The 144,179-nt window shown below is 39.6% G+C and overlaps 2 protein-coding genes across 2 annotated transcripts; both read right to left on the bottom strand.

Annotated features, from left to right (window-relative positions):
* Positions 1-8,390: 8,390 nt before the first annotated feature.
* Positions 8,391-43,722, bottom strand: LPIN2 (lipin 2). Its single transcript, XM_009489746.2, has 20 exons — positions 43,400-43,722; positions 37,510-37,710; positions 34,272-34,367; positions 30,440-30,738; positions 26,304-26,411; positions 22,335-22,458; positions 21,396-21,717; positions 21,054-21,153; positions 19,723-19,910; positions 18,412-18,505; positions 17,978-18,047; positions 17,779-17,868; positions 16,950-17,032; positions 15,704-15,848; positions 14,697-14,845; positions 14,133-14,219; positions 12,177-12,329; positions 11,044-11,158; positions 10,229-10,332; positions 8,391-9,908 (listed from the first exon to the last, which is right to left on the bottom strand). Exons 1-20 carry the CDS (start codon positions 43,484-43,486, stop codon positions 9,764-9,766), a joined length of 2,760 nt encoding a protein of 919 aa, XP_009488021.1. The 5' UTR covers positions 43,487-43,722; the 3' UTR covers positions 8,391-9,763.
* A 16,940-nt stretch (positions 43,723-60,662) lies between these two features.
* Positions 60,663-140,720, bottom strand: MYOM1 (myomesin 1). The gene is made up of 39 exons (XM_075705284.1): positions 140,293-140,720; positions 127,552-127,689; positions 123,134-123,344; positions 121,253-121,410; positions 117,114-117,206; positions 116,109-116,197; positions 115,921-115,983; positions 113,577-113,741; positions 112,824-112,985; positions 109,597-109,738; positions 106,187-106,386; positions 104,501-104,557; positions 104,002-104,126; positions 102,282-102,465; positions 101,089-101,263; positions 98,680-98,801; positions 97,733-97,750; positions 95,627-95,823; positions 94,741-94,867; positions 93,812-93,996; positions 92,635-92,749; positions 85,331-85,487; positions 84,303-84,409; positions 84,137-84,181; positions 80,290-80,426; positions 79,278-79,422; positions 78,592-78,651; positions 78,319-78,386; positions 77,633-77,746; positions 76,894-76,981; positions 76,144-76,182; positions 75,945-76,050; positions 74,006-74,169; positions 72,568-72,604; positions 72,231-72,253; positions 70,286-70,341; positions 65,084-65,299; positions 62,083-62,206; positions 60,663-60,874 (listed from the first exon to the last, which is right to left on the bottom strand). The coding sequence occupies exons 1-39, from the start codon at positions 140,718-140,720 to the stop codon at positions 60,663-60,665; spliced, it is 5,052 nt and encodes a 1,683-aa protein (XP_075561399.1).
* Between the last annotated feature and the right edge of the window lie 3,459 nt (positions 140,721-144,179).

Raw genomic sequence — 144,179 nt, 5'->3', positions numbered from 1 at the left:
ATGCCCATTTTCACCACAAAAACGCGTGAAAAACTACCTCATTATTTTAATTTGCTATTAAGACTTCAGAGACAGCAGAGCCATTTCTGTACTGACCAGTCAAAGCAATGAGGACTTTCTGTGGTGTTCCACCACGTATCCTTTCAATGTATCCCCTGGTTACTTGCAGCAACTTTGTGCAGTTTCACCGAGAGACTCTAGTCAGCTTGGTGAAGCCAACCAGCCATTCAAGAAAAATTACAAATAGTCAAGGAGGGAGAGCGAGCTGTAAGTGGAAGGCACAAGAAGGCAACTTGAAACAAAAATGCCCCTCACCACCCATGAAGCTTTAAAAGGTGCTGGGAATGCAAGGTAAAGGGCTCCCCAGCTGCAACCAGGAGATTCAAATCAGGATTGAATTGTTTCCTGAGGATACGTCGTGCATTTGGAAGTGAGTTTTATCTGCTGGATAAGTAAGTCCTTATGTTACGGCACAGTAGTGGATCTATTTCACCAAAACCACAAATGCATTTACAGTCTCAGCTTGGAGATGGGAGGAATATGCTCTCCCCTGAGACTTGATCAGCAGGTACGATTTGGCTGCTGGTTGCTCCCAGATAATGGCACGGAGTTGAGATTGTCAAGTTACCAGGAATACCTGGGGGCTGTGTTCTGTCATCACAAGACAGACTTGCACTCGAGCCAGCACCAACCCTCCTGCAATGTGCCCTGCAGACTTGAGACAAGATGCAGAAGAACAGCTCTGCCAATTCTTTGTATATGGAAGACTTCAAAGAACATTTTGTAACATGTTACTACATAAGCAGGTTTTGGCATTTATCCATTTTGCTATCTTGATTGTGGGAAAAAAAAAAGGAACATTGCTATGATTTTTCAGCAAAGAACAGCGCACTTGAGAGTATGCTTTATTTGTGCATGTGTATACATATATATTCAGAGAGAGAGAGAGGGTAATATCCAGGAACATGAAGGAAAGTGTGTGATGGAAAACAACTGCAGATATGTCCAAATAAAGCCTACCTCTTGTGTGATGTCTTGATGCTCTCTTGCTTTCTAGTGAATACAGGGCACTGGAAGGCAAAATTTTTCTCTCCTCCACCACCTTTAAAACTGCAGTTTCTGGCTTCTCAGTCAAGCTTGCATGTGTATTTTAAGTGTTTATTCAGCGGCAAGCACTGTTACATAGGCTTTGTGGTACACAGAAGTTCTGCCAGCATGGTTCTTACCTGACGTAGTTGCTCATTCAGTGCCCTGATTCCTGGCAAATAGAACAGAACAGATTTCAGTTGGAAGGGACATACAATGATCATCTAGTCCAACTGCCTGACCAATTCAGGGCTAACCAAAAGTTAAAGCATGTTGGTAAGGGCATTGTCCAAATGCCTCTTAAACACCGACAGGCTTGGGGCATCAACCACCTCTCTATGAAGCCTGTTCCAGCATTTGACCACCGTCTTGGTAAAGAAATGCTTCCTGATGTCCAGTCTAAACCTCCCTGGTGCAGCTTTGAACCATTCCCATGTGTCCTGTCACTGGATACCGAGAAGAGCTCAGCATCTCCTTCTCCACGTCCCCTCCTCAGGAAGCTGTAGAGAGCAATGAGGTCGCCCCTCAGCCTCCTTTTTTCCAAACTAGACAAGCCCAAAGTCCTCAGCCACCCCTCAAAGGACATTCCTTCCAGCCCTGTCACCAGCTTTGTTGCCCTCATCTGGATGCATTCAAGGACCTTCACATCCTTCTTAAATTGTGGGGCCCAGAACTGCACCCAGCACTCAAGGTGAGGCCACTCCAATGCTGAATACGGCAGATAATCACCTCTCTTAATGGGCTGGTTGTGTTTGGTGCACCCCAGGATGTGGTTTGCCCTCCTGGCTACCAGGGCACACTGCTGGCTCACACTGAGCCTGCTGCCAACAAGCACCCCCAGATCCCTTTCTTCAGGGCTGCTCTCCAGCCACACCTCTCCCAATCTATACTTGTGCCTGGCGTTACTCTGTCCCAGGTGCAGGATCCAGCATTTGGCCTTGTTAAATTTCACCCCATTAATCATTGCCCAATGCTCCAATCTATGCAGATCCCTCTGCAAGGCCTCTTATCCCTCAAGAGTCAACAGCACCTCCCAGTTTGGTATTGCCAGCAAACTTGCTAATGGCACATTCAGCTCCTGCATCCAGACCATTGATAAATATATTCAACAGGACTGGCCCTAGAATTGAGCCCTGAGGAACACGGCTGGTGACTGGTTGCCAGGCAGATGCAGCCCCATTCACCACAATGTTTGAGCCCTGCCCTTCAGCCAGTTCTAGGCTGAACAGGTCAGGCTATGTTGCTTATTCTCACTAGAACATGTACACGTGAAGTATTATCAGAAGCAAGGTAGGAAGGAGAAGAAGGCAGGGAAAGACTAGAACAAAAGAAACGACTAGGAAGAAAACATGAGGTGCAGCAGCTCTCAGTGCTGGGTAAGCGAGACCAACAGCCACGAGGCCTTAAAACAGAATTAAAATTAATTCAGAACAAAGAGGAATGTTTAGTCAAAACTCTATCTGGCATACTTCCTTACGAGCAAACGCTTGCGTAGCACTCCCAAGGAGGTGGCTTAGCATCACTTGCAATTATCCCAGTGCACAGTTAATTGTGCCCCGTTCAAGCACTGTACGCAAAAGCCACTAACGCAAGTCCTCGCTCTCACGCAGCTCGGCATCTGCTCTCCCGCTGAGCCGCACCGCTGCCACGGCTGCGTGGCCGGGAGGCCCTCCCACCCCACGCCAGCCTGGGGCCTCAGCGTGGGCCAGCAACCACTTCGGCCACGAAGAAAAATACAGCACAGGGTTACAGCGCTAGGGTCTTCCCGCTCGTCTTTGCTACAGCCCCCTGTGCAATTAGAAGGGTCTTGGGCATCCCCAGTACGGGACAGAAGCACCACTGGGGGTTCGATTAATTTGTCTAAGGCAAGGGGAGAGGAGGAGAGGCATCGTGCTTAGCACGTTGCACCGAAGCGGCCACCCAGCCAGACAGAAGACCCTGACAAGCCCTTGCTGTGTCCAACCGCGAAGCCTCCGGAAGCTCTGAACCGTTCCCCCCCATCCCTGCCATGCAGCACACAGGACATCTGCCCAGAAAACCCTTCTGAGCAGCCAGCTGCCTCACAGCCCAGCTCGCCACTGGCCTGAGAGCTCGGCCGGCAGCTGCTGCACATGGGAGCGCGCACGCGCTTCCCAACCAAAATGGTGCAGGGCTGCACACGTTGCCTCCCGGGGCCCTCAGTGTACAAACCGCATGACCTAACTCTAGAAACGGTGCGCCGCGCGCAAAGTACCCATTCTTGGAAACTGCAATTCTGTGATTCTATTCTTTACGCATCCAAGACAGAAAAGTCCATCCACCAAGAACAAGATGACTCCATTAGGAGTCCATTAGGATCAGATGGACACAGGAGAAATGACAGCAGCTCAGAAATGTTTTTGCAATGACTCTGAACATTTGGCATAGGTAGGTGTCTTAGGTTTGTGTGGCAAGGTTTTGGTAGCAGGGGGGCTGCAGGGGTGGCTTCTGTGAGAAGCTGCTGGAAGCTTCCCCTGTGTCCGATGGAGCCAATGCCAGCCGGCTCCAAGATGGACCCACCGCTGGCCAAGGCTGAGCCAATCAGCAACAGTGGTAGCACATCTGAGATAGCATATTTAAGAAGGCAGGGGAACCAAAAAAACCCGTGACACAAACTGCAGCCAGAGAAGAGTGAGAATATGTGAGAGGAACGACTCTGCAGACACCAAGGCAGAGATTCCCCTGCAGCCCGTGGTGAAGACCGTGGTGAGGCAGCTGTGCCCCTGCAGCCCAGGGAGGTCCACGGTGCAGCAGATATCCACCTGCAGCCTGGATGTGCAGGTGGATGTGCCCAAAGGAGGCTGTGACCCTGTGGGAAACCCACGCTGGAGCAGGTTTGCTGGCGGGACCTGTGGCCCCATGGGGGACCCACGCTGGAGCAGTCTGCTCCTGAAGGACTGTACCCCATGGAAGGACCCATGCTAGAGCAGTTTGTGGAGAACTGTCTCCTGTGGGAGGGACCCACATTGGAGAAGTTCGTGGAGGACTGTCTCCTGTGGGAGGGACTCCGCGCTGGAGCAAGGGAAGAGCGTGAGGAAGGAGCAGCAGAGACAACGTGATGAAATGACCGCAACCCCCATTCGCTGTCCCCCTGGCTGCTCAGGGGGAGGATGTAGAGAAAATTGGGAGTGAAGCTGAGCCCAGGAAGGAGAGGGGGGGAAGGTGTTTTAAGATTTGGTTTTATTTCTCATTCCCCTACACATGTTCTCACTCCTCTCTCCTACTCAGTTTTGATTGGTAATAAAACCGATTTTCCCCAAATCAAGTCTGTTGCGCCTGTCCTTATCTCAACCCACAAGCTTTTGCGTTCTATTTTCTCTCCCCTGTCTAGGTGAGAAGGGGAGTCATAGAGCGGCTTTGGTGGGCACCTGGTGTCCAGCCAGGGTCAACCCAGCACAGCAGGACACGCCACCCTTCTGCTCTTTGCACTGGCATAGCTGCGCACTGCGCAGGACACCCAAGTACCGAGACCTGGCCGTGAAAGATGGGCAGTGGAGAGAGCGCGGCGTGAAGAGGGAAGTGCCCGGGCGTGAAGAGAAGGCTGCGGCACCCGAGCAGAACCACAGGGGAAGCCCGATGGAAAGGGCGAGCCCGCTGCCGCGGCAGGAGATGACAGAGCTCCAGCAGCGAGCTCCGTGCCGGGGCACAAGGGGAGCGAAGGGGTGCTGGTGGTGGCACACAAAGGAGCCGCCCTGCAGAAGGAGCAGAAGGCAGAGTGCAGGCTACGCTTTTGCACAGATGTATCATACTTTTACGTGTGATTAAAACAGTTGGATTTTCTATCGGTAGGCTGCTAGTTAGTTGCATTTACCAAAACCAGCAAGAGACCAGTAAGAATAAGTTTCTACTGAAAGCTTTAGGCCCCTTTTTCACAATGGTCTCACAATAATTGCCTCAAGCAATTTAACAACTGTGGTGGAAGACAATATTCTTTGCCTTGAAAGGAAAAAGTAGACTTTGATGGAATTAGGATAAAACTCCAAATTAGGGGCAGATTTACAAAAGCTCAAACTACAGGGTTGCAAGATTTTCTTCAAGGCAGCTTGCGTATTCCCAAAATGCGCATCTGTTACCTGATATTCTATATTATTAATGCATGTTTGCCTTTCATTATAGTAACAACCCAATATTGATACTGGCACATAATGTAAGTTTGAGGACAGCAACTACCAGTTGTATAAATAGTCTGAAAAAAGTAAACCCAGTGTGAGAGAAAGCAAATGTATCATAGTCCTTAGAAGAGCAACTTGAATTCCATGTAAAATATGAATACAAATTAAATAATACACTTTTACTAAATTAGTAATACAGGAATGGAATTCAAGTACAAAGTGACGAACAATTTTAGTTTAAGTTGGTTTATTGTGATAACATTGTTCTGAACATCAATAAACATTGCACTGAAGTGTGGGTTACTGTACCCAAGATAGTCCAGTCTTAACAAAAACCACTGTATTGGTATGATCACAGATTTGACAATTTTAAACACACTACCTTATTAGTGATTGGGTTGCTTAACAATCAAGTATTCCACATCTTCAACATAAAAATGAAACAAATGATTGAAGAGAGTTTTCCCACCCTCAAAACAAATCAATGTTTTGACTTTCATCTGGAAGTAATTAACACCGTAAAAAAATCCAAAACAATTCCATTCTGTTCAGTAGAATTTAACTTTGGAAACTAAAACTTCTTCAGGCAAAAGTGACACTTTAAAGGCATCTCAAATTCACTATGGATTTTTGATGTTTCATTATGAAATTGCATTACAGTCATTTAAACAACTCATTCGTATGACAGCATTTCTAGAAGACTTGTATGAAATATTAACATGAAATCTCATCTCTTTTGTCTTTACCATAAGCGGACTCGGAGTTTGCTTCAGAATTTCTATAACGGAGTTGACACAAGTGTTAAAACTTTTCCAGTTGAAAAAAAAAAAGTTTTAGAAGGAGTATACTGATGACAGGAAGCTAAGGATACATGAGCCAAGATTGCACATGCAATTGTACACTGTTAGGGATGAGAGCCCAAACTTCTGAAGTACAAACATGCTTAGTACAGTTAAAAAAGCCCCAAAACAAACAAAAAAAAAACCCCAAGAAATCCAGAAATGTGTACCACTTAAATTACTGATCTTTAAATCTTTGTAGAAATGGGTAATGTCCAAGTCCCTAACAAGTTTTGAATTGCAGTGTTCCTTATTTATTCCCAGACAGGCATCATTGACTCGGTCTTTGACATGGTTCCAATGCTAAGAGGATCTGCATCTTCAACAACACAGGCTTAACAGGGGTGTGCATGCGCCTACAGCCATACACACTTAGAAGTTCCTCTTTCACAGAAAGAATGATTTAGCTTGCGCTAATTTTAAATAAGTATAGCACAACTTGTTCTCAAACATTAGTTTCAGGCCACTTCTCCCGACTAAAGTAACAAAGGACAGGCTAATGCATAATTCTTATTTACCCCACTTCATATTAATATTGCAGCACAAGCCCACAGTTTGATAGTAACGAGATGTCTTTTCTAGAGTCAGTAAAGTTGCCCAGCAGTCCAAATCACATAGGTACGCAATGACGGGTACAGTGCCCCCATATTCTGTCCCTAAACAGGGTTAACAAACAATCTGAAAAGCTGCAAATACAAGCCAGATTTAGAAAAAGCAAAACAAAACCTCCACCCTGCTTGTATCAGAAATACTCGAGAACACTTTTACATTTTATCAAAAAACAAGTATCAAAACTGTAGCTGTTACAGAGCGAAAAAGCAAAGTTTTTAACTAAGCAACTTTCTGGACATCCCTATAATGCAAAAAAACCAGGTTAGCAGAATGAGGAGCTCTCTACAACCACACAACCCCCATATTCATACCAGCTTAAGTTATATATGTTTGGAGACACACGTGATACTGTTTTTCCACACCACTCATTTACTCAAGTCCCCACCTTAAAATCCACAGCTTATCTTTATGACAATCTGAAAAGATGAATGGAACTGAAGAGAAAAAAGTTAATTAAAAAAAAAATCAACCAAGAAAGATACAGCCAAACCTTGGTTACAATCAGTCCCATTTGGAAACCCATCCCACTTTCATGAAGTGCTTTATTTTTAGAAAACCTGTGTAACACCAGGGCCACCAAGAGTAAGTTAAGCATGGTAGAGGAAATTTTGACACCCACAAAGGACTGTTTTAGGATAGGCAGCTTCACTCCCTTTATGTAAAATAGAATCTTTGGATAGAATATTTCATCTTGTAATTAAAATACTTTATTATGTTGGATTCTTATTTATTTAAAGTATTTAAGTGACTTAAAAGCTCAAATCCCATTGGTATTCAAAGCACTTAGTGATCATGAAAATTTCAGTTTCTAATGAAATCTATGGAATAAAAGGTAAGAAAAGGAAAAAAAACCACCAACCATGGAATGATGTTTGTAAAGCTCCTGACAGTAAAAAACAAAATAAAACAAACCCCAGTAAGAGTAAAATGTCCTTTGAGTTGAATCCTGTGAAATCCACTTAAACACTTAGTAGATTGGTGACAGGACCAAGAATTTGCTGAAACAGTCACAGAAAGTATTGTTCTCACCGTACAAGAACAAGGATGCCTTTCAATTCACTGACATGCATGGCACACAGTGACAGACAGGTATGTTTTCTTTCCCACTCTCATACTCCTGCTTTGAAAGAGAGGTTCCATGCTGATTTCGCTTGCCCCCACTCTTTTTTTAATGTTTTCCAGACACAGGAACACACTAGAGTTTTATAAAGGACAAAAAAGTAATTTCATTTATATAGTGATCTAAAAAATTATCCCCCCAAGCAGTTCACCAGTTGTCCAGCATTAGCTGGCATTACATCAGAACTGTGGGTTAAGACTACTCAGCGTGATAAAGAAAAGTATTCCTGGGGGGGGGTGGTGTGGTGTGTGTAAAATCCTCTAAATGTACTCTTTTGCAGGTAGTGACACGAAGAGAGCTCCTCTCCCACATTCAGCCCAGGTAAGCTGAAGCAGAAGGGCCTGCCCAAGCTGTTTCTGAGAAGAGCAGCCCTGGTGCAGGCACCCGCAGCAGGCAGCCGTACACATGCCTTCTAAAGATCACTCACACTTCCCTGCACACACTGGGAGCTGTGTACGGGGGAGAGCTCATCCCAGAGCCTGGCAGAAATTCTGGACGTTGCCCCTGGAAGGATCTTTAATGCACAGCCCCAGGAACTTGCTTAAGGAGAAACAGAAAAGACTGTGTGCCCAGAAAGCCCAGGACCGATGTTTAAGTGACTGATGTTTAAATGACCGTAGTCCTTAAGCCCTCTGGGCTGGTGGACAAATCTATGGTGACATTCTCACCATAGATTTGTCCGAAGCTGGTTAAATGCACTAAATCAACTTAAAAAGCAGAACTACCTTTGCCTTCAAGTATTTTTAGAGAGAAATATTAGCTGCTTTTACAGCTGATAAACACTAGACTTGGAATGCAATTTGTTCACAGGCTCTGATCTGAACCTGAGGAATGACCAGCATGAATAACCCAAAAGTTAAAGAAAAAAAAAAAAGGTTTTATTCTGCTCTGCAGCTTTTAACCATTCTCATACCTGGAATCTCACTATTTAGCTGCATTTCTTTCCAGCTACTGAAAACCTGCAATACAGAATTCTGGAAAGACCTGCAGTAGACAATTAAAAAATTAAATACATAATTTTTCTAGTATTACAATTCCCTGAATATAGTCTGTACATACATTTTACTGGCCTACACAGCACACACGCATATATGCATCATCTGTGTTGAAAAAAGGAAATAAAAATGCCAGCTCCAACTCTTACAGAAAAGTTCAAGATGTTTCTTGATGGAAATTTCACATGACATAGTGCAGCCTGAAAACAACAAAAGCCACACAAGTATCTGAAGACAACTTTCATTTTAACAAGCTCATGAAATAGTTTAAGCATTGCATGTAAAAAAAGTAATAAGCAGAGTTAGTCTGAGCACAAATTGTACAAGCACAGTCTTGTACACGTGACAAAAGGCATATTTACGTTTAAAGAGGAATTTTATGTCTTCAGAGTCTGTCAGGCTAGTAACATCTACACGTTTTCTGTATTTTAGCTGAGAAAGAGTGCACTGGTCTTAGGTTCTGGCTCCTTTCAAAAATGGCCTAATGGCCCATCTGAACATTAGACCACGTTTTTAATAGGTCTGACATTCTATTTGGCAGTTTCCATACGCTTTTTGGCTTCATTTTAGAAAATATACTATTAAGACCAATACAAAAAAAAAAACCCAACCAATCCATGTTTACAATAAGGTCTCTATTGATGAAAATGCAGAGTCATAGTTTACCTCAGCATTTAGTTGCCCTGAAGCACTTGGGTACCATGACCATCAATGACAGGCCAATCTCAAGTGCCTCGGAACGGGTATATGAAGACAAGCAATAAAGAAACAAACAAAAACAACAAATGCCACACACACGAAAAAATATAGACAGTAGCTTTGCATTTTCTTGTTTTTAAACCAATGGCGTTAAAGTGATTTCTTTAGTAAGACTTATGGTACCAGTATATAAATTAGCATAATCGTTAAGAAAGTTCTTCACATTTAAACTGAAGTTGAGTAGCTGAATATGAAATTCCATCTCTAGGTGAGAAGTATTTTTCAGGCCAGGTCGTCCATGTTAAGGTCAGGAAGAGGCCCTCTCCAATAGCAAAAGGAGCTGAATTCTGGGCACGGAAATGCAGAACTCTGTTCTTTATTAAGCAATGGGAACACATGTTCCACAAGCTCACTTAGTCTGTAATACCTATATTAAAAAAAGAAGACAGACCATTATTTAACAGTCTAGTCACTGTTCAGCTGTAGCCAAAAAGGAGCTTTAGAAGTCTAGACCAGAAAGCTATAATCAAATAAGGCATCACTACTGCAGAAGCAATTTTAAATTTTATTTCACCATTTCACTTTTCTTTTTTAAAAGTTTCACTTCAGTGTCCAAAGTTGTAAGTCTCTGGCAAATAAGATTTTCATGTGTTGTATGTAATAGATCGAATCACAATCACAACTGCAATTATTTGTAATCTCATTCCTAAATACTTTCTTTAGCTGAAATAACAAAAATGATCTTACGAAGATTTGTTTCCCTTAGTTCGTTCTTGGATCAGTTCACCCTTTGGATTCACAGTAAATATTCTGCAGTCTGGAACTCCCACTTGCATGTAGGCATATACATCCTGCAAAAAGCATGAACAAAAGCACATGCTTCAACATTTCCTTATCGAATGTGATCTAACAAACAATTCCTTAAAGGAATGAGAAAAAGCTGATCCAAAAAGGGTACAGTAAAACTGCACCTTAAAAAAAAGCCCCCTAAACAACAGCCAAAACCCAAACCAAAACAAAAAAAACCCCAAACCATACACACACCATAACAAAACATTCCCCCTGCCCCCAATCCCTTAATTCCTGTTCCCAAGCCTGGGATGACAAATGCACAAAATCTATACCACACAATACCATTCCTTGTGACAATATTCCTCTTAGAATACCCTCACTCTCTCTAGCTCAATTATGATAGCATTGATCTGCAGAGAAAATACAGGAACCGTACAATAGGAAAAAGGATTCAAGACTGAGGAGCATTAAATTAACACCCTTAGGTTATAAAGCTGTCAAAAAGGCTGAAAAAGAATATGGAAAGGTGGCACATATTTAATAAATTCCTGAAAATACAAACACATCTTTGTAACCTTTCTCATATAAGCAGTTCTAGCAGCTTTTATTTAAGGTATTTGCACGTGGGTTTTCCTGACCAAACCCATAAAAGCACCACTGTCCCATTTCCTTATTCAAATTTAAATAGACACAAAAAGAAAAGCCTATTTCTTTTGCTTCCCAAGTAATTCATGCATTTTAACCCTTCAATTAGAAAGGGGCAGACTTACATTGGGCCTGTTTCCAAAAGCAGCATAGAAAGGCTGTTTACTGGGAGCAAACAAATTCTTGATATCATTCAAGCATTCGATTTTGAACTTTTCAGGCTTCTTTTCTATTACTTCCCTAAAATAAAATTTCAAAAGTCAAATTTTAAATCATGATTCGATAGAGGGTATCCTCCTTCCCCCATTTATCTGATATTTATATTCTTAACTGCTTCCTGTTGCTAGCCTTGGTAGTTACATAGATATTGGTCGGTAGTTTTCCAAGAATGATACAAGAGACAATAAAAGATTCACTCTTTTCCAACATCCATAGTAAAAGATAGGTGAATAACCTGTGCCTAGGCTAAGTAAATGGGATGAAGTTCCCAGTTGTGAATGCAGTTTGTGAACTGCTTTTATTGTAGATGGCCATCTGAATTGGAAGACCTAAACAAGTTGTTACAATTCCTGCCTCTGACAAAAGTGCGGAAGGCCTGCTAGTGATCTTAATGGGAACTGCTGTCATTGCTCGCCATGAATCAATTGTCTTTTCTAAAAACCAAGCAAAACCAAAAAGACACTTCCACTATTAGCTCTTCCCATCAAGAACAGGGAGACTATGGCTGGTTCAAAAGATCAACTGAGTCAAACCATAGCTAAGCTCCGTTTTTCTTTTTAAGTAGTCATATATGAAGTACTCCCAATATTGCAAGATCATTTAGTATGACAGTCTATATTCTCCAGCTTTTTTTCTTTTCCCTCTATCTTTCATAGTAGCATTTCCCTCTATCTTTCATAGTCATCCCTGCAGCTATACTTGAAAAGACAAAATTGTACCTATATAAACAGAACCTAATAGTAATCAGTCATGGACTAGATGAATGAAGAAAAAGGAAAATAAGCAGCTCTGTGACTGATATTTTGTGTTTTGTAGCCACTTCTAACATGCCCACAGAAACAGAAGTATACTACAAGTGAAATTCAGACAAAACAAATAGCTTATAAATGATCACTAGAGGGACATCATGTCTCAGTAGCAAATCTAGCACAGAGTGGAGTGTTTGGTTACAGCTGTAATGGCCAGCATGCCAACTGTTTAATCTGCTTCCTTCTCTGAGATGGGGAGGGAATGGACGTATGAAATCCCACATGCTTACCTATGAAAGGCAGAAAACAAACTGCTGGGGGACAACATGAGAGGGCCCCTGGGGAGAATCGTTCCTTTGTCATTCACCCAGTGTAAGTATCCTCTAGTCATATCTGCCATCCCAATGGCACGGGCAGAACAGTACAGAAACTTGTAGCCATTTCTAGAAAAGAATCATCAGCTTAGTTCATATTCCTGCTAAAGAGTTTCTTTGCAAACATTAAGTATACAGTTATAGCAATATCCAGAGGCATCAGTTCAGGTATTGACTTGTTGCAATGCTCTGCACACACACATGGAAAAGACTGTTCCACTGTTAGAAAATCTGCAAGGCATATAATAGTTTAAATACATGACTCAATCAAAACTGAGAAACAGGAACTGCAAAAAGAACAGGGATGGTAATACTCAGATTACACAATTAGATGGACTAGATTGTGTTTAAATAAGTGCCACATTGGTTTTTATCCAGCTTCTTTCAGCCCAGCTGTAGGATGACAGGAATTATTTACATTATCTGCATCACATAATATTGGATCCCAGATCTCCTCTCTTGGCTGTTGGATTTTTTCAGGTTGTTGACAGAATTTGCAGTGCAGAGCGAAGGACTGATAACAAGAAGCATTCATCAACGCCCTAAATTTTTCCTGCAGACTTTGTATGTTCTTCTGTTATACAGATTTGTACACAGTTACTGCATGCACAAAAGTCTTGAGTGTTTACGTGTATTTTCAAAGACCTGATTCAATCTGGCAAATAATTCCAAAACTACTCTTCTGTTATGCACCAAATAACCTAAACTTTGGTTTGTATCTCCCATAGACTGCAAGGGGCCACAGATGAAATTTAGCTCTACGTAACAGAGCAAAGGTCAACAAAAGATTCCAATACACCAAATATTTTTTGGGAAGAAAGACTACTAAACTTAAAAACAAAAGATAAAAGCTGATTATTTTAAGTGGATCATGAAGTATGTAACAGTTGATCATCTTGGGAACCTCAGTAGCAAGTATTATTTCTGGCATCACTATATTTTTGAAAAATAGTTTGCTAAACAAAGGACCAAACCTGAAAGGGGAGGGAAAATGTAGGTTTATTCTGCCCTAGGTTACTGGACATAAATATTATAAGGCTATATACCTCTTACATGAACAGTAGTACATTTATAAGGGTGTGGTTCACAACACTTTTGAACGAAGAAATACCTCACCACTGCTGCAAGGGGGGAGTCACCTTTCCTCTCCTTCTTCCCCTCCTGCAGTCACATGGGTTGCCTCTGCAGGTTCTTGCAGATCACAAGGTGAGCATGTTCAGTTGACCAACCCAGAAAGGGGAAGGGGAAATTGCTGTTTTGCTGGATTACTTTTCTCCTATTTTACTGAATTGCATCAGCTTACATCAGAAGTGCAACAAAGTGACAGAAAACTTAAAGGGAAGGTTGGTGGCCTGGCTTAAGTTGTTTATTAGGCTTGTTTCAGAACATGAAATCTATCCTAAGAAGCATTCACTTGAGTTTGGTAGCAAACACATTAAAACACAAAATATTTATGCATTGGAAGGACACTATTTAGGTGTGAACTTACACTGTACCTTGTTTGTAACAGGCTTTGTGATCAACCTGAGTTGGTAGAAATAGACATATGCATGATTGTTTGAGAAATTACTGCTATTATGGCTCTCTTTTTAGTCACAACAGTATTATACAGTTTTTAAGAACCAAAATGCAAACTCAAGCATTTGAGAAGGGAACTAGTGAAAGTGGTGGCTTCTATTCCTGTAAAAGTATATATCTCGGGGAGGGGGGGAACCAACCCTTAGTCCCTTAGTTTTGTCTGTGAATGACAGAAGTAGGTCACTTCCCAACAAATTGTAACAGACCGCATAATTAGTAACAACAATCCAATTACCTGCCCATTAATTCCCAAATTCCAGAAAACACTAATTGCGTCATAGGTTACATACTCACTCATTTATGGAATGATAGAGTTTTGCAATGCCCTGATGAGTCCAGTCCTTGCCAAGCTGAGGAAGGATCTGTCCTAAAGCATCAGACCTAAAAGCAAAATCAGAGATAGCAGATGCTAAGCATGTGAGTTTTGTTAACAACCACCACTAATGAATATACATTTTATGATAAGTATTTACAGAAATATCTCTGCAGAAGGTCCGAACCATTTCAAAAGAGAATTAGTAACTACTACAGACAGAGCAATTAGTGGGGCCATAGAGCACAAGTCAGCTTCCAAGTTAACCTATGGCTGCTAAACCTGGAGAAGTCTAATTGAAAGGGCAATAGTAATATGGTACACATTATCACCCTTGCATTATTCTTTTAACAGACATTTTCTAGTATGCTGTAAATGCAGGTACAAATTGAAATCAAAGCAACAAGTGTTTTTCATGACTGTTAATGAACATCCTTTAATAGTCTTCTTAAATCAAGTTTCTTTATCTTATTTTGAAAAGCAGGACAGGGTCAATAAAAGAAGAAAACAATATCAAAGAAAAGAAAAAAAACAATGATACTTACTTGGTTATCGTTCCATCGATGTCCGATATGATGATTTTATCATTCCAGTTCCAGAGATATATTGTTCCCGCACAACGGCAAGTCCCTTGATACTGGGTTGTAATACTAAATACGACATCATTAGGGCCATCTCTGAGCTTCAACTTTGCCTTTAGAATAAATCAAAATAATTGAAAATGTAAGTTGCCCTCACTATGGAATTTTTAGAATCATAAATGAGCTACAGAAAATGGCTCATATATTCTTATCTATTTTGATTAACTCATCAGAAAGTGAACCATGGTTTAACACTGGCACAGTTTTGCTGGTGAAGTCTGTTTTGTAGTCTGGGTACCTGTATTTGTCCATAGCTCCGATATCTGCTTACAGCAGCACTGACTGAAGTAATAATGAAAGATCTTTGACTATCTGCTACTTTAATTCTTGCTATTACAGTAGACTTACAGTACTATCAAATGGAACTCCCAGTTTGCTATAGTATGCAATAGTATTTTCTACTTAGTGGATGCCTTCAACAAAATTCTTCCCTGATGAAGATCATATATTTAGACAGTAGCAGAACTAACTTGTAAGTTAGACTGCAATGAATAAACTGCATACTAATTTAAATGTACATTATCAGACTGTTAAGATCCCAGGACATGCAAACTGCAGAGGCCAACAATGTAACTTTTTTGGCAATATCTTAATATAGAAGTTTAATTATAGAACTTTGTAAGAAATTATTATTTTTTAATCCAAACACAGTCTTAAAAAACACAACAGAAAAAAGTCAAAAAGTGTCTGCAGCTGCCCACATTAGTACTAGAAAATACTTTAGATTCCTTTTTAAATTTTAAATTTCCCCATTTCTTTTTTCTACTGCTAGAAAAGTAACCCGAACATATTTTTTACTTTGCGAAGTGTACTTACATGTCATTTCTAAAAAGCAGAAAAAGTCTAACTTTTAGAATCAAACAGGGTGGAATTATGAAGCATCCTACGTACAAGAAAGACATGCCACTTACTATTTGGTCCGAAGATAGTCTAAGTGACTTCTTATATGATGTAACATTCCCATGGGTTGGGTGCTCTACTGGGGCAGAATCTATTTTCAGGGATTCCTTCAACTCCTGTGATGCTTCATCACTAGAAGAATCATCTTCTGGAGGTCTAACATGACATCAACCAGAATAAATGTAAGCTACAGAAAATCCTTCTTTAATGGTGTAAGATTCTTATGCAAAAGTAATTTCCGCTTACACTGAGGATTTGCTACTAGCCTGACAGCGCTAACGAAGTCCATGATCTAGTGAATGCCCAGATAAAGCTAGCATATGCCAATAAGCAAATAAGACTTGTAATGCATGCTAGTATTGGTGGAGCTCTAAATATTACTATTACTAGCTGGCTCCACGCATGATGAGTTTAGTAAAGACACAGTGTCAAACAATCACTAATACCATGTTGATGAATTAGGTAAGCTGCAGATGAAAAGAGACATTGAATGAGTAACAGTGTTTTGTTTTTTAAAAAAAGCTGCCACAGCTACTATATAATTTAAACTGTGGGTGATAAGTTAGTGGAGTAGCTCACCTTTTAAGGTTATTCACAGACTTATTTCTCTGCTGATTACAGATTTCAAGATTAAAAGCAGCATTTAATTTCTCTGAAGTATTCAACCACGATATATTTAGTTTCTTAAATCTTTAAGACACCAACAACACTTAAAAGTATCTTTGAAAATCATGTGAGAATACGAATATGCATAATAAAGTACCTAGACTGGGACAGTTTTGTGCTAAATACTGCTAGTTTTCAACACAATCTTGGGCAACTTGTGCACTGTAATTAATGCTATTTTATTGTTTCAGTTATTTAATGTTACAAAAAATTGCACACAGTTTAAATTATTCATACAATATTAGGCTCTTTTTAAAAAAAATGACAAACAATACCTCAGAAACAATACCACTGTATTTACAGAGTAGTGGCCCATTGATAAAGGTTACCATATATGTCTTTGTTGTTCTGTCAGTTATGTTACTATTTAAGAAGTAAACACAATAGGATTTAGGAAATAATTGTAGTGTGTTTGTAGTTCCTACAATGTTTGCTGCCACATTATTTTGCTGAATTGTTTGCCAAACACATCTGGTTTCTCTTAGAGGAAAACGTTTCTTCCCACAGTAAATTCCTACTGAATTCTCCATTCAAAAAGAAAGAAAAAAGACACTATTCAGTCCACAAAATAGTCTTCAGACAGGAACACACCTACTATTAACTTGCTCTTTTATAGTTGCTGGCAGTTCATTTGCTCTTTGCGTCTCAGTTTTCCCCTCTTTCGCCTCTGGTATCTAAAGCAACATGATAATAAAACACATATTGACATTTTAAGCATTTTAAACTGATCCAAGTGGATTCATAGTTCACACTTAAGCAAAGAGCTATCAATATAGTACAAAAACTATATTAAGTCTCAGAATTGCTCATTCTGTAAATTATTTAACAAAAGAATGCTTATGAATAAAGGATCCATTAAAGTTTTTTATTATTTCAGGAAACAAAACTCTGTGTGCCAGAAGTTGAGAACTACTAGTCTAACATGATGAATTTAGCATTAAAGGGGCTGTCAACCTCTAAACTTAGAAAATTCACTTTTTTGGGGGGCAAGTAAATTTAAGACACATACTCAAGATTTAGAAAGCTTAATTTAGTCTAAAATGGGGTGTCTCGGCATAACATCTGTTATGCAGCACAGCACCTACTTATTTATTTGTGTATACATTCCTAAAACATACTGCAGTGACTGAAGAGTAGCTCTGATAACTGCTTATGGCTTAGAAGAAAGAATTTTAAGAATATTGTGCAACAGATGAATACAATAAATATTGTTGAAGCAACTAGTAACAGCAAATAAAGATGAGGTATTTAAGACTAAATATACAAAAGCAGCTACAGCTACTGCAACACTGCGTAACTCTCACTTAGCAATCAGTGACACAGAGCTACATGACCAGTGTTCTGAGGCACCTCTGACAAATTCCAATTTTTTCATTTTTTAACAGCTAAGGGGGGGCGGATCAAAATCAGTCTCAGTTACCTGTTTAGTCATGCTTTCTCTCTTGCGCCAGAACCACCACCTTCCAGACTTCTTTGGCATCTTTTCTTTGACCCAAGACTCAACAGTAGCCTGAAAAATTATGCGTGTTTTTAATTTGTATAGAAAAACAAAATGAAGATATAATAATGTGTTACTACACACAAAATCTTTTTTAAAAAGTATACATGTATCTATTTACCTTGGGCAAACTCTTCTGAAACACCTGCAAACTCAGAATCATTGGAGCCGCCAACGCCCAGTTATAATACCTGTTTTAAAACATGTTATTGATAAAATATTACAAAACCTGACTAGAGGTCAATAAATACCAGTGTGCAAACTGCCCTTTTGTTGATGAAAATATATATTTGCTGTCAACAACTAATATTACAGTTTTCTGCAAGCAGTTATTTTAATATATATGATTCAGCGTTGGTGGTAATTGCTGCAAAAAACCCCTCACTTCAGTTACAGCTAAATTTAATGCAAATCTTCAGTTCAAAATCATTGTCTTTGAGAAACAGATCCATCAAAAACACAAATTGCATTGGAAGCTGAGAAATGCACTCACTTTAAAGCGTAGATTTTAAATGAGACCTTATATGACCTAATTACATGATATAGAGAGCTTACCTGTTATAAATCCTTATTACCAGATTAGGATTGTCTATGAGTCCAGGGTTTTCAGCAAATTCATGATAAGTAATAATGTGTTCCATGAATTTTTCTGCAATAGAAGCAGATTTTAACTGAAAATAATAATATAAAATCCCAAGATGTCTGTTTAGTTTGTATCTAGGAAAACGCTTTATGTCATTTCTGCTTTCTGTCATTTCAGAGTCTTTGCTGATCTTGCAACATCACTCAAGATACGCTAATATGGTGTACCTGTCAAGATTGTGACTGCCTCCTCAGTAACAGGGAAAGCCTTGTACCATTTCAACAGTCACAGTAATAAGAATTAAGAAATTAGAAGAGGAAGGATAATGAGGAGGTAGGAACTAATTCAGTTTGCAGGCTGGAAAAAGAGAGCCATGCTTGTCTAAGCAAGTTTTCTTTAAAAAGTATTATTGGCAGGTAAGGGGCCTACTTATGCTGAAAGGGGGGAGAGAACGATATTGGCAGCTTTTCAGGTTTGTTAAATCACTGACTACTAATAGCATTTTCATGACTAGTGACTATACAAGTTTGCAGAAATTCATGATTTAGTGTAAGACCCCTGGCAAGGAATACATAGTTTTTTCAAATCAAATCCAGTATTGCTACCACATTACCAAGAGAGCTGTTCTGACCCTTTATTAATAAGCATTTAAATTTCACTTGATGCACTAGAGACTGGATGACCATTAAAAAAAAGTGATACTAAAAACATTACAGTACATGTTCATGAAGACTACATGCTCCTAGAAGCTCCCTCAAAAATGCATACAACTTCAATATTAAAACTAACCAGAGCACTAAGAGAAAAGAATCAGCAGGTAAAAATCTAAAGGTTAATAAACATTTAGAACAGGAAAAGTAGAGCAGAAGAAAAGACAGTCCAACACAATAGCCAAAGTTTTTTTAATTACTTAAAAAAAACTAAAAAAGAAAAAATTATCAGGCAATTGGAAAGAGTATGAATTGTGAAGATTTATACAGGACTAAGCAAGTAATTGCAGCCACAAACAAGAGAGGTTGGTCAGATACGCAACATGTAGTGCAAAAAAGGCGACAAAGCTTCAAGACATCAAGTGCTCTTGATTAATTTGAGATTAAATTCTCCTATCGCTGTTTGGCAAATGCTTGAGAATTTTAGAAAATGAAAGATTATCCATTTCCTTTTCTCAACATGAGCATAATAATAAGCCAAAGCTTTGCAAGGTTGAAATCAGGGCATTCAAGTCACTTCATTTGTTTAGCTGCCTGAGCTTTATTACTGTTATGTTTTAGTCTGTCACATACCTTTAGAAATCTCTCCATTTTCATTGAGACCTCCACAAAGTGAAAGTGTAACATCAGGCAAATCCATAGCAGAATCAGACATGCACTCTGTACCACTGTCAGCGGCAGCACTTCCTACTGATTGGGGTGACTGGGAACCAGAAAGGGTATCAGACTCTGTCCACTGCCTGAAACCTGGATCGGAATCACTAAAGAAAAGAAGTCCACATTTTCCATAAGTATTTCACTTGCAAAAAATTGTATAGATTTTAGGTTACAGAACACACTATATTACTCAAAAAACCCCATCATCTTGCTGTTGCATTTCTTTTAAGTACGACATCATTTTACAACATAAATTTAAAACCAACCAAAAAGACACAAACGCACACCCCCAACCCTTCATAACAGTAGCAGATTGACAGTTTCCAGTTCTCCTAACATTCACCTAAATTGAGGAAGAATTACGTTTCTTTTGCCTGCAACAAAATTGGATTTAAATGAGGGAAAGATCCTCTACATTATATTTTTGCGGAACAATACTATGCTTCTCAATCTTTACCAGAAAGCTGTAGAATAAAAGGAAAAAGGACATTGCTTGATGTTTTTAGTACACTGTGTATTTGGAAAAAGTACAATAGAAAAGAAACGTGGCCTTTTAAATGAAAATATCACATTGTCACCTAAGGTTAGAGTTATTAGTTTGATCCCAAGTAATGTAATCAGTAAGTACTGAAAAGTTTACAATTTTAGCTTTAATATAAATCAATAGATACTTCTTCCTTATTAAACTGTGTTTTTTAAAAGGTCTTCCTAGACAGTTATTTTTTGGAGAGTATTTTACAAGTATAAAATGTTTTGATTTCATTAAAAAACAAACAAGAGTGAATTTTGAGACTGAGCTGCCTTGTATGAAGATCTTGAAGGATTTTTTTTTTGTAGGTCTTTTCTGATATGAGAAAAAGTTGGAAGGGATGTACAGGGCATGCAAAAAATAAACTGATGTGTACTTATTTAGAGCTAGCAATATGGCAAAATAGAGTTCTGGGGCAAGAGGACTGTGCAGTTTAAACTTACCCCTCCTCTATATTTGCAGAACATACAGGTTCCACAAAGATGAAAACTCTCAGCAATGACCTCCCATGTGATCTTTCAACGTGTTTCTTGTCAAATCAGAAACAGATTTTCATAATGAGATTAGTACTGGTTACTCCACAAAAGCCTAGAAACCTTAAGTCCAATTGTTTTTATCAGAACTGGCACATAAACACCTAAATCATACATGCAATAACTACTCGCATAGTGCAACTGCAATATAACCCTAGATCCGTAGAACCTTAATTCAGAATTACCTTTTGGGAAAGTAGAGTGCTGCAACTTCAGGTTCCAGAGCCTTTAGGTCCTCCAAGTAAATATCGTCAGGCCCCTGATGATGACTTCGCTTGTGCACCCCTGTTAATTTTAACAATTAAGATTACTGAGATGAAGCTATGCAGACACATTAAATACAAATGTAACTGTGGAAGATTCAGACTTACTTGTAGCATTTATAAATCCAAGAAATTAGTTATAGTTTTAGGCAGTTAAGACTTTAAATAGCAAAAAATTGAAAAGGCACATTTATACTTTTTCCACTATGGCCTCAAATGTGGTAGATCACGCTGAAGGAAAGAAACAACAGTTTTATTATGTACCTTTCTTTTTTGAAGGAGAGTCAATTTTTGCTATTGGCTTTGTTTCTGGTAAAGGGTCCACCAACAATCTGGAATGATGATCAGTATCTAATGGCAATGGATCTTGTGGTTCTATGATTGCAGAAGCAAGAGAATCTTTAACATCCATCTGCTTAAGCAGAGGATGAGTTCTTGGCTCAGGTTTCAGCACTGTACAGACAGAATCTTTCACATCGTCATCATCTTCAACTTCATCAGAGCTGAGGATGACCCTAAAATGAGTCTTCTCTGATGGAGTAATGGTGGCTGTTCTGGGATGTTCCAGTTTCTCTTTCTTGCTTATCTGAAAAACAAAACTCCAGTCAACCTTTTCACTTCACATGTTTGTTTTATTCTGGTTTAAACATTAAACTTGTGACCAGGACTTGTACCATGAGCACAAGTAAACTGGGTAAGTATTTAAACATATATTTTAGCAAAATAAAACATGTCGCACCTTATTAGCAAAGTTCCCTGCAACAGAAGCTTCATACTAGCTTATTTACAAGTTCAGTAAAGAAACTGGCATAGAGGAAGTGCTGACTTGACCAAACCGTAGCAAGAAAAAAAAAGTATAAAATCTGGATGTACCAGCTGTCATGTTAGATACCAAATTTACTCTGTCAATGCTACAATTCCTCTGGAACAAACTAGAACTTAGCCTAAAATAAAGGAAATTAATTTCTAAAGTAAAAATTCAGAAATTTCAGATTTTTACTGCTAAGTTTTCTGGAATGACTTTGCTGACCAGCTTCTGAACTCAACAAATTCGACTATTTGCCAGCCACAAGGGGGTGCTACTTTCCTAGTTCAGCTGAAGTATTCTGAAGAACAGCAGCAGTTCTCCAATCCTCTCTTAAGACACAATTTTAGATATGCCAAAAATCAGCTCACAAAGTTAGAGACAATAAACAGATTTACCTTGGTTGATTCTGGGAATCCTCCCCATGTCCATTCCATGTGAGATTCAGATCTGAGCAAGCTCTCAGCAGGTTTAACTTCTAGTTCTGAATCACTTTTAGGGCAGACTGGCTCAGAGAAAGGGCTAGCAAACCAACAAAAACAACAAAAAAAGAAAAAATAGAAAAAATAAAGCTACAGTGTTTAAAATGCATTTGTTGTGCAGCTACTGTTGGTAGAGTTTTCTACAGCTTAACAGAGCTTCAATTATTCAGCAACATGGCAAGAAGCCCAGCAGGGTTTTCAGACAGTGAGGAATTAGGTTAAAACCAAAATCACATTAAAGGACTTCAGCAGCAATCACCCTAAACAGATTCCTCCATTACATCTGCAGTGTGGGTATAGCTCTTCCCTCAGCCCATGTTCCATTTTTCAAATAAAACAGAACAAACCAAAAAAGTTTATCTAAAAGTAAGACAGAAATTAGCTTTAAGTTCCTGTCTTCTGTAAAAATATAGCATTTAAGCTTGCTATGCCAAGACTTCAGTAATAAAAGTCCTGCAAACCTAACTCACAAATGCACAAAAGAACACCAGTTCCCAATGCAGGGAAAACAACATTAACAAGATAACTTAGGAGAGGGAAGAGAGATTACTTGAAAACTTCCTTCAGATGTGTTTGGACTACATGACCTTTTAAAGTTTCATCCTATTTCTCCTACAGTTATTATCTATAAATCAGAAATGGACCTCTGAAATTTACTTTAGCCAAGATTACTTTTAAGCCAGAAGAGCTCACTCTACAAAATGGCAGAAAGGTGTGATTTCAAAATCATTTTGCTCTTATGATCTTAGGGAGGAAAGGAAACACAAGAGGTTGTTTTGAAGTGGCATGTAGTGTTGGGACAGGTCCAAGTCTATCCTTTCTTGAACAGGGCAATTACATTGCATATTATAGAAATGCTGCTCTTTTTACACTTTGACATTCATAGAGTATTTTGGTTTTGTTTTTCTTTTAAGATATATATATAAACCTCAGTATTTGAATTATAGGGACCAGAACTAGACACAGCACTCCAGGTGTGGCCTGACCAGCGCTGAGTAGAGTGGGATGATTACATCTCTATCTCTGCTAGTAACACCCCTGCAGATACAGTGCAGGATCCGATTTGCCTTCATTGCTGCAGTGGCACACTGTTGACTCATGTTGAGCTTGTTGTCCACCAGGACCTGTAGGTCCCTTTCAGCAAGGCTGCTCCCCAGCCACACAGATGTGAGACTGTACTGGGCCCTTTGGTCATCCCAGGTGCAGGACTTCGCACTTGTCTTTGCACTTGTTGCACTGGGAGAGGTTTCATCTTGATATAAGACAGACATTTTTTATAGTGAGAATAATCATTCACTGGAACAACCCTCCCTGGGACGTGGTCCCCATCACAAGAGGTTTTCAATTTGTGACTGGACAGGGTGCTAGATTGATCTCCTCTAGTGACCCTTTTCCATGAAAGGCTGGACCAGATGATCTTTTGAGGTCCCTTCATCCAGGGATATGATGGATCGATCAAAAGGAAACAATTTAGAGATTTCCCCCCTCAGTTCTCCTTTAACAATTTCCTACAGAAATTACATTTTCTGTACTGTTAGAAGGGCTTATTTGAAGTAACACATTGATGAAAATACACATACATCTTTGTTTTCAGGAGGAATATGAACTCATTTTCCCTATGTGCCAAATAATTTGTTCCACCTATATCACAAGTCAACTGGAAGCCATGCAGACATATCAGCCTGTTTCTAAGCCTAATTCTTAATACTCAGCAGTACTTGCAAAAGACTGAATACTTCAGGGCTTTGAGAACCTAAGCCTGTTCTACTTACACCAAAGTGTAAGTTTTCCATTATCATTCTCAGGGAGAAATCTTTAGTCAAAAGGCCCATGTTTGTAAGAGTGATCTAGTCACGTTAACACTGCTTGTTAAAACTGGAAGAACATTGATGGTATCAGATATCAAATACTTAATGGCTATGCGTTTTGTTTTTATTCTAGTGGACAGGACAAACAGAAGTGTCCTCATTGAAAAGACTTAGGCTATTATCTTCCCTTAGCTCCCTGCAAGGGTTCTGAAGAGCAACATGACCAACCTCAATTAAGAGACAGCTTTTCCAGGTCTCCAAAAAGGAGGTTATTAAAACCTCCCATTTCTCTTTCACTGTACAATGGATACATTATAGAATCTTTCTTCGGTAACTTAGAAGAAATAATTTCATACAAAACTTCTTTTCTCCTAGATGTCTCATGCAAGACAGAATTGCCCCCCCCAACTCCTCCCCAAAGAGGGAAAGGAAAATTGCCAATTTCTCTGTTACACTGCAATGTGTACCAGATAGCTTCTTGTTTAAAAAAAAAAAAAAAAACAACCAAACCACCAACCAACCAAAAAGCTATGAACAGCCTAGGTCTCTCACATGATGCACAAACAAGTTGTTAGAGCAGACTATCCCCTAAATATGTAAACAAGAAGAGAAGCATGGATCGCATCTCCCAGATATAGCCTGCTAGTCTATGTTAGCTAGAGTTTTATAAACTGAAAAGGAATATCAGCCTCTATCCTACAATTATCTAGGTGATATAATCCATACAACACCATGTTAATCCTCAGGGTCAAACAGTGTGACTACTTTTCAGTTACAAACCACAAACCTTTGGGGAACATTTGAAGCCTACATCTCATCAAGCACAATTGAGGATGTGGTTGTCAGCCCAAAACACAAAATGGAATGATAATGGGATTTCCTGTCCAACTGCTTCTGTTCATTAACAAGCTATGCACTGGGGGAATTAGCAGGCACCAAGCATGGTGTGATACATTCAGACTCTACTGAGGCCACAGCCCTGGAAACACCTGAGGTAAAGAGATTATATGCACTTCAAAAAGTATTTTCTGAAGCTATCTCTTCTATTCTGCACTACCATCTATTGATACAGAAGAACAGGCACCTGTGCACTGAGCAGCTAACATGCAACAATAGATATCACACAAAGCTGACCAGTAATCTTCACTGACACTGTGAATGTATCTGCTATGAGGTAGAGTCCTCAGTCAAACTGAAAAGCAGTAAAAATACACACTCACCAAAGGGTTAAGATGAATCAAGATACTGCTCAGCATGCTATGCGCTATATATATATATGCCCTTCCCTATGCCCAATGTTCAGGAAAAGTACAAAATTGACCTCAAAACATGGACAGAATGCTTTCTTATGCAAATAGAGACTGATGTTAGAGTGGTGAAATCCAAAGGGTGAGCCTTGAAAAATCTAGAACCTGAATGCAAGGGGAATATAATAGCGTGAACAGCAGAAACTGAAGAGCTTGACTGTATAAACAGAAGTGCCCTAGTCACTGTAACTGAAAACTGACTAGCAAGCTGTATTATGTCATTTGTAAGAATCCACAATCAACTGGTACTGTTTCTGGTATCTCTGGGTTAGTATTCCAGTAACTAGCAAATCCTCTGTTCTGAAGTGGAATATGATTCAAGTTGAGGACCTAGCTTTACCTTGAGTAATTTGCATTATTTCACCTGGCACATTCCAACTTATACACTCAATACTTCTCCTTTATGGCATATCGAGTGTTGCTTATGCTAGGGTGAATCATAGGGACCATGTTAATTTTCCATACCCTTCTCAACCTAAGGAAATCTTATTAACTGTATTTTCTTTCTTTAATAGTGAATTTTAATAAGAAAGGGTTTTTTTTTTCCACCGGGGAGGGGTGGGGGAGGGAAGACACAAATTTAGTTTGATACATACAGTAGGGAGGAAAGTTCCCAAAGTTCCAAGTAAGTATCAAATGTAGCATTTGATATCACAAGTTAGGCATGTTTGATAGTTCTACAGATCGGGGGAAAAAATGAATAAGGCGGCATATTAATTTTATATAATTATTCACCATTATACATATGACAACATTACAAAGTGACTTACTTCTCCAGAGGGGACCAGTCTCCATCAGATAAGGGGTAATGATCCTTTGAGTGATAAATCAAAGACTCTTTTTGTTCTTCACCCTTTGGTGATGAATTTGAGGATCCTCTGTGGAGATACATGGGACATTAAGTCAGCTGTAAGAAATCTACATTACTAATTCAGTTAGAAAAGTTACTTATGTGTTATTAAAAATCCAAGATCTAGAGAAAGAAGTGTATAGCTTAAAGAATTCAGTTTGCAACACACCTTTATGTAACTTAGAATGTATATAAAAACTATTAATACTTGAAAATATTGCAAATTTAAAAATCTAACATTCTTAATACATAGTTAACATTGAAGAAGTCACAATAGCATAAATTATATCACTCTATACAGCCAGCTAATATTATCAAAACCCAAAGATGAACAGAGATTTACACATTACCTTTACTACATAAACCTTAGAAACACTGAAAAAGTTAAATAGAAAAGGTAGTTTTGACAATGCACTTTATGACTGCACATTTTACAAATTAAAACCAGTAAGAAAACAGAGGTGGGTACTAGCCTCACAATTTACCCAAGAGTTTACAAATTAACATAAACTACAAGAAGTAGCTAGAAGTACTGTACTTTTCTGAACAGTGGGGGTTGCTTTGCACTGGGAAGTCTACTCAATATCTATAACAAAAAAACAAAAACCCAACCAACAGTAAGACCCACTGAGCAGGCATGCATTGTATTTTACACAAAATTCCCTTTTAAACACTTCCATCATAAGTACTTCAGATCTTTTTACTTCAGAGCTTTACTTTCAGAGCTTTCTGAATTTAATTGAATAAATAGCTATTCTCAGGACACAACTAACTTGTTTTGAGGTTAGATCAAGGGCATCATGGCTACACAGTGGACAGAATACAAGGAAGATAAGCCTGGAATTTGAGTGTAAAATGCAATACAAATTACTGTAAGCCATTATTATGAGAGAAAAGAAAAAGTATTTTTCTTCCATTAGCAGCACAGTTGCACGGAACTTCTTTTGGAATGTTAACACTAATTTCTCTTATGGATGCAGAAAAGAAAATATTTTAATATTATCTATTAAAGTACATAAATATTTATAATTTGCATGCTTACTCAATACAGCCCATTAGACCCTAAGCAGTTACAGTGATCTACCTCATTTGCACAAATCTTTCATTTGGAAGACAGTCTAGACTATGTTAAATACTGAACCCTAAAAATGTCTTACTAGCTCCACTTCTTATTCAGAAGTATTATAACTATGAAACTTCATGATGACAGCTTGACTTGAGATGAGAGCTGCAGAGACTGTACATCCTTTGTATTCATAAACCAATATGAATCATACCAATATGTTTCATACTATCTTTGTCTGCATCTAGTGCTAAGTATCTCCAAAAGAGGAAAAATGTATTATTGAACAATTAAGTAAACACATAAAATATTATTACAGAAAGGTCCTCAATATTATGACTTCAGAGGCAGGCAAGATGACATACAGGTGGTACTGAATAGATTTTATTCACCGGAAATTTGCAACTAAAGGAGTTCATATGAACCATCACAAAAAATCACAAAAAATCAAGTTTCATCTGTAAGTGGATAAATTTGAAGGTCAAAAATCCAAATGCAGTCAAAGATTATTGAAAATAAGAGGGGAAAATCAGTATGCATCAACTTATAACTTTGGAGTTACACTGTCAATTCTAAGCTATTTTGCAACATTTATAAAGTGCTACCACTTTTTCTCATCCTTATCCACTTTATACATGGTCTAAAAAAATCTGTAAGATTTTAGAGACAGATAACTACTTTAACTTTTTAACACCCTTAGCACTGGAAATAATGAAATAATGCCCTCTATTTCGGAGTACGCACACTGTAATCTCAGTCCTCCTGGTACTATTTTAGGTAAGTCAAGCACTACTAACATATCTAAATCACAGCTAGAAAAGACAAAGGATGTATTTTTAAAAAGTTGCATAAACACTTGGAAATGGATTTTCCCAAGGAACAGGAAACAGCTTGGTTTTCACTTTATAAAAATAGAACTAGATAAGACATTACATACTGGTACCTGTAGCTGAATTTTTGACCTTCCTGTTGGAACATCAGCCTCCTCCTTTCTTCCCCAGTTTCACTTTGAAATCTGAAGCTATGTCTAATAACAGTTAAGTTTCTATTTCTCCAACCCCCAAGAGCCATACATTTATAACTAAAAAAAACCCACCAAAACAAAACAAACCTGCTGGTATCACCTTACATCCCCACAGGATGTGAAAAGAAAGCTTATGAACATTTTTTCACCTCCGTATCTTTAGCTAGGAATAAAACAGTGTATGCCTATTGCAAGGCATTTTATTTCCTGCCTTGGTAGGCCACTGGAATGAATATGTATGAACTCCACTCACAGATACATAACCACAAACCTACTGTCTCTGAGCTTCCATTACTACAATGTATTTTTTCAGTCCTGCAGTTACTTGCTATTCACAAAACAGCATTCTTCTACAAAATCTTCTTCCTTTCACATCGTAACACTCTGACTGAGAATGCATTTCTGCTGCTATTTTTCACATATATATAAACAGAAAATGTGGTTTACAAATAGAAAGCCTTTTCAATCTTTCATTCTAAAGGGTACAAAAAATAAAACTGGAGTAGCCTTTATGGAAATACCTTGGTCTGTTCAGCTATGAGTAAACATTTGACATTTCAGTCAAACCTACAATTTTTTATTAATCTCTAGTGAAATTAAGCTAATTGCTAGGACAGCAATTTGAATTTAAACACTGGATGAAAACAGCCATTATTGGCGTGACATTCCTAAATTCTTCATACATTTGTAATAATTTACTGAATAAAGAATAAACAATTCATGGGTTATATTTTCTTTCTTCCTCTACTTGATGGTTATTTTTTGTTTCGATGGTTTCACTGTTAGAAGTTATTGTTGTCTTAATACTATCACACTGAAGACTGCACAAAGATCTTGCTTGTCTTAAACTGGAAAAAAGGAAAAAAGGAAAAATCTCAAACCAAACAAAATGCCAATTCCCAGACTTAAACAGAGCAGTGAACATCTAAATGACAATTCATTGACATAAATATGACAGTGAAAAAGTTAGGCCAATGAACGAAGAAAGCCACAGACATTCTAAAAAATACTTTAAAATCAAGATTTTTTTTGTTATGTTTTATCATTTATTTATCATAGGTGTGATAACAGATTCATGTTTTTCTGTTGCATTAACCTTTTTGACTGGTACTTACTAAATTTGAGACTCCCTTGAAGACCCATACTGAAGGAGTTTTTTGTTATACTTTATCCTCTTACACTAAAACATTCTTCCAATTCCCAGACCAGATCTTGAATTTATTCAGACATTACTACATTTAACAGTAATGCTGTCCAATAAAGCAGCTAGCTTTGCCTAAAAACTAAGTCCACTTCTTTTGTTAAGCAGCCTAAGAAATTTCCACATAAAACTGATGGGTAGACCTTTCCTGGATTTTAAGCATTTATGTTTGATAGCTTTCTTCTATTACTATAATCTTTCCTATTACTCATATAAACTTCTTCAGCTTATTAGTATGTGCTACCACTTTACTGCAAGCTCCACTTAATAGTTTATCCACTTCAAAATACAGGACTGAATTTCCCCCCCGCCCTCCTTTATGACTACACACATGTAAAGAATTCTCTTTACTAATGTGAAGGAGCATTCATTTATGTAGTTTTCAGTTACCCAAGTCAAATTCAGATGTGGTGTACTACAGGCATTCCACACTGCAGTTTATGTAGAGGATACCAAACACACCAGAAGACCACTGCCTCAGAGAAATTACACTAAAAGCTTTTCTCAGTCACACAACTGATCATGACAACGTTTCTTTACCAGAATAGGCTTAACTGGATTTCATGTTCATAACAAAATGGCCAAACTTGAAGGATTCTGTAAAGATGTGGAAGATAATGGTTTGGAGTTTTGCTTGCTTGTTTGTGGAATAGCCTACTCAGAGCCTACTGAAACTTATGCATTACTTGCATAGAGGAAAGGTACAAGTCACCTTTTAAATGTTCAGTGGTAACAGTGAAAGCAGTCAGCAAGTATCCGATAGTTTACCTTAGGGGTTGAACACTTTTTTCATCATCTGAGCTTATTTCCATTTCAAAAATCTCTTCCGTCCCAGTAGAAGAGATCTGATCTTCCTTCCTGCTATCTTGTTTGTATTTCTTTCTTCTTCTTTTTTTCTTTTTCACGGAACCTGGGGTGAATACAGTCTCTGTTTCCACAGAGTGTGGAATTTCTGAGTTTACACATGTCCTCTCATTTTCACCTGATTTCAAATGATTGCCAGTGTCTTTAAAAAACTGGTCTTCAGTGGGTATTGGAGATGTTGCCAAATGTGCAGGAACTTTTTCCTAAGGAGGAAAAAAAAAACCCAACAGACTATTTTTTAACTTTGTTTTGTGCATACAGGATTGTTGTCAGCTACAGCTTAATCCTTGCATCTGTATTTAGACACAAAACCATACAATAGCCCCATGGTATGAAGCTGATATCAAGGAAGGAATCAAGTTGACTAGGGGGATTACAAAAAGTTCAGAAAAATGAATATTAGTATTCTTACAGTTTCAGACAAACAATTCATTTTGCTAGCAAAACAAATACCCAAGCAGTGGAATGTTTTTGAAATTATCTGCCCTTTAGCACACCACCTCTATCCATGTTTAGTAAATGTGTTAATAAAAACAGGTTAATTAAATTCACTGTCTATTTCTTTTGAAACAGATTAATAGAAAGGTGTGGGTTGGAAGGGACATCTGGACATCATCTGGTCCAATCATCTGTTGAAAGCAGGGCCTCAGGTTAGGTTATCCAGGGCCTTGTCAAGCCAAAGGTTGAGTATTTCCAGTGGGGAAGAGTCTATCACTTCTTTAGGTCACCTATTCCTGTGTTATATTGTTCTCATAATGAAGGTTTTTCTTATATCCAGCTGGAATTTCCCCTTTGTGCCCTCTTCCCCTGTCTTACCACCAGGCATCCTTGTGAAGGGAGTGCCTCCATCCACTCTCTAACTACCTTGTAGGTATTGCAAGGCTGTGGTTAGGTGCCCCTGAGCCTTCTCTTCTCTAGGCTGAACACAGCCAATTCCAGCAACCTTTCTTCCTATTTCAACTTCTCCAACCCTCTGATCATCTTGGTGGCTCTCCACTGGACTCCCTCCAATTTTCCATGTCTCTCCTGAACTGGAGAGACTAGAACTTGGTAGAGCAGAACCACGTTCCAGGTTTGGCCTAACATATCCACATACCTCCATCTGCTGGCTATACTCCTGCTGATGCAGCCTACGACACATTTGCCTCCGTTGCTGCCAGGGCACACTGCTGGTCTTTACAGCAGAGATGCATTTCATCCAGTCAGACCCCAGCCTGTACTGCTGTGTGGGATTCTGCCAACCCAGACGCAAGACTTCACCTGTATCTTGGGTAAACCTTGTGCAAATCTTGGTGGTCCAGTCTCCCAGCCTGCCAAGTTTGCTCTATGTGGTGGCTCTTTTTCTGGCCCGTCTACCTCTCCTCCCAGCTCAGTGTTACCCACAAAATTGGTGAAGGTGCATTCAGTCTTGTCATCCATGTCAGACACTATTTATGTAAGTATCTTTCAAAAAGAAAAACTCAACTATAATTTTATCATGTTAAAACCAACAAACAACCCACCCTCAATTAATTACCACTCACTGCCGTTTGAAGGAACAATTCAAATGAAGGAAAAGCTTTACCAATGGGCTGCCTGGGGCTTATTTACATCAGAACAAGAAACTTCAAGATATTGACACCTGAACTGAAAGAAACACACTGTGAAGGGACAAAGTGGAACAAAAGTAGAAGAGAATGGAATTTGCATAGTGAGGAGAAAGAGAAAAAGTTATGGAACTCAATTTCATGGTAAGAATAGAACTAATCACAAGATGCCTGTTATTTTACAGGACTCTTATGCAGAAGATTAGTCAGGAACTACATTGTGATCAGTCAGCCAGAGCACTGATACTACTTTTGATGTGTTCAAAGTCTGAACTGCTATTACTTAATATTAAATTCAATTTTTCCATTGAGTTAAGAGTTACCCAAGACCAAGTTTTGTTCCACTGGTTGTAAAGTAGAGAGAAGTGGAGAAAGGAGAACAAAATACAGCCTTATACAGCACTAAAACCACACATTTTGCATTGTGAAAAACCTCCAAATACAATTATAGCACCTAAAATAAAGTTAATATTCTATACAATTAGTGATAAATAATACAGAATAACAAGACAAAATTAAAAAAACAGAGGAAAAGTTAGAAAAAAACGACTGAAAAATGATGCTTGAAAGTTACATTATAATCGTCCTGATGTATGTGAATTGAGGCATGTGGTGTTACTTCTGAATGTCAAGATATGAAAACAGCAAAGACTGATTACTTGAAAGAACCTTTCTGAATCCACTGAGAACTCGACAAGAGCTTCATTGTTTATGTCTTAAGCATAGCTTCAAGAGGTGACAACAAGGACATGTTGATCAGTAGCAGAAATACTGAGGAAAAAAAAAAAAATCTAAAAGCACTAAAACCAACTCAGTCCTCTGCTTTGTAGCTAACTTGATCTATAGTTTCGGCATAAACTACCAGCTTTCCAGAACACATTATACACAGATAAGGCACTCTTGTTATAAGTTAAAATATACTAAGCCAGTGTAATAGCTCCTTTAAAATATTGTACTGGGGACAAAGGTAGTGGTTATCACCCTGGCTTTCTGAAAGTCTTAAGACTGATCAGTTCCCATCAATGGCTGACACAGCCTACGTCTCTAAAAAAACCTGCTTTCAGTTTTGATTCTAACCATGGTGTATGCTAAAACAGAACCCAACCTTCCCTTCTCTTAAATATTATGAATCCCTACCCCAAGTTACCATTTAGGGTCTTAATGCTTGTTTTCTCCTTCCACTTTAAATTATATTTAACTCCTTTCAAAATGAGAGCTTCTTCCGATCCCTCACAGTAAACAAGTAGTGTGTAACCAAACTAAAAAGTGGATCAAACTAATTTCCTAGGAAGACTCTGATTCCTAATAACAACAGGAAATTAACACTTCATCTTTCACTTCACCAAGACAAAATTTTTTTCTCTCTCCTCTAACTGACTATTTTCATTAAACCTTTTGGAAGTTTGTATTTAGAACTTCTTTCCTTCTGTCTTGCTGAAAAATGCCAACAGATTCAGAAGTGATCAAAACCAAAGCTCAGGACTGACAAATATTGTGATTACATAGGTCCCATATCCTTAGGAAATTAAACTAAAAATGAACCATTATTCCCATTTTTCACAAGCTCATTAGCTTCCAGCTGCACTAGGTTCTTGGGAAATTAATTACTGTATTATAATACAAGAAGAACTCTCAAGTCGAAGAAGTTACTATTAACTGGTGAAAGTTTCATAGATAAAATTGTGAAAAACTGTGCTAAAAATTATAAGACAAATTAAAAATATGCCAAAATAGACAATCTTTATTAGTACAGAGGTCAGCAGCACAAGCTATAAGAACTCAAGGCAAAAATTATTATAAAGCACTGCAATCTGTATAACTGCAGTCAACAAGAATGAATATACTAAAACAAAGTAAAAAAAATTCAACAAATCTCTCAAATAATGCTCTAATAAAAAAAAGAATTAGTTACTTCATTATCACTGGTAGCAGAATTGTACAAAGCACCAAGCATCTTGGTAGCATATGAAAGCGGTGTTAAGATTCAGTCACAGAAAATCTAGCTTTCATATGAAAGCGGTGTTAAGATTCAGTCACAGAAAATCTAGCTTTCATAAAAGTTACAATATTGACAACATCATATTAAGCATTTTTGACACATTACTCTGTTAATACTGCATTGTAGCCAGCATGAAGCACAAAGCCCTTACGTTTTCCTCCTCAGTTTCTTGTACAAAGAAAGCTTCTCCATTGTCACCCAGTTTCATATGAAGATCAACAGCATCACCATTAATTTCTATATCAATCTGCAGAAAGAGACAATTTAATGTAAATAATTCATCACAGGGGAAAGCACCAACCTCAAGACCCACTTAGCTCTGAGAGTAAACTTTGTTCCATTGTATAATCATGTGTCTCTCTCCTCTCTCTGCTTTTTGAAAGAAGTCTGTTATAATAATGGTCTTTATTTCGTTAACCGGCAAAATACATCACACTCCTGGCAGAGCGCCTAACACCTACAAGAAAAATTGGAAAAAAATAAAAAATATCTGAAGGCTGAATCTTGTTCAACTAATTTGGAGAGCTAGAAGCATAAATAATAATCACCCATCTAGTCTTTATTTCCTGGAAGAATGAATGAGACTGTTCATATGTTTAAAGCTCAGCCTGAATTGGGGCCTAGTACGAATCTGAGTCCCGAATACCAAAAGTTCTAGACAACAAACTGGAAGCAGACTTTGTTTCAAAGGGATAGAGACTTGCCATGATTATTTCAGATCTTCCTGCTCATGAGGTTATGGGGATATGACATAGGACCACAACCCTTCTGCAACCATAGTGCTTTCGTCAGAGGAAGAATGTTTTTATTCTCATAAAAAGGTACTTTCACTTAGATTACATTGCACAGGAGGGAGAGATTACCCTTCGCCACATGTATGAAGTAAAAGAAAAAAAAAACCACAAATGTCTTTCTAAAACCAAGATACTACTATTTTGCTTCCTGCTTTTTGTGAAATCTTGGGCGTCCAGTTCAGTTCCATTCCAAATTTTTCAAAACAAAATGTGTTCAACATTCAGATAGAATTACTTTTTTTTTTCAGTAAATCTCCTTATCTAATGGTATCTGTATATCTGCATTTAGCCTAGCTAATTAAAAATTATTTAATACATGTCAGATAGAAACAGAACAGGCTTGCCTTACTGCAGAAAATGCCAATGGCATTTCAAGGTTATATACAGTTTAGACACTTTTGTCAAAAGGAGACCAAGTTAAATACTTAATTGCTATGAAATATCCATTATGTACATTATTCAAGTTCTAGTTTCCTGCCAACACAAAAGAAAAAATTACACCCCAAACCATACAGCTAGTATTGTGATATATTAATAGTTAGTTAGCATGATATGAAATGGCCAGTCAAAAAGGAAAGAGGACTAATTTTAAAATTAGCACATGGACTGCCAAAAAAAAAAAGCCACACCACAGCTCTAAAAGACAGTATCCATGTATCCTAATCCACTCTGCTATTCACCCATCTATGAGAATAAAACCATTAGCCAAGGAAACCCAATCATAGGAGATGATAAATTACAGGTAGGTAACCAAACATGCATGGGGACTATACCCAAATCCTTAAAGATAACAGCTTTTCTTTTTCTCCACAAGAACTGAATGGTTCTGATCTGAAAATCATATTTTTTTCACTACTGAACACAGTTTATTCTTAAAATATTTTCTTGAATTTAAAAAAAAAAAAAAATTACCTTAGTGTTTCTTTTTTTCCCAACATTTTCTTTATTCCAATTTAGACAGACAAACAGCCCTAATCTTAGTACCTATACTTCACGCTAGTTTCTGGAGACTTCAGTATATATCTTAAGTATTGAGTTGAAGCACAAATACACATATTTTGTGTTCCCGTACATCTTGAGACTACCAATTGATCTTAGCCTCATAACATACCAGAGAAAAATGCGTACACAACACAGTAACAAACATTCAATTGCCTATTAAGAGAATACTCAAATGCCAAATAGCTACTCCAAGGATGAAGGGAAGAAGCAGCAGCAGCTATCCACTCAAGAAACACTATGCTAACAGCCTAGTACAGCAAGTACCAAGAGTAGATGTTTCTACTATCCAACCGCTTTTTAGAGGTACCCAGAAGCTGGAATCCTCTCAACCCTGGTTCAGCTTCTCAGAAGTGTCATTAAAGACATTTAGCAAGATCAAGTTTCAGATCACTCCTGTTGTAAGTGTACCTCACTTGCTTAGACATTAGAAAAAGCACAGCTATACCACCTCTCTTGCACCTTACTGAAAAAACTATAATGTAATCTGTTGCAGAATTGTTAAGGAAAATCAACTTTTTGTCATCACAGCATGCTCATTAAAAAACCACTAACAAGTGGGAAATCAAAACAAAAAAATGAAACAAGAAAACTGCTGCTAGCTTCTGTTACTATGATAAACTTACAACTGTAATGCATGTAACTCCCAGTATGGACTATTAACAAAAAAGTGCCCTAACATAACTGCTCTTTTACTTGCACTTTATTCTCCTTTTACAACCAAAATATAAAAATGGTGGTAGTTTCCTGCAGTGTCCTTTCACTTCTTAGAAAAGCAGCATATAATCCTGAGGTTTTATGGTCCGTTTAAACCAATCCATCCTTTCGTAGCACACCCACAGGCAATACTGCCACACACAGTACTCCCTACTGACAGTAATGTAAAGTAGCCCCCCACAACAGGTCCATTTTTCAGTCAAATTTACAACCCAATCCAACTCAGTCACTAGACACAATTACTAAAGGCTATGGAAAGGGGATGGCAGGACAATCTGCTCAGGTAGCGCCAGTCTCACACTGGCTGGACAGGGAATTGTACCAGGTTCTCTTTCAAACACGCCCACGTAAGAACAAAGCTTCAGTCCCAGTTTTTATTTGCTTGTGGATATTAATAACTGCATTTTCTACTGCATATCAGCCTTGAACAGAGCTAACAAGAAGTAATATTTATGATAGGTCACCAACCCTTAAGACATGCTCTATTTGTCCTCCAGACATTCCAAAAATAGTTGCCTGCAACATCAGGGATCAGTTAAATGGCATTAAGCATTTCTTCCCCAGCATACTTAAATCAGTAAATAACCATGTAAACATTCTAAGACTGTGAAGTCTACATGTCTGTATTATTCTTTTTGCATAGCCCAAGAGCTGTCAAAGCTTTTCTTTCACAGTATTTTTTGCAGAGTCCTTAAATTAGCACAGGAAGTTCTGTTTTGCATTCTAGAACTATCACTCTGTACAGCATATATGAGAAACTGCTCTGTACTAAATCAGCCTGCTAACTGGGTATGTGAGGGGCTGGGGCAGGAAGGAAGAAGGCCGAAAAGGGACACATTGGTATTCAAAACTTTGTTTTGGCCCACTTTCTGAACTTACCACTTTTTCTTTGGAGCGCAATACACCAAGCTTCCCAAATCGGACGTGAAAAGGAGAGCACTGGTATGTACCATCCTGCTGCCGGACCACAATGACATCAATGCATCCTGAAAGGGTTGCCTGATTAATGCCTTTGTACAGCTCCTTCACAGTAACCAGGACTTGTCCTGCAAGTTGTCCTACGTAGTTCATAGTCTGAGACTAAGGGAGAAGAAGAAGAAAAAAGTAAATAAATTTAAAAAACATAAGAAGTTTTTTGAAATCCATTTTTAAAAACATCTAAATAGATGTGCAATGTCATTTATCAATTACTCTGGTTACTGTAACAAGCTTTACACAAATGTCTTCAGGAGTCAACAGAATTTTGAGCCAATTCTTGTATTACTAACAGTCTCCAGAGTTATAAAACCTATTCTTAATAGTTTATGAACTTGAATCTATGATTATTTAAATTTTTAAAGTAAATTTTGAAGCATGTCATTTTTAAACCTTGAAAGCCTAGATTCAAGTGATGCTTAATTACTCAGATAAGCTGAAAAGACAAATTCATTATCTGAAGACTGCTTATTTAATACAACTGATCCTCTATTGAAAATGAAGGTAACTGTACATAAGAATGCAAAAAAAAAAATCTTAAAAGTCAGGTAAAGTTATGTGGAATGTATGTGTAAAACTTCTTTTACAGCTCTACAATTTAAAAATGCCTGAGTCACCTTAAAGAAATTATCAAAAGATCTAACGGGAGACAGGAGTTTGAGAATGAGTGTGGAGAAAATAAATACGGCAGAAATCCAGGTTTTTTTCTATATAAGGAAAGCACAACACCAGTGAACTTATTTGCCATGAAACGTACTAAAACCTCTTGCAACATAAAAATCATAAGCTTGTAAAAACCTTTCTTGAAAAGCACTGCCATCAACATTCGGAAGTTCAAACTGAGATGAGCAAGACTTCCACCTGTGGTAGGTGATGCCAGATACTCAGTTACTGAGACTCTCCCATTAACTTTTGATTAAATAAAACTACAATAAGTATCATCTATGGTTACAATATATACTTCCTCTAAACAGCTTAATGAAGCTTGTAGGTGAAAAATTTAAAAAAGCTGCTGAAGTAAAGTTTGCTCTGCAAAAACACAGTGAACCTAGCAACATGATCTCGTCCTGAACATGCTTGTCCACGAGAAGCAGATGACTTACCAGCTAACAACCATTATTTCCAGAGAAATCACACCTAAAGAACACTAAATTCCAAACACTACATTTTCATATGCAAAAACCAAGTCTTAGCCAAGTTTACACACTCATACAATATATTAAGTGTAAAGAGTTATCTTACCCACTAAGTACTTTCCACAGGTTTCACAAAGTTTCAGCCAAGAGGAAACAAGCCTTTTACAGTTTTTTGTGGTCATTCATACTCCTGACATCAGAAAATTGAAAAAGAACTATATATTGTCTAGGTGAAGGAATCTTACTAGATGAGAATGGGAAGTTCAGGACAGAATACAAAGAAAGGAAGATGCACACAATAAGAAGATTATGCTATAATAGAATCACTTATTAAACGTTCTGTCTAATCCATTAAAAATACTTAAGTATTTGAATTTTGAATGACTGCAAGTCTTTCAGACTAAGAATACAATGTGAACTATGACTGCCAATAAGAAATGAAGTCCAAAAATTGCTCAGAAAATCTGAGCCTTAATAGAAAGAGGAGGGAAAACCATGAAGGTGTTCTAATGGAAATCTAAGTGCAACATTTCCTCATTCTGCCGCCTCCCACCCAAAAGACTGCTACAAGCTTCTTTCGAATATATCCAAGCGATTGTATGCCTCTGAAGTTAAGGGTATTATTTGGGAGAACAAAGAGCCACTGCAAACAAGCAAAATACACAACACTGAACACATAACAGGGCTTAAATTGTAAAAATTCCATTTTGGGATATTTCTACAAAAAAAGTCTACAGTGACTTTCTTTCTCTATTTGCTAATCTATTTTTATTAGCCTCTGAAGAAGGTTGTTTTTGTATTGCACTACAAGAGTTCTTCCTCCTGATACTGCTTTCATTATCTAATTAATCAATTACTTCTGTTCTGAGCCTTCAAACTCTTCCTTACAGTAACACAGGGTATATTGCATTCATTCAAAAGGAAGCTACTTTTGTAGTATCTAACAGTACCAATATAATTGTAAACAGGCAGGAAATCTAAAAGTACTTTCACAGACTTAGAGCTGCTACGGAAGTATTTTTCTCCATCTCAGGTTTCTCAAGCCTAATATACATTATCTAATCATATTTAGATTTTTGAAAAAAATTCCTTCCTCGCCACAAGACTTAAAAAGGAAGATGGGGATCTTCCAATACAGATTTAAAACTGTTCAGAAATTATCCACATAATTACTACGCTAGGTAACACACTAGAGAATTCTCTCCCATAGCTTTTGTACAATATGGTTGATGAAGACAAAAAGAACAGACTGTCACTGATTGACTAATGAGATTAGCAGAACGGATTCCCTATCAACATTAGCGATTAATAAAATTCAGTTTCATCTCTAAGTAGTTTCATGTACAACTATAAAATTGACTGCTTGCTAATGAAATAATAGTTCACTCTTGCTAAAAAGGGGAGGTCTCACTTCAACCTTTCCTCATCTGACCCTCTTAATGAGCTGATTTTCGCTCACTGACACAGCTGGCAGATGTCTACCCATTTTGCCGCTGCTGTTGTTGTTTGTTTCAGTGGGTTAGTAAATTAGATTAGCTCAGGAAGAACAACATGACAAACACCAGAGAGTCATGAGGCACACAGCAGCACCAGAGTGCTAGGGAAAAAAAAGGCTGGGGCAGGGAACTGAACATCTTCCTTTTGGCCAAGTGAGATATTTGCTGCATCTCATGGAACTGTAACCCAAGACAGAAAGGTAGCAATCTCTCTGCTTTACTGTTTAAGCAATTAGTCTTCCCCTACCGTGACAGTCATCTTTATTCTCAATCTTAGGAAGAATTCTCTAACGCACAGTCATTATCATTCATGGCTATACCTTGGCCACTTCCAAGAGGCGTCTATGGTATTGGGTTACAAAGAAAAGTTGATTTCTTGTCACCAAGGAGACTGAATTTGTTAAAAGAAATGTTTGGCACGATCAGAAATAGAAGTCCTTAATAGAGTCTCCATTCCATATATTTCATTTCAGCAAACAGGACCTGAGAAGTGGATGTTAGCAAGGAATTCTCTATCATTTAAATAGTGACTGTTTAAAAGATCAGAATTTCACAGCAACTGCTAAGAATTGAGTTCAGTGATAAATAATCTAGTTTTCCTCACATACGTGAAAACTGACCTTGTCTTACCACAGAAAATCACCCAAAAAACCCCACAAGACTGAAGCATTCACCTATTTTACATATATTCTTGCTTTCCTGTAGAGAAAGTTATCTTTTATAGATCTCAGTTACATTTCTGTAGCTCACAGCACAGCCACTTTTATGATTATACATAAACAGAATAACATCTTACGTGTGAAAAAGTTATGAACTTTTTAACCTACTAAGTACTAAAACCAACGTTTATAAGGAAAGAAGCTTTTTATGATCCAAGTCTTAACGCCAACATTGTTCTGCACATTGTAAGTAAACAAAATTGTAGATCAGAAACTAGTGTATATTATTGCTTATCAGGTTGTAGCTCAGCTTTTAACATAATGCTTCACTTTGTAAGATAAACATGTTATTTAAGAAGGTTCAAACTGTAGCAAGCAAATAATCAAAACAGAAATAAAGTGTCACTGCATACCTGAGAAACACAAGATGTTTAATTTATCCAAAATGTCAATAGAACCCCAGGTAGGAGATTGTTTTTTTTCCCTTAAAGTTTTATTGTATATTGTTTGAAAACTTGCAGTGAGCAGTACTGAATCTGACTATGGAGAGGAACAGTGTAAAGTGTTATTGTGTTAATTCTTGCAAATGTAATAGAAATAGCCTGGTCACAGAATAACCAGTAAGACAAAGTATTTTGTGACCAACACTCTTTATTTCATGCTTAGTAAACATTTGTTAAATGTCATTGCCCTGAAAGCAGAGAGAAATGGAGAGCAGTATGCCTTCACAACCTGCTATAAAATCCTAAAAAGCATGCCAATTTCCAGTTCTGCAATTGAAGACAGAAGTCTGACGGACAAGACAGGCTAAGAAAGGGCAATACAGCAATATTCCATAACACTGTTTAGCTTTTAAGTTTATTTATTTTCATATCCAGAGCACATACATTACCTGAGGCAGTCAAATTCCAGAACTCTGCATAAAAGCTAAAGTTAATGTAGCTCACTAGTACTTATTCTTCTAGGATAGCAAATTAAAAGGCTATCAATACCTAAGGTCTCACAGCAGAAAAACACTTTTTGTGACTTTTGAGGCTCCAGAGAGATTGATTTTTAAATGTTTATGCAATACTACCTAGTTTGCAAAAATTCTTATAGCTGAATATATTAATACTACTAAGCTAAGTGCAACTGTGATTGGATTGGGGAAATGATCTCTGTCCTGTATCATAAAAAAGATTTTTTTTCTGGCAAGAAGCCATTACACTGCAAAACTGCTTTTTTTTTTTTCTTTTTTTGAAAGGGCGAGCATAAAAGTAAATACAAAATAAGAAAATGTGTACTTCGGAAGTTCAAGAACTAAAAATAAAATTCCATGCCTCCACCTATAAAATACTCAAATCAGTTAAACTAAAATTAATCCTGCATATGTTGGTTGACTTCCTCATGTTACAGCAATGAGAAATACAATGGTTCTCAGAAATAACGATTAAACAGTACTACAGCTCAGATTAAGTATCTAACATGCTCTACATGGTAGCCAAATTTTCAAGACTCATCACCAGGAAATGCTTACATTAGCATAACTTGAGCAGGAAGTTTTGTGGATAGGAATTATATCTATGTACCATTAACAACAATGTTATTTGCTGCTACAAACCCAAAATATTTTCTTGAACAATTTTTTCATGTTATTCAGTAATATAAATGCAAGATATAATCAAGAGTCTGTCCACAAATTTGTGTTCTCTGTGCGTTTGGAATACTGCTTTAGTAAAGGTAAATTGCATTTTTTGTGTTCTTAAAGTCAACACTTTTTATACAGGTGCACCCATATGAACACGAACACTACAAATGCCCAGTTCAACAACAGAAAAAGAGTGCAAGTTATTCAAAGGCAAGCTATCAGATTGCTCTAGAGATACAGCTTTAGAGGCACGAATTTTAACTATCACTGCAAAAAAAGTTACTTAAATGTAGATCTTAGCTTACAGAGAGTAGACATTTATACATCCCATTTATTTTGAGAACATTTAGAAGATTAAAGAGTCTAATGCCACGTGATGTAAACAGTAAAGAAGTTGCATTTTTTTCAAGATATTAGGTAGAAAAACAGAATAAAAAACATGCATAGCAATGGTTTCCCTCAGTTTATCTCATCTTGCCTATATTTGGATATATATATTTATGAGGCAGGAGCTTCCCTTAACGAGAGAAAATCTTTAGCAAGTGTTTTACTAGTTTCTATTTTGTACCCTGAAAAGATTAAGGGGAAAAAAATGATGATATGAAACAGGACCACTGTAGCATCAGGTCTACCTAGCAAAAACAAGCAAATAAAAACGTCTTTGCTCCTAAGTAAAGATTTTAACTGGGGTTTAGTATTGCTCCTAGTACCACACAGAGCACTTGTGGAACAAAAACGGGAAACAAAGTCAGTTTGTTGAATGCCTAGTTAAAATCTTCCACATACTGTTAAATATAGGCCGTCAATTTTTATATATTTTAACTACGCTATAGGAAATTATATACCCATACTTAGCAATATATCTGTCAAACTCACCAAGATTCCAGAAGGAACCCTTTCACGGGCAGCAACAACACTTCTATTGAAGTCATCTTCAAAACCATCCTTTTCTGAGAAATGCATCTCAAAAAACAGGAAACTAACTTTTGACAGTATAGGTAAATGCAAAGGTTACAGCCATAACTGAATGTTGTATCAGCATTTCTTCTCTTTCCATAGAAGCAGAAGAATTAGGTAAATCTCCTGGTCTCTTGGAGAAAAATGTTTTGGTATACTTTCCCAGGCAGTATTATGATTAAAAAGGAAGCGCTTCTTTAAGAAAGCTCATAGAGACTCCCTCGCCAATAGGCTTTGCTTGAAATGTCACAGCCCCCTTGCGCTCTCTGAGATAAGTAATAACATGGGCAGACTTTGCCATATGTTTGCACTGATAGGTAATGATCTTGTTTTACATCAGGTCACATGACTTTAGCTGTAGCTCCCGTGAAACGAAACAGGGATTTAGTTAATGATTCTTAAGCAAAGTCTACATTAGCTCACCTGGAGACTTTTCACCCACTGTTGCAACTCTACCACCTGTAGCAGCATTCAAAGTCCTAGTTCAGCCTGCTGCCACTCCATGTGCCTGCCCCCTCCACTGATGGTTTCACTGGGCTAGCTAGTCACATTTTACAGGACAAATGTGATGACATTTCAGGGTCTGGTATTTGTGGGCTATTTCCCCCCCCTTTTTTGAAATTGCATTATAATAGTAAAGAGACAATTGACCTGGTGTCAAGTTTATACTAAACCATACAAAAACAACACACACCAAAATAAACATTTTTTCCTTTGGAAATTTTTATACTTTTTTTAAACTGAATCGTTAAAGCCATATAATTTGGGTGTGTGGACAATGATACAAGCTTATTGTATACCTAGCTCCACGACTGAGAAAAAGAATTAATTTTTGGTCTGAGGAATTTTGAGATGTCATTACTTCTCTAAATAGTATCATGGATAGATGTAATAACTGAGGAAGTGTAGTAGTATAAGGAAACAATTCTACACCTGGAAAGGGAGAGACATTTTCTGAGGACCATCAATACTCCCTCAACATAGAAGCATTCTCGTTACTTTAAACACATGCATCTTCTCCCCGCCCCCACGGTGTTACTTTGTGTCTGCTACAGAAGACTGTGGAGGACTACTTTGTGAATTAGAAGCTAAAAAATAATCTAGGCTCTGACTACCACCTTCACTCTATCCTCCTTTAAGTTTTGTAAATTCATGCATTAGGCTCTGATACAAGGCCAATGAATCACATTACTGGATGCAGCCAAATGGCTTGTAGGTTTCCAAAATAATTAATGAACTACACTCAAGGCCAAAACTAAATCAGTCTTGATGACAAATTCCTAAATTGAGTGTTGGGATTGCTACATCTGCAGTAAGGTTGCAATAAACTGCTACCATCTCTGGGCCCTTTTCTATGCACTCAGTAAGTTTGTATTTAATGTGGCCCTTCACAGGAAAAATTACTGGTTTTGTTGGCAGACATGACAAGTATTTTCACAGGATATTAAGAATTACTAGACACACTCAATTTTCCTCTGCTTGTTCATCATTCCTTTATCATGTGTGTTCCATTCAAATATGGTAAAAACCACACAGTTATGAGCAGAATGGAAGCCTACTTTGTAAGACAGTGCTTCTTTTCAAACAGTTTTGACTTAGCTTTATGGTTTGGGGTTTTTTTGGGTGTGTACAATTTTCTGTTATACCTATTCTATTTCAGTATTGTTCAGTGTTTCAGATTGACATTATTGTCTTCAAAGCTTCTAAAAGTGTTTTAGAAGACAGCCTTTCTAGAATACAGATAAAATTGCAGTCACTGCAGTGAGGTGAGATTTAGACAGGTAATAAGCTTTGCACATTTTGTAAGCCTCCTTGTCTTTTATTTCTTAAAAAGGTAAATAAAATATAATTCCCTCTGAGTAAGTTTAAGTACTATGTTATTTACTTACACTTTACACAGGAAAATTAGCTTTAATTTTGAAAAGCAAATATGCCAAATTTGGAAGTATTAGAAGCGATGTTTTTCATGCAGCCTTAATCCAGCTCTTCGGTGTGGGTACATTTTACTGTGGTTTAGCTTCAGAAAGCACATACAAGTTTTTTCACTAGCCTCATGCAAGTTAATACTGCTGATGATGATCAGTCATCATCCTATGTTCTTTTTTTTTTCCTCTGCTCTTTGTGGGTCTACACATCTTATCCCATTGCTTATTAGCCACACTCCCTGATGGGAAGTATGACTCCATTTTTAAATGGCACTTTTCTGTAGTAACCTTCATAATATCTTTGATTGCATTCATTTAGTTTTACAGCATCCCAGAGAGGCAGTATTATTTTTTCCACCTATGCAATGGAAAACTGAGACCAAGGGATTATGAATTAAAAATACAGCGATTTTTAGAACAGTTAAAACTTGATTTGCAGAGTTTCTCTCCATTTTCTACCTCTTTGCATATTCAAAACATTGCTTCCATAGGCTACATTTGTAGCTGCTAATCAGTTTTACATATCCCAGATGGTCATTAAAAAAAAAAAAAAAAAAAAAAGTCTGATTGCCTGTGAAAATTGCATTTAAGTGATTTGATTGTACTGTATAGGAGCTGTAGAACAAGCGTGGCCAGAACACGGCTGCAGGACTTTTCCCCCAGCTTTCATCAGTACATGTCATTCTAAGTTCTGGAAGGAAGGAAGCAGAAGTCCTATAGATGTAAGCTTCTATAAGTACACAATCACAATTCACTCTAAGATCAGGATAAATATGCTAAGATGAATGAATGAGACAAATCCTTCTTTAATTAACATATCCTAATACATACAGCAAGTATGGGACAATCTTTGCTCATGTCCCATATATCTCCTTCACCCCATCCTGCCCCAAATCATTTTACTTACTATCAACTAAGACTTAAGCATCACAGTTCTTAGTCTCACACCCCACCCTGATATTGGAAAAAGTCCTTTCTGCCCAAGACTCAACTCCAATTCCTAAATTCCACCTCACTTCTTTATTTTCATGCACTTTTTACACTTCATCTGTTGGGTGCAAACAAAGTGGAAGAGTTCCCAGAAATCAGACTGGGACTGAAAACACTTTCCTGTGCCCAAGTCCTTCATCCTTACCCTAGTATGAAGCATCTGCTTACTGAAACTGCAAATAAAGCTCTGCTCGTTCCAGCTGCAGTAAAATACGTTCAATACAACATCTCTGTTACTTTTAACTGCAAAAGTCTATCTATTCTCAATATGGGCTTTTAAACCTAATTCAAAGACTAGTAACTTTGCTGAAATAAAATAAATTTAGACATGAATAACACAAGATATACTGAATGAAGACCATCTGCTTCAGATCCCTTCTGAAAGAGACACGAGAATTTGTCCAAGGGAAAACACCTACAATTTTTCCTCTAGTAGAGTGGAAACATACCATCAAGTTTCACTTCTTTATAAAAAAATGAATACACTTGCTAAAATTTTCCATATAAAGGCTGAAGGTGGCTAATATATAACTTGGAGTGAAATTTTCCATTTTAGCGAAGTTATGTGCAACTAAAAATCAAGTTCTGCTCAAAAATGCTGGGAAAGACTAAAAGGCAGTGTTACCTGCTTTTACCCACAATTCCCAGCTGCCCAAAAATAAAAAATAACAAAAAACCCTATCACAAGTAATACCAGCATGGTACAAGAATCCAAGCAGTTAACAGATATTAGAGAAACACCAGTCATGCAAAAGCAATTAATTGCCTACTAAACTAGTGGTTAAAAATGAGCAAAATCAAATGTCTAGTTTTCCATCTACGATGCAAGATGGTAAATTCAATGCCTTCAAGATTTCCTGTCAGGTCAAGTCAAGAGCCATTCAAATTAGAATATTTTTCAGTGCAGCTCAAGTATTTTTTTTATCTCCAAGGAAAAAAAAAAGATAGCAAGAAAGGAAATCTGCAGCTTATTTGGACTTGGCCCTAATGTGTAAACAGTTATATCTGTATGATCTACTATGAATCATCTGATTCCAGTATTATGGTATCTTTCCTTGTATTAATTTGAGCATTTTCTTCTTTTTTTTTTTTCCTTAAAGGTCTCTTCTTTCCTGTTTACAAAGGAACTTCAGTGAGAACTAAGAATACCTTAAGAGTCCATAAAGTGAGTTTTACTGTTAAAATGATCAGTTCAATCAAAAACTTAGATTACATGCACACAAGAAGTTTTTATGTATGTGAAAAGCTTGACTTCTTTCAGGTACTGAAAAGAAGTAACTGGCTAACCCAAGAGTGCACCCCTTTGGAATCTGCACAGGCATATCCCACACAAGTGCCTGCCACACTTGACATATCTATTTCCAGCAGCATAGACTCTTCTACAGCCACATCATCCCTGGCTGAACTTATTTCTAGACACATACCACAGAAACCAAAGTTTCTGAATAAAAATTCCATCTATCTCATTTTTACACGAGAGAAAGCAGATGAAGCTTTTCCCGTATGTTTCTAGAAAGCACTAAGCATGATGAGCAATCCCTTATCTTTCTATTTTCTCCATTTAAAAAGACTTCTTTCCAGGCACTGATCTGCCTCTGGTGTATTTATATTTTCTTAGAACCTTCCAGGATTTCAAAGTCAAAGAACATAGTCATGTATTTAAGCATGAAATGCATCCTGATCTATTGGTGGTGAATAATTTGGTTACCTTTAGAATGGATACATGAATATAAGGTCTGATACCAGTACATAACTTCAGGTTGACAAGAAAGAACAGAAATATACTTATTCTGAGAAGTACATATATGGAATACCAAAAAAAGTTTTAAATATAGTGTATATAAAGAAGAAACCTTTTTTTTACTTGATAGACTCTCCATATTGTTCAGCTGATGAACATGTACCAAAACAGAACAACATCCATAAATTTAATCGGCATAAAAGACTTGGCTATTTTGTTAGAAAATCAGGTAAAAACACTAGTCTTACAGAATTCCCACAAAGGTATTCATAGCATGAGATGTTGGGAAGAGAAAAATTAGATATAGCTGAGCAAAGCAGCATATGCTTACTCATTCACTAAACACAATCTACTTGCATTATTGAGTTTTAATGAACACAAAGATCACATCTGTCTGAAGGATATATCTGTTCACCCCTAGCACACAACAGCATGTCTGCACTGTCTATTTGGGGCATGACAAACCTGTAAAGCAGCCTCACAGATTTCTTGTTTGTGTTAACATGCACAGTTCTCATCTGGGGAATGAACGGCTTTAAGTCACCACCAAGTAATTTTTTTTTTTTAAATCATTATATTTCAGTTCATATCACAAACTAAATTCTATTGTTAGCCAAGTGAGAGACGATTACTTCCATTTCTAATGGAATCTCAGCTACAATTCATTATTTGAAGAACTTATTTGGAAGAATTTTGCAAAGAATCCTTTACATATTTCCTTTAAAAGGCCTTTCATAACCATCAATCCAGAAGAAGTACATTTCCTGAGGAGACAGTTATGCAGGCTAAAAAAAGGCAAGCAAACCTAAAGACATGGCCTAAGACTGGCTTAGCATGTGCTGCCTTCAGCCACATAGACCAACACAAAAATGCCACCTGGTATACTGGAGACTTCTCTATTATTACTTCGTATACTTACATTCCTGGTACTGAACTTAAGCACTCCAGATCAAGAAATGGGCCAGTTTCTCAGTTAAAATTCTTATCCGTTCACTCAGTACAGATAGCAGCAATGAGGAAGTGTCCCTTATTTTGGGAAAAGGGTGACTCAGGACAACTTCTGGTGGTTAATGCATGTTGTCAAATTACATTACTGCAAAGCTGGAAGAAACTGACAACAATAAAATACTTAACTAGGAAGGGGAAGTTAGCATCCTTGGAAATTCCCTTGAAATACAAACACAAGTAAAAACTAAATTTCTATCAAAAAAAAAAAATCCCCAAAAGTGTGCTTAAGCTCTCTCCTCAACCACAAAGACAATCTGGCTTGACTTGGCATGAGAGTTTCATATTAAATCAGCCTGCCTGCACAAACTGAAATGTAAGCACTAATGTTACCTCATACTAGAGTGTTTGTAACAACCAATATGAAAGAGCAGCTAGGCAGAATAAAAACACGTTTTTAAGTGAAAAATTCTTTGCAAAAGCAGAAACATTTTTACTTTGCTTGAAGTGGATAATTTTATTTACAATTTTAAAAAAATCTCTGCTTACCTATATAATGGAGATATATTTATAGAAATGACATCTTTGTGCTACTGTAGAACCTTAAAATGCAACTTCGATGCGATCAGAAGTTCATAAAGAAAGTACTCCTGATCAGCACTGCCAGATGCAAAAATCATTGGGATACAGTATGCTACTATGTTATGTTCTCAGAATTTGCCCAGTATGGGGTGAAGACATCTAATGCACATGCTTTAGACCTGAATTTGATCACAAACATATCACCCACTGTTTTGTATAAGCCTGAAAGCTTTTTCACTATTGATATATGCAACATGCAGCACTGAATCTCACACCAGAAGGTGTCCTTTCATCTCTTTTCAGACAGTTACATACAACGTATTTGCAATTCATGATATAAACAGTGATTAAAAGTTACTTTATATATAAGCCAAAGCTATTTTACCGTTAAAAAAAGTGGCTTTCTAATTCAGCACAGATATTCTACAATCACACACAGACCATGAAGAACTGTCTGTTTTCCAACATGCTGTGATCTTGCACTTAAGATGTAAAAGACTGGAAAAGAAGGAAATTGTGATCTGGAATATTAACCATGTGAGCATCTTCCAGGAAGAGAGAAACAAATGCAACTAATTTAACCTCTAGCTTTGACAGATGTTCCCAATGTGGCTTTGAACAAAATCCCGTCAGCTTTATCTGATCTAGATTGCAAGTTCTCTGGGGCAGAGACCAAGTCATAAAGCATGCAATGCAAAGAAGGACTATCCCGGGCCTCAAGATGCACAAGGAGGTGTCAAGTACAGTAAGTAAGTGCAGTTTATACTTCCCCATAATCATGACTTTACATTAGTAGAAAGAAATGCTGTAATTAGGGAGAAAGGACAAGAAGTTCTCTGCACTGCAAAACTGGAACATTTTACGTGTATGTCTTCCAAGTAAATAATAACAAAGAACTAAACCTAATTTTGTAACAAACCAAATGTTAAGTACTAAGAATAAGACAAGTTCAAGCACCACCTCTTTTACAGGCCATTGAAAAACCCAAACATTCTGATGTGCTTAACTGAAAAGTTAAGCTACAAGCTTAAAAATTAATACTGCAATTGCTTACAGAAGCCTTTCAGCACTATCTAGTTATTCCTACTATAATTAAGAATAATACCAGGTAATACAGCATTTCATTCAAAGTTCCTGATACCCTGAGTTCATTTATTAAACTGATAAGCTAAAGTTAAAAAGTTTCTATTCTACTATATAATAGTAATATGTTTTTACAGACCACCTCACAGACCATTCCCGTTCTTCACTAAAGTAAAGAGATCTTCCTTGATTTTTGGAGGAGATGGTGAAATTGTTTACAATCCTGTCTGTATGTTCTGGTATGCAAAGAAACTATAACTGGGGCTAGAAGAGAAGGCACAACTGATGGCCCTGGCTGGAGCTAGTTACCCAGTATGCATACAAACAATGGTTAGGTATCTATGCAATAACTGACATGCCCACACTTTCAGTAACACAAAGTGAAGGCATATTGTGACTTATGATTTTCATTCTGACTAATGAAAATCCGTACATTCTTAAAATATGCACAATGCTACACTTTTTTCCTCTTTCAATATATTTTGCAAACATTAAGAGCTCAGTATTCAAAGCCATCCTGAGAAATGCTATTATAAAGTATAAAAACCCAAAACTAAACAAACAAAAGCCCAAACAACTGAGTTCTGTAGGATTGTCTATCATCTTCTCCTGTGATGGTATCCTAAATAATACCATATGCCATTATGGGATATGGATAACAAATTCCTTCTTCTGGCAACAATGGAATATTTCGGGGGGGGGGGGGGGGGGGGGGGGGGGGGTGAGACCATGTGCACATACAAAGTGCAGCCAAAACACAGGTATATTTATAACATCATTTTGCTGGATGGAAATGCACACATTTAAACAACATATTGTCTTGCTCCATCAAAAATCATTGACGTCTGCTACATGGCCTCAGTAGCCACTTAACGAGAAGAAAAATGCAGTTCACGCAAACTAATTTAGACGTGAACTTGGCAAAAACTCCAACACATACACAAAAAAATGCAGACAGTGTACTTCCAGCGATGAACACTTCACACTCCCTACAGCAGCAGGGGGTAAACAGAAAACACCGAGGAGGAGTGCCCCGCAGGTACGCAAGTTAACAGCCCGAGTTTAAGAAACGCACATCCGTAAAACGAAAGGAGGTCGGGCAGCAAGGCACGTATCGCGATTTTTAACATTTAAGAGTCGCACCCCGAAGCGGAGCCAGTGAAACCGGCGTTTCGAAAAGGCACACCGCCCTCACGTCACCGCAGGGCTGGCGGGCAGCTGCGGGGGTCACCGCTCACCCAGGCGGGCAGGCAGAGCCGCAGCCCCCCGCCCCCGATCTATGCAGCCCCGCCGGCAGCCAGGGGCTGCCAGGGGATGCTTCCCCTTCCCTCCTCCCCGCACACCGGCACAGCCCGGCTGCCGCCGGCCTGGGCTGCGGGGAACCCAGGGCACCGCCGGCGGGCGGGCACCGCCGGCCCCGCTTCCCGGCCACGGTTACGGGAGGGGCTCAAAGGTCGCTGCTGCTCGGAGCCTGCTTCGGCGAGGGGAGCGAGGCCGGGCCGGCAGCCGGGCCCTCCGCCACCCACCTTCCCCCGCAGCCGTCCGGGCTCGCTCGGCGCCCCCCCACCCCCGCTTCTCTCTCTCACAGACAGACAGACAGCCCCTGTGGGCGCCCCCTCCCTCCCCAAGCCCTCTCGGCGGCAGCGGCCCCTTCTCGCTTACCTCGAGCGAGGCCCGGCGGGGCCGGCGTCAGGCGAGGAGGGAGGGCCGGGTGAATAGAGGGGAAGAGACGCGGGGCGGCGGGGGGAGCGGAGCGGAGCCGAGCCCAGCCCAGCCGAGCCCCGCCGCGGGGGAAGCCGCGCTCGGCTGGATGCGAACTGCGCCAAGCGGTGGCGGTTGCTGCAGCGCGTGCACGTCCGCCCGCCTGCTCACTCGCACACGCGCGCGCTGGCGGCGGGCTGCGGGGCCGCGCCGTTGCCGCCGCCGCCGCGCGGGCGAGTGGGCGGGCGCGCGCGCGCCAGCTCAGCGGCGCGGTCCCGCCTGGCCCCGGGGCGCCACGTGACCTTGGGGCGACGCGGGGGCGGGCGCGTGGGGCGGGCGGCGGCTGCGGGCGCTTTAACCGGCGAAAGGGGACAGGGGAGCAGGGACTGTGGCGGCCGCGGCCTCGCCCAGGCGGGCACTTGCGGCGGGCCGCGGGCCGCCTCCCCCGGGCCGGCCTCCCTGGCCCGCCCTCCTCTCTTCCCCCGGCGCCGCAGAGCCTCCCCGGGGGGGAAGGGGGGGGCTGTGGCCCGGCCCGGCCGTCTGAAGCGCCGAGCGGCCGTGGCTTGGGTGACGCCCCCCGGCTACCTACCGCGGTGGCGTGGTTCCCGCCCGTTTCCTCAGGCGCGGGGCCGAGGTGATGAGCAGCAAAGCGCTGGCTGCGGCTATTTATAGCTGTAGCCTGAGCTGCGTCTCGGCATTGACACCTCGTGACGGGGATGTTTCAAAAGAAGCTCCGCGTTCAGGGTGTTTTGCCGCTTTATGCGTCCGTCGCTGCATCCTTCTGAAAGTTATCACTCTACCCAGAGGAGGCTGGAAAAGAATTTATTGTTTTTTTTTTTTTAAATGAATGTGTAGAATTGCAAAATCAAAACGTGTCCAGCAGGCCAGGTATGTATTTCAGGTCAGCAGCTTCATTGTCCATTGCTTTTGTGATTCACACTGCTGCTCGCTGAAGTTAGCTTGATTATGTGTTATTATTTACTTGAGTCACAGTATTGCCCAGAGGTCCCAGAGGATATTGAGACATAATATGTACTAAAACAGGATAGTATTCTCACCCCAAACAACTTGCAATATAAAAAAAGGAAAAGAGAAGTAGCATAATTGCAAATACAGTTTAGGTTTCACGAATGTGGATTGTTTTATCACTATCCATGCTACTTCTTTATTTTACTGTACTTTTATTTGTCTGCCAATTACTTTTTTTATCGGCCAATCTGTTGACAAGGGTTTTGTTAAAAGATGGCTTTACCCTACCTGATGTTAGAGCCATTTTGGGCTCTCCCCTCTTAAAGGGGGCCTACAGGAAGGATGGGGACAATCTTTTTAGCAAGGCCTGCTGTGACAGGACAAGGAGTAATGGATATAAACTAAAGAAGAATAGATTTAGACTAGACATAAGGAAGAAATTTTTTACGGTGAGGGTGGTGAAGCACTGGAACAGGTTGCCCAGAGAGGTAGTGGAGGCCCCATCCCTGGAAACATTCAAGGTCAGGTTGGACGGGGCTCTGAGCAACCTGATGTAGTTAAAGCTGTCCCTGCTCACTGCAGGGGGGTTGGGCTAGGTGACCTCTAAAGGTCCCTTCCAACCCAAAGCATTCTATGATTCTATGATGGGTTTTATGTAATTGACACATAAGAAATCAGGCTAGTCAACAGAATATTCAATGCAACCCACAAAAACACATGCTAGCGTGCAAAGTAGTGTATAGACAAAGTTTACTGTGATAGTCCATGTATCTCTAAAAAGTTCCTTGACAATCTTTTGTACCAGTCCTACAAAGAGATAAGATCTGTTTATTCACCTGTACCTCCTGGGACAAGCTGCCTAAAAGATTGTAGTCAGTGAGTTTGCTTATTTGCAAATAATATATTTAAATCCCTTTGAGCATGGAACTAAAAAACATCTATCCCTGCATAACATGCAGGCTGGATTTTTAAAGAAAGCAGTTCCTGGAAGAAGATACAAACACAGAATTACATGGATAGGGTAACTATATTACACATATGTAGAAAGAAAGGTCAGATTTCATGCCTGCCCAGTTTGATGATGTTATTGGTGTGTCAGAAATTCTGAGTTAATTTTGGAACATTTTCCAGGACTCGGGATACATGGGTGCAACACAGACTAATGGAGCAATTTTCCACCCTTCAGTGCAACCATGTTTCAGTTGCAGAAGTTTTCTGAAGAGGCCTCCCACTTGAATATAATGTCGTAATAATAATTACCTAGCCACCTTAGCATAACATCTGTCACAAACCCCCAGTCTGTGCTTCAGCTAATAGATCATTTCCCTGCTTTACCAAGTTCCTTATCTAGCATCTTAATTGCTTAGTTTGTGAGGGTAACCACATCAGTGGTTGCTCTAACAATATTTTTATTTGTGTTCCTGTGATCTTATCTTTGCTGGTCATAATGGCAAGTGATATTTTTTAGTCAAGGGGATTCTCCTTTCCAACACCAGACGGCCCTGCTCACAGGCAGATAAGAGGTGTGGGGCTAAATCTATCATCTGTCCTCAAACACCAATTTTATACTAGATCCTATTATAAAATTAAGCCTAATCCAAAAGCAGGCTAGCTTCTTAGGTGCGAGAAAAATCTTTACTTGAAAAGGGGTAACAAACTGATAAGTCATACTTTTCTATTTCAGACCTGGAATAGGCGCTTCTAATTGAAGAGCATTTATTTGAAAACACAGTGTCTTCCCTTTAGGTAACCTTTTCCATTGCAAATTTATCATCTCCGGACAATCAGAAGGCTACAGAAGTAGACAGCCCTCAGTGTTTTCCTTTTGTATTCTCCACTCTTTTGCACTTACACATAGAAGATTACAATCAAGCTGTAAAAATGGCTTGCACTTTCCACAGCTGTATCACGTGAGACGTGTTTCCATTCTGATTGCATGGAGTTACACACCCATAGTGGTGTAGATAGGATCTCTCTACATCTATGCATGATTTGCGGTCCTTGTTGAACCATAACTCACAGGTAGCTAAACCAGGGCCTCCAGGCCACAGGAAACCTGCCACCTCATTTACATTCATTTTGCCTTTTCACCACATGTCACTATTATTTTCCCCATCAGGGACAAGGGAGGGTGTGATGAGAGCAACTGCTTACTTTTTTTTTGGTGGAGGGGAAATAATTTGAAAGTGCGTTACGTAGCGCCATACACAAATCAGTGGCTCTCCAGCTGTTCAGCTGCCAGGTCATGTCTAGCAGCAGTAGCGTGTGAAAGAGGGAGCCTGCTTAGGGCTAAGCAAGAAATGATGAAGGGTCTGCAGCAGGTTAGGATACAGAGTGACAGGGGTAAATCACAGTTCTGGGAGGATATAGGGTGCTAGGCATGGCTTTGGTGAAGTCTCAGAAAATTTGTGGTTCTGCAGATAGTAGAGAACTGTAGGTGCAGGGATGTAGCACCAGCCCCCAGCTTGCATTGGTCCTTGAGTGCTCAACATGTTGCTGACATTTTTAGGGGAAAGAAAAAATGGCCTTTTGCTTAGTTGTTACACCAGTTTAAAAAAAAAAAAAAAAGTCTTTGGCCACATAAGGCAAAAAAAGCTGACATCAGTGATGAGATATTGTTATGTCATTTTGCCTGTTTGTATGCATACAACACCCAGAAACCATTGTTTGGAGCAGTCATTTATTCCATACCCACCATCATCCCTGCTTATATTACAGCAGTCAGGATATCCTTAAACTTTTTTTTTTTTTAATTGTTGGTTAGACTCTATCTGTTATATCTTACCCCCAGTAAACCCAAGAGACTCCTTATCTCTGCGTCTTAGTCACGACTAGCACATGTCTTCTCAGGATTGTTTCAATCACTTCTCTGAGATCACAATGACATTATGACAGGATGTAACAATTTAGTTTAATTTATCTTTTTAATCCTATTTAACCATTGGGAAAAAAATGAGGAAAGTTAATAGCAAGGATTCAGAGCTGTAAGGAACCATACTACTAGGAAGAAAATTAACTCTATCCCGGCCAAAACCAGGACAGTATCCTGAGCCACCAAACTATTCAAGCACATCAACAGTCCCACTGTAGTTGATGGACTTGTTTATAGGTTTAGAGTATTTGGTTAAGTCAGCACACTCAGATCAAGTCTCATGTGAGCAATATTTCTCCATTCTTTGTCAATCATTAGCAGGTGTTTCACAAACCATTTTCTGATAGTAGATATGACAGGGTTTCAGGCCTCCTGTTAAGAAGTTCCTTATCCTTGCCAAAATCACAGCCTAATTAAGTAGGTTTTATTCTGCTCCTGTTCGGATGAGTGATGAAACAGTAAATGGAAATGACTGTATCAGATAGGATGGATGGTAGAAGGTGCAAGGTGGGGAAAGAGGGAAGGAAAAGTGTTGCATTTGAAAATGTGCAGAAGAAGAAAGATTACAGGAAAGACAGCCCGCATAATGAAATGGGAAATGAGATAAGAGGAAAAGTCAGCAGAAGATTGCAGCCAAATCTGGTGCCTGCCTTCCTCTCCTTGCCATCAGTCTCATCCCCTCACCATCTCTCTCACAGTACCTTCATCTCCAGAAGCCCTTGCGGAACAGAGCAGTTTTCTCTAACGTTTTCTTCTTTACAGCTTTTGTTTCTCTTTTTCCCTGGCCAACATTTTGCTTCAGTTCTTAAAACTTACTGTCCTTTCGGCAAGACAAAAAAACTTGTGTGGAAAGATTTGTTTCAGATGTCTGTCTGGTCAGTGTAAGTGCAGCTTAAATGGAATACTGTTCATGCGTTCACCTTACTGTTCAAGGATGCAGAGCAGAAGTCCACCCTACACTAGTTTAAGGATGATCTCACTTTGCAACTAGCTGCTTCAAACATTATGGCTTTATGTATTACCAAGTTATGGTTTGTCAGTCTCAGACCGCAGACAGATCTTCCTCAATAATTGGCTAATGAATCCAGAACTAATTCTCAGAAGAACTCAAGGACACCTGGAATCACAATGCCTTTACTATAGTGGAAGGCAAAGCCTATTTTTCACATCTTCTTTCATCTTTAAAAATCACCCTTTGTAATTTTGGAAGGTGATTAGATAATATAGCTTAATGCAACACTTTCCTATGCTGTTAAATACAGTTGTTATAAGGCAAGAATATGAATTTATAATAGAGTCATAAATGTGAGTATAAAGAGTAATGCACGCTGGAATGGAATATGTAGGTGAGAATGAAGACATTATCCAGAAGTGGCACTTCAGATAAACATTGCAACAGTGTCTGATTTTAAATGTAGTCAAATGGTTCTGTGTGTTTGATGGGAGATTCTGTTGTTTCAGAAGTAATTTGCACTCTATCATGTTGTTATGGACAGAGACTGAAACAATTTTTCATATTTTTCACGGAGAACAGAATGTAAATGATACATTTAGATTGCAAGAAAAAAATTATTCAACCATGGTAACATAATAAACTTTAATATCCTCAACAATTCTGTTAATTTCGAACATTTTGTTACAAATTTGTGAACAACTGCAGCTTAAATAATCAACATGAAATAAAACTAAGGTTTTTTTTAATCTTTGATATGTTTATTTGTCTATTTCATTTACCATGCATAACAACACTGTGCTTCTGGATAGCAAATAGTTTCCAGTACAACAATACTGATATGACTGCATTTCCAGCTTTTGGAGGAAATATCCAAATTCAACCAAAAAAACAAACCAAAAAAAAAAAAAAACCACCTACTGCATTTTAGTTTAAAATTGTAAAAGTATTTCCAGTAGGTTTTAATTGAGATATCAGGAAAATAATGATTTTTTCTTTCAGCAAAAAGCTCAGACCTGATTCTGCTACAATGACACAAAAGAGAAATCTGCCACTGGCTTCACGGTGAGCAAAATGGGCTTTGTAATCTGAGATTTGGGACATTTTTAGAACATTCTTCTGAGATCCAGCTTGTTTTCTATTAAAATTAATGAAAATACCCCTGTGGCATTTTGCAGGAATTGGATCAGGCTCTCAGTGGTATAATCTGTTCTATATATAACTTACACGCTGCCATTGATGTTTGTGGGAGATAGAGTCCCAACCTGAAGGAGCTGTAAGAAGTGATGGATTTTTAGAGAGGTGAGGCAGGTTGAAATAATTGCCATGGCAAAGAGCAGTTAAGAGTTGTGTGAAACAAACTGCAGCTTTGTAACCTTTTGAAAGGCCAGACTCTGTAACTCTCTGGCAGAGTGATGTAATCACACATCTGTAAGTATTTATAATTTTCTGCAACAGTTGCCCGAGAACCTACATGCATGAAGGTTCTCGTTTAAAAAGTCTCCTACCATGGAAATGCTCCTTACTGCATTTCTGTATGGGACCTGTGCTTTCATTGTTTGCTGCTGGGCTACTCCACTTTTCTACTAATTTAAACTGTAATACAAGAGGTAATGTAGAACTGAATCAAGCTCTATGTGTCAAACAGTACCTAAGCCTAGAGGATTTTTAGCTGTAGTTTAGTCTGTATTTTGTGTTTCCCCTCACCGCTTTTTTGTGTAGCAGTCAATGTTTTAATTTGCATAATTTTTTTCTTTATTGCATCCAATACCTTTCTGTCACTCAGAATGGACCATCCAAATTATTTAAATCCTTCACATCCTTTACTTTGTTTACAGAAATGTTATTACTCTAATTGCCTCCATATAAGGTCTCTAACTAGTATTTCATCCAGCAGGAATCTTTCTGTTGGTTTTAAAAAGAGTTGAATAGAACCCTCATGGAATTCTTCTGGAAGGAAATGGATTTCTCTCCATCAGAAGGACCAGTGTCTCAGGTGTTACACATTTACATGCTATTACGATTCTTTTTTTTCTCATGCTGACAATTCCATAAGGATCAGTTTCTAATCAGAAACTGGTATTTCTTGTGTTTTCAGTATTTCTGCATTTGTCATAGATCTAACACCCTAGAAATATCAGCAAAGTTCAGTAATCTTTCACCAATAATCCACCTGGAAAAAACCCAATATAATATGGTTGGGCCTTCTAAGAGTTGAAATCAATAAAAATATTTTCCTAGTAATTAAAATATCTTATTTTTATTTCTTGTATTTAATAAATTCCAGTCACTTAAAAGTTGAACTTAGCTTGCATGTTAACAAAATAAATTCTGACCTTTCTTTTTGTTGGTTTGTTTTTTCAGCTTGAACTCTGCTTCTTCCAAGGTATCTAAGCATCCACAAGCAAGTCATGTTTTCTTATATCCTCAGTAATAAACATGTGAATGAACACAGTAATGAATGTGAATGAGCACAGTAATGATTTAAAGCAGACATTCTTGGCTTATGTTTATTCCTCACTTACATGGACCATGAAGCTACACTCTCTTGTAAGAAACGTGTGGGTCTGATCCTAGTGAGGGGAAGAAGGGGAAGTGTTGGGCTGAGTCACTGAGGGGAAGGAGGACAGTGGGTTTAGAAGGTCTTGGAAGCAGAAACATGATTTTGCTGTAGCAAAAAGGGTGGAGAGAAATGAGCATGTGGGGCAGCTGATACTTTATGGGTTAATGTTATATACATGGTACCTCACCAAGGCCAAGATGGAATTAATGAAGTGGGGAGGACTGAAGAGCAGTCGTGAGCCTCAGTGATAAGAAATGTCCAGATGTCATCCTGATCCACCCAATGAAAGAGGTATGCATGAAAAACTTAGATCAAAAGAAAACCTACTTATGGCCCCCCCTGCATCCATAGGAGATGGTTTTGTTTCTGGAGATCTTCCCCTGTGGCCACGTTGGTCATGGTGAAGAGTACAGCCCACATGGCATGAAGAGGACTGTATGTATGGTTTCCTTGAGAAAGCAAGCGAGGTCTGCCTCAAGTTGTGATGGCCTACAAATATCAATTAACAGAGCCACATAACCGATACCAACATTCTTTTATAGAGTAGTAAATATGTCAGCTCCTGACAGGATTTGCTCTAATAACCTCTGCTTATCATGGACATTTTTTAGTAATTAAAATCACCTTGTCAGTACATGGATCATTATTAAGATACTTAGAAATGACCACAGTGCAAATAATAAGTGCCCATCTACTATGCATTTAAAGTTATGAAGTATGACAAATGTTATAAAAAAACACTAATAAACTTTTGTGTTAAAATATCATGGCTAGTCTACCACCCATGAAATCTCAGCTTGAACTTACTATCCAGGTCATAACAAGATCACATTCTTCATCCAAGAACAGCGGGGTTTGCTCAAGGCTTTTTTTCCAGTAGTTTCTTTCCCTGCCTATCCAAGCTTTCTGTGGGCTGAGGAACCATTTCTGCTACTGCTGCCTTTTCATCAGTCTTCTTTGCTGATCGCTGGTTGCTTTTTGCATCCTTTTCTGTTTCCACAGGGGGGATTTCATTTGGATCAGGTGTCTCTTCTGTAGCAGTAATTTCTTCTACGTGTGGTTTAATAGAATCTGATTTAGGAGAAGTAATTTACTATGCTCAGCAACACAGAGGTACGTAGAGTAAGACTTTGCTTTCACATTGGTTATGACCTTATTATGTTCTTTTCCTCTTCCCATACCCATATAAAGAGATTCAGTATCACAAATGTTGTTACTATGTTTTACAGAGCCAAAAGCAAGCCCAAGTCTTTAAGGTCTCTAATTAAAAAGATTAAGGGGTAGAACCTGCAAAACACTTACAGATGTAAATAATTGTTTCTCACATAAGTCACTTCATTTACAGGACTGCTCAAAAATGTCTAGGTTACCCATACCAGTAAGGCAAGAGAGGAAAGAAGTGCAGTTAAATATTTGTTCTTGCCTGAGGAGGAGAACGGGGAGAGGAGTAAGGATAAAATGTTCTGTCAGCAATGATATAACATGTATACACCCAGTATACAAAGAAAAAATACTTAGGCAAAAATATGTAAAACAGATGTTCTGATAATGTTGGAATTTAAGCCTTATTTGGAGCTAAAATGCGCTACATGAGGGAGTTGCACTTCTGAAGAATAAATCAACGTCCAAGTAACAATTATACAGTAAGAGTCTAAAAGAACAGTAAAAATCTGCAATATAGAAGAATGCTGAATCACCAGAGAGCTTTTCATTTTCCACCCTTTCTCTAAATTGGACAAAAAAATGGTCACCTCTACTTCCAACTTTACTATTCAATACGGACATACAGCTAAGAAAGAATAATTGATTAATCTCAAATAGTGGCTATATGAGCAGGGTTTTCTAAAACACTTTGGCATTTAGGGTCCCTTAATTAGCAAGTGGGGTTTTTTGTTAAGTGTCAAACATCTGGCTGCTGAAATGAGTCTCGCTTTGGAAAATAACACCATCTGTGTATATGTACATGCTTAGGAGGTCTTTCCTCTGCATTCAGAAATTTGAAAGTTTATTATGGCTTAAAAAACTTCCATCAGCCAGGTGAGCCAAGATGAGAACTCACAGCCCAGTGGAAAGGGGATTTAAAGTGCTGATTTAAATCTCTTTCACTGAGGTTGAACCTGGCAATTCATACTTTGCATTTTTTGTTGATTAAGAGCATACATACTGTCAACTTGATTGTTTGGGACCTGAGAAATATGGATTGGCACAGACTATTAACTGCATAATGTTTAACATTTTTCCATTAGAGTAGAAGACCATAAAGGTGAAAGTGCTCTTACCTTTCTTTTCCCCTTCCTTCCGTTTGCTTGCTGTCATTGTTTTTTTCTTTTTAGATACAGTTATATTTTTTTGATCATGTCCTTGGACTGTGTCAGTCTGTCCTGACACAGAAATCACGATCACCTGAAGCAAAGCAAGAACAAAAAGTGCACAAGCGAGAATTGTAGATGCATCACAAATTCTGTTTGAAACCACCATAACTGAGTCCCTGGCAGCAATGTTTAGAAGCAGCCATTACTCTAACTTTCAGGGACATATACATCTTCTGAAGCAGAGAAGTGGAATCCAGCCTGTTATGTGTGAGATGGCCCAATTGTATTTCCTCGAAGTTCTGCCAAAAGGAGGGAGGCAGGAGGACAGATTTTTGAAGATAAAGTAGTAGAAATAAACTGCTGCCAGGATGCAATCATTATTAAAAATATACTAATGCTAAGTAATAAACATCAGTTATCAGGTACTGTGAAGAGCAAGTCATATTCTTGATTGCACTCTGGAGGATGGAAGAGCGATGTGACACTGGTGCTTTTAAGGTGTAAGTCCTGGGACCAAGATGGAGTGACCTGCTTATCATCCTTGAATTGTCTTACTAAACAAAATTATCAAATAATTTGACATTAGTTCTTTAAACTCAGAAAACTTGCTGTATCTCAAATTACAGATATTCATATGATTATATTTTGAAATTTAAAAATTAAGCTGTTTTACTGTCTGATACGCAGCTGTTGTGACTAAATAGTCTGAACTTTTTTTATAACATATTGATTCATTAATGTACATAATTACACACTTAAACCTTAAAATTGCAATAATGTCATCAAGTTTGATACTTGAGTTTTAACTATTTTAGGAGATAAGGCTATGTGAACACATACACTGTATATGTGAAATGCTGAAAACCCATTAGTTTTACATAATTTCGTGTTAAAAATCCCTGTGACATGAAACCTATTCTGGAAGAAAAAAGATTTATACCAGATAAACTTAACATGTTCCTTGAAACTGGTGGTACTATTCATACATAAAGTTAAGCACATGCTAACGTGTTTTGGTAGGCCATAAATCTGATCTAAATCTGGATTTTTTTTTTAAATGATTAAGATTATAATCACTAGCCCTTTATAGAAACTGATTAAAAAAACTATTAAAAAATTGCAAAAATCACCACTTTCACCATTGATAACTGTGTTGAATCTATTGTTACCTGAGCCATTAAGAATTCCCTCATGCTTCCACTTCACCTTTACCCTTAGCTGATGGTAAACCTCTGATGGCAAGGATTTAAGTGAGCATTAACTGTACAGCACTTACTACTGCCACCCTCACAGAAATGCCAATACTGCAGCAAAATAAGTGCCTGGGAAACAGCACTATTTCTGCAGCCGGAGTAGCTAAAAACGACACAAGAAAGTATGGGAAAGGTGCACACAGATCATGCTTATACTGAAAATACATAGGTTAGTTCTTTAGATTTTGATGTGAAGAATTGTGCTGTTGTGAGACTAGTAATGAAAAGAATTATTAATCTGGCACATTGCTCTCCCAGTTATCAATCGGGCTGATAAATGCTTCTGATCATATATATATATATGATTTATATTGTATCACATGTATATATCATATATATGTCCAGCAGGATGGACATATACATACATTCTGTTGCTCTTCCTCAGCTAATAATAATCAGTGGCATTGTTGTAAAATAGCTAACACAGAGTATTTAATCTATATTAGTGTGTTCAAAGATCTGGACAAATGTTTTTTGTCTGAAACATTTTTATCTGAAAAAAACCCCACATTTTTTTCTATGTTCCAGTGAAGATTCTTTTTGTAGCTTTAAAAGTTTGTGACAAAATATGTTATTTCTGATCTCCAGTATTAAGTTTGGATTAAATTAACCGAGGTCTCAGCCTAACAAAATACTTACCTAACACCCTTAAATCAAAACTCATGAGCAAGTCCATTGAATCGCATGAGACCACTCCTGTGCCTGAATTTGCAAGAATACCTTGTTGAGTTGAGATGTGAAGTAGTGAAGGTCTGGACAGAAAGGTGTGAAGAGATGCCATTGTGGGTTTTGTTGTGAACAGTAAAGTGAAGATTAACCGAGATCTAAAGGAAAGCTAGAGGTAATTACAGTGGTGAAGGCATTAAGACACTAAGATACTGTGCACAACTACCAGAGCCGTGACTAGTAAAACAAGAGACAGTGAAACAAGCTTGTGATGGAAGGAAATATGTGAATTCAGTTTATTTGTGAACATAGAAGAGAGTTCATACATTTTTGCAGACACACACACACACACATTAGTATTCTGGCCTCCCAAGCCTAATTTTCATTTATGTTACAGTACTTTTACCCCAATTGGGCAGATTAAACAATATTTATGGATGCAAATGACACCCATATTAAGGCCTCTCTAAATTAACACAGCAATACAAAGGGGCCTTAATGTAGACAAAAAACAGCACTAATTTCTCCATGACTTAATTCTCTAACGCATTCCATCTATGCTACTTTACCAAAGTTGGAACAAATCTAAACTGCTGCTCAAAAATGCTTCCATCATTTTTTATCTTTCCATCTACCTCATCAGTTGCCTCCACTGAAATGATTCGTCACACTTTCCATTTTTGTTGTATGGTCAAATGCTCTGGGAAGAGGGTCAAATGGTGGACCTGTGTTTACAGCCAGCATGCATTTGGCCTGGCTGAAGATGCTACAACGAGGTTCTGCCAAGTTAGCAGTAAGAAAATATTTAGGAAAGGCCCTGTTTTCCCTGGCACAATTAAGTGTATTATTAGAAGCAAAAGTGAAGTAAATGGAAAAATCCAAGGCTGCCTGCTAAAGCAGAAAGCCATTTACACACACAGATTATGTCAGCCTATCATCCAAAATCTCCCCCATACTTCTGTTTCCTAGTCTTAAATTCACGCTTTCGCTTTCTTATCTTCTTTCTTTTTCTCTTGCTCAGACTCTTCCTCAGGTATGAACACACTTACAGTGACATCGCTGGTCTCTGTGCCGTACTTGTTCTTCACCACAATGCTGTATTTCCCAGAGTCGAGTGTGGACACAGTAGAAATGGAAAAGCTGACGTTTTTTCCAGATTCATATTTCAGGATGCAATTAGCATCTGATACAAATGTTTTTTCATTCTTCAGCCATGAGACCTCTGGGGTAGGATCTCCCCAGACAGTGCAAGAAAGATTGAGTGCCTATAGAAAAAGTACAAAAGGATTATAAGTAAGAGTCAATACATATTTGCTGTATTTTTTGATGCCTGACTCTCCAAATGTTCCATTCTGCATTTAGCTTCCTGCTTTTAGTAAATGGATGCATACCATCATCAGTGATCAATAATTTTTGTCAGTCTTCTGCATCATAAAGGAAAAGAAGGAATGCAGTTAATTCAAAAACTCCATTAAAACCTTTCAATATTTTATGGACCTTCTTCTCTACTCTCATAAGCATTAGTAGAGCTTTCTCCATGCATATTGTTTAATATAAAATCAGATATTATCTGCATTTGTGTGTTAGACCTAAAATGAGAATTTGAGGAATCATCAGTGGATTTGTTCACGTTAAGCTCACTATATATTTACCACAGAAGTAAAGAAAGAGTGCTGCCTTTTTAAATAACTAAGAACAAAGTGTTCCTGGAATATTTTGTTTAATTTAGGATCTTTTTCAGCTATGCCCTGACAGGTCTTCAAACAGACTTGAATTGTTTTATGCCCTCCTATATAACTATTTTTAACTGAAATCAATACAGGCTTTACCCTTTCTTTGGTGTTCGTATAAGTATTTCCCTTTGATGTTAGTAATGTTCCTAAGGGCTGAATTCAGTCCCATCAGATTGAAGGAAGTGTCTTCATTGTCAGAGAGTCAGCTGTTGGAGAGATCACTGGCAGTTGGATACTTTCTGTAGGCTGGCGAGTCTATTGTGCACACAATGTTCAAGCCTCCCTTTTTTGTTGTCAGCTGAGAAATTGATGTTTGGGAGATACCAATACAAATAAATGATCCCCTACTCTGGTCACAGTGCCATAGCAATCTTCTCAAAATAATTTGCAAAAACACACATCACATAGAGAGTCAAATGTGAAAAACGTTCATATGAAACTTCAGTGATACATAGGCCTTTCTTTGGACCTTTATTTAGGAAGGAATCCATTTATGTCTAAGTATTAAATAGTACATTGGTCCAAACTTAAAAAGTTATTCAAAATAGATTTTTTTTTTTTTTAAATGGAAATTGAAGAATTTTTAATGCAGAGATTCAGTGGTTCATTAGGAATGGACTAAGTGATACATAAGGAATGGACAAGCTTCCACTTGACTGGAATCAAGTTTCTCTAATATTTTTTTTAAAGGCTCTTGATAAAAATACGTCAAAAATAGACAACTGAAGAGCACTCGCATTGTTGGCCCTATAGGCTGTCATGATAAAAATCTACTGTAAGAAATCTATTTAACAGGCTACCTTCCCTTCACCTCTCTGCTTCTTATCTGGTACTGTGATGGTGGAAGATGGGACAGAAGAGAGACACCCAGAAGGCTGTTGAAATGAGCAGCTAGAAAAAATGGATACCTCTATACAAATGAAAGGTTTTTGTACCTCTGACAACAAAATAAAAATCCAGTAAATTCTACATCACCTAAGGAACAAAATGAGAACAAAGGGGAGGGGGAAGTCTTTCCTCCATCAACAACACATAATTCTTGGTACGGAATGAAAGGCAGATTCCAGGTGAGAGGTGGTTACGGCATGGTGGAAGTGGTCTCTATCTGATTTCCTGCAGCACCTACAGCTGGTGACTGCGTGGGGCTGTTTACTGCCTTCTCTCGTAGCCCACTGGTGTGAATGCAATTGTGGTATTGATTGCCATATCAGTCCATCTTTTTGAAAAACAAGGGGAAAACGAGAGGTTTTACATTTCCCCCGCAACCTTATCACTCTCACTACAAACATTCCCTCAGCCTCAGCCTTGGCAAGGCATTGCATATGGGTGCCTTCCGGTGCTCGGTATTTCTTTATTGTCTTCTGATTCTCTAGCAAGCAGGAGATCACCACCGAGTAGCCCCAGCTGCCACTCCAAGATGCTGTTGAGCTGATGTCCATGTCCAGATAGCTCTATTAGTGGCATCATTCAAACCTTGGGTGTTTGAAGTGGTATCAGTACTCCTTAATTAAAAAAAAATTCAAGCAGCAGTGATGACTATTCTTCTTCTAAATTATTCATTAAAATAGCTGTATTTTGCTTAACCTTGCATCACTAGCTCCTGTTTGACATTGGTGCTCCTCTTGATGTTCCCAACTCTTATTATTTATTTTCCAGCTACTAATGTGCAGAGACGTATCTTATCATTCACTATGTAGATGGTGAGATCTTTGGTTTTCTGGAACGTAATTCCATAATTATGGAGCCTGAATCAAGGAGGAGTGACTGCCCACTGTAACTGCACCTGCTGTTTCAGATTTTCTGTTCTTTGGGCAGGAGATTGTCTTTGCTCATGTATATCTTTATTACTTACCAAAACCCCTGACTATAACGCTGTATTCAACCTGAAACCCTTATCCTGGTAAAAAAGTGTGTCCTGTACTCCTGTGGGGAAGAGGCACCTTTTATCTTCAAGCTAATCCCCCTTTTCCATTAGTTGTCTGACTCTGATGATTGTCTGGGGCAGGGGGGTGGGGAAAAGGACTGTAAAGCTGTTTAGATGTTGTGGTGAGTGAATGAAATCTATCAGGAAACCTGATCTATCTGGGTGAGTACACCCCATCTCTTTGAGCTGGATCTCAGTATTTCAGAGGCCCACACAGAAGTTCCCGTAACAAGTCTGGACCTGGGGCACAGAGGCATGTCCACTTGGAGCCTTTCACTGCAGATTATCATCAGTAGGGTAGTACAGGTGGCAGAGGGAAATGTGTCATTGTATTTCAAGTATTGCCATTCCTCTTGTATATTAGCACAAACTCACATTCATGAGTGGTTTGGGCTAAGATGACAGGGAATTGAAGCTGCTCAATCAAGGCGACCTGCTCCCTTCTTCCAGCCTACCCATGAGGGCACCTGCCCCTGGCAGAAGGGTAGAATGGGGAGTTGGTGGGCAGAAGGATGCAACATGTTGCTTCTAGGTCTGAAAGTGCCTGCCTGTCAGAATCCTAAGCCTCTCCTTTTAAAAATAAAACCCCTTACTCACTTACAGGCCTTCATTAAAACAACCACTTAGGTTAATTTGGCTGGCTGTACACAAAACTTATGCTAGTATTCTCTGTCAGGTCAAATTCCTCCCTAATATGAACTGACAGCCTTTTCCAATTATATCACACTGCTGAAGAGCATTTCTGTCTATCAGTGGAAGCCTCTTAGGCCATCTGGAATGCTGTTTGATTAACACTGGGTAAACACTGGTTCATTCGTTCTCACACATATCCTTCAGCTCACATGTAAAAAGCTAATAAATAGTATCACAGTCATGGTATTAAGTTTTAGTTTAAGACATGCATATGCTTGGAAGTTCAACCTAGGGATACCAATCTGTTCATATAACTCTCTAGTTATGGCTGCACTTGTATTCAAAATCAAAGCTTGCAATTGCCCGTCCTCTGCTACATCATTTACTGTTTTTCAAAATCCTTGATGATTGTGCAATTTGCGTGAATTACACAACAGAGAACCACATTCCCTTCTCTCTGGCATATATGCAAACAATAGACAGATGAGCCAACACCACCCAAACAAGCACTGTTTTCCCTGATCACTCTCTGTCCTACTCTGTTTCTCAAAACGATCATCTACTGAATCCAGAAACATAAGGTCAAGGATATTTGTCTCGAGTTCTGGGAGTTTTTCAGTCACTTATTCAAACATGACAAAAGTCCTTGCTGTCAAGGACAACGTGTGTCTGGGTAAGCTTTTGCAACTCATTTTTTACAAACTCCCTTTTTATAAACTCTACATATTTTGCTTCAGTGAGCTCATACTCAACTTCATATCAACTCTCTTTTGGCAGAATCTCATCTCCAACCACAAGCAATATTAGCTGAGAATCTGCAAATTCATTGTTTCTTTGTGTCTTCTACCTACAGTCACAATGCTCATATGAGTGCATCTTACAGCATTTCCCAAACTGCTAAATCCTTTAATGACAGGTTTAATCAAATGTTAGCTCATTTTGTAATGCCAGCGTTCTTAATTTTGCCAGAAGTGCTGCAGTCTACTATCTCTTGGCTATGCTATATCACGCATTGTTAAGCGATTCAGACCAAGGTTTTAGATTCTTAGCAGTTCTGCTCAGCTTATAATCAAATACTTTTAACTCAGCTGACCTACTGCCAGATAAAGCCAGAACTACCAGGAAGTTGCTTTGCTGTAGTTGTCAAGTTACAGGTTTCCAATGACATTCACATGCCCTATTTCAATATTCACCCACACTGTGAAGAGGAACCGGCTAGTGGCAGACCAGTGGGAAGTGGAGAGTAGGCACTTCTTGGTCTCAGAACTATTATGCAGCAACTTGTAGAAGCAGCATGCTGGGAAAAGGTTGCAAGATTGAGAAATGACTTTCTGGGTCTTCTGCTCTGTGCTCAAGCATCGATGTAGCCATGTTCTGGGATTGCCTTACAATAATCTTCCAGCTAAGCTCTGCTAAAATAATCCAGTGTAACACCAGTGACTTCATTTGACTTCCTTCCCATTTACCCTGAGGAAATAGAGAAAACTAACTCCTTTTGTCTGGGAGAGAATTGAGTTAGAATGGTTTACTAGTTTTACACCATTTAAAAGCCAGCCTTGACAGGGGTGACTGTCTTGCCACATTGCGAGGAAGTTAACTGCGTAAGACATAGAATGACTAGCTATCTTGTAAATAAGGAATTAAACTTCTCTGATAGCCTGTTACAAAAAAATCTGAGAAACCTGTGCATGAATTTTTAAGGAGCTGGTTATATAAGGAGTTTTAGTCTCAGCTCACATTGTCATCTCACTTTTATCTAATGCTTATGAAAAGGCACTGCCCTGAATACATAAACCCATCTGTGCAAGACTGTTGAATTATGTACAGAAGGCAGGGGATGAATAAACAGTGTAGCAGATTTTAAAGATGGAATCTTTAACAAAAAGGTGAATATTTTCCCATGATTGAAAGGCATTCAAGCTGTTGGGCTGTTGTGTAAAGCATCAGTTAATTTACTGTACCTTGCCCTCCTGGATGGTGACAACATCGGGCAAACCTCCAAGTACCCGTGCACGATCTGGAAATAAATAAGCGTAATTTTCTTTACTGTCTCAAAATCAACTGTGTCCCAGATTCTGTTTCCCCCCTAGTTCTTTCATGCTATCTTATTTATGTACAACTTGTCTCTGATATCTGTGCTAGCAGAGAACTATTTGGCATTCTTAGCACACCATTTGGACTTTAAAGAACCTTGAATTCACAGCAAAAGATGTGTTAATAGCTGGTGGCAATCACAGAGGGGAATTAAAGTACATGTGCTGTGTCCTGCAGATTTTGTCATCAATTCAGTGTTACTTCTAAGTGCACAAAAAAAAATCTGAATTTTTGAGATCTGGTGCTCTAAACTTTTAGTGTTGTACCCTAAAGATGTTGTGTTTCCAAAAGGAAATTAATGAAAGCTAATAAAGTGGCGGAGATTAGAATCATAGAACCACAGAATGCTTTGGGTTGGAAGGGACCTTTAGAGGTCATCTAGCCCAACCCCCCTGCTGTGAGCAAGGACAGCTTTAACTCGAGCAGGGTGCTCAGAGCCCCAGCCAACCTCACCTTGAATGTTGCCAGGGATGGGGCCTCTACCACCTCTCTGGGCAACCTGTTCCAGTGCTTCACCACCCTCACTGTAAAAAATTTCTTCCTTATATCTAGCCTAAATCTATTCTTCTTCAGTTTAAAACTAATTAGGTTTTGATCTAAATACAAAGACAGTCTCAGTGATAGCACTGAAATTCCACCACTTTGTATGTATCTGGGTGTAAATGAGATCAATATTTGATCTAGTTTTAAGCTCAAAGTCCCATAGGAGTCTTACATAAATACAAATATGCTGATCACATGCAGACTTTGGTGCGCTTCTTCTGGAGTATGGATTTGGTTTGTTATAAGTCTCGGTGGAGCCTGGCAGAAGAAGGAAATGACTGTGCAGAATGTTCCCCTCTAATGTAGTCTCTAAAAGATGTGTTCTGGAGCACAGAGGTAACAACCTTATGAGACCAGGAACGGGACTGTGTTATGTCAGTTAACATGCCAGCCCTTTATGAATGGTCCAGGGTTAGAAATGAAATGCCCAGGGCAGCGCTATTACTGATCCCTTTGTGCCATCACAGCTGGGACTCGTAGGGATCACTGTACACTTCCAAACCCCACTCTATTTGGAGTGTATGTCCAGAAGGAGTTAGCTCAGATCTCTCTACATATTTTTCTCCAATAACTTTTCAAATGCCAGTTCTGCCCTTGTTTTTACACAGGTCTGAAAGTGATCTGCAGTGGGAGAACTTTTTGATGTGTTACATTTTTTCCATGCATTTTTCTGTAAATAGGGAGAATATTGAGCTTATTAATTCAAGTTGCATTCTAATGACTTAGTCCCTAAGTAATTATTACATACTTTTGTTTTAGCTGCTATGTTGGAATTGACACACACATAAAAGTATCAGGAGGTTCAGGGATCAGTCTTTAAGCAATGCAAAAGCTCCTGTTGCTTTCTTACCCATCTCTGTATGCAATGCAGAGCCATTTGACATTTTAGATAGTTCAAAATTAGCCAAGTGATTTCCTCCATCTTTGAAAACAAAGTGACTTTTGTGCAGAGAATATGCATGAGAGATCTCAGCAATAAAGATAATTTTTAGAGAAGGCTAGCTGGTAATGAGAACAGGAGCTTAGACTGGAAAAATCAACATAACCCATAATTACAGTGGTATTAGCTGCAATGTGCACCAATGTGAAATCACTAAAAGGTCACTCTCCTTGCTTCCCCTTGGTGCAAAGACAAATTCATCTTAGGATGAGCACATGCACATACACATGTATACATGCCCTCTTTCTCCCAACACACAACCTTCCTGGAGAGGAAGAAAACCTTCATAAACTGTTTATTGCAACTACTGTTAAAGAAGGCCCACTTACTTTTCTCTGCAATCGCAGCTTGCCTGGAGTTGAAAGAAACAAAAAGAAAGTCCAATTTCAGTTAGGTTTACTTAAAGGGGTTGAAAAATAGCTTATCTTTTTAATTGCCTTTAATCCGTTAAGGAAAACGTCTCTCATCATTTGGCAATACTGCTTATTCTTCGTTACCTAACTGTTATATAAGAATTGCACCAAAGAAGTCACATGCAAAACTCCTACAGACTTCTCTAGGACTAGGATTTGTTTCACAGGATATATTTAGCTCCAGCACAAAACAAACAAATACTCGTATTATTTTATGGCTGCCATTACTGTATTTAGATGGTATAATACTTACTTTAATCTCTGGAACTCAGCAAAGGCTTCATCAAATGCTTTGTAAAGAGAAAAGTTGATTTTAAAGGTAGGTTCAGAGAAAAATTATCACAAGTTTAAATTTGGAATGTAGAACTAAATTAAAAATGTAGACATTGTTAAAGAAATATTAATGTATGGATGCTGGATGGTTTAACTAATAAAGGCCATCTTGTATATGGCAGCTATTATATATACATATGAATTCATAAACACACTATTTTTTCTTCTAAAAGTCAGGTTTTAAGACAAAGAGATAGCGGGAGACCAGTAGGCTGAAATTATCTCACAAAACAGAGGAAGAAACCCACAATACACCACCTAAATGATAGCTTATGGCAGTGGTCTTCCAAACTTTTTTGATCGTGCACCCCTATAGGTAAAAATCTTTTGACCATGCAACCCCAATATATGTACATTTATTTTTTTATAAACTCTATAGATGTACTACTGAAGTTCTCATATTTTCCTCCCACACTGCAGTAGATCATCTTGCACACACCCCACTTTGGAGACCACTGGCTTATGGAATACAAGAGATCTGTTTTTTCCAAGTGCTTTTCACATCTGCTCTGAAGCATCACACTGATGGCCATGAACAAACCAGACAGCAAACTGCTGTCTCCTTCGTAAATCCAGGCTAAGCTACCGTCATGTGGGAGGTTAACTTCTGCACTTTGAAAGGGAAGAAGAAATCTCTTTTCTCAGAAAGTGGGGATAGGAAGGAGCAACATGTAGATGATTATAAGGTATTGCCCTTACGCAGAGCTTGCACACCCAAAGTGAAACTTTAGGGATGGGAAAGGCAGCGGATGGAAACTCAGCAATTCAGGAGGAGTTCATCTGTTCCCTAGGATCTGAGAGGTCTCTCAGAGTAAAAGCTTCCAAAAGTCAATCCAAATATAATTTTAGCTATTCCCCTAACATTCCTTCATCGTGCTGATGAAAGGGACCAGTCTTGACATCTCTGAAGAATAAGGAGGCCTATTATATCCATCAAAGAAATGCAGCAGGAAAGTAACAGAACAAACTTGTCCCTCACTTCCTCCTCCAAATATTACTTGGAAGGGAGAGATACAGAAGGCATTCAGTGCTACAACTTGTATTTAAAACTGCCAATCAATGCCAACAACACAAGGAGTTTTGTAAGACAGCTCAGAAACTGGGCTGACGTCTCAGTAGGCAAACTGTAAGTGGTATTCGGAATAGGAAAAAGCTGTTCGTAACTTATGACCCGAGAGCACAGGTTGGGGAAAACAAATTGCACTGTCCCCACAAACACTGCCAGGCTGCTGGGTACACACACAGACCCTACAACCCCAAGGGTAACAGGTCTGTAGCAAGATCCTGCTGTAGATGCTCCTACCCTACCACGGTGTAATTCCTACATGCAGGAGGTGTTAGTGGAGGGAATGGCCTACCTTGTCCAGAAAGATCCACTGTCTTTTTGTGTCCTGTTTTACCATCAAAGAGTTCCATTGTGTATTTGCCTTTGTCCTGTGGAGTTGGTTCATTGATCTGCAACCAGATCTGTTCCCCGGTGACACCAGTCTTCACTCGGTCTGTAAACCTAATCTGGGTATCGCTGAAAAATACGCAACAATGTTATCCTTTTGTTTTGCTGGAGCATAAATGGGATTTTCTCATGATGAGTCACTGAGTACATCTGCAGTTACTAAATGATTTCCAAGGTGCTATGGTATGCCATCATATTTTGAAACTTTTTAAGTCGAATTCTTACTAAAGCTGTGGGCCAACGGGACAGAATTGACATGACAGTCTTTCCCTGTTCAAGGTCTAGCTCTCCTCAAAGCTTGTAGCAAGGTTAGGCATCTTAGTCTATGACCTAAGCCATAGAAGACTTACACAAATTTAAAACCCAGATCTCTGAAACGTAATCCATGCGTCCTCAAATGTTCATGTTGACTTCTTAGCATAGCTTTATTTCTGCTTGGGCAAAACAAAACTATATAGGGCTGCACCTACAAAACCCCCCACTTCTATCACAGGTCGTGTTTGCCTAGTTGGAATGTTTTCTGATGCTCTGCTATGTTTTGGCATTTACAATTAAACATACTTTGACATAATAGATCTTCTTCCCAAAAAATATAAGTTTCTCAGCTTCCTAGCTGAGCAGTTAATTGCCCTGGATAAGGCAAAAGATATTAGTCAAATAAGCTACTAATTTTCTTTTTATCTTTAAACTGATAACTTTGAATATACTAAAGTGTCAAAGAACATTTTTACTAGATTAATTTGATGTGCTTCAAGATTAAATTAGTTTCTAAAAATTAAATAGGGGGAGTGGCAGGAGAGTTAAGAGAGAAAGAGAAATCCAGAATACTTCATATTCACTTCCAGTTTTGAAATGCTTAGGATTCCTGGTGATACCAGGTCAAAATGGGTGCCAAGAAAGAGGAAAACCTCAAACTGCTTTCATTTCTGTGACAGCGTTGCTGGTTAGCATCAGTGTCAATAATTACAGCCAGACTGCTACAGCACATCCTGGGTATCTTGTGTCTCATTTACATGAGTTTTATTGAGAGATCAGTAATTCAGATTCCATCCTAAAGACTAACTACTACCATGTCCACAGGAAGTGAAGCAGCAGGAATAGTAATAACAGATTTGAGGCGATTCAAATATGTTATTACTATTAAATCAAATCTAAGTTGTTTACTTCTCTGGGTTTTCCAGTGCCTGCTGTTTGCACTGGCTGAGAATTCAAAGCTGTCTCGGGGAGTTGGATATGCAAGCCCCATTAATTTTATGGGGAGCTGGGCATTCAAATTCTTTTAAAAAATCTCAGTTCTTCTGTTTGTCTTGGTTAGGTTTGTAGCTCTCACAGGAGGAGCTGTCTGGATTGTACTGCCCCAGGCATATACTAAATCTTGCTTTGCCTCCTAAAGATGAACCCATGCGTTAAGAGGACATGCCCGCTTGTCCCAGTTCCTGTGAATTGCAGCTTCTAGACAAGCAGACCTCCAGGCTAGCTATCTGTGAACCCGTGGTTGTCAGTGTCTCAGGTTATATTTGCATCACTCCTTAAAACTGATTCAGGGAAAGATGCAGCTCCCACCCGGAAGGTGGGAAGCGCTCTGAAGCAGTATGGCCCCAACAGCATCCCATGGCATGAGACTACCTGTCTCACGAGGGAAACGACAGGAGGGCCCTGCACCATCAACACCTGACTCTCGTACTGGTTTCACATGGGTGTAATTCACTGAAACTAACTCCTATGAGAGAAGGACTCATGAGAGATGAGAAGAAACCTGGGCCTTGTCTCTCATATATCCAGGTTCCTTCTGAGTCTATAAAAACAAAATCAGACTGACTTTTGCAAAGATTTTGCATACTTACTTGTGCACCCAGCCTACTCTCAGATCTTCCACATAATACGTAACATAGGAGTACAGTCTGATACCCTCAGCTGTGCTCTGGATTTTCAGGTCTGTCGCAGATAAAGCTGAAGGAAGAGCACATGGTTTTATGCAGCCATGCAGCTATTCACTGAGTGTCACAATGAGTCATTCATCCGAAAAGAGAATTAAGTGCTTACCAATCCTTCTGCATACTTCATTCATCAGGTCTGCAAAAGCTGTGGAAATAAAATCCAGAGACTAAGACTCTGTGTCTGCAGCTCAAGCACAGTCAATAATAGGACAAGTACTGGCTCTGAAATATTCTCCCCAGTAGGTTTGAAAAAGAAATTTGACCTACCTTATAAAGCATATTAGAAATCTAAGTAATGTAGAAATATAGCCTGTTACATGATTTCCAGACTTTATTTAACAGCAGCCTTGATGAATACTGCTGCAGCTGAACAAAACTGGTTTTTGTTGGGTTTTTCTTTTTTTCATAAATGACACTATTCAGTTGGAATGCTAACACATCTATATACATTCTAATGGATACGTTTTTCTCCACTTGCTTGGAAACATAAGTGACATTTTAAAAATATAGTAATCACAATGATCGAAAAGGCCCCTAAATAAATGAATGGGAAAACGTAATAAAAATATGAAATCTTTTAAAACTATCTAGTTCTGTAATTTCTTTCTATACTTCCCCCCCCGGGGGAAACCTGTTATCATTTTGCTTAGCGTTAGTCATCGTACTCTCCCAAAATTATACAGAATCCAGATGCAATAAGCTGTATTCGGATATTATTTGAATTGAAAAAAATCTCAGTTTTTCTAATGATATGATCTTATACACAGGAGGAATAAAAGCCATAGGACCCCGCTTGCAGGCGAACAGTCAGGCTGTCAGCTGGTGTGGCTGACAGCATGCAGAAAGTGGGTCTGACCTGTGTCCTTCAGCTTCAGCTCACTGGAGTCCTTTCCTCTGTCGTCCTTCAGTATGACTTCATAAGTGCCAGCATCTTTCTTAGAAAACTGCAATATTGTAACAGTAAAACCAGTTTTCAGAACAGTTACTGTAGAAAAAAAATCTAGATTTTACTCCTGAACCCAGCTGATGTCCCGCCCCCGTCCCCAGGGAGGTGCCCGATGCCCGGGGCTGGGGCTGCCCCCGTGCCCCCCCGGCTGCCCTGCACCTGGCTGGGGCGGTGGGACGGGCTGTGGCTGGGGGGTCCTGGCCTGCAGCCATGGGGGAGCCCCCAGCCCCAGGGGCCCTGACACTTCTTCCCTTCCTCAGCCAAGGAACCGAGAGCGAAGAGATGAAGTGGTGAATGTGGGTCGCACCCCCAGCCTGCAGCAAGGCTGGGTACGGACCAGACCTCTGAGTGACAAGCGCTCTCCAAATGCCATTCAAAACGTAAATGTGGTCTCATTCTGTTGTTAAACTGACATGCAAAGGAAGTGACAAGCTTCTTATCTCTTCTGTCATCATTTCCTGAAAATCTGAAAGCGCAGTTATAGATAGATATTTGCTTTAGCTAAAACACAGATGCCTCGCGAGTTTTTCCATTTTTAAAACCCACATCCTTTTTTGATTGTTCTGCTGAAATATCAGATTAGATCGTGTTGTTCAACTGAATTTGTAGCACTAACTTCAGCTGAGGGCTAACACGGACAGTCACTCACCTCTGATATCAGCAGAGTACACACGCCATCTTTAAAGTCGTGTTCTTCATCTACCATTATCTCCCTGTCATCTTTGTACCATACGATGTGTGTTTCCTTCTTAATATTAGCCACCTAAGATGGATGAAAACCACATCGTAATTATTCTCTTCATTTGAGCAGGGGAACTTAGTGTCGCATGGGTTAGCCTGTTCAAGTCTCTCATAAAAGAACAGCAAGCTTTACAGCTTGATTGCAGTGAGTTATTGCGGGCCTCCATTTTAAAATGAGGGATACAAGAGGGAAAACAGCAGGGATGAAAAGAGAGAGAAAAGAACTGCCAACAGCTTCAAGGAGCCCAGGAAACCAGTGGATCCTGCCCTGGGGATTTCTACACACATAAACCAGCCAAAAATGAGAAAGTCCCAGGATTTACAAAGACCTGTCATTCCTATTCAAGTGCCTTTTCCTGGGTGGGTACCTGACAGACCTGAAGCAAAAAGTTCAAGCTATTTTCCAAGGTTTTTTGTTACAATAAGCAGTCACCCCAGCATGATTAGCCTTCAGAGGCTCTGTTGCTATCTAATATGCAGTTGGGAGTACATAAGCAAAGGGCATGTCTTTAGTCCCTTCCCACCCTCACTGTCTAAGTAGTGGTAGGTCAAAGTGCTTTGAACCTTGTACTCAATGTTTTCCTTGCCCCTTACCTTACATTTCAACATCACATTACAGTCATCGGTAACTTCCCATCCCAGTTTATCCACAAAATGAGGACCTGTTTAAAATCACAGATATATTTTTAAAGGTCACATCAATGGTATTCATGATACAAAAGCAAAGACAAATGTATTCTTCTTGACAAGAATACTGTTATATTTTAATGTGGTTTTATTTTTCCTATTTCTCCTTCATATATAAATATAAACAAACTCTTAACAGACTAACAGTTAAGCGATTCTTATAAATATCCATATTATCACCTTGTTTTCTCTGCCACTCTTTTCTCTGGAAATCTGCTTCATCCTGCAGCTTCTTGAATACTAGAAATTAAAATCAGCAAGAAATATAAAGTTAAACATCATGTGCCATGTGTACGGTACTGAATGTCACTATAACAGTTAGGTGCAGCTCTGTCCCTTGGAGGTCCATGAGGATCCTGCCATAGGGTCAGGTTTTCACTGAATGTTTCAAAGTGTCAGAAGCTGATTACGGCTAACCTGACTTCCCTAGCTGCTTGCAGTCATCAGGAGTTTAATGTGTCATATCTGATGAAGTGTAATCCCCAATCATACAGCTACATTCTCCTCTTGGTAGGAAGGCAAACGAGCGGCAGCAGAGTCAGCAAGCCGCTCAAGCTCTAAGAGGTGCAGCTACTTGTTCCTGCCTGAATGGGCTTTTTACATAGGAAATTTTCATTCCACCCATAGAAAAGCAAACTATGACAGGCTGCAGCATTTTACATTTCTGTAACAATTCCCCTTCCTCCCGGCACTTTAAAAATTTCAGTTCACACACATGCCCTGTCCTATATGAGGCAGGCAAGCACTGTGACATGAAAAACCACCGGAATATCTATTGGTATTGAAAACAGTGGAAAGTGAAGATGACAACTGAGATAACCTTGGTATAATTTTTCCAGCCTACTGTGCAATATAGATTAGCTCACCATCACCAATGAGGACAAGGCTGGATTGATTGGTTGCTTTTCCATCCTGCAGTTGGAAAGTATAAGTCCCTTCATCCTTGTCCTCAAGTTTATTCATGATCATTTCAACAAGGCCAGTCTTCTGGTCCACCTTCATTTTATATTTCTTCAGGAATGGAAAGTAAAGCAGCAATTAATGGATATCAGAGTCAGAAATTATTTGCCAAATGTTATATGGTATCTTTAGGTGAAATTCTGTCTTCTTTATTCAGATTTCCACTTACTCAGATTGACACTATCTCTAGCTCTAGCTCTAAGCATGTAACCAAATAAATAAGACATCTGTTAAAGGTGAAGCCTATTTACTAATGCTATACAAGCACATGACATTCCTGTTCTATGGTGAGTATCATATTCTTTTTCATTAGAAAGGTTTAGATTTGCATCTCTTCAGAATAACAATTTCTTTGAGACAATGACAGTACATTTTTGTGTAGAATGCTCCGTCTCTGCCTTCTAATTGATATCAGTGTTGCAACAAAAGCATGCCATGTCATGTCTTTGGGAGTAACAAGTTCTGCTGCTGGAAAGACCACTTGGGAATTTTCCCTTGGTGTAACAAATTCCTCCAAACAGCAAAGAGAGGTGAGAACCGAGCACAAGGGTAGGCTAGGGCCACAGATGACGGAGATAGGATGAATCTGCGCTACTGCAGTGACTCCCTGAAGAGCACGGGAGCTGCTTCCCTGGGACTACCTTATTGCAGGAACTCCTATGATCCCCACTAGTTAACAGAATACGTCGTACTCAAAAAGGTGGCAGGAAGTCATGTAACTCCACTTTATAAACTGCATCCAGTAGAATTCAGCTGGAGCTCAGAACTACAGACAAAATCTTTCTAGTGATGTATTCAATGAAATACGTTATTTCTCATGAAAATGCATTAGTGTGGAACGCTAGTTGGAAGTATACTGGAGACAGAGACATTAATACTCATAAAAATGCAAACACCTGTAAGGAATGAAAGGCTTACCTCTCCATTGAAAATCTCTTTATCATTAAATACAAAGTTGGCCTTTGCATTGCCAGAGAGCTTTTCAGCTTGCAGCCAGAATCTCACTTCTCCTTTTTCCAAAATTTCCACTGCCAACTCAGAGACAAGTGGGACAGCTACAAATAAGAAAGAAAAGAATGAAGCATATGCTTTGCCTGTGCCCCAACAACTATTTTCTTCTGTAATCAGAAAGCCACTTCTTCCTTTCACACTTGGATACTGTATGCAAGGTATCTGGCTTCTGATAGCTCTTCATATAGACAGAATGCCTCTCCACCCACATATATACAGGATGACAGACAAGATTTAATCTCTTACTCCTTCAATCACTAGGTCTGTACAGACTGGAAGTGTTCAGGATTTGAGTTATGCCAGTGCCCCTCCATTCTAATACAAGGCTAAATCTATTTCAAATGTAAATTGCAAGTATCTCTGCAGCATGATGTGAGTCTGTATGGTGCAGACCCATGTTTAATGAGTTGCTTAACAATGTTACTGTAAGACAGTGAATTGACTCAGTGGAAAAAAAACACCAAAAAACACCCAAGCACAAAGCCAGATCAGAAAGTCAGCTGCTGAGCTGCAGGTTGGAAGATTTTTGTAAGCACTCTGATCCTTTGCTGCATGGATTATCCATCTCCCAGAATTCACCAAGTATCACAACACACCCTCAGTCTCTCCAGTACATTTTGTTTACCTATGAATAATGGAGATCCCCCACATATAGACCAATTCCTTGTGTTAACGGGAAAAAAAATCATGTAGAGAGTACCGCAGGTAATTTTAGTCTTTTTATTTATGTATTTTTCCTTGCTATTTTTAGTAAAAGTCCTCAGCTTGCTTTCACTTTAACTTTTTTTTTTAAGTTATCTTAATCAGCAACATTAAACATGAGCATTTAGACTCTGATATTGGGACATATTGCTCATTTTATTGGTTTCCATAATTTTTAACTGTCTTAGTGGATGCTCAAATTTTCAACAAAATCATACTCTAGGGAGTACGTATGCTGTATGTGAACTCTACCCCAATCTCCACTTTCACAGCAGTGTAAAGTCTGCATTGCAAGGGTGTAACATGGAACAGCTGAGGACAGTGTACAAACACATTGCAAAATGCTTGATGATGTAGTTTGGTGATAGTGTAAAGATACACCGCCTCCCAGACAAATCCTACGACATGGTTGTTTTTCCCTTCCAACTGAAAATCTAATCTATTCTGTTCTATTCTATTCTGTTCTGTTCTGTTCTATTCAACTTTGTGTATGCAAAGGCCCAGCTACAGCAGGAGAGGACTGGTGGCTGAGGTAGTGTCTAATGTCTCTCATCTATTTGCATCGTCCTAAATGACTGGGGTGCCTTCTGGAGCAAAGCTGCCATCCCACCCCACTGCCAAACAACGTTGGGGGGTGAGGACCCCCCCGTGTCCTCCTTTCCTATGCTCACCTCTTCCCCGCTCCTACACCCACCCACACTCGCATGTATGCTCTTGGTGCCTGCGTAGCACAGGACTTGTGCCTCGTGAAAATAAGGCTCCTGGGAGGTGAGGCAATAGTCACAGGAAAATAAGAGAATTATGAAAAAGGCACAGGCTTCAACAAAGAGAGGAAAATAGTTAAAAAGGAGCCTGGAAGGACAGCATTACCATGAGGGAGCAGGGCAACCCCATAGGAGTGTGCCCCAGCAGGTGAAGCCTCCTCTCCCAGTGCCATCACTGTGCTCATAAGAAACAAATGGAATCTCATGTCTTGCATCATTGCTCAAAACAAAGCGACTCAAATGCTACAGGAGCCAGCAGAAGCAAGAGGGAAAGGGTGTGAATAGACATCAGGCTGTACTGCTTTTGTCTCTGTCAGCTCTACAGCAATTTTAAACCCCCACTTGATTTGCATGCAATTAAGTATGAATATCTTAGTCTAACATGGAAGAGAGGAAAGTATCTTAGAAGCTGTTAAATAAAGGGCTGAAAGGATGCATAAGGATTCTTTTTTTGGGAAAAGGCTGTTCACTCCTCAGCCCAAAGCAACTGGACAAATCTGCATTACAGTCCTCCACGAGCAAAAGTCTTATTTTAAAATATTTCCATAAACACCAACTGACAGCTACTTTAGCCATTTTCCAGCCATCATGCTTACAAGGTTTTATATCCTATTTGTATAACATCACAAATTACCACGAGCACTTGACAGGGAATCCTCCAGCAGTTGCTAAATTGAAGAGTTGGAACAATTTATTTTTACCTAGCACGAAAACACTACCGCGCCCATACGTAGTTGCGTTCTGTAAGGTTGCATTATTCAAGCAACCCATTTTCACATGGAGTTACTGGCTGCAAATGTTTCTAAGCAGAAACTACAATTAAATGCAGTTCAGAAGTACAAACAAAGCAACGTGCAAGAGCTCATGTTGAATCAGAAATGCCTAGCAACTAATTTTTTTTGTAGAGAATTTAGGCAATTCTCAAACAGATTATCCGGAGGTATGACTAAAGTTTCATGTTGATCCATAGGAGCTCATTATTATTCTTCTAGCCTCATAGCCTTACTTGAGTAGCCAAAGCAAGTAAGACAGTTTCCTCCTTGCAACATTAAGATATGTTCTGCAGTGATCTCCCTTTTTGCCTGTGCCTCCTGAAACCTCATGCACAGCCAGAAGTGTACTGTTACCTAACACCATGCAAAAAAGAAGACACTGTGTGTACTGAGGAGCTTATTTTGTGACATCAGTTATGAACACAGAGCATGGAAGAGCACCCAGAAGAGAAGGGTCAGTGCAAGTAAGGATGTGCAACAACACTAAGGCTTTGTGATGACTAACTTTCAGCATGAAGATCTAATTAGGAGGAAACAACTGGGAGGAGCGGGAGTAATCAAGGGGATGCTTGGGCTGTTGTTAAGCTGTCAAAAGGTGATACAATATGTTAAGAAGGGTAGAGCTGATATGGAAAAGACACAGAAGGAAATGAGAGAGAGAGATGATGTGGGCAAAAAGACAGGCCATTTCTGCAGCCAAACTTTGACTGGGCTGGGAGGCACAATGTGGGCTGAGTTGGCAGAGGTGCCAGCAGTGCATGCACAAAGCTGGAGATTTTACAACACAGGCAAGCATTTTAGTGCCTGGAACAAAGAAGAAGAGAATGTAGTGGGAGAAGATGAGACAAGGTTTAGGTCTCATCTTGTTGTGTGTAATAGGATTCATTATACAATCCAATTTACTATTTTTTTCAGTTATTGAAGTTACATTCCAATGAAAATAACCAAGTTGTGCTACTACCAGGATATCACAAAGGTATGGGAGGTCTGTGGAGTTGACAAAAATACCATCCCAAGCAGAAGGAAGGATGTTCATACTGTCAAGTGTTACCGGAAAGAGGGAGGGAATGAATTTCAGCAGGAAAATCTGTATATATAGATCATCACAGCTGAATTTACTACAGTTGCCTGCTTTGTTAACCGTATGCTAACTTCAGTTGGAGTAAAGTTAGAGAATTTTTCAAATTGAGGTTTTTAATTCAGGTTAGGTATGCTGAGTAAGTATAAAAGGCTGTTCTGCAGAAGAAACAAAGCCCATGGGATACTTATTTTCCAACTGTTATATAGACTTATTATAAGCCTAGACCAGTAGCCTGCAACAGATCAGGAAGAACATCAGTAATACACAAATGTACGGAAAGAAAGAGAAAAAAAAAGAAAGAATCTTAGATTTTCAATTCAAAACCACTTTCACTTGAAATTACTATAATGACTTCCTACATGATGGTGGCAGGAGCTTCATGATACCCCACTGCATGCAAAACTCTCCCCCACAGACATGTTTGATTCACTCACTTGGGAATTTGCGTTCGTGGCTCAGAGCAAGTAGGCGTTTCATTTCTGCAAAAGATATAAAAGAAATAATATAAGGTGTGAATGCCTTATGGATCTGAGAGACACAGCAGCAGGGAAAAACAGATGTGAAAGCAAAATGGGCATGCTTAATAGACATTGTGTCTACCTTCCTCATCAATTGTGTGGCTTGAAGAAACTCCATCAGTGTCTGTAACAGCACAAGAGTAAACTCCCAAATCATCTTCTCCAAGATCCTTAAAGGTAGCTTTTGACCTTTAGGGGGAAAAAAAAGCATTTTGATGAAAAGGTGAGATCAGTCTGAACCAAACCCCTCCTTTATGTCTATAAGACTAGATAAAAATAGTCTTGTATTAGCTTTTGCTCTGACTGAACAGGCAAATGTGGGGCTCTGGCCAGTATAAACCAGAGTAGATCCTACCATGTGTGGTACAAATGGAGATGGCACAACTCAGTTCCAAAAGCACTGGAGATAGCTAGTTTAACCTAGCTCAAGCATGCTTAAAAACATGGTGTCAAGTCTTTGATGAGCGTGAAAGGATATGGTAAGTACAGGGTGATTCATTTTACACATGCAATATCAAGAGTGTGGTGAGCCACTGTTTCTTTCTGTGTGGTTTCTATAACTAGAAGAGCACACAGGTACTTCATAGGTTGAACCTGTACATTTGCCATTTCTTCCTCTCTATTAAAAGCCTGAAGAAACAGAGTAGGCTTGTAGAGCATTATAGAAGTTACCAAATCAGGCTGTGGTGACACTAGAAGAGTCCTGCTTACTCTAGCACCTCTGAAGATTGCAACAGTATTACACAGTAAAAGCATTTTGCAAGCAGCCAGGTAATTTTATCCTTTGGAGATTTAAAATAATAACAAAAGGAATAATAATAATTTGCCTTGATTGACAGGCTACAAGATGACAGAGCACAGATTTTCTCTCCCTATGCCCAAACATAACTCAGTTGCCTAAACAGGAGGCCTGACTCATTCTTGTGTGAGCTAGAATTTCCAAACGGTCTGCGTATGGGCTTGCTGGAGAACAGCATACTCATAAAGTAGCTTTCCAGTAACAGAGGCAGATATAACTCTTACTGAGGTTGTACATTGAAAAGGACAGATTTCTGCGACCAGCCTAGATCTCTAAAACATGAGAGTATTGCTACCCCCGAGGGTTCTTACTTTCCGCCTTTGGTATCGATGTTCAGTCGAGAGTCATCCTCAATTGGTTCATAATTCTTGGACCAAACAAACTTAGAGTTTGGAGACATCTGATCACATTCAAAGTTCAAGGAAATGACTCCGTTGTCATCTACATCAACCACCATTTCCTTGGTTCCTGAAAGACCAGAACAAGGCGATTCTACTTTCTCAGAGAAGCCAGCAAACAAATTTATATCGTTATCATTCATAGGGTAGATTAAGCAGATCCTTGCCATTTTCTCAGCCAGCACATAAATTGCTGCAAACATTGGCATCCTCAGTCTTTGATTCACAAGAACAGTTCTTATTCTAATCCATAAAAATAAGAAATAGATTAAAGAGCATCATAAATCAACTGATTTATCTGAGCAAGCCTAAGCACACATGAGTTATGATATTTGCTCTGGAAAAACATGAAGGGGAAAAAAAAAAAGGCAAGCCTCTAAATCCACAGTGTTTGAAATATTAAATAGCAATATCTTCCATGGTAAGGGGTAGTCAGAGTTTTCATTATGCAGCATGAATTTCTTATTCCCTAATAAGATAAGAGCTCTAAAGGGAATACCACGTGCAAATGTGGGCATTTGAAGAGGTGCAGGAGGCAGAAGAGGAAACAATCGAGTTGTCCCATCAGGACTCAATTGTGCAACTGAGGCACATTTTCAGTGACTCTGGCTTCACTCCGGGAGGTTGGTTTAATTGCTGTGCTTGGCATCCGGCCCTGCCGTCCGTCTGCAGCATTAATCCCGGGGCCCACAAAGGGAGTGAATATTTGTAATTGGCTGCTTAAGTTGCCCACCCTGTTTTGCCAGTACCTACAGTCCTTGAGCTGGATAAGGTTGACCCAGTTTGTCCTTTAAAAGGACCTGGGGGTGAATCCCAGATCAGAAACCCGAAGGCACCTCTATCCTACCCCTTCGCACCCTGGTGAAGCTGGGGGAATTTCATCTGGGATTCAGGCGGGTCAGCGAGCTCGTCATCTGTGGCGTTAACTTTCATTTCAACAGCTTGTCTGAGAATGTCAGTGAGAGCGTTTGCACTGAGAGGTGCTGGAGAACATCCAGCCTCCTTTTCCAAACAGCTTGGAGCTGGATCTCGCATCTGAATAGGGCACTCCTGTTATATTACTTAGCTTAAGACAATTCCGGGCTGCCCAGAATGCTAATGACACACTTTCTCCACAAAGTACTGTACCTCAAAGACAAGAGCCTTATTCCTGACATTGAGATTAAATGCTTTATTTTCAGCATAATTCTTAATGAGCCTCAAGCATACAAGGAGATTTCTGTATTTCATCATCCTAATACTATACATGTCCTCTCCAGGACTGTGAGTAGCTCCTGGAATGACAATTTGTGTACATGCAGCTTGCTTAGTCTTTATAATTTGCCATAACCATTTAATGAAAGATGAGATTCATGTTCCCATTTTGGTACTGTAATTTACCAGCCCTTGCAGTAATGAAGCACGTTAAGTACCAATATATGATGAATGAAGTCTAAGGTCTACAAATATTTTATTAGGCAGCAGCTTATTTGCAAATTTTTTATAATTTGATTTATTACATGCAAATTCATCATGTGAAATTTCATTAGTGTTTAGTTTCCTGTAGATCATTAGCACATGGATCTTTTGATGGCAGCTTATGTGCAAAGAATCACAGCCAGAAGGTCCATTTGAAGGACAGAATCTTAGGACAGAATCTTTTATATTTGTTTTAAGGCATCGTCATTATGATAACAATGGATAGCATTTTTTTCCAGAAGTGATGATGGCATTTACCTCTAATATTTATATGATTGTCCTGGTTTCGGCTGGGATAGAGTTAATTTTCTTCCTAGTAGCAGGCATAGTGCTGTGGTTTGGATTTAGTAGGAGAAGAATGTTGATAACACGCTGATGTTTTTAGTTGTTGCTGAGTACTGCTTATGCTAGGCAAGGACTTTTCAGCTTCCCATGCTCTGCCAGGTGCACAAGAAACTGGGAGGGGGGCACAGACAGAATAGTTGATCCAAACTGACCCAAAGGGCTATTCCATACCATATGACGTCATGCTCAGCATAGAAACTGCGGGGGGTTGGCCGGGGAGCAGCGATCGCTGCTCGGGAACTGTCTGGGTATCGGTCGGTGGGTGGTGAGCAATTGCATTGTGCATCACTTGCTTTGTATATTGTTATTATTATTATCATTATTATATTGTTATTATTATCATTACTATTTTACTTTATTTCAATTATTAAACTGTTCTTATCTCAAGCCATGAGTGTTTCTCAATCTTACTCCTCCGATTCTCTCCCCCATCCCATCAGGGTAGGGGGAGTGAGCGAGCGGCTGCGTGGTGCTTAGTTGCTGGCTGGGGCTAAACCATGACAATGAGTAAAAAAAAAATAATCTTTTTAAATTACTGACCAGAGGTCTCCATCTGTCCTACACAGTGGAAGCAAAGATGCTGCCATAATAGTAGCAGTCTTAATTTGCCTTGTCTAGATAGCTTGGTGGTTTCAACATGTTACCCGGAGCTTCTCTTAAAGTCATCACAAGAAATAAAATACTTAGATGTCATACCAAATCTCCATTTATCTGAGCGTTTTATTGCATTGAAAGGAAAGCGATAACATGAAGATAAAGCAGACAGCTTCAAAACACTAGAGTTAATGGCATGATCTTGAATACAGCTAGTCAGAAAAGTTGAATGGGATAGGGTTTCATTCATTTCTGAGGTTCAAGCCCTTTTCAAGTGACTGATGCAGGATCAGAATCTGATTCTGCTTTGCACCGAGATGCACAAGGACTAAAGGGAGCAATGGGGAAGAGTTGCAGTCTGCTCTTGGATTTCCCCTGCTTCTTCTGAGATCCCCACACACCAAAGTGCTTTTGTTAAAAGACAAAGTTACAGCTCAAAAGTAGCCTAATTTGGTATTTGTTTATGTGAGTGGGTTTTTAATTTAATTTTAAGATAACTGTAAAAATTAGATATAGTTTTCAAATAAGAGAAGGTGGATGGAAAGTATCGCATCATTATATCTACATGTCACCCGATAAAGAAAATTAGTGCCTCTCATATTAAAGCAAATGTTTTCATTCAGGATATTATTTACCTACATTCTTTGCTTAGAAAGCTCAGTCATCTGGGAATTTTACACATTTGCCAAAAGCAACATTCCGGTAGGAGTTGTTTAGAGAGACCTGACAATATTTTGTCTTCATCCAAGGTGTTAATAAAGGCAGCATTCATTGGTCAAGGCCAAAAGATTTGTGGTAATTTTAAAAAAATGGTATGGTTTTTCTTGAGATTTGTGTGGTTTGAGTGAGAAAAGTGGAAGCCTGCTCAAGAGTCTGCTTTCTGAAATACTTTTTTAATAAGCCTTTGTCCTTTCTTAATACTTTTAAGAAGCTTAGTTTGGTGGATGCCATTCTGCAGATCTCAGCTCAAAATATGGGTCAAACAGATCTGTACAAGTAAATAATTTTCAGCTTCCCTCAGATTTCATTGGGCCAAATCCTGACTTTCCTGTGATCCCTCAGACATTACACCTCTGAACCTGAGCCTCACTTGCAAAAGGGCCATGATCCTGAGATGTACCTCCTTCTCTAATGGTGAGGTCTGTAAACCAAATGTTCTGCTCAAGCTCATATTGCCAGGTGGGGCAGGGCACACAGCTCACTTGAGTGAACATTGAAAAACTGTACGAATTATCAAAAGTCTGACAGATAGATATTAACCCTCAAAGCAAATAGATTAGTAAAGCCAAAAGTTTAGTACTAATACTGGTTTGAATCTCTTTTTAGAAGTGATTGCCATATATAAGCTATTTTCAAGAATAAGTTTATAAGTTTTGCTTTGTTCCACTTGCAGGTGATGGAAATAGCCCTAGTGCTTTAGCGGCTTGTAGATCTGAAATTATGGCTACTGCATTTTTGAAATAACCTGTCCCAAGCCCTTCTTACTCACACACTCACCCTTTTTTGTCCTCATATCCCAATCTTACACTCTCTCCACTTACCATCTTCCAGTCCCTTCCTATTCCAGCCTCACTAGCAGTCACCCCAGTCTCCCCACTGTGAGTTTTCCAGTTCTTTTACACCCCCAGCCTCAGACCTCCTTTTTCAGACTTTCTTGACTTACAGCCTCACTGAAAGGTAACTCAAGGCTTCTTAGGATTTTTACCGTCCTGGGCATAAGGACCAGGAATTTATGGGAGCTGGGCCAGTGCTGCTGCAGGAATGGGAGAAGTAAAAATGGACCTGGGAGTCAGAAACAGGGAAAGGATCCTGGGGTAATGCTCCTGAGGCAGCCGGGGTGGGAATGGGAACTGATTCTCACCGGTGGCATCTGCTCAACACCTCACAGTTGATACCATGCCAAATAAATAAAATCATAGAACCATAGAATTGTTTACGTTGGAAAGGACCTTTAAGATCATCCAGTCCAACCATTAACCTAACACTACCAAGTCCACCACTAAAACAATTAAGGGTAGAGTAATAATTTCATGTTTCCTGGTTTGGTGGCTGGATTATTTTTTAATGAAAGTAAAAACTAGGAATCATTAACGTTGGAAAGGACCTCTAAGATCATCAGTCCAATCATCAACCCAACACCACTATGCCCACTAAACCATGTCCCAAAGTGCCATGCCTACATGTTTTTTGAACACTTCCAGGGATGGTGACTCCATCACCTCTCTGGGCAGCCTGTTCCAATGCTTGACTACTCCTGTGAAGAAATTTTTCCTAATATCCAATCTAAACTTCCCCTGATGCAACTTGAGGCCATTTTCTCTCGTCCTATCACTAACTACTTGGGAGAAGAGACCAACACCCACCTCACTACAACCTCCTTTCAGGTAGTTGTAGAGAGTGATAAGGTCTCCCCTCAGCCTCCTCTTCTCCAGGCTAAACAACCCCAGTTCCCTCAGCCGCTCCTCATAAGGCCTGTGCTCTAGACCCTTCACCAGCTTCGTTGCCCTTCTCTGGACATGCTCCAGTATCTCAATATCTTTCTTGTATTGAGGGGCCCAAAACTGGACACAGTATTCCAGGTGCGGCCTCACCAGTGCCGAGTACAGGGGCACAATCACCTCCCTGCTCCTGCTGGCCACACTATTCCTGATACAAGCCAGGATGCTGTTGGCCTTCTTGGCCACCTGGGCACACTGCTGGCTCATGTTCAGCTGGCTGTCTACCAACACCCCCAGGTCCTTTTTGGCCAGGCAGCTTTCCAGCCACTCTTCCCCAAGCCTGTAGCGTTGCATGGGGTTGTTGTGCCCAAAGTGCAGGACCCAACACTTGGCCTTGTTGAGCCTCATAAAGTTGGCCTCAACCCATTGATCCAGCATGTCCAGATCCCTCTGCAGGGCTTTCCTACCCTCGAGCAGATCAACACTCCCACCCAACTTGGTGTCATCTGGAAACTTACTGAGGGCGCACTCAATCCCCTCATCCAGTTTGTTGATAAAGATATTAAACAAGACTGGCCCCAAAACTGGGCCCTGGGGAACACCGCTTGTGACTGGTTGCCAAGTGGATTTAACTCCATTCACCACAACTCTCTCGGCTCGGCCATCCAGCCAGTTTTTTACCCAGTAAAGAGTACACCTGCCTAGGCCATGAGCTGCCAGCTTCCTTAGGAGAATGCTGTGGGAGACTGTGTCAAAGGCTTTACTGAAGTCCAGGTAGATGACATCCACAGCCTTTCCCTCACTAGGCGGGTCCCCAGGTCATAGAAAGAGATCAGGTTGGTCAAGCAGGACCTGTCTTTCATGAACTCATGCTGGCTGGGCCCAATCCCCTGGTTGACCTGCACATGTCTGTTGAGCATACTCAAGATGAACCGCTCCGTAATCTTCCCCAGCACCAAGGTCAGGCTGACAGGCCTGTAGTTCCCCGGATCCTCTTTCCAGCCCTTCTTGTAGATGGGCGCCACATTGGCAAGCCTCCAGTCATCAGGGACCTCCCCTGTTACCCAGGACTGCTGATAGATGATGGAGAGTGACTTGTTAATCTCCTCCACCAGCTCCCTCAGTACTCTGGGGTGGATCCCACCCAGCCCCATAGACTTGTAAGTGTCTAGGTGGTGTAGCAGGTCGCTAACTGCTTCCTCCTGGATGATGGGGGCTTCATTCTGCTCCCCATCCCTGTCTTCCAGCTCACTATTTCTCCAGGCAGGAGCACATATCAATCTGACTGCCTGGGCTCAGGCAGGGTAGGCAGCTGCCTGCCCAGGTAATTGCTGCCTTTGCCTATGCCCCTGCACTTCTACTCATGCTCCCTGTGCCCTGCTACCCCAGGCCCCTGTGCTGCCCTGCCTGCCCTCTGCCTGCCCACTGCCTGCCTTCATTCCTGCTCTTCTAGGGCTCAGAAACCTTCCCAGATGGGATCACATATAAGAGTCTGCGGGCAGAGGAAGGGAACTTGTCAGAGGAAAGAAGGGTGTATGGTGGATCCAGGCGGGGTTGTAGCCCTGTACCTTGTTACATCATACTAACTCTATACTAGATTTGGTCAAAATATCTGGGAATTTGTTTTTCCACCTTGTAGGACCCTCTGCTTCTAAAATAGTCTGTCTGTAGATGAGTAAGCCACAAGCCCATGCTTGTGTTTTCTGTTAGGGACTTAGTGACAAAAAGGTGATGACTCTGATCAAAGTCGCCTATGTTACCTGTAGAGCTAAACAAAATTCAGGGGTTTTCTGAAGTTCCAGGTATGGAGATTCTGCCTCTGCACTGGTTCCCATGTTTCTTGCTGGTATTATAGACACACTGGAGCCAGCCTTCAAGGATGACCCTAGCAAACAGTTGCACTTGAACTCCTACTGAAGGTGATCTCCAAACTGACTTCATTACGTTCTTAAGGTCAAGAGAAAAAAGTAATTTCTTTTACCCTTTCCTCAGGCACATTACATAAGTTAAAGAAAGGAGAGAGATAAAACATAAACAACTGGTTTACTATATGAAGGGCAAAATCTACATCTGTAGAATGTTTTGGTTGAGCTGATCTTAGTGAGTCCTCTGCTTATGCATTTATCTATAGATATATGCAGATCTTACGACTTTATTGTATTTTTATATTCCTGAACCTGTAGTTATAGTAAGAAAATCTGACCTCAAAATATACCAGACAAGAAAGTAAGATCCTCAACTCATTTTCTGCCTAGTAAAAAAGTTTGACTTATGAAGGGTCAGTCTATTCACATGGAGCCTCTGTGTAAACACATAGCACAAACAGGAACCTGTTTAAATACAAGGTTTTTTCTCATATTTGAGGAAGTATTTCTAACAAACCTGGTCGTGTTTCAGCTACGACAGGTTCCGTGACATCTGATGGTTTCCCAACGCCAGCTTGGTTTGTTGCTCGCACACGAAACACATAGCTCATACCTTCTTTTAGACCACCTATCTGGAGGAAGCAAATATACATACATACATAGTGTGTTACAAAACACTGATTTTAATTTCACACTTCTTACAATTCCAGTCTGGATGCTTGACAATTATATTTCCTTTTTTCTTGTTTTGCTTCTTTTCCAGTTGACAAATATTTCTTCCTCGTGGTTTTTTTTTTTTTTTTTTCAATTCCAGAGTGACATGACTGATCTGTTTGGCTTGTTCCTTCCTTGTATGCATAGCTAACGTTTAGACAGCACCATTACTGTCATTGATTTCTTTGCAAAAGGAGCATTGTTATTGGAAGGGGATGTTTTTAACTCACGTACATTGACCTCTGAAACAGCATAGTCTTTTACTGCAGGTAAAGTCTGGCTTTTAAAAATGAAATTATTAGGGTAATAAGTGACAGCCCCACCTATTTAGAAACAGGAGGGCGTTTAATTGTACAGATTTAATTGCAGTGAGTTGAGGAATCATACTGACATTATAACACCTGCAAATACTCCTTTAAAACATATATGAAAGGATCACACTTAAAAGTGAGTTGTCTTTCAAATATTCTGAAAAGCATACAAATAGCAAAGCTACTTAAGATGTATCTCTAGAATGGAGATCCAGCCAATCCCTTATTTAGAAGTCATTCCACAAAATGTTGTAGCATAATAGTGCAGAAAGCTTGGGTTTAACTTGCCGTGAAATGTGAGGAGAAGGTACTTTGTATTAGAAGCCAGCCACATTATCACAGAGTCTATTTTTGCACCATCTGTTTTTGTGTAGTGATACCTATCTTGTCCTTTCAGCTAGAAACTGCTAGGTTTGCCTCCTGTGTTATAAGAATGGTATTTGGTTTTAGCAGTGCTTTCTTTTATTTTTAGGCTTGTCATACCAGATTGTCTTCTGAGTTACTGTCTTGTCTGACTATACAGGCATTACACATGTGTATCCTCAGCACAACATAAACTACTATGTGTTTCTTTAAATGGAATCATGATCAGCACAGGATGATGCTGTCAAAGGCTAACTTCCTCAAGATTATACTGTTATACCAGTATTTGAATCTTAAGCTATTTACCTTCAAGAATTTCTTTTGAAGTGGTTTCTCATTGACACTTCTCCAATGTTCCTCCTTTGCTTTAGCTTCCTTCATATCAACATAATAACCAGCTATGGGACTACGACCAGTATAAACTGGTTTCTTCCATAGTAAAACCAAAGAGTCCTTCCTAACTTCTGTGCATGTGACATCATGGGGTGGCCCTGAAAGGTAAAAGTTGGAGTTGTGGTATCAAAATAAATCCCAAAAGGGCTAATGCACAAGATTTCAAAAACCAAAACCAGACACCATGCTGTACACCCAGAGCTGACGTAACACATGCAGCTCCTCTGTATCATATCTAGATCCTATATAAATACAACCTATGTCTATTAAAAAGACTAGCCCAAAAGACAATCCAATTTGTTGAGATTTGGTATCTTGATCAAATATTCATGAACAAACAAAAATGACAAATAATCTCCAAACTCAGGGAAATCAGTTAATTATTAAGCTAATGTGCTGCTTCAAGGACTGCTCTAAAGTCCACTGAAGTCAATGGAGGTTGTTTTCATTCATTTCAACAAGTATTGAAAGGCCAGCAATCTGGCCTTGAAGTGATACATTTAGACAAGTGTTACGGGACCTCATTCTTTGCTGCCTTGTACCTTAGGCAGGTATTTATGTCTATCATTTAAACTAGGGAGCAAAGTGGTGCACACAGTACAGAAACCAAGCAGGAAAGATAAAGAAAGTACAAGCTGCTTGTAAAATGCTACTGATTAAATGGGGATCATTTAATGCATGAGTGCAAATGTACTAAAACAAAGAGATGGAGATTCAAGCCTGGGTATGAACTTCAGTGCCCGTTATCTCCTCTGGAAACTGAAGTCATTGAGAACTTAGATAATCAGCTACAGGGCACCCTTGGCCTGTGAGTAACCTCCACCCCCCACTCAGGATCCTACCAGGTACAGCAATGGTCCACTCTTCACATTTGAAGGGCTGGCTGGGTAGGGAGGGTGTCCCAACTCCAGCCAGGTTAGCAGCAGCCACCTGGAACTGGTACACCATGTTTTCCTTCAGGTTTTGAATCTGCAGAATCGATAAGATGGTGCTCATTAACTTTGGATTAAGGCTTTAGCAGAAAGTTCACAATGACAATTATTTGACACATGAGCATGCTTTTAAGTGCCTGAAGAGATGAAAGCATTATTGAGATCATACATAAGGTGATAACTATCCTGGCTTTTCCTCTAATCAGTGGTGGAGCATACATGAATGGTCTTAACATGCTCAAATTTTAAACCCCTTTTCCTATTGATAGACACTAGCAGGGTATTACTCAACAATCATATTAATCTGTCTTGTGATACAGAGCAAGTTCACTTAAGGCAAGAGTTGTCCTCACAGCAGGGTGAAACTCAGTCCTGGCATTGCTTTTCATTTGTAAAGCAGCTCAACGAGGTTGTAGCTAGCACAATCTATAAATTGGGTCAAGAACTGATCACAAAACACAGCAGGCGCAGAACTTGTTCCAGCACCAGCAAGCACTGGGGTAGGTCCACCAAGCCCAGTAGGAATGCCATTTGTTGTGGAGGCCTGACTTACAAAAATTCAGGCTACGTCTCGAATAGTGCATTCACAGATGATAGTTGGTGCCAGACTAACAGATACGTGTACAAATAATTTTGCAGAAAAGTTTAACAGAGCTAAAAAAATTTATCATCATGGATATAAAACCCTCTGAACAGCAATCTGTACACTGAATCACAATTCATCCCAATCTGTCTTTGAGATCTGTTTTGGAAATATTGTCTGCATCCACAGCAGTAACAGAAGTTAACCTCTTACCCTGTATGCCCTCTCACTAATGGCCTTGATGTTGGCCTCCATCCATTTCCCAGGAACTCCATCAACCACTTCACGATAGTTCACATAGTAGCCGGTAATTTCAGTTCCACCAGTGGCTTTAGGTTGTTTCCATCCTAATACCATCGAGTCACGAACACTCTCAAGTACCACGATGTCATAAGGTGGAGATGGAGCAGCTGTTTCAATGTGAATAATGCATGAGTAGGAAGTAATATTTCAATAGTCAGAGTGGCATTCAGTTACCGTATTCAGGTGGCTCCCATCCTGCATTTCCTAATTATGACAATATTTATGTGGTCAAGGGAAGTTTCTGGAGTTGGAATAAGAAATGCAGGATAAAAGTTCCCATAAACCAAATTAAAAGTCCAAACTGCATAGGAATTAGTTTTCAGGATCATTTGTTTTTTGAGAAGCAAGCTGATACTTAGTGAAAGAATGTGTTGCAATTGCAGCTCTGATGTAAGTGATCAGGACTCACTTTAAAACTGTGAAAAATGAGGAACTAAAACTAACTTTACAGGAAAAGTAAAAAAAATTTGAGATGCAATGATTTGTTTTCTTTTGCTGAAGGCAAACACTTTTTCACACATAAAATATTCACTGTAGTTCCTTTTTTTAAATAGGCCCACATTCTTTCATTCCAAGAATGGAGTTTATCTGTTCATTCTTTTTTTTTTTTTCAAATTTATACACTGTAAAAATTTTATCATTGCACCCATCACATGATCTTACCTTAATGGAAGGAAGCGTGATCATAGGCACTGTAGACTGACCAGAAATGGAACATGTCTGTTACTGGAACTTACATTAAAAAATTTGCTTCATAATCCTCTTTTTAAATTTTTTTTAACAATACAGAAATCATTAACTTCATCCCAACCCATTTTCTTATAAAACCTTTTCTGTATCTAGTGGGGAAATGCTTGCCTACACCCAATATGTCGTGTGCCAGTGAAGAGCCCCACTTGTGACCCTGAAGACCTACTTTTGATGGAAATCCTACATCATACATGCTTCCTTTTGTCTTTAATGTTTCATATCAGTGTCAGCTAGCCCCAGGTGCCTCTACTTCATTTTCTGTTCAACACTTTGCACAAGCCTTTGGAGTCTCACTTCAGAGGCCTGGGGAGGAATTCAGTTCACTGGCCAGGTACCAGGACTTAAATGAAATTCAAGCCCCACATTTCTCAGGCACAATGGGTGTTTAGGTGTTGACAACATAAAATGTGATTTTGTGCATGTGCCTTCAACTTGGTAGGTTTTCTTCATTACATATTGCTGTCAGTCAGAGGTACAACACAATATTCATTAGCACTGTGTCTCAGAGGATAAGCTGTAGCTTAGGCATAAATCCACAAAGGATCTTCATATATCCTAACACAACACAGATTTTCATGCTTACCATCATAATCAGATTTTGTTTCCTTCACACATACATAGCACAGAGACTAGGTGAGAAGACTCCTAACAAACTACCAAAGTGATTTAGAAATAATACAGTATTTTGGATACACTAATATGTAGTCAAACAAGCTATTAAATTAGTAAATGGACTTATATGTTTCACTTTCAGTAGCCACTACGTTTGTAATGTGGTCTCCGATACCATTACATGCATAATGATCTTAACAGAGAGTTGAGCACGTAATTAATGGGTCTGATGGAAGATGCATCACTGGAGAGCACATTCACTTGTGGTGCAGACGAGCAGAGGTTACAACTATTCAAAGTGGATGTACCAAAGCAGTGAAATCTATTTATTTTCTTAGCTCTCACCTGTATCTTTCTTCTTTGTCACTTTTTCCAGTGTCAAAAGGTCCCTGGGTCGAGACTTACTTGCCTGCTTAGCAGCAACATTTTGTGGTGCAGATGTGACAGCATCCTTAACCATTTCTCTCATGTTATTGTCTCCTGTGCTCCCCAGTTTGTCAGAGCTACTGGGTAGCGTGTCTTTATTAAATTTAGCATTGCATTTTAGCAAAGCATCTGTGTCAAAGATAGGCTGGGAGGACTCATGCATGCCTTCCCAGCTGGTAGTGCGGTCTGTTAGTCCACCAGCTTTACCACTCAGTTCAGGACACACACCATGAAGCAATCCTCCCCCTATAATTGCCAGAAAACAGCAAAGACATTTTGAATTACAATACATTCTTTTTTAGTCAACAGAATGAAGAAATGCTTACAGTGAACAATACAGCCAAAGTACGACAAATCACAGGTTTTACACACAAAATGTTAAGCTTGAATTCACAAAAATTTGAAATGCATAGAATACCTCTCAACCTGCTCACAAGTAATGCTCTTTTAATAATGTGTACTTTTCAGAGCAGAAGAAATGCGGAAAGTTAATAGTAATCTTCATTTGCTACAATTATATTTTAGTATTAGATCTTCCAAGTAATATTTCTGATCCTTTCAAGATGATCTCAAAAAAATTGCCCTAGGCCACATCTCTCTGCTCTAAGGTTGCGAGGTATGCAGTTTTGATACAAATGAGAGTGAGGATGATGCAGACATACAATTTATTCTAGCCCAATTATCTCATTAATCTTTATGGATTAGTTCAGGCAGTGGCAAACAGAAATAATTCATCAACAAAGGGAGAACACACAGGGTTATAGAAGGTTTACAAAAGACACATTGCACTGATTATTAGGTTTAGGTATGGAAACAAATTTCTTAGGAACTGACTGTATATAGGATGGTGTGCATTAGAGGTGATAAATACCACATTACAGAATCAGAATGACATTCCATTTTCCAGGATACCTATGAAGTGAACTTGGCAGTGCTTTCTTACAGTGGTTCACAAGAAACACCTGAAGAAGACTGGATGGTGAAGGTGAACAGTCTACAAGAGTGCAGTGACTGTGAAACTACAGCTGTGAGACCATAGGATCTATGGATAAATTATTATTTGTGGACAGCATTGTAAAACAAAACAATTAGTTACAAATAGTTGCTGAAAACATCTTTACTCAATTAAAAAAACCCATATTTACCACTGAAAAGAGCAATGGAAAATAGCTTACCAATGGCTGCTTGCACTTCTATAGGCTCCGAATCCTGTGAAAATTCACTGAGTCCTGCTGCATTAACAGCTCTGACTCTGAAAATGTACTTCTCACCAGTGACAAGCCCATGGCAAATGAATCTAAAACAAACCAGTGAAGGAATACTTAGAAAGTATTACAAAGAAAATAAAAATCTTAAGGGGAAAAAGAAAGCATTTCTTCCATAAACTTTATTCTGGTTTCTGAAAACTGAGGATAAACCATGACCCCAGTTACTTAAATGAAGGTCAGAGAATGCAGAATGTGTTTAAGCACCTCACTCATGCAATGAAGATAATATCTAAACCCATGTCTCTTTAGACCTACCATTACCAACACTCTTTCCTTCTTAAGACTCCACAAGAGTTTATGTTACCAGAGGGTCTACCTTACTTCTGCTAGTGTATAAAATCCATACATCCTAATGGAAACAATGCAAAAATCTGCAGAGGTAGGGTCTATATTTGCTTGTGGGATATCTTCACGACATAAGTAAAAGACACCTGTAGCACAAGTTCCCATAATTCACTTCCAATCATAAATGAAAAATTGCAGTGTTCAAAAAAATTACAGGGCATTGTACAAGAGCTAAAAAAAAAAGCGTCCAATTTTTTGTTTCACTTTCTTGCTTCTATACATGACACAATAATCTAAGTCGGACAAACTCTTTTATTAGAATAGTTTTTCTACTGGATTACCTAATAATCACATTAAAAAACCTCATAAATTTTCTCTGGTGTCCACCCTGAAAACACAAAATTTCCCAAGACAGGAATAATTTATTTTGGGAAAAACTGTGTGTTTGGAAATTTAAACATTTTATTTAAAACAACATTTATTTTTCAATAGGCATTTTAAGTGTATTTTATTTCATGTTACTTTTGTTTTGCTCTACTTCATAATGTCATGTCTTGCACTACCAACCCTGATAGCATGCTATGATGTAGGAAGCAAATATAATGTGGAAAACAAAATTGTATTTCAAAATCAAAATTTTATTTTGGGGAAAAAAATAAAACCTGAATCAAAATTTTCAGAGCAGAATTTTCCCTACCATTCTACCAGACTTTTTCAAATCATTTGCTTTCACCAGGATGTGTGCAGAAAACAAATTTCAAAATATCAAAATATATTGCATAATGCAAACTATGAGCCACAGCTAATGCTTTGAGATTGACTCAACCAGAAAAGCCAAGAGTTAACAGACAGTCTGTGCCTGACTGCATCATACATTATATTGCATTGACTAAAAATGCAGTGATAGGAACCTAAGCAGTGTAGTTACATCACAATATATAGTAACTCAGAACAATATTTTTATTTCTACGGTGAATAAAGATCATGTTTCATATTTTAAAATAAGCAAACAGCATGAAACTTCACCAACACTTGATGTAACCACAATATAAATCATAGAATAATATATTAAAGTACATAATATTGGCACGTACAGCTGTTGCAATATAAATGCACAAAAGAATACTTAAAGGAAATGTGCTTGTGTTCAAGCAAGTGGGGTTTCAGGTACTTTTGATATACTAAGCATTTACAATGCCCTTCTAAACAACAGAGTTGGTCCAAGAGTATTTAGCAGAGCCTTATTTATTGTAATAAGGTTTGTCATGGATAGCAATTACAAATAAGCATAATCAGTCATAACAAGTAGGGACTGCTTCTGGATTGACATCAATCCACTTGAGATGAAGTTCTGCAATTACTCCTTTAGACTCTGAAGATTACATCCTTATTGAAACAAAACCAAATCTGATTTAGCTTGCAAAGTTTTAAATCTTGATTATTTTTTCTGACTGGAGACTGAGCTTCGTATCAGTAAGAAATGTGAGTTTACACCCAATATTTAAGAGTGTTCATTAATATCTTGATAATTGCAAGTGAAAGAGCAGTTAGAAAGTTATATTGTTAGCATGATATAGTCCACATGTCCTCCTGACATTCTAGATATACAGTCAAGAAATGTTTACAGCAATCTTCCAAAACAAAGGACTTTGCTTCCAAACATTATGCAGCTTAGTTTTCCACATTTGTAACTTCAGTCATTCCTCGCTGTACTGTTTTTCATCAAACTGGTAGGCTGTACAACAGCTAGAACTAGCGAGCTGCTTCTCTTTTCTTCACTAGCAATGTCCACGTTTCCTCCCCCTTGACTAATTGTTTCTAATATAAGGTTGATTATGAATTCCTTTTGGACAAGACTCACAGCTTGAAATATGTTTTTATAACTTCTTATGAACTTCACCTGCAAGACTGATTCCAGCCTGCTGGCTACCACAGAGTGATTAACTCTACTACTACTAATGTCTGGAAAGCACATATATCCAGCAAATCAAAAACTGGTGACCATAATTTCCATGCTTTAAAATCCATTACCTTGTGCCTTTCACTGGATTGTTGTTGCATGGTTCCCAACGACCAGATCCAACTACACTTGACTCAATGTAGTACCCAACCAGCTCCTTGGCATCTGGGGGCTCTGTCCAAGTGACAACAACTGAGGTATCTGTATTCCTAGTTGGCATAATACGCCCAGGAGCTTTGGGAATATCTGTGGGAGAGAAACAGAAATAAATTAATGACCAGCCAGTCAAAGTTTACAAATAAAATAAAAGCAGCATTCTAGTCTTGATTATATTAGCACAACTAATATAGATTTAACCTCCAAAAACTCCTCTGATTTCAATCAAGTAATCGGGCACAGCAGGACAGGATCAGTAGCTTCAAGCCTCTGATCGTGAGGTTCCTCACGTCTCCATTGCCTATGGTTATGGACATTTCCTTTAAATTAGATTTAGTTTATTCCCTTGCACTGAACATCTGCATCAGAGATGTGATTTGGAGCTTTCTACAAGGGAAAACGTGTTAGGTGCACACTGAAGGATTTTCTGCAGCCCACAGAATAAGTCAGAAACAAATGCCCCTGTTAAGTAGCAAAATGCATCTAAAGTGTTTTTAAAGAGGAGCTGTTTTACTCTTCTTCTTAAAGAATGTACTTCATGTGCATCAAACTGCTCTGAGAATTCAACCAAAATGAAATAAATGGAAACAATCTAGGAATTGGATTCAAATCTGCATTGCTGTTTGGAAACTAATTACTAACGTAGACATAGCTACTGATGTTTTACTGTGGTGAACATCTTGGCTTTTCTTCCAGTGCAAATAGTCTCTGCATTCATATAAGTATTAAAGTCTTCACTTTTGTTTAATTTGGCAAACCAAGAAGGTTAAACTGGTGATGTCTGGGCTTATTTTCAATAAAGACTAAGTAAAACAAAACATTTTTGTACTTACTTGAGTTTTCATTTTCTTTCACTATTTGCTGCCTTTGCAGTTCTTGGCATCGCTATTTGCAGCTTAATTCCCTTGGTTTGCATCTGTTATTTGACTACACATTAAAGGTTCAACAACCCAAGCCAAAATTGTTTTAGCTAAAGGGAATAAATCACTGACTACTCTTCATACTTGAATTAGTTACTGGGCAGCTATCTGTCATCATACAAAACAATTACATCATAAACTGAAAAGATACCATGGAGGTAATTTACTACATATGACCACACACTTACCAAGTTTGTCATCCACCACAGTGGCTTCAGTTGCTTCTGAAGGTTCACCGATTCCAGCTGAATTGCAACAGCGAACTCGGAAGCAGTAGGATTTGCCTTCAGCCAAATCAAAAACTGCAAAGCGAGGAGACTTCACAGGGATCTCAGTGTTCACCCTTTGCCAGTCCTCTGTGCCGGCAACGCACTGCAGACAAGCCCAGAAACCACATTCAGAACAGAAGTCTCTGAAAGCTGAGCATCTAACCCAACAAGACTTTCTACCCAGACCACCAAATGCATGTATGCTACAGAGAACAGGGAGTCACGTTCCTTCTTTTGGCCTTTCCACAGAATGAGTGTATTTCAAAGCTTACGAATCCCAGATGTCTGCCTACTCCAGAAAAAATACATAAAAGCTTACTGGTTTTGATATATCAAAGCTAAACTCCTCTCCACTGCAAGGAAGTGATGTTGTTATTAACTGCATCCAGTTCTGGACCACTTTCAAAATAAGTCCTGCAGACATTCAGCATCATCCAAAGAACAAAACTCCAACATTACCACATTGCTTCTAGGTGCTCTTGTGTCACACTTAATGTTTTTGGGGTGGCTTTCAGAATTAATCAAGATCTGACCTTCATTTTCCAGAAAAAAATTAACACGTGCAATTAATTTGTGAATTGTTTGTATTTCTGTGGCTAGAAGCTCTACATGCCATGATCACTTATACCACTAATATTAGTGATTAATTTTTGCCTGTGATTTACATTAAGGATAATTTCAAGTAATGGTTCTGGTTTCTGAGGGATTTCAAATTCTCAGGAGAACGTTATCTGACTATGTGACATTAGTGCTCAGTACTTAGCATGTAATAGGTTATTAAAAAGCTCTCATATGGAAACTCAAAATTCATATATTCATCCTCTCTAAGTCTGTTGCTAAGTGAAACTCATTTATTTGGACCAGATTTCATACGAGAGATGAAAAACACTTAATGGGAAGATATTTATGTCTCCCTTGATGACACCTCTAGACCGATAGGGAAAAGCAATGATAAAAAAGTTTGTGAGCCATGAGATACAGGCAAAAAGGGTGATGGCATGAAGAATTTTCTAGCTAGCAGACATGCAGAAAAACATCTCAGGAAAGCAGGACACTGAAATTAAAAATGATTCTGTTCTAGAAAAGAAATTTTGTCACCTTTGTTGAGTTGGTGAAGCAAATGGAAAGTTAATGTAGAGGATAAATATGAAAAGGCAGCTGGAGGAGAAAGTGCTGAATGCCAAGAAACTCTTGCAGAATGCCTCCATCCAAAATGTTAACAATCTGTCCCACCAGACAAACTTCATTTATACAAATTTTTTTTTATATGTATATGTATATATATTTTAAAATATATATGTATATATATAAATAAATTTTTAAAAAAGTTAATTTGCTCTGTGCTTTCTCATTATAGAGGGAGTTTGTCAGCCTGTCTACTCCAGGGTAGGTCAATGACACAATTCATAAAAGAATATTACAGTGTATGACACACTCTGCATCTACTTTCCTGTTTCCCATCTTTCTTTTCTTCCAAGTTTATCTTAATCTACAGTAACAGTTATCTTGATGAAGTTCTAGTCCTGGCCCTAGTTTGAAAGTCTCAGGTGGGAATGAAAGTTAACTAAAAGTCCAGAAGAGACGGCAAAACAAATGTTAAAGATTGCCACAACATGATTCTGATTTTGTCTAATTTTACCTTTTCCACAAAGTACATGATACCCTCATGGCCCCTCTGTCCAGGAGGTTTCCAGCTAAGCACAACATAGTTCTTGGTGGCTTCAATAACTTGGAGGTCTGTAGGTGGACCAGGAACAACACCCTCTGAAGAACAGGGGAGAAGAATAGGAAAGGGAATTGGGATTTAATTCCTTCATATTTGTGTCAGAATTAGTGCCAAAATATAGAATGAGTATTAATATAGCTTGGTACCTGATATTTTTTTAAAACTTACAGTTCAAAGTCTTCTAAATTTTGGTTTTAATTGTCCTTCTTTTACCTCTAAGCATGTTTATTTTTTAGGTCCTGAATAATGAAACCTCACCTTGACAACCAAGTTGGGAGTTACTCAAGGTCAAGTGACTCTCAGAACAATGAACTTTGGGTGCATGCCAAAGTCCACTGAGCTCACTGGGAGTTTTCCTGATTACTCAGTCAGCTTCACATTAGACTTTTGTAGGCAAAAGGGCTGTGTTTACCTGCAGGTTCTTCCTCAGTGACAATAATCTGTCCAGTCCAGGGAGCAGAAGGGTGACCTGAAACAAATGTCAGAGGTATCATGGAAATGGAAGACTTCAGGAATTTTTGAAATAACAAGAAAACTGACTCTTTTGTCATTCAGAACTAACATCTGCAAGATTCACATGAGCTCCATTTTTGGTTACTGCTGGCTGTTCCTCATGGAGCAAGCTAGTTACCCAAGCTAGTTGTAGGCTGACCAGCTTGAATATTGAGAGCAGCTCAGCAATCAATATAGCTAGAAAATTTAATCCACTGAAACATCTTCTTGAAATCTCACTGAAGTCACCTAGGTGACAAGCAGAGGTATTTGGCTCACTCAGCTCATCATTTTCAGAGAACTAACTTAATTTTCCATACTCTATCCATTTGGTTTAACAGCTCACGTGTTAAAGGAACAGCCAAATTCCTGTAGGCTGCTCTTTGTCTCTTTTTAACCACTTTCCCTCACATTACCAGCTTTCAAATCATGGGTCACAGTCACAAACAGAAACTGCTCAGCCTGACTCAACATATCGACTTGATATGATTTGGGTGGCGCCCTCAGTGCCTCTACGTTATCATATTATTATAGTTAACGCATCCAGCTATCAACCAGGTCAATGCACTTTCAGAGATAATTTTTGCAAATGCTGCTCTCCACCACCACATGCTTCACCTTACATGGATGATCTGTTTTGGAGATACAAGTAGAGAAGGAGCAGGTGGGGAGAAAAGAGGATCATGAGGGACAAGAGGGGGAGATATTAACGGGAACAGGCCACCAAGGCCAGACTTCATCTCCTGAGACAGCTTCCACACTTCCCAGTGAAAAGAAGAGGCCTCCCCCAGGCTTCAGGTTTTACATGTCTGTCTGAGCACAATGTTTCCTGGTGGTGCCAAACCTTCTTCCAGCCTTTTGTTTTTATTTTGAATGGGAACCTTGATCATCTGACTGCAGTCTGTAGCTTGTGGCATTATATACAGTAAGACATACAAGCTGGGATCATGGGAGCCCTGTCGCTTTGCATACAATACCCCTTCACCCTGGACCATTTTAAATGTAAAACTTCTGAAACAAGTACAAATAAATGGATTTTAAGCACATGGTTTTGGCATACAGGTAGAGAGGTGGATTTGGAAACAAGATGTCTGGGACATTGCCAGACCACAGGAAAAATATCCTTGACTTGTAAAATGTTAACTTTAAAGCAGAGAGCTGGGGATCAATTATCTATCGGGCTACCCTGGTATTGTGCTGATGTTACTGCAAGACTTTGATCATCACATGAGCACAGAATCAGCCACCCTTGTCTGTGTCATAGAGAGAGACTATTCAGATCTGTTCAGCTATTTTGTTGGCTGAACAAAAGCAAGTCTCTTTAGGCAATTAGCTCTCCTGTGCCTTTTCCCCACCTTCCTGCAAGTTTGGAGCATAGCACCACAGCCAGCAAAAGCCATTTCAGCAGATAGAGCACTTTGTGCAAAGAGCACCGAGATAATTTCTTCTTGACAAAGCCGTCTCCAAAGAATATTTTGAGTTTGCATTGCTCCCTCTAGTGGGATTTTGAAGGCTGCTGAGTAGATACCTTTTTTTTTTTTTTTTTTTAAAAAATGAGTTGTGACTTCTTAAACCTCTTAGGCAACCTGCAAAAAGCACATCTTACTTCTAAGCCTGGCTCTGTCAGCAGGATCCAGAGCAGCCACGGGCTCTGACACCCGGGACGGTAGGCTAATGCCAGCTTTGTTTACAGCTCGGACTCGGAAAATGTAGGAACGTCCTTCAATCAGACCAGTGACAGGAAAACGAGCAAACTTCACAGGAGTCTCATTGCACTGGGTCCAGTGGGTGGTGCCAACCTCACACCTGAAAAATACAAACAACAAGAGCAGTGCTGGGAAGGGAAAAATGCCAACTCGGGGCACCCGCCTCCCCTTTACGGCTTCACCATCTGTTTGTGTTCATTGGCTGGTCCAGTTCCCTGGACCAGTTTTTACCAGTTTCCTCAGCAGTGTCGTATACTGGTGACATCAAAGCAGCGGCACCAGGGGGTCAGGGCTGAAGTACCATCTGGGCATGCACTAAATCCCTCGCAGCTGCACTCCTTCTTTCCTGAACTGAGGAAGGGACACAACCAGAACTCACTTCACTGTTTAAACCCTCCAAAGTATGCTTCAGGATGCTTAGGAAGTGTCAGCTTTAGCATACTTCAAGGGACATGAAATACGCATATCTTTTTGCAGTTGCCGGAAGGTGACTAGTTCATCTTTCACGCATAGTGCTCCACTGTACATCCCGCAAAGTGGTGGGCTTCACGGCGTGCGGAGACCTCCGTTGTGAGATCTGTGACCAGCCCCAGCACGCAGACGGCTGTGAGTAGGGTGAAAGTCAGGCACTCAGCCAGACCCTGCTGCAAACACTGCTGGGGCTGCCAAGGCAGCCTGCGGTGTGGTGGCTGCAGCCACTGCAAAGACGAGACCTGGCGGGGTGGTTCTGGTCCCACTGCTGCTAAGCCTCACCCCTGGCAGGAGACTGGTTTCTGGCAGAAGGAAGAGATTCCTTCTCTTCCTTCTCTTCTCTGGCTGGGGCCAGCCTTGTTTAATATCTTTATCGATGATTGAGTGCACCCTCAGTAAGTTTGCAGATGACACCAAGTTGGGTGGGAGTGTCGATCTGCTCGAGGGTAGGAAGGCTCTACAGAGGGACCTGGACAGGCTGGATCGATGGGCCGTGGCCAACTGTGTGAGGTTCAACAAGGCCAAGTGCCGGGTCCTGCCCTTGGGTCACAACAACCCCATGCAACGCTACAGGCTTGGGGAGGAGTGGCTGGAAAGCTGCCTGGCCGAAAAGGACCTGGGGGTGTTGGTTGACAGCCGGCTGAACATGAGCCAGCAGTGTGCCCAGCTGGCCAAGAAGGCCAACAGCATCCTGGCTTGTATCAGGAATAGTGTGGCCAGCAGGACAAGGGAAGTGATTGTCCCCCTGTACTCGTCACTGGTGAGGCCGCACCTGGAATACTGTGTCCAGTTTTGGGCCCCTCACTACAAGAAAGACATTGAGGTGCTGGAGCGTGTCCAGAGAAGGGCAACAAAGCTGGTGAAGGGTCTGGAGCACAGGCCTTATGAGGAGCGGCTGAGGGAACTGGGGTTGTTTAGCCTGGAGAAGAGGAGGCTGAGGGGAGACCTTATCGCTCTCTACAACTACCTGAAAGGAGGTTGTAGTGAGGTGGGTGTTGGTCTCTTCTCCCATGTAGTTAGCGATAGGACGAGAGGAAATGGGCTTAAGCTGCGCCAGGGGAGGTTTAGGTTGGAAATTAGGAAAAATTTCTTTATGGAAAGGGTGGTCAAGCATTGGAACAGGCTGCCCAGAGAGGTGGTGGAGTCACCATCCCTGGAAGCATTCAAAAAACGGGTAGATGTGGCACTCTGGGACATGGTTTAGTCTAGTCTACCCTTGATTGGCTTAGAGTAGACTTGGTAGTGTAGGTTAATGGTTGGACTGGATGATCTTAAAGGTCTTTTTTGCAACCTAGACAATTCTATGATTCTATGATTCTATGATTCTATAACCAGCAGCAGGGAGGGACCACGGTGACTTCAGCTCAGGGAGACAGGAGGAGCCTGTGGGGATGGCTTCTCCACATCCAGCAACGTGGTCGACAGGAACATGAACTAGCAGCTCGGGAAAGAATTTTTGTTGCTGCTGAGATGTCTGCCAAAGTGAATGTTACAGTGCCTATCCAGTTTTCTTGGTAGATGCGAGCTGTTCTTTTCTGGGAATCATTACTGTCTCGCTCAGGGCGGTTTTGTGGTTCTGGTTCCTGCTGGGGGCAAAGGGTGCCCAAGCTTTGCCTCTGGCGTTAGTACAGACCGGTCCTGCTGCCTTGGGTGACCCGCTCACACTGCGAGGCAGTTAGGGGTGACCCTGGCTGAATATTTGGGTGCCTGAATACCTTCGGTGGCATCAAATACTGGCGAGCAGTAACAAAGCTTTGAATTTAGGAGCAAATGTAGAATAAAGGAGGTGAACACAAAAGAAAGATCAAAATACCATTTGTCTTGCAGTTACTGTCAGTGCTAACATCCCTCAACAGCCTAGTTTTAAAATGAGATATTATTTTTCAGAGTCTAGTCCTGTCTTTTGTTTAGGATTTTTCAATGAATGTTAAAGAGCTGTAGCTTAGACCTAGCACTACCTAGTCACAGCAACAACTGACACTCATAAGTTATCAAACCAGTAAAATTATATTTGCATTGAATGTACTGATGTTAGATTTGTTTCACAAAGCAATGCCCTCTTTTTGCATGTATATAATTTATGTATATATGATGGCATAATATAGTGGCGCATAGCTTTATATATATAAAAAAGAAGTTTGGCATCTGAATAAGCCCACAGGAACTCCATATTACTAATGATGTATTCTGCTACCGAAATTCAAACAATATTACTAGCTCTGCAGATCATTGCAAGTCTCAAAATACTGACTGAATTTCTTAAATCCCGAGCTTCTGGAGTCCTGCCACTGTGTGACACATTCAGTTTTCGTACTTTTAAAAATTATTTCTGATTCTTATTGTTGCAGAGAAAAACACGTAAGTTAGATCTGCATGAAGCTTGTGAATCTAAGAGCTTGGAAAACAACAGCACATAAAAGCAACCCAACTCCTTTTGAGATAATATTTTGCTTTCTGGTATGTGGTAACTGTTTGGAAAGGGGCAGGAAAGCCCTGATACAGAAGGAGCCACAGCTGCCTGATGAAGGAGCCAATCTTGTAAGCTACCAAACTGCAAAGTCCTGAGGCCTCTCAAGCCTCACGGGGAGCAGTGAGAGCTGAGCTATGCAGTGTCTCACAGAATCCCTTCTATGTAGTTAAATGAAGCAGGATGTAATTATTTTCATGAAAGTTAGATCAGGCCCAGCCAATCTAAAACAAAAAAAGTAATTTTTTTCTGGCCAGCAACAAGAATGAAAATAACAATGACCATTTTATCTCATGCTTTTCAATGTGCTTTTAGGTTTTTGAATTAGAATGCGCAGCAATATGAATTCTCCAGCCTGGTGTGCTCACTGACCTGTCAATGAAATAACCAAGGATGGGGTTTCCTCCGTCTACAGCAGGCTGCTTCCAGGAGACAATGACATAATCTTTGTTGGCATCTAAGCACTGCACGTCTAGTGGTGCACCAGGGGCTCCAGGGATTTCAGCATCAGCATCTATGAGGATGGAGACATACGTTTCCAAATGTGAACCACAGTTTTCACAATTATTAATCTTTAAGGACCAAACTCTGTTCATACTAAGCCAAAAAAAAGAAGTTCCATCACACTGACCTCAAATATTATTAATTTTTATATTGCCAGTGTTTTTCTAGGTTTTGGTTTTCTCTTTGCCATATTTACAAATGCTTAATATGTTACAGCATACCGTGAATGTGATTCATCTAGGCATTTTAAATAAAATTAGTAACATGCATTCTGGTTAGGTAGCTGCCAGAATCATAGCTGAACTAAAAACTTGGCAGACTATATATTTACCTGCTATTCTACTTAGGAGAAGAGGCTGATATCTTGCCTTACAGCCAGGCAATAGCTGAATCAGAAGTGTTCACCCATTGGATATACAACACTGAATTAAATATCTTATCTCCACACAGAGACCTTCATTGTTTGTTTTTGGTTAGCTATGAACTGCAAAGGTATCAAAACCTTTTGAAGTTTAATTATATTACACATACATTATCATTGTGGAATATAACCTTCATAAGGATGAGCACATCGTTCCTTTCAAGTGTTTATCACAGATCTGGGACTGCTGTGTGTCCAAAGGGCCTTGACTCCAGCATCAGCTTCTGGACATATCTTATCTAAAGCTTTAAAAAACAGAGCACAGTGCTGGGCACTGGGGAATTTTACTGTTTACACAGTCAGAGTCTGACGTGTGCGATGGGGTAATTTTCATGTAGAGAAAAATAACCTTTGCAGGAAGATTGTATGAAAGGCTTTCAAAGAAGAGAGGTTGTTTCTCTGCAGAATGACATCTATTTGTACAACTACATGTAGCATTTTTCAAGCCCTGTTGTGAACTACTTCAAAAGACCTGACTTAGACAAGAAAGATGTATATACCTGGAAAAAAAAATATTTTGCTAATAAATATTATTCATACATTCCATCTAAACCCCAGACTTCTTAAAGAAGTTCGATGTTTCAAGGCATAACAGGATTTTGTATTACAATATACAGTAAACTCTATTTCTTATGCTTTTGGCTTTCAGAAAAAAATGCCTTGTAAGAGTATTTAACATGCTTCATTAAGTAAAACAGTAGTCTTCAGAAAAAAAAAACAAACCACACTTTACACTGTGTCTTCTCTTATAGGCAGAGTAGCATCACATGGAGCTGTTGAAGCAGCACCAAAATTACCGAGTCCACGTTCTGATTACAGCTAACTCAATGCATTTTTAAAAACAATAACGTACAGAGTAAACAATCCAGTTAACATAACAAAATAATAAGAACATTAAGAGTAATAACAATATGTCTTCAGTGATCTCCATACAAAAGGTTTTAATTGCCCATATTTTCTGCTTGATGGAACATGAGACACCCCAGTTTCTTTCCAAGACAGACTGGGAAATAGCTGGGACAACCAGCATTGTTGATCAGCCTCAGGGAGGCTAAGAGTTCATCCCTGATGACTTGCTGACAAATGCTGACCTGTAGTCATGGCAGAAGAGTCACACACACTCTCTAAGCCTGTCTAAAGACCTAATGTTATGAGCACGATTAGTGCATCACTCACTTCCACCGATACACAGGGATTTCTATCATGACACAGAAAGACAACTGCTTGTGCTCAAATACCATAGCTAGCCATTTATAGCAAATTTGCCCACAATTTAGGAGGAGCAGTGAGGAATATACTAGCCAGCTGAGACTGTGGGGACCATTTTAAGTAGGAATGTAGAATATAATTATCTAATTATCTATTTATCTAATTTGGCAAACACATCGATTGGCTAGTAAGATGTTCTGGTGAAAGGGGTAGTGGGTTCGCAGTCAGGTCATACCTGCTTTGCTAGAAGATGTAACAGGAACGAGGGTGATCATTTATGTATATGGCAGCACAATTTAAAACAAAGCAAGAAAGACAAGTCCTATTTCTTGTCACAGATGCTCATTTCAGTAGATGCTTTCTTCAGGTGATGAAAACATCTGCTTCAGTCATATTTTCTGAGCAGGCTGTTATCTCACACAGCTCTGCTGGACTTGGCAACACAGTGCCATTCTGGGCATGGTCTCAGAGCCAAGAATTTCCAGAGCCTTTTGAATTAGCATTGCACACTTCAGCTGCTTTTAGAAGCTGGGACAGATATAGAGTCAGCACGCAACCTGATAGCCATGGCTCTTTTTAAAGAAATACTTCTCTAATAGAAATTCAAGGAAGTTTTTCATGGTACAAGCAAACAACACCCAGAGAAATTACATTTTAATTCTACACTTCGCTGCTTTACTTTAGAGAATCACAGAATGGTTGAGATTGGCAGACAACTCCAGAGATCGCCTAGTCCAGCCCCTGGCTCAAAGCAGGGTCAGCTAGAGCTGGTTGCCCAGGACCGTGTCAAACTGGGTTTTGGATATCTCCAAAAGGATCACTTCCTCAACCTGCTGGCAATGCTCATCCTAACACAGCCCAGGATGCCGCTGTCCTTCTTTGCAACAAGGGCACATGCTCACCTTGGTGTCCACCAGGACCCCCAGGGTCTTTTCTGAAAAGCGGCTTTGCAGACAGTCAGCCCCCAGCCTATACTGGCGCATGAGGTTATTCTTCCCCAGGCGCAGATCTTTGTGTTTCCCTTCCACTGTATTTTTTCCTGCATTGTGTGTTAGAGAGAACGCCTCAAATGGTGCACAAAATCTTGATCAAAACAGTGCAGTTTAGCTAGCAGCGAGATTTTACAAAAAATTATTACGTAGACTTTTGCTCTTCATGACTTATGTTCAGGACTCTTCACAGGCTGAAATTGAGAGAGTCGTGAAGTTACATCAACACCTTAAATTTCCTCCTCAGAATGCCAATGGCATTTAGAAGTCTTCTAGCATGTGACACCAAAGCATGAGATATGCATTCAGTTTTTCCAGGGATAACAACTGGAAGCTATATTGCTGGAATCTATTAGTAGAAAATATTTATCACCTTTTTATTAAGGAAAAAAAGCACCTCAAATAGCTGAGACTCATTTTGCCAGCATGTTTTCCTCATTTCTGTAGTGAGTTTCATTCACAAGACAGTATCCTACCTCGAACAAAGACATAATTACTGTACTCTTCATAGTAGTCTCCCATCACCACTCGTAGAGTGTAAAGACCTTCATCTTCCTTGTTTGCATGAGTCAGTGTTAATGAAGCTCGCTCCCCGCTCCAATGCATCTGGACCCATTTGGATGGTGTAATAAGAACGCCTAGAAATTGGAGAATTTAATGATGAGAACTAGCTGGATCTACTGTGGAATAGATTCTGAATACAGAGAATATATTGGAATATATTGGAAATATACAAGGGACCATTCTTATTATGCAACTTTCTGTCTTTGAACATAATAATAAATTACAGGTAATTCTGCTCTTATGCCAATTTTGTCTTTGTTTTCAAAGTGTAACTTCAGAAAGCAACAGCTTTTTTATCAGCTGTTGCACAACACATTCGTGCAAGTACTTAAGAAATGCCTTGGCATATAAATAAATAGTAAAAGCTATGTGGGCTATGTAGATGGGCCACACAGATGTTGGAGCTGATCAAAATGCTTCTAATTTAAATTTTTTTTAACAAAGAAAAAGTCCCTGGAAGACATTTTCACAGTGCTTCATCAGTTTTCTAACTGTGGTTCCGCTTCAAAACGCTAAATTTTGCAAAACTTTTAATTGAAAAAGAGAAAATATTACTGTTTGGAAATCTGAGAAAGTGATAACAAAATCATAATGTTCATATATGCTGAAAGAAGCAAAGATTTACATGGAAGAAGTTTATTTTTCTTCTCATCAAACATTCTCACCATTTCTGTACCATTCGATGTCTGGTTTGAAGCGCTTGATATCAGGACTGATGACAACTGTGCAGCCCAGGCTCATTGTCTCTCCTTCTCTCCCAAAGGCTACATCAAACTTGTCGACAAAGCTGATTTCAAACCTGGAAGCGTAGCCATGAGGGGTAACGCCAACTGTATGAGGGAAAAAAAAAACCTGGCTGTTTACTTTTTTCTTCCTTTTGTGACAAGACCAGGAAGCAAAAGTACCCAATGATTATGAATACAGGCTCAGGTAAAGTTTAAGGTATAAATAGGAACAATATATATCCAGTCATCATCTTCAGAGTAATTGCAGTGTTAAATAATCCAAGCCCTTACTATCACAGAGAATGAAATGTTTATTTATTCATACAATGCTAGTTCTTACAGCTAGTTCATTTTATCAGGGAGAGGCTCCTGCAGAATTTCATTACAGAATTTCATTACAGAATTTCCGAAACTTCAGATCCAGCATTTTATCATTTTATCATAAGGTTTGTTTTATAACTTAAAAAGAATTCTATTTACGCTTAATGATTTGTTCAGGTCAAGCTGATCTTTAGCTTATGTGGTTCTTCTCTTTCCCTGATTTAACTCCTTGCTCCATCTCAGGGCAGTCACGTGTCCACTCTGCGTTCATTTTTGTAAGCTAATTAAGCCTTTGGGGTAATATAAAATGAGCTCTCCATTCCTCCAGGCATTCAGGTAACCTGTTTCTGTACTTGCTCCTGAATTTATCGTTTCTGATGCTGTGTGACCCAAGTTGTGCAGTATTCCAGACAGAATAGCCTAGGTGCCTGTGCTGGTTTTGGATGAGATAGAGTTAATCTTCATAGTAGCTAGCATGGGGCTATGGTCTGGATTTGTGCTGGCAACAGTGTTGATAACACAGGGATGTTTTTGTTATTGCTGAGCAGTGCTTACACAGAGTCAAGGCCTTTTCTGCCTCTCACCCCACCCCACCAGTGAGTAGGCTGGGGGTGCACAAGAAGTTGGGAGGGGACACAGCCGGGACAGCTGACCCCAACTGACCAAAGGGATATTCCGTACCATATGATGTCATGCTCAGCATGTAAAGCTGGGGGAAGAAGAAGGAAGCGGGGGAAGATTGGAGTGATGGCGTTTGTCTTCCCAGGTAACCGTTACGCGTGATGGAGCCCTGCTTTCCTGGAGATGGCTGAACACCTGCCTGCCCATGGGAAGTAGGGAATGAATTTCTTGTTTTGCTTTGCTTGCATGCACGGCTTTTGCTTTGCCTATTAAACTGACTTTACCTCAACTCATGAGTTTCCTCACTTTTACACTCCCGATTCTCTCCCCGATCCCACCAGGGGGGAGTGAGCGAGCAGCTGTGTGGTGCTTAGCTGCCAGCTGGGGTTAAACCACAACAAGACCTTACACTTGTACTGCACATACATGGCACAGGGGCTTTCCAGCTTCTTTTGAAAAGAGCTCAGCTGATAAAACCTAGTGTCACATCTTCCTTTTCCACAACTGCCCTGCACTGGTAGCTCTCAGTCTTCCTGTGACCAATGAATACATGCAGATCGTTGTCTTCCTTTCCCATAACCAGGTGATAAATCCCAAATTGTACTGGAAATGTGTTGCCTAGCATTTTGTAATGTGGTACATAATTTTGTTTCTATTATTCCAAAGCTTCAGTATATAAATGCCAGCTAGTACGCCTTTGCAGCATATCTATCTCTTGTTCTATTTGTGCTGCTACAATAAAAAAAATGTCTCATCTGTCGGGCCTTCCATGCAAAGGGCCCCTAGGGCACTTCACCCACATGGCATACATGGGTGGATTGTCTTAATGTCATCTATGCAATACTGTAAATCACTTCAAAATATGAGGTTCTCAGGTAAAAAAAAAATACAATTTTTACTTTGATATATCAAAAATACTCAGATTCAGTTCTGGCTATTTGATCTTTCCTAGGCATTTTCACAATGCACAGAATCGCATATCAGCAGACAAGAACGATTAAGTTAACTACTGTACTTATGCACGTGCACAACCTAGCTTTTTTTCTAGGCCATGCTTTACATATTGCAAAAGATGAAGTGTCTCTTGCTTTGACAGATTTTATTCCACAGTGAAGTTCAGTATTAAAAGGATGCTTCTTATATAAGCAAATAGCCATAGACCTAGAAGGAAATGCCATTTTCCCCTACAGGTGAGGCTAATACCATCTGAAATTATAGAGCTCAGTACTTTTGTAAATCAGACCTGCTGCCTTTTTAAATAATGTTACAAAATATTCTGTTTAGTCATTTGTCATGATGTCACAACTGTAAATGTATGTGTCAAACATATATTGCAACTTACATCCCACAGGCATGGAAACGGTTCCAGCATGCAAAAGACTTGCATCAATTTCTCCTTTGTACCCTAGACAGAAAAAGAACAACTCCAGTCACTATCACCAAGAGGTGAAGGCTTTCTGAGCCACAAAACCAAAACTGGTAATGTGCATCTTAACAAAAAAACCCAAATGAAATATTTTACAAACGTACTCTTTACCACGAGGGAAGCATAAGCTGAAATTTCTCCTTTAACATTCATAGCAGAGGCCCGATACTGAGCAGTGTCATCAAAATCACATCTAAAATGATAGAAAATATTAAGTAGGCACACATTTACTCCTTGGCATGTTTTAGATCCTATGTTTTAGATTAAAGAAATCCTCAGAAATCTGGGTAAAATCTATAAAGAAGTAAAACTTTGGGAGACAGACACACTGGACTGATTGTAGCCATTAAGTTTTTCTCAGTGTTAAAAATCCAATGTTTGCAATAAATGTCTCTTTTCAAATATCGCTTACAGATTTGAAATTAAGAATACAGCAGAAGTAGGAAAAAAAGTTCTAATAATATTTATCTAAGTTATCTCTAATTTACTCTCTCCTATGGAGAGATACCTCATGTGGAAGCTGTAGAAATGGTAGATATCATAAAATATTTTCAAAGGGCACCTACAAGTATCTAAATTGTCAAATCTAGATTGTTGCTGATTGTCAAATTAGGTGATTAGGTCTCATGTTTTGAATGTTTTTTAATGCAAAGCAACTGCAAAAATGTCTCTTTGGAGGACGAGTACTGTGAAAGATCTTTCTTGTGTATAAGTGAGGACATCTCAGTTCTGTTCCTCATTTCAGTAAGAATCAGGAACTTTGCTATATCTGAAAAACAGTTAACACATATTTTTACCCTGAACTAGATTCTTCTCATGTTTAACTGTACTCATGCAGCAGACAAATGGAAAAGTAATCACAAATGTCCCACATGTTTCTGACTCAGCCATAAATAGAATAATAAACCAGATAAATTACTCACGTAAATTGCATATCCTCTACTGAGGAAAACCAGAACTGCTTCAACATTAGGTAGACAGCATTCACCTCAGCTGCACAAACTTGAGCTCTCTTACATCCCCAAGAGATATGTTCACATTTTGCAGGTCTTAATCTACAGCAACATTTCAGTTTAAGCTATTTGTTAAATTATCTAGTATTCCCTTACGTGCTAATCTCCAGTGAGTGCAGTCCATATCGACTTTTAATGATATACTTGCCAGGGTGAGTCTGTACGTCGATGGGCACGTTGTTTTTGTACCTATGGAAAAACAAAGAAACAGTATGTCACAAATATACTTTAAAAGGTCAAGTGCTTGATGTGTGAAATAGAACATCAGTTTCTGCATGTTTCTCCTAGATAAACTGTAGTCTAATTTCCTAGGAAGACATTACATATCTTTGGAAGCTTAAACCCTGTCTTTCTCTTTGACCCACCCCAGGTGAATTTTATTTTCTAATTAAGAGGAGAAAATAGTCTTGAATGGGATAAGAATCTATTTATATTACCATGAACTTCATGTTACTACTTGTAAAGGAATGGAGGAGTCACATGAGCAACATATCAGAGTTTTGTGAATTGCAAACAACAAAAATTCTGTAGCATCCTTACCTACTAGGTATCACACACACTTGTTCCGTTTGCGTATTTGTTTTACTTTTAAAACCTTCATATTCACAAAAATGTCAGGTAGAAAGTGAACATCTTTTTACTTGCATAGCTAAGTTGACAGAAGCCCCGACAGGGTTAAACTGGTAAAGAAAAATTGTCTGGTAAAGTGCATTGCAGCAAGGGATCTGGCAAAAGCTTTGCTACCAAAACCTTCTCTGCCTTTACATGTATACATTATGAGTGTTTTCTGGTACAGGTATATCTTCAGGTAGGAAAAGTTTACTGTTCAAAATTCCCAGTAAGTAATTTGAAGGAATGAATCAGTACTGATCCGTAGTGAGCTGGCACTGCTAATTTCAGAATTTATATAAACAGGTTGAGACTCACAGAGGGACAGTTCAGTGGTTCATGGTAAATTCTTCCTCACCAACTGTTGCATGAAAAGTCACTCATTCTGGATAATACATGGTGTATTATCCGGAAGTAAATGTTTGAGTGAATCCTGTCTTAATAAGCACTAGCATTATGGAACAAACTGGCAATAGGAGTCTAATAAAATCACACACTGAATTGTATTCAGCACATTTGGGATTGATTTGAGGTCTATAAAGAAAGAATGTTTCCTAAGATAGTGTCCTCTTTTAACATAGCTTTCCCTGTGCTCCGTAAGGTACATATATAAGGGAAGTGGAAATACAAATTATGATAGATAAAAGTATCATCATTTCTTATTTTGATGTAGCTTAAATAAACCTTTCTCTTCATAAGTTATAACAGATATCCAAAGCCAAACAGCTTCGCTTTTTCATTTCATATTCTAAATTTTAAATCTCTCACGATTTTCAATCAGGAAGGGGAACTGGTCTGGTGTCAGTGGCTTGCCCGACTTTATTGAACACGTCAATAATAAGCAATTTTATTTTTATCAAGAATATTATTAGTTTAATATGTCTCAAGATGAAGCTATATCCACAATAAATCTGAAAATTGCCTTTCAGCACTTTCAGTGTTGCGGAATAAAGAATATTTCCCTGGCTACAAATATTTGGGCACAGTAATATGCTTGGATTTTTCCAAGTGCCAAAGTGAGCGAGGATCGTAAACCCTAATGCTTTTCATCCTGATCTTCCTCTCAGCAAGATGTCTATGAAAAGGGACTCAGTGCAGGGCAATACTCTCTGTTCTGGACTTCAGACAGTTGCAGAGATGCTTGAACTCATTACAGATCTCCTACTGCATTATCCTGACTTACAGCAAAGAATAATACATGGGTCCAGTAAGAGTAATCCATTCACCACCACTCTTCACCTCATCTGTGCGATGGTGCCCCTAGACTGATCTGCCTGGGAACATCTGGGCATCTTTATATTCCATGTAGTGTGTCAAATAATAGTTTAGAAAATAAAATAATGCCATCAGTTCCTTATATTTTCCATGGAATGTGAAATCCTGTGAAACAGGACGTGACTCCATAATCTCTTCAACTTTTCTCCAAAGGGCTGGGCAAACCTTGAATCCTGTTGGCAGCGAAGGCGTTTGGTAGCATGTGGTGCTGTGCAGAAACAAGCTTTAACTGAGTCATGCCAGCAGCAAGACGACTTTCACTTCTTTTGTCTTCATTATCAGGTTAGTAAAAAATAGTTGATTCAATTCAATTTTTATTTATATTGATCTATGGAAAGAATAGGGCTCATGTGTTAGAAGGACCACTTGTTATTTCTGGAAATGCAAATTCCAGAACAGCCAAATCATTAGCTAATGTTGGACTGCAACCTCCCACTGTCTTACGCACTGATAGTTTATGCTTTCTGCTACTGGTTTCAAATGTCCTGGGTTTTCCATATGCTTTTTCCAAGTGAGTCAGAACAGCTGCATCAGACAGTAAGGTTTTCTTTAGAGAAAGTTCATGAAGCTTTATAATTTTTCAGGAACAGCATGAAGAGTTCTTCATTGCTTATACAAAGAATGACTGGAATACACGACTGACATTTCATTAGAAATGCTGAATGAAAGCTGACAGATCCAGGTCAGCACTGTTCTGTATCTCAAAGCAAAGACACCTGCTGAAATGGCTGTGAACTCTTTTTTTTCCATTAGTAGCTTGTGGCAAACTGAAATCCCTTTGGAATTCAGATGTACGGTAAAATGATGTATTAATTTCCACCATCCACATTTAGCACTTAGATGAAAGGCTGGTTCACCGAGAGAGCAAAAGAAGGCAGACAGCTGAAGGCTTGGTTTAACCACGTCAGGTTTTTGGGATAAGGTGACTCTCAGCCAAAGTGAAAATGGCCCAGCTCTCGTGTTCTTGGTTAGGATTCAGCTTACAGAGCTGGATTACAGCCATGAGCATAGCTGACCGTTCCTTATGTCCAGCTGAGACCAGACCCGAAGGGTTTGTCTGGAATCCTCTCTAGGAGGAATGTCAAAACAGGGCACTCGCAACCCTTACGTGACAGAAAAGATGTGTCAGTGCAGAGCCTGGCTATTGGTTGTCATAGTCTAAGGAGAGAGATCAAGTGACTTCATGGTCATCAGCTCTGGCCTATTAATGCACCTCTTACTAGCACTTTTCATCAAGCCCTGAGATTAGGGTTTTCAAAATGTAAATAAACACAGCCCAAATCAACACAGAGTCCTTAAGCAATTAAAGTAGTAAATTGCAAAATATGAGTATTACTTAACATCATGATATAGTAGATGTTTTCTGTCGTCTCCACAAATAGAATCTCCACAGGACTTATTCCTAGTTAATGCTTAATGCTGAACAGTCTTAATCTTTGTTTGTGTTACAAACACATACATATGTTTTATATACACATTCTAGAAGAATCTTTTAAATTAAATAATGAGCATCAAATCTCATTTTATGTTTTGAAAAAAGTTATTACCTATTATCTTAACAACTTGATGGTATCTGTGTATGATATGTATCTTATGTATGAAACACATAAGAAAGATCAGCTCAATAGATGGTGAGACAGTAAAGCTTCACAAGTCACTGTTAATGAAGCTAAATTCCATTCCAGTCAGGGTAAACTTTAACCCAAAAGTCAGATTAGACCTTCAGCTATGACTAAGGTATATTTTGGAGTTCTTACAGTAAAGATTTAGTCCAAAGACCAGTCAAGTGAATAGAAAGTTCCCAATAGACTCCAAAGGTTTCAGAAGATTTGGATGGTCCTGGATCTATCTGCAGTCTTTGACTTCAAATAATTATGATGTGTCTGCTATGAACACCCTGCATCATGAGATTCCAGTCTCATGGAGATTCAGTACTATAACTGCTCAGCAGCCAAGCAGCTAGTTCTTAACCAAAGCATGCTTTAATGCTTCAGGGACATTAAAGACATTTGTAGACTAAACAGAAGTATTTGGAAAACATGATTTTAAGGACAGTTCTGATGATAAATTAAACTGCTATTTTTCCTTCATCAGCAGACAGGAAGAATATATTGGATGTCTCTATGAAAAAAAAAAATGTATTCCTATTGTTATTACAAAAAAGTATTATTTTGCTTTTTAATATTTTGCTTTCTTTTTGTACAAGGTGACTTGAAAGGTATTTGACAGGCCTTTGTATCTGATTTCTTTTTTATCAAATTTGTCTCTTTCTGGAAAACATACCACATTCACTGAGATGACTTCAGATATTGGTTATGTGGTGACTTTCAGTGCTAGAGATACAAACTTACCATGTAACACGGGGTGCTGGCCAGCCAGCCACGGAGCAATGAAATTTGACATTTTGTTTTTCCCAAATAGTGTGGGAACGAGGCTCAATAACAAACTCCGGAGCATGTAAAAGTTTATCTTGATTCAACTTTTTATGGAATGCCTGGGTGTCTTCTAGCTGGAAAAGAAACATTTGATTATAAACTCCAGCAGTTATAAGTGCAAACTATTAATACACAAAAATCATATTTTTTTTTAAAGCAGTATAAAAATATGCAATTTTTATTTAAAAATCCAGATAGACATACTTAATGTATTTATCTACCTGGACACAGAAAACAAAGTTTTCATATTCCAGAAGTTCTCCTTCCAAAGTAGCTAGATTTGACTTTACTGGGTTTTTTTCCTTAAAAATATTCTAAGTAAAATAATTTTCCACTTTTTTTTTTTTTTTTAATAGAGTGAAAGGTGAAATAGGTCTGAAACTCAAGTGTCTTATGTACTTTTTCTCTAATGCAAGATCGTGTATGCCTAGATCATCTCTGACAGACCTGCTCTCAAACCTTTCCTGCTGATGGGATCTTTCATCCTCCCAAGGTAACTGTTTCAACTGCTTGGCTATACACAGAGCTGGAAAAAAATTCCTAATATACTGTAAATCTTGCTTTCTGCAAACTAAACCATTTATGTTCTGCCCTAACCTTCACGTAAATGGAGAATTACAGGTCCCTGTATTCAGTTTATTAAAAGAAGACAGCTTTCATAATTCTCTCAGTCTTATAAACTGTGCAATACCCATTTTCCTTACAATTGTTGTTTCTCAGTTCTGAACAGGTTCTGTTTGTCCTCAACATTCATGAAATAGTAGCTGCTCATTATCAGAGGTCCAACAGTCTCCAACACAAATAATTACCCCCTATGTTTTAATTGCAATACTTTTGTTAACACACTCTAGAATGGCATTTGTTTTTATACAACAGTGACTGACATTAAATCGACTGTCATTAAATTTGTGACCGGTTATAACTCCCAGATCCTCAGGTACTTCTACCTAGCCAGGTATTCCTCGTTTACTTGTTCTTTTCCTCTGTGTGTAGTATTTCCATTGCTTGTTATCGAATTTCACCTTCACTGTTTCTCAGTTTTTGAGATGATTTTGAATTTTTACTTTGTCCTTCAAAGTGTTTACACCCTTTCCAACCTCATGCCATGAGGATATTTTATAAGCATATTGCCAATTCTTCTGCTCAAAACATTAACAAATTTGCTAAATGAAACATATTTGCACGTGATATATTCTGCCAGTCTGGTCATAACATCTTTGTATGAGTATTATTTTTTAAGAAGCTGCGTAATAATATCAAAGCTACCCACAATTAAATATTCCTTTCCAGATGTCTTTCACAATTCCCTCCCTAATTTACATCCTGTGATTAAAACTCTGGGGTAAACACTTTGGACAAGCTTGTTCCCAGGCCATAAAAATCCAGAAATTACCCCATCACCTTCTTATTGGCAAGATATGTATATTGGAACCTTTCTTCTCTGCCCAGAAATGGCCTCATCATCCACGTGAAGGATGCTGTGCCATTTAACTAGGTGTGGGCATGACCCAAGAGCGTTCCCCAGCCCCGTTTTCCTTCCCTTTCTCCCAGCACAACAGAAGCGTTCCTGGTGCCTACCTCAGGTACAGTGCCTCTTTTCTTATCCACCTGACACCAAGATAACAAGATTTTAAGTCATTGAAAAGATTTCCATTGAAAATACTTTGGGTTTTTACTACCATTAATGTAATGGCCCATGGTGTAATTCAGGGCCCTGTTGGGCTAGGCACTTTACAAACACCAGACAAAAAAGACACATGCTGTTTATAGCCTCGGTATTAATTTCTACTCTTTTACCTTTTTCTTCAGGGCCACGCGTTCAGCAGACTCCCGGATCGCTACTTTCCTTGACTTTTTTTCATGATGTTCTTCTGTAGAAGTTGACTTGGCCACCTTACTGACACTAACGCCTTCACCTGTGGCAAAAAGGTTCCTCTTGGCAACATATGCAGCACCTTCTTTAATTCTTTCTTCTTCTGTGTCTGTGATCCCACTGATACCCACTTCTCTGGAAGAATTTTTAAAAATCAGAATCCCATTGGAAAATGCTGATAACATATTCCATTTATACTTTCTGTCAAACTAGCCAACTACAGTGGCCAACACTTTGATAACATGTTTCTGCTATTACAGTCTCATATGTATTCAAAGCAGAAACATGGAAGGGTACTGCAGAATGACCGAGTATTTCACTGTCTAAAGTCATGGCCATTTTCAGTGCCTCTTTGTCTAACTATGCCATGCACATTTTCAGTTTAACCATTATCCTGCTGTGGTTTTATATCTCCATCGCTATAAAATATTAGTGTAAGGCACACCCACAGATCTTCAGTTATTGATTTATGGCTGCAGCATTCATAATAACACTACCAAAGAGGCAGGAGTTAATTGTAGCTGTATAAAATGTCCTCATTTGTGATTTATACAAAAAAACACATTACTGTATATCACAAAAAGTTCTCTTTATTCACAGCAAATTCAATCCTGTAATGTTTGTAGGGCGACTGTTCTTCCAAATGTTTTCAAGAAGATTATTAAGGGTTTTCTTGAAGCATCCTCCTCAGGCTTTCTACAGAGGCAAGATGCAAAGAATGGTTACTCTCAACAGGTCCAATCCTGTTTCCATATGCACATGTGGAAGTACCATTGCAGCCATATTGTTTTGGCACTGTCAGGACATTGTAGCTGCTATAGTAGTGCATATACGATGAGAGTTCCTTGACTTAAGGAGAAGCATTAATATCATTCTGCTGAGTTTAGTTACTTTAGTGTAACATTAGATGGCACACTGAAAAGAGGTTCTGTTTAAGTACTCGTTAAGTTAAGCACTCTTGCAAGTGCTACAGAGAAAGCAGCCTCTATTTATTTCCAGAATGCACTCAAGCACAGCCTCGCTATTTTATCATAAAACATTTACTACTGCTACAAATAAAAAATATTAGGAATAATTATTTTTTCTTTTTTCTTTAAGATTGCTAATATTATGAATTTGATAGCTCATCTCAACACTCAAGAAAATTTGGATTCAAGCCTGTAATTAACTGTCCAGCCCCTTATCTTTGGGCTATGAAGTCAGTTCAGTGAGATGCAAGACAGCCAAGCAGTGGAATGTGCTGTAAACTTAATTACGCATAAAAATTACTCAAAAGACTAAAAAACTTACTTAGCAGCATAAAGCTTTGACCTCCCTCATGCATTCAAATTCTGCCTTGAACTTTCTGTGTTTCAGGCTGCTTTAACAAGATGATCCTTGAAAGTATCAGTGAGATGATTGATTCGCTTCACTTAGGCACATCAGCTCCCCCCGCCCAAATATCATCTGAAGTTGCAGATATAGGGCAGAGATTTCTAAAGACAATTTTGAAAACTCAGTTTAATTAATGTAGCTATCTACATTCAGTTTAAATGTATCAGCAGTATTTTCCTTCAAAGGCAAGCTGACATTTTTTCCTCCTTAATTACAGTAGTTAAGATCTCAGCAACTTCACAGTATGGACACACTCTTCAAGGCATAAATCATCTTCTGGGAGCTGATGAATATCCTCAGACTCAGATAAAGGACTCAACCTAGTGATGTGCAGTAGCGAACCCCAGATGCTTTCTATCAACAGTATTAAACATTTAGATTTGCTAGTCATTTCTTCCTGTTATAATCTTCCCAGATCAAAGAGAAACATGTTCCCTGAAACAATGAATGCATCAGAAACAGCACATAGTACCATTTAAGAACTGATTCTGCAGTCAAGTCTCAGGGGTTTCAGTAGAAAACACTTTTCAAACAGAAACAATGGGATCAAACCCCAAGTGGCACACACAAAAAATTATTTAAAGGTTATCTACCATCTGCAGTCCTTTGGCGTAGGCTTATTAGTGGTTGCAAATAGTTCTACGAGCCACATCCAGTATCTTTAACACCTATGGTATTAAATCAAGCTCTGGGTGTTTTATTATCTAGAATACTGGCTGACTGCCCTTAATTTTATCTTGCAAGTATTAGGCTAGGTGTTTAAGAACTGTGGTGAAGTAAATAATCTGAGCAAGGAAGTTTTTTTTACAGCAGAACCTGAGGGCTCTGAAATAGAACTGAATAATGGAAACGGCATGGTGCTGAAGGTCATCCAGCAGCATGGACAATGGCTCCGATGAACCCACAGAGAGCTGACTTTTATAAATAACTATTCCTTGTAAAAGCTATCTGCCCATGGGAAACAACACATCAGTTTCACAGGAGAATTTGGGAGTGACATATAACATGCACATGGTTCAATGGGCTTCAGCTGTTATCTTTCAAACAAAAATAAATATCTGACAGGAATGTGGCATGCAACTTCTGCAGTCTTGGCATGCAGTCATGAACATGATGCCAACAGAAAAAAAGCCTCAAACAGATACCCCAACCATTTCATGCCATGCTGAGTTGGGCACCCTAACAATCCTCACATGCCCTTTTTTATATTTTTTAATTAATTTAAAAAAAACCCTATTTGAGTCATTTCAGTGGCACAAAAGCACACACAACTTCCTGAATTGCCATTTGAAAAAAGTAAGATTGATACCAACAACAGTAAGAAGAAGAATAGTAACAATGATGTAAGAATCTGACAGTCTCTTTTAATGTAGGGTTCCAAAGTATTGCAGAGACACAAATAAATGAAGCTACACACCATCACACTGAGTTAGATTTTACTGTATGCATTTTACAAAAAAGAAACATAAAAAAAGATGATTTGTTAAGATTTGTTAACATGTTAACATCATGTGTTAAGATCACCAGGGCCTGCAAAAAAGCTAAGATCATCATCCAGGAGTACTAGCCATCAGTCATGATTTTCAACTATTGACCAACACTATAAATTTTACTTTTGTAGACTCAAGACACAATAAAAAGGGAAGATATTTGTGCTTGAAGGCATGGGAGACAGATGATGGTGAGCTGCAAATCTACTGCTACGTAAGCAGAAACACTGGGTGAGACACAAAGGTGAGAAGCCTTGAAAACATGTTACCGCAAGTTTTGTGTGTGACATATTTATGTATTTCTATCACAGCAGATATAGCTGAAACTCCAAAGCAATGGTTTAAAAAGGCAACAGTATGTACTTGTGAATGTTGGTTGGATCAAAGAGCAGTGAATCCAACACAGAAATGTACAAGGGGTGAAATAAAATTACTCCAGAATAGTGGGAGGGAATTAATAAAAACCAAAACTGACGGTCTCATCACAAAACCATTGCAAATGCTCAAAAGGCCAAAGCAATAACATCTCCCACTGACAAGGTGGAACTCAGTTTCACATGAAAGCACAAGTTTAGGCACAAAGCAGAAGTGACATTGGGTGTTGATTAAGCAGTGGACAGAAAAGCACTGGGTCTCAGAAACAGCTTGAAAGTGTCCCATGAAAAATGCTGTGCTGCAGAAGAAAGACAAGTTGAAGGAAGGTTTCTGTTCAACTGCAGGTGGGCAAGAAATTTTTTTTCTGGCCTCCAACCAGGAACTGGTTTTCCACACCACACCCTGGTATGTATTAATCTGAACAAGTGACTATGCTTGAACTGCTGGAGACTTCTAATAAAATCAGTATGCCGTACCCCAAAAAGGGCAGGGGAGACTCCTTGCTGATGTTGGTTCTGGCTTCCACATAAAGTTCACATTCAGCTCTACTGAGGACACTGCTGCAGTAAGAGGTATTACATCGGTAGTAACCATGCAACAAATACCACCAACACGTGAGATCTGTATGAATCATTATGATGAATTTGAGAAAGTATTTGGTTTCATTCCAGGTTTTCCCTGTGCCAGGACAAAATATTAGCACATTGTTTCATTGTTTCTATGTTTAATGCTTGGTAAGAGACACTGAATTACAGAACAAGACTTCAAACCAAAAGAATAAGCTAAATAATGTGGACAACATGCTTGTCCAGTTCCCAGTAAGCAGGGTTATAATTATATCTTAATTTCATAGAAAGTGGCTCTGGTGATGTGTTCAAAACAAAGTCCAGGCACCTAGGTTCATTTGTCCTGGCTCTGGATGACCAATGTCTAATTTTCTGCCAGCCAGCTGACTTCTCTTTTTCTTTTTATCACTCATGTGAAGTGCAAACAATCACCTTGAAATCCATGAGTATAAAAAAAAGATTAATGGATTTGTTATTTTATAATTTGTTAATAAAATGTTGGAAATAAGATACCAAACAAAAGGAAAATTAACACACCGTCCTGTGAATATGGGCATTGAGTAGTCTGTGGCTTTGTTCTCTTTGTCCTCAGATACCAAACTCTGTTTTGCTCTCTTTGCTTTGGGACTCATCTTATAGGATTGATCTTCAATCATTAGATTGGAATCTTTCAGTCTGAAATAAAAAAAATATTGTTAAATTCAGGAAAAAAAGCTGTTAAGAAACACTCCAAAATGAGATGAAAGTACTAAAAATTTTTGCTCTCTTGTTTGATAAGCAAGAAAATATCATTTTTAATAGCCATGGCTTCAGAGGTACTAAACACATAACTAAATGCACTTTTCACAAACTCATCATTACAAATATAACACTGATGCCCCTCGATATTAAATCTAAACAGAGAGAATAAACAACATACCTGATAGCAATGCACATTTAATAGCCTCTGGGTTTGGGACTTGGAAAGTTTGTAAACCCAGTTTTGATAGATCCTGAAGTCACTGAGACCACTGAGTGATTCTAAAGATTGTATCTGAACTCACAACATCTACTTTTCCAAACTTTACAGTCCTGAAATTGTCTGGTCCCCAACTGAAATGTTGGTGTGCAAATATATTCAAAGTAATAATGCATTTGAGTGTCTCTACAGAAATTGTAGGGCAGCATATTGCTCAGTAACCAGTGGTGCCATTCCCACTGCTCTCCCATGCCACCCCAATCCATTGAAAGCAGAGAGCTGGGTGAAGTAACACCACTTAGCACAGCACAGATAAATGGAGAATGAACAGAAAGAAAGAAGAGCAAACCAAAGGGAAGGCTTCCCCTCTCCACCAGCCTGGGAGGGATTCTGAAGAGCGTGAAGCATATTTGAGACAGTCATTTTGGGTTCATTTTTAACATGGTTACAAGTTGTGTTAACAAAGCTCCAAATACCTCTATCCTCCTTTCCCGATGCAACACATAGCTAAATCCCAGATCTATGGAATATCCTAATTAGCTGTCAGCCTTTTATAAATCCCCGAAGTGCCTACTCAGCTCTGTCTCAACATTGCCAAAAGAAATCATATGTACGTCTGCTTCTGGTCTGGAGATTTGTCTACACAGCGTAAGCTTACTGCTTATGTGCACAGAAACAGGAGCAGAACTAAGGCACGTGGTTTCTCAGCAAGGCTCGTTAGCCCAGACATGTACCCCTAACATGGCTAACCTGCTTCCCATACCCTGGGTAGCTTACACTGGTGTCTCTACGCAGCACACCGTACACATGTAATCAAAACTCATGCTAGCACTGGGCCCTTGAGAATGTTACACATGCAAAATGCAAGATTACAGATGTATGCTTGGGCTAATGTTTTCCTTAGGCTGCAGCCCTGCAAAAGTACCAGGCTCCAGAGGTGCCACCAACACAAGTCGTACCAGGAAGAGTGCTTAATTTCCAAAATATGTGTTAATAATCTATCCATGTAAGACTGTGTGTGTAAGATCATACGGGTCCAGTTTCACCCTCCCATCTTTCCTTCCTTCGTTTCTTTGTGCCTGTCCCTTTGCTCAGACGGAGTTCTCTCCCTACCCAGTGCCTGTTAAATCATTCTCTCGTTCTCTAGCTCTCTTAATGGCTTTCTTACTGTCATCTCTTCTCCTTCTCCATCTAGTTCCTTACGTGAACTTCACATCCCCTCCCACATCTACTTTCCAACCCTCATCTCTTTGCCCTGCCACTCCCAGCACTGTCAGTAAGAGTTTCCCTTCCTTTCTGCTTAGTCCCCATCTCATCAGACTTGACTGTATTCGGCTCACTTGGCATCGCAGTGAGGCAGCCCTCTCCTCTGTGCTCTCCAGGTGCCCACTTTATAGCCACCATCACCAAGCCTACAGCACTACAGCCAAGAAATGCTTGGTACAGGGTGTAAAAGCAATTATGCATTGGTTCTCCTTCCTTCCTCCTCCCCCTGTATCCTGGTTTCCATGCAAACAAAAGCACAGCCAGAGAGGGGCTGTGGCACACACCACAGGACAGGGGCCAAGGGTTTACCACATCAGGCACCACTGGATCAGCCAAGGCACAGACCAAGTCTACAGGAGAGAGATATTGTCTGCTCTGAGGTCTGATGCCAGGCGCTGCCCAAGACAGCCAGGGAGGGAATCCAAGGGAGGCAGATCCAGCTTTAGGGACAGAAATCCAAGCAGAAAACACTTGGGAACAGTCCAGGCAGAGTAAAATAAAAAGGAAGAGACAGAGTGAAACAGGGTATGCAATGGCCTCACTCCTGGGTTGGGCAACGATGTGGTACAATCACCACGGTCAAGCACAAATGCATTTGGAGAACTCATCATCAAACAAGTGGTAAGAAACAACAAAGGCAAAGTATTTTCATTTTTTTTTTCATAATTGAACTATAGTCTGTAAGGAGCTGCGGTTCTTTACTTAGCAGGTGACTTTTATTCCTGTCCTATTTTAAAATGGGACAAACCTGGAATTTTGACTCTGACTGCCATCAGATTTCCTAGGGGTTTTATGCTGAACCCTTTAGGAGGCCACTTGATTCCTGGTTGTTTCTAGATCGAGAAGGCTCACAGTATCATTTGAACTTCCGTTTAAATGTCAAGAAATTTCTCTTTTCATAAAAGTGGGTGAAATGCGGTGAAAATTTCAGGTCAGGCATTTTCAGCACTGTTAAATCCAGAGTAGCTCTTTGTTCCTAAAGGAGAATTTGGCTGTCCTGTCAGTTTAGTTCTCAGTTAAGGTCCAGATTATACACTCATGTAAGGAATTAACAGGGAGTGTACATAGTAGTTCCCATCACTCTTTGCTAGGCCTTTTGTTGATGTCTTTCCTACATGTGGGGGATTTTTTTCCTATCCTACACTGGCAACTCTCTAAAATTTTTTGAAAAGGATAGAATAAGTTGCTACAGGTTCTGTTTGTTTAATGGTGGGTTTTTTTTAATCAAACACTCCAAGTGTTTGAAGTTGAATATCAAAGTTTCATTTTTTCTGCCTTCCACAGCTGGCTTTATGAAAATATCCCCCAAATCCTTCAGATTAATGCCAGAGATCTCCGTCACAATGGAGCCTGAGAAACAGGGATGGAAGTGGGACTTTTACCGAGGTATGATGACTAGGATAAAAACACTGTACACGCACAGCTGATTCCCACTCTATTCTGAGTTTTTTAAACCGCATGTCCCTTGATTGAGGCACCTTTCGCTGCAGCCACCTGATGATTTTCTGGATTACTACTCCTGGGTCCTTCATGTTATTGCATCCTTTGGTTGGCTCTTGTATGTATGTGCTCAGGACCACAAAAGCACCTTTCTAGAAGACATTTCCTCTCTTCTTTCTCTGGAAGGGGCAGCTGCAGCGAGAGTTTTTGTGCTGTCTTCTAAGAGCAAGGGTTGGGTCCCAGTACTTTTAGTGGTACAGAAGAAGGAGCACTCAGCTATCAAAAGCACAGATGATAACTGTGAGCTGAATAATGGATCCACATGGATCCTGTAATTGTCTGCTGTTCTCAGATTGCTAACACAACACTCCAACCAATTTACTTCAGTCATTTGCTCTTCCGGAAACTTGACCTGGACTAAGCAAGACCCCAGTGAGAGAAGTGTTTCATTGAATAATGGTGCCAATAGTGCTTTTAGACCAGTTTTCTGTTCCAGCAATGATCAAGAGCAGGTAAAAAGAAAGTTTATGTAGAGAAATACTTCACTTGATACATCCTTTTGGTTTCAAGCAAAGGCCTAGGGACATCCTGAGCCAGAGGTTGCATCCTGGCTGTAGTAGTGAGCTTACAACTTGTTTATATATGAAAATGGCACTTTATTTTGAACCTGTTTTAACCTGCCGCTTTATAATCTCTTTTGTGCTTACATGCTGCTCTGTGGGAATAATAATTCCCTTTTCACTCTCTGCCCATCTCTCACTATTTTATACATTGTTACATGCCCACATTTGCCTCCTTCCCAAGATAAAAGCCACGGTGTCTTACCTTCTCCCAACAGAAGGTATTCCATGCCTCCCACTACCCTGACATCTGACCCTTTTCTAGTTTCAGACTGTACTTTTTGAGATGAGATGATCAGAACTGCACCTAGTATTTCAGCTATGAACATACCATGGATTAACACACTGACACAATATGCTTTCTGTTTTATTTTCACTTTCTCTCACAACTGTTCCTAAATTTCTAATTGCTTCATGACCACATCATAGCATCCAGCTGGTGTTTTCTGAGAGGTATCCAGAGTCACTCCAAAGTCTTTTTTAGAATTGCACTGCATAAACCAAGAGCTGAGATGCATAAATTTGAAGCAGCAGAAAATGTTTCTCCTTTCCAAATCCTCTTATAATTTCATCTGTTCAGGCAGAGCTATATGGAGGCTAGTAGAAATGCATATTCAAATGGAGATCTTTGCATGGGAAAACAAATTGATCGCTATTTCTATCATGAGGTTTATTTCCCTGTTTTCCTTTTTTGTTATTACTGTTTCTTCCTGTGCAACACAAAAACCAAACCCTGCCTACAACCATTATTTAGGTAGCCCAAACAAGGACTCTACTTTCTTGAACCAGATTCTAAAATCTTGCCCTTTATTTTAAAATGTTCCAACCTTTTACCTGATATGTGGAACAGAATCTCCCCGGAGGAGAAGGAGCAGAGTATCAGTGCTCTCTTGTTTCACAGGGAGGAACAGAACCATGACCTTTTAACAGCTTTCAGCCTCATTTGATATGCCCAGCTAGCATATGTATGTTTTTTTCCAGGTCAGATACTATCTGTACTGCCTTATCAAGGTTGGTGACCCAAGCTTACTGTCCTCATTTCTTGACGTTTTCCAGCATGTTAAAATATCAATGCCAGCTTTTCCTAGTTTCTCAGTAGAGTCACTGAATTGGGAGTTGGATGACTGTAAATGCTAAAGGCACAGGCATTGTCCTGTAGAGATGTAAAAACCAGACAGATACTACAAGCTTTTCCCTGTAGCCGAACAGAGGAACTAAAGACAACAACACAGTGCAGGACCTCTGAAACTCCCAAACAGAGGTTTTGTTTTGATGTCTTACTCTCAGATAGAATTATACTTCAATATGTTGGCACTGCCCTTGTTTCTGTGCCTGAAGGGACAGGTTTCCTGCACGAAGAGAGTCTGAGCCCAGTGGGTGTAGAAATTTGTTCTAGGAATGGACCATAACACTCTATTCCTTAGTTATTTGACCCCTGCATGAAAAGGCACCTGTAAGCTCTTTTACATCTCTAGAAAATCACGTATGTTGTCCTTAGCATGCTTTTGTTACATCGCTCTCTCACTTTATTCCAACAGCAGAAAGGGATGCATTTGGTATACACAATGGCTGTACCAGCTGTACCTGCCGGAGGAGCTCCATTAGCCAAGAGACATTTTCTAGGCTCTCTTTCTAGCAGCCACTTCTTTCCTAATATGCAATGTTTGAATTTACTCACCATAAAGAGGAGATAGTGGGCTGGCAAATGCAGTTACAGGAAAGAAAAAAAAGAAAAGGATTTTCAGAAGAGCGCTCTTTAAAGCCAGCCTCTAAACTTGAGAGGTGTTCTCTGGTGACTATATTCATTTTAAGTTGCTGACAGATTTGTCACAGGCCCAGGCAATATTGCTGGCAATAATCAGGCTGTTCCCTAACACAGCTTCCATAACAAATTTTTTTAAAGGGGAATTGTTTCCACATAGCAGGTCTCATTGAAACAATTTCCATGCTTGGCTATGACATTTGGAAACCACCTTCTTAACCCTCACCTATAATAAACCAAAGGATGAGCAGTGCCAAGATCATGGTCTTCTCATGTTTCTTAAAGCGTATAATTTACTCAGCCCTGTCCCAATCCTGGTTACAATATTGCTCAGAAGAGCATTCACTCTTACGGCCTGGCAGCCTAATTAATTGCAAGTTAGTAAGGCATCTCTCCTCTGTTTGCTTGGTTCACCTGGATTATGCCATGTCTTCTTTGCTATTTCGTGTGACATGCAAAATACATGCAAATGCCTGAGCCAATAACTTCTGTTTACTCTCTGGCCCATTTAGTGGCAGATGACCTGTCTGTGACACGATGGGATTATCTGATGCTGCTGGCCAGGAAAATAACACATGGAAAAGCAGTGAAAGTTTGAGCACAGGCAAATGACTGAGCTTCCAAAACCAGAGGTAAACGGGTTTAGTCCAGCAGTCCCATTTGACAGGCTTGTAGTGCTATAAGCAGCTTTGGCAGATCTGACTCAAAGCTTCTCAGAAGCACACGGAGGATGGAGCAGTGCTGTGGCAAGAAGGTTCTCCCACAGAAGCCAACCTGCCCATGCTGCCAGCCCCTGAGGATGGGACAGGGAGGAGGACAGGTGGCCACAACCACGGCTTTTGGGAGAGAGCTGCCACCCCACACCTATACAGACCCTGCCTGCTCCTCAGGGAAGCAGCACACCATGCTCCTCCCAGCTCTGTGGAGGCCAAAGAAGCAGCATACGGCTAGAGATGGTCTTGCAAGCTGGTAGGGAGGGCTAGATGTGAGTGGCAAACTTCACATGGTGAGACTCGCTTTCTTTTAGGAGCCTGGGGTTTTGCAGCTTTGGCAAACTAACCAGCAAAGCTGCAAGCTTCCATACTTGCTCTTGGTTTTGCCAGTTTTCATTTCTCTCCTTTTACTTCTTCAAGCTGTCATGGTGTGAAGAAGACTTGAAATGTGGGGAAGGGACAGCCCACTTGCAAACGAAGACTTTTTTGTCCTCATGAAAAAGCAAGCTGCAGCTCCTTCAAGCTGTCTATGTCCGTGCCCTGGACATGTTTTCCACTCAAGCGAGGTTTCAACATCAGAGAATTGGGTTCAGGTCAAGGTCTTGCAGGTTACCTAGTCCCGTGTCCTTCTCCACTATTTTCCTGTGATAAATTCCTCACATAGCACTAAATGCATGTCAACACTGTTGCTTTATGAACACTCTTTTCTGTACAGTGGCTACAGAAAAGGATGAGACTCAAATTTTGCAAGTATAGTAAAGTTTAGCAGAAGCTACTTTAGATAAAAATAATAAGTAACCTGAATAAAAGCTTAGTATTTGAATAGTATACTTTTCCTGTTGGGCTTAAGGAGGTTTATCCACAAAACTATATCCATTATACATAAATGTATATTTTATGTTAAAATCCAGTGACATGCAATAATCAATTTTTAGCTGAAGAATTTATCTTGATTTGGACTCATGTGTCCATTCAGGTTTCAAGCAACCGTCACTGTTGTAGGTGATTTAGATACAGCATTTCAATTCAAGACCCTTTCTACATTTTGAAAATTGAAAGAGTTTGAAGACTCATTTTCACAGAATCATAGAATCGTTTAGGTTGGAAAAGACCTTTAAGGTCATCCAGTCCAACCATCAACCTAACACTACCAAGTCCACCACTAAAACAATTAAGGGTAGAGTAATAATTAATTTCATGTTCCTGGCTTGGTGGCTGTATTATTTTTTAATGAAGTAAAAGTAGAAATCATTAAGGTTGGAAAGGGTCTCTAAGTTCATTGAGTCCAACCGTTAACGTAACACTGCCAAGTCCACCACTAAACCATGTCCCTAAGCACCACATCTACACATCTTTTAAATACCTCCAGGCATGGGGACTCCACCACCTCTCTGGGCAGCCTGTTCCAATGCTTGACGACCCTTCCATGAAGAAATTTTTCCTAATTTCCAACCTAAACCTCCCCTGGAGCAACTTGAGGCCATTTACTCTCGTCCTATCGCTAGCTACTTGGGAGAAGAGACCAACACCCACCTCACTACAACCTCCTTTCAGGCAGCTGTAGAGAGCGATAAGGTCACCCCTCAGCCTCCTCTTCTCCAGGCTAAACAACCCCAGTTCCCTCAGCCACTCCTCATAAGGCCTGTGCTCCAGACCCTTCACCAGCCTTGTTGCCCTTCTTTGGACATGCTCCAGCACCTCAATATCTTTCTTGTAGTGAGGGGCCCAAAACTGTACACAGTATTCAAGGTGTGGCCTCAGCAGCGCCGAGTACAGGGGAACAATCACCTCCCTGCTCCTGCTGGCCACACTATTCCTGATACAAGCCAGGATGCTGTTGGCCTTCTTGGCCACCTGGGCACACTGCTGGCTCATGTTCAGCCGGCTGTCAACCAACACCCCCAGGTCCTTTTTGGCCAGGCAGCTTTCCAGCCACTCTTCCCCAAGCCTGTAGTGCTGCATGGGGTTGCTGTGACCAAAGTGCAGGACCTGACACTTGGCCTTGTTGAACCTCATACAATTGGCCTCAACCCATTGATCCAGCCTGTCCAGATCCCTCTGCAGGGCCTTCGTACCCTTGAGCAGATCAGTGCTCCTCCCCAACTTGATCTTGTCTGCAAACTTACTGAGGGTGCACTCAATCCCCTCATCCAGTTTGTTGATGAAGACTGGCCCCATAACTGAGCCCTGGGGAACACTGCTCGTGACTGGCCACCAACTGGACTTAACTCCATTCACCACAACTCTCTCGGCTCAGTCATCCAGCCAGTTTTTTACCCAGCAGAGAGTACACATGCCTAGGCTGTAAGTTGCCAGCTTCCTTAGGAGAATGCTGTGGGAGACTGTGTCAAAGGCTTTACTGAAGTCCAGGTAGATGACATCCACAGCCTTTCCCTCACTAGGCGGGTCCCCAGGTCATGGAAGGAGATCAGGTTGGTCAAGCAGGACCTGTCTTTCATGAACCCATGTTGGCTGGGCCTGATCCCCCAGTTGACCTGCACATGCGTGTTGAGTGTACTCAAGATGAACTGCTCCATAATCTTCCCTGTCACTGAGGTCAGGCTGACAGGCCTGTAGTTCCCTGAATCCTCCTTCCGGCCCTTCCTGTAGATGCGTGTCACATTGGCAAGCCTCCAGTCATCAGGGACCTCCCCTGTTAACCAGGACTGCTGATAGATGATGGAAAGTGGCTTGGTGAGCTCCTCTGCCAGTTCCCTCAGTACTCTGGGCTGGATCCCACCCAGCCCCATAGACTTGTGAGCATCCAGGTGGTGTAGAAGGTCGTTAATTGCTTCCTCCTGGATTATGGGGGCTTCATTCTGCTCCCGTCCCTGTCTTCCAGCTCAAGGGGCTGAATACCCTGGGGATAACTGGTCTGGCTATTAAAGACTGAGGCAAAGAAGGCATTAAGTACTTCAGCCTTCTCCTCATCCTTGGTGGCAATCTTTCCCCCCCTCATCCAATAAAGGCTGGAGGTTCTCCTTGGCTCTCCTGTTGCTGTTAATGTATTTGTAGAAACTTTATTATCTCTTACAACAGTGACCAGGTTGAGTTCTAGCTGGGCTTTTGCCTTTCTAATTTCCTCTCTGCATGACCTAACAAGATCCCTGTACTCTTCTTGAGTCATCCGTCCCGTCTTCCAAAGGTGATAAACTCTCCTTTTTTCCCTGAGTCCCAGCAAAAGCTCCCTGTTCAGAAAGGCTGGTCGTCTTCCCCGCTGTTTCGTCTTATGGCACATGGGGACAGCCTGCTCCTGCGCCCTTAAGATTTCATTCTTGAAGAATGCCCAGCCTTCCTGGACCACTTTGCCCATCAGGACTGCCTCCCAAAGGACTTTCCCAACCAGTATCCTGAACAGGCCAAAGTCTGCCCTCCAGAAGTCCATGGTAGTGGTCTTGCTGGCCCTCCTCCTTACTTCGCCAAGAATTGAAAACTCTCTCATATCATGGTTGCTATGCCCAAGATGGCCTCCAACCACAACATCTCCCACTAGTCCTTGTCTGCTTGTAAACAGGAAGTCAAGTGAAGCACCTCCCGTGGTAGGCTCACTTACCAGCTATGTCAGGAGGTTATCTTCCACACACTCCAGGAACCTCCGAGACTGTTTCCTCTCTGCTGTGTTGTATTTCCAGCAGATGTCTGGCAAGTTGAAGTCCCCCACGAGAACAAGGGCTAGCGATTGTGAGTCTTCTGCCAGCCGCTTATAGAATGCTTCATCTACCTCTTCATCCTGGCTGGGTGGTCTATAACAGACTGCCAGCAGGACGTCTGCCTTGTTGGCCTTCCCCCTCATCCTTACCCATAAGCACTTGACATTATCATCATGATCTTTGAGCTCTATACAATTGAAACACTCCCTAACATACAGAGACACCCCACCATCTCTCCTTCCCTGACTATCTCTTCTGAAGAGCTTATAGCCATCCAGTGCAGCACTCCAGTCATGAGAGTCATCCCACCATGTTTCTGTAATGGAGACTATGTCATAGCCATCCTGCTGCACAATGGTTTCCAGCTCCTCCTGTTTTTTGCCCATGCTGCGTGCATTGGTGTAGATGCACTTGGGCTGGGCTATCAATTTCACCCCCAGTGTTGCCATGCCACCCTTGGGCTCCTCTCTAGCGAGCCTGGTTATATCCCCTTCCCCCTTCAAACCTAGTTTAAAGCCCTCTTGATGAGTCCCACCAACTCATGAGCGAGAATCCTTTTCCCCCTTGGAGACAGCTGAACTCTGTCTGTTGCCAGCAGGCCCAGTGCCGTGTAAACCTCCCCGTGATTGAAAAAAACAAAATCCCACTGATGGCACCAGCCTCCGAGCCACATGTTAATCACTCTTTTTTTTTTTTTTTGCTACACCATTCCTTTCCTATGGATGAAAACAGAAGGTCTTTGATTTGCCCAATTTATTTTACTAATACTTTTTGTCTCCACATTATCCCTTGAAGTGTTTTGGGCTATCTGGGGAAGACACTACAAACTTAGAAAGAATTACTTCAAACTGGCACTACATTTAATCGTATAGTCACATTATTTGTTCTACTTTAACGCTTGCAAATTGCAGCAAAATGGGGTGCAAAAACTAAATAAATACCAACATAAGAGGCCATATTAACCATAAAATTAGGTTAAATATTAAGATTATCATTCAGAATGGTATTTTCTCATGTACTAATTAAGTTTTGTGCAAGAGAGATTTAAATCACGTGGGTCTAATCTCCTGAGTCCCACTCTTACATAGCAGCACTGAGTTTCTCAAACCTCCAACACAAGAACAGTATCACAGAAAAAAAGAAGTTATAGCTCAGACATTCTTAGCTCTTATTACCAGGATAGGATATCAATCTGTTGGCAACTCTTGTACTACAGAGTAGCTTGGAACTATCACCAAATATAGTATTTTAAAACAAAAGCTATTATCTCAAACAAAATCTCAGGAACCTTGGAAATGTTTTAAGTTCTTTCCCAATTAAGCAATTTGTTTCTTTAATATTACTTCACTGATGTTAGAGTTGTTCTTGGTGAGAATATACAGGTTTCAGAAGAAACTCATCTGACAAACCAGAGTCACTGAAGTGTTTGTAACTGGGACTTGGAAGAAGTTTTTTTTTACAGTAATTTTTTGCAACTTCAAGTGATGTTCTTATTTCTTATGAGAACATTTTCCATGAGAAGAAGGAGGCTTTGGGTTAGGGTCAGCAACAGCAGGTAGGCACAGCTGCATCACTGCAGAAACTTGGGATATCTTTCCCTACCCAACTCTCTCTGAAAACATAACCCTCAGTCCCAGCATCTCCAGTTTGCTTCCCTTCATCAACAGATTATAAATGAGCTTCCTGTTGCTCCTCTCAGTGGTTAATTATTTGCACAAGTGAAATTGTTTCAACAGCAAAGACTGGATATTAGACAGACAAGTAGTCAAATCATTCATCTGGGCTCTAACCGCCTGAGGTTCAAATTCCTGAACAGACCCTGGCAAATAGAGACTTGACCCTGAACTTCCCGAAAGCCAAGTGAAAGCTGTAATCACAAGGTATTGTTTACTGCGGTACAGATAGTCTTTCCCTCAGTGGTTTTGGCCAAAATTCCATCTTTATCCACAATCCTTGGAGGATATTCAGTTTTCAAAATTTAAATTTTCTGATGAGCAAGTCTCAATCAGTTCTGCTAATAATAGTCTAAATTTTATATTAATATAACAGCGAGCAGATGTTTTGGGCTTTAATTTGTTGATCATTTCCTCTATTGTTAACAGCTGCTCTAATCTTACTTTAATACTCCTCTAATTTCCGTAAATCTCTGAGGTACATACACATAATGTAATGCTATGATATCTAAAATATTCTGCTAATGTAATTGCTTTATTTATTTTTATTTATTATCTTAATTAAACAAAAAAACGTGGCAGCTAAGCATAGCTGCTCTTCTAGTGCAAAGATGAACACTTCAGGGTATTTCTACTTCAGAAATAGTATGCCTCAACCAATGTACAGTGTGAAAATTTCAATTTCTTGAATCACTCAGCATAAAAGTGAAACCATTAAGCCAAAGAAGAATTGTTTAATGATATATGGACATGTCAGCTCAAACTTGCGTGAATAGCCCTAAGTTCTTTTACTGCTCCAACCTGGCCTGATAAGAGCCAGCCTCAAACCAAAAGCTATCTCAACACCACATATTAAATTCAGCTGTACTAATATGGCTGAACATCTTGGAAGGAGACGTTACTCATGCCTAACCAGTTTGGAGTGTGAATATGTCATCATTCAGCCACATCAGCATTGCCGGTGCTCTTCTTATGCCAACCCAAACATCGCACATGAGTTAGCGCAACAGACTAAGCTAACCACAGTCCTGCCCATTGCCAAAGCCAAAGGAAATCACCAAGCCTGGAAAACACATTAACACAAAGCTACAGAGACAATTTCTGTGGAAGAGGAGGAGAGATTTGCCATTGATTTCAATGGAATGTGGTTGGACATTTTTGTTTTGGAATATTGTTTCAAAGATGGATTTACTTACCCGAGACTGTAGGCTTCAGATCCCAGCCTGTAGGCTGCAGCCAGCTTGTTGATGGATTCAGAATCATGGCTGTAGGCAGCTGAGCTCTTGCTGAGGGATTCAGAGTCAAGACTGTAGGCAGCAGATCTTTTACTTTGTGCAGCAGAGTGATCATAGGCTGTAGATCCATAGCTGTAGGCTGCTGAGTCAAGGTCATAGGCTGAAGAGCCATGACTATATGCTGCTGAAGATTCAAGGCTGAAGTCTGCTGCAGATGCATGGCGATAGGCTGTAGAGCCCCTAGCATAAGCTGAAGACCCTTGAGCATAGACAGCAGATTTGCTCTTTGCTTCCTTTTGGTACTGGCTTACAGTGGACTGCAGTGCTTTATGGCGGTATGCATGGTCATAGTGCTCATGGTGTCTTTGGTAGAAAGGTAAAGACATCATGGATGTCTTTTAATTTTGTTTTTTACTGCACGTTTTTGAATGTAAATAAACAGGACAGCGTCTGAAAAAGAACAGATCAAACATAAGGACTATTGTCAAAGAAACTTCTGAATTAGCATACAAATAATACACAACTTCATACAAAGTTCAATCCCTGCTCACTGCAGGGGGGTTGGGCTAGATGATCTCTCAAGGTCCCTTCCAACCCAAAGCATTCTATGATTCTATGATTCTAAGTAACACAGAACTTTAAACTTCAAGAATCAAATGCAATGAATTTAGGGCTATCTTTTTATGATGTGTTTTAGACTTTAAGATAGGTTTGTATTTAAGTTTCAAGATGGTCGTATGTCATTCATCATGACCAGAAAACCTTGCACTGTTGTGTCCATTCATTTGTAGTTGGTCTCCCTGCTACTGCAAACTATTCAAGTTTTATGTGCTCAACTTCTCCACTTATTACTGTGAACTAATGAAATTTTATGTGCTTGGCTTCTTCAGAGATAGTGCAAATATTTTTGTTAAATTACAAAAGAGACAATCAAGTAATAAATTATTTTAAAAGGCATGAGCAATTCCAACAAGGTTATATAAGATGAAATAAAAATATATTAACATTTCATTCATTTTTGTAATCCAATTTTCAGATTGAATTTAATATTCCATTTAATATTTTAACAATTAAATAAAATATATATGATTAAGAAGGATGTCACTTTTTCTGTAAACATGCATTACCTTGATTATTTTGTATGTGATACCAGAGATCCATTTAAAATGGCTTATCATACTTCTAGAGTTTAATCAGGGATACAGTCTGTATGCAATGAGTAAAATAATATCCTTCTCCTCAGTCCAAATGACCCTTTTTTTAACCTAGAATGTTGTGTTCAAGATCATCAAGAAACTTCCTCCAGACAATAGCCCCATCTAAGTTTTACTTTGCACAGTCATCAGTAGATTGTCTTGCAGTTACTTGTAGTAGGAAATTTGATCAGGTGAGAGGTAATTCCCCTCTCAAAATGGGATGAGTGTTGAGTGCAGAAAGGATTTCCCTTGTTTTGTTTTTGTTTTGTTTTGTTTTGTTTTTTTAAGCTGGCAATTTAGTCTTTATTTTGTTACTGTTTTATTTTGCTGTTGTTAAAACTGACTTTTTCTTCTTTGGCATGCAAGCTTGCCTCTACTAATCCCTATGATAACCTTTCTTTCTCTTATCACTGGTGATTAGTCTTACAACATGGCTAGGATTGTCCCTGAAAAGGTACATGATTATGAATAGAAATGAGCTACAGTGAGGAAATGTTTAGAAGAATTTAAAGAAGATCCAAAAACAATGGTGAGAGGTGTTTGTTATTGGGTTTTTTTAATATCAATCACAATAGGAGACTTGTTCTGCTTCTGGTGTTGTTCATGCTAATGAACAAGGATCCGATTTTTTGACATAAAATACACTTACAGAGCTGGAGTGTAATCATGATTTCATGAAAATCAAGATTTTTTTTTTCCCCCTGGTCTTTATGCTTCCTAAATTTCAGTCCTTGGCTTTTTCTTTAGGATTTGGTTCTGATCGCGAGTCAACAAATTGCAAACTGTTCTCTTTGGTAACTGCTCAGGTACTCACCCTGACTAAGGCAAATTATGAAAAAAAACCCAATGTTTCATCTTTCTTATATTTCAGGGCTCTCTCAAAGGAACTGCTCTTTGTATGATAACAAAACAGATCACTTGTTTGCAGAAAGTCAACAAGTAAGAAAGTAATTCAGAAGTCTTTAAGAAATTGCTGATATCCTGACCACAGTGAAACTGTGACTTCAGGGAGACCAGTTTATGCATTTACTTTTTTTTTATCTGAGGAAGGAGGAGGAATGTGAAAGAGTGTTAGCCCATTGTTCTCTACGGCAAAACCTGATGTTCCTTATTTCTCCTGCTGGCTATTTTTTCATGTAAGTCTAAAGAATGCAATTATTCTGTCTAGTATTCTAGTTTCTAATACCTATCATTATTTTGTGTTGTTATTTATTTCACTTTGTTAGCTTCCAGTAGTACGTAGTTCCTCTAATTCCCTTAGTTTCAGAAGATTTCTTCTCCATTTTTCTTCATTGCTTTCTCTCCCAGCTCCGCAGAGCTAGGTTTAGGGTTTGCAAGCCATTGTGATCTCTGCTGAGCAAAGTTAAGGCGAACAGATGAGTATTGTCTTGCACAGTGAAAGGGAAAGAAAGCTGGTCTTCACCAGCTTTATTTGCAGTGTTGGCTGGCTTCATCATGGATACAACAGCCTCAATGCTAACAGCCATTCAGTCCCGTCGCTCAGGGATTCCCACAGCCTTCCAGGTTTCAAAGTAAGGAAAGTGATCCAAAAGTATAAAGCACTGCATGTATTGCCCATTAAGGAGAAATTAAATAAGGCATTTCATTTACATCTTATCAGAGCAAAAGAGCAAGCAGTGGACTTAAAGTCAGCATATTTAAAAGGTACAAAGGCAACCTTTTTATCCCAAACATAAAAGGTCTGGACCTCACTGTCCTCAGGAGTTAAGAGAAGGAGTCTATGATAGGAGTAAGAACTAATGCAATGAGGCAGGAGCTGAGCATGAAGTCAGCTCTTCTGGTTCAAATCAAAGGTCAATTCTTACATCATATGAGAGGAAACTCCTTTTATAGGTATTTTGTCACACTATGAGTTGTGTTTTATATTTCCTCTGAAACGTCAGGCATTGCTCACAGGTCAGGATCCATTAGTTACACTAGTCTGATCAGATATAGTAGTGTGACGCTATTGGCGATGACAAGAAACTCTGAACCTTGTAAGGATTTTGCTCCTATTTGGAGTACTGTCTGATTAACAGGTTGACTCCCATCTCTTAAGTTTTATAAAATCCATGCTACCTGCACCTACTTAGTTTGTATCCACTGATCAGCCCCCTGTAGTGTGAGGGCAACACTCCCTCTCAAGGTCTGTGTAGGATTTCATAGCTGCAGAGCCTGGCCTGAAAATATTAGTGGCCAAAGTTAGATGAATGTGCAGGGTTTGAAGCTATATGTTAGCAGCTGTTGAACTGAATTTTCTAAATGACTACTGAGCAGACAGACAGTTCTGTACTTGTTCATAGGTCATCGCTACACATTAAAGGAAGTGATTTTATTGGCATTACCTCTCGCACTGTTTACCAGTCTGCGTAATTCTTTAAAGATCTACTCCATCAATCAGTGAAAATAGTGACATATATAAAAACCAGAAAAACTTATAAGCAGGAAAAAAGGAATTATATCATTTCCTTCAGCTCAGTCAATGGCTTTACAAATCACAAGACATGCTATGCAACTAGAAAATACTTAGATTATTTAAACATTCTCTAAGCCCAAAGGAGGTTACATGACAAATTCCTCATGTAACCCATGCTTCATTTGAGAGTACTATGACAATATACAAGGATAGTTGAGTCGATAATAAGTGAACAC

This window comes from Pelecanus crispus, chromosome 2, assembly GCF_030463565.1.
Source record: "Pelecanus crispus isolate bPelCri1 chromosome 2, bPelCri1.pri, whole genome shotgun sequence".
NCBI classification, from domain to species: Eukaryota; Metazoa; Chordata; class Aves; order Pelecaniformes; family Pelecanidae; genus Pelecanus; species Pelecanus crispus.
Note: the sequence above shows the minus strand (reverse complement) of the source record. Positions and strands in the feature narration are given on the sequence as shown.

What these genes read in the sequence shown, in the direction of transcription:
- LPIN2 (XM_009489746.2), bottom strand. Translation starts at nt 43,486, where the DNA reads ATGCATTTCTCAGAAAAGGATGGTTTTGAAGATGACTTCAATAGAAGT. An exon ending in GCACTCTACTTTCCCAAAAG is followed by an intron (nt 19,911 to 21,053) that starts GTAATTCTGAAT and finishes TCTTTTCTTTAG; the next exon opens with TGATTCCGATCCAGGTTTCA. An exon ending in CTTTTGGAAACAGGCCCAAT is followed by an intron (nt 10,333 to 11,043) that starts GTAAGTCTGCCC and finishes TGCTTTTTGCAG; the next exon opens with GATGTATATGCCTACATGCA.
- MYOM1 (XM_075705284.1), bottom strand. Translation starts at nt 140,720, where the DNA reads ATGATGTCTTTACCTTTCTACCAAAGACACCATGAGCACTATGACCAT. An exon ending in ATCGATACCAAAGGCGGAAA is followed by an intron (nt 84,410 to 85,330) that starts GTAAGAACCCTC and finishes TTCCCCCTAAAG; the next exon opens with GTCAAAAGCTACCTTTAAGG. An exon ending in AGCTGCGATTGCAGAGAAAA is followed by an intron (nt 70,342 to 72,230) that starts GTAAGTGGGCCT and finishes ATTTATTTCCAG; the next exon opens with ATCGTGCACGGGTACTTGGA.